Source organism: Bombina bombina, chromosome 2 (assembly GCF_027579735.1).
Source record: "Bombina bombina isolate aBomBom1 chromosome 2, aBomBom1.pri, whole genome shotgun sequence".
NCBI classification, from domain to species: Eukaryota; Metazoa; Chordata; class Amphibia; order Anura; family Bombinatoridae; genus Bombina; species Bombina bombina.
Window position 1 is genome coordinate 1,331,657,192 of NC_069500.1, and position 144,179 is coordinate 1,331,801,370.

The following is a 144,179-nucleotide window of genomic DNA, read 5'->3' on the forward strand; positions in this document are numbered from 1 at the left end:
AAAATGCACTGCAGTGCAAAAAAAGGGGGGTAGCAAAATAATTGTATAGATACGATCAAATAGTGAGTGAGTGCAAATGGATATAAAAATGCTAGCTACTTAATCCAGTGAGGTTAAGATATAATTAAATAAAATACACAATATGTAATAACATAAAAAATAAAATACACAATATGCAATAACATAAAAAATAAAATATAATCCAAAAAAGTGTTCAAAAGTTGATCAACAAATGTTAGTGAAGAACAAAAATAAGTCAATCAAAACTAAAAAATGGAAAAAATGGGTGATGAAAAGCAAGGTGAAAGTGAGGAAATTGATTCCTTCCAATGTTAGTTACTTTAACAGATCCAAATTCCTGAGTGTGGTAGCTGAAGTAGCTGATTGGATCCTAGCACCTGTCAGCTGCTCCTATGGTATCCTAAAAAGTGTCCCTGTAAAAAAAGAAATTCACAACATAGTGTATCCAATATGAGAATGAAGTAAAGATTAAAGTAATGCTTACCAATATGTCAACTCGTTTCTGCCCTCAAAAAAGGGCCTTTCTCAAGACTAGCTAGCCTAGTCTTGAGAAAGGCCCTTTTTTGAGGGCAGAAACGCGTTAAGTGTGGGAGTGTAATCCCCTCACGTTATGTTAGATTATTTTAAATGACATCTCTAGTTAGTGTAGTCAAACATAAGGGTGTCTATGTAATGTGATCCCAGGTTAAATAGTACCTGGTAAAGCTGTCATTGTAAGCTGAATTACTCAGTTCCTCCAAAGTCTGCCACCATACCTTTACTTTTATGACCCCACGAGTGTTCAAAGATAAAAAGAAAAAAGCTAGAAAAGAAAGAAGAATATTATTAATAAACATACAAACAAAAAGTAACATTAGTTTCAGTATGAGATACTCAATTGTTCTGTAAATGATACTTGGTGGTTACATGGTGTATAATTGATTTAGTTAGCACGGGTGACTACAGTAATTCTAGACAGGTATAAGTTACCAATCATAAACCTGCAGATTTAATATTTATTTCAGAGGAGGTTACTAATATATGGAACTATATCATTAAGGGGTAATGGTATGGAATAGGAGATAATGGGATCATAGCCTGTGACCATTATATAATATAAAGCTTCTGCAATTAGGTTAGGGGAGGTCATATCATCATAGGTCTAGGGATGTTGAGCATTCCTCACTAATTCTTCTGGGCCAATATGATCTAAGAGTATAACCGTGAACTCTGTTAACCACGGGGATATAGCATATCGGAGCCCGATGTAGTCAATGCAGAGTAATTTTGCAACTTAATTTTTTTTATCCCCTGTCCCCAACATGGGTAGCTTCAAAAGCAATGGTAACAACAGTAGATTTATAATAACTTTCTGTCTCTAACATGAATAGCTTCCAAACAAATGGTAACAACAGTAAATTTATAATAACTTAAAGGTGAAAGGTTACTATAGACTCCATCATAAAGGTTTAGGATTAATGAGCATTCTTTATTACTTACAGTGGGCTAGTGTTATCCTAAACTATAACAGTATTCTCCCGCAATCTGGGGGAAATGATATGGCATAGACCAATGTAGGGCATATAAAATAAGTTATTCCAATTATAAGCAATCTCTAAACCTTACATAACAGTATCATATTTACATTAACTCTAAGGTGGAGGGTTTCCATAATCTCCTTTTCTCAACATTATCTGGAACCCCCTCCAACCCCAGGCTCCATTAACTTATGGAACATGGACTCCCAATCCTATTAGTATGTATGTGGTCAATGACCATAGAGTCTCAGCGAGTAAACAGTCCAACTTTGTTTGGTATCCTCCTTTGTCCAGAGCATTGAAAGGATATCATACCTCAATTCCTGAGAAAGTTAATGAATAGACCCCATGGGGCCCAGTCAGTGAAATTAGGATACCAGCTCCCATCATCCATCAATTGCAGCTTGGACCTGAAAGTCTGATTCCTCTCCTAGTTGACCCCCAGTCTTTCTGGAGGGTGTCGCATCCTTAGGAACTCTGTTCCACATCTGTTGAATCTGTTTTCTTGGAGGTCTGGGTGGCAAGGGTAGGGATGTTTCCTCTCTCACCAGCCATAGTTGACCAATTAGATCCATGCCCTCCTCTAGAGATGTGCAGGAATATGTGGTTTTGTTGTGAAGGAAGACAAGTCGAAATGGAAATGTCCATCGGTATTTGATTTGAGCTTTCATTAGAACCGTGGTAACTGGCCTGAGTTCCCTCCTCTTACGCAAAGTAATAGGTGAGAGGTCAGCAAAAAATTGTAGTTGATGGCCTTCAAATTCTATACTTTGTTGCATTTTAGTTGTTTGCAGGAGCCGGTCCTTGGTAGAGTAATAGTGGAATTTGAGGATGACATCTCTAGGCATATTTGGGGCCCTTGGCTTATTTAGAGCTCTGTGAATTCTATCAATCAGGAAAAAGCTCTCCTCTACTTCCGGAAGTAGATGGCAGAGGATCTTAAGAAGGACATCATGAAGCTTGTCGTACGTTTCTGGGAAATTTCTGAGTCTTACATTAGATCTCCGGGATCTGTTCTGCAAATCCTCAAGTTGTGATTCTAGCTGTTCAATCTTGTTATGTTGGGCCTGTACAGAGTTTTGGATGTGTGGAATTTCCGCAATAATCTCTCCAACTTTATCTTCTAGATCAGAGGTTCTCTGTCCAATTTATTTAATGTCACTTCTAATATCTTTAATTGCAGCTTTTAGTTCTATTTTGAATACCTCTTTGATCTGCTGAACTAGAGTGCTGGTGGAGGGCTGTGCCTGATCCTCTGTACAAGAATCTAAGATGGCCGCTTTCAATTCAGCCTCGTGCAAGGCCCCTCTGTCTTGAAGCATGGCTTTTTTCTTTGCTTGAGCCTTGGATAAGCAGTCCTTGACTGACTGGGTCTTTCCCTTCATTGTACTGTAAATATTATCTGTTAGGAATAGTTCTTGTCCAGCTTTATATTATAATTGGCACTTGTCTACCATAAAGTAGCTAAGTAGGTATGCAGAACCTCAGTGCATCGTTGCTTAATTAACACCATGAGAACCAAAAATTAGGACCTATGAGAATACAGACATACTTATTGGCAAAGGGGCTGCACCTCAATCATGAGTCCTCTTGTAGAATTTAGATAATAAGGATGGTTGTCCAGCCTGTAGAGACCTGTTAGTTTCTCAGATCCTATGCCATACCACTGTGGAGCCGAGACAGGAATCATAACACCCTTCCCTGATTGGGGCGGGGGCTGAACACCTTTATCAGGAATACATTTACAACATAGCACTCCAGTGATTTGATTGAGGGTACTGTTTATTGTGCGTAGGGAGGTTTAATTTATAAAGCAGCCAAGTTTAATGTATGTCTTTAAACGGGCATAACCCCCCTCTCAAATGGGATATCTCCTCCTCCTGCCAAAGTTCTCCCAGTAATATAGACCAAAGATCACCTTCCCTCCGGTGTAAACTTAAGGGTCAGCGTATATATGTTTGCAAGTCTATAGTGGAGAAAGGCCCCGGCCCCAGAAAGCCTGCTAGAATGTGATAGCGGTAAATGCTGTGGGCCTCACTCAGAACTTGTGGGTCAACCTCTGTGGCAAAGACCCCTCTGCAGGGGTAGGTAAAGGAGTACCTGATTTCAGGTTGCTGCCAGTTCTCTTCTTCCGCTACTCGATAGGTACTCTATTGCGGCCGAGTTGAAGGCCCCAGAACCAAAATGGTGTTTTTTTGTGCCCTTTCTCTGGCCTCCGGCTCTGTTTGTTACTGGTCACTGGGGCCGCAGACTGACTGCAAGGCTCTCCAGGAGGGTACCTGCGTGTATACCTAGTGGCCTATACTCTGTTTGTGGGGCGATTCCCCACGCCCCAGCAACGATGGATGTCCTCCTCCTGAAGGCTCCAGAAACTCCCTCAGATGGCGTTGTTCCTATGCTAGGTGATTCTTTGCCTCTCACCTTCCTGTCCCTTCACCCGTGACCTGATCTCGATGCTCCGGAGCGGAGCCCTGACCCTCCGGAGCAGCGGGCTTTAGCTGCGTCAGTGGCAAGTGGGTATCTGACAGGTACCGTTGTGGCGTCTCATAGATTGCTAGGAATAAAAGTCCTTCCAATCGGTCGTTCTCGGACCTAAAACCCCAGGGAGGGGGTGTCCAGCTTCACTGTTAGCTAATCTCTGTATTTAGGGAGTAATTTGGTGATAACGCCTGTTAATTTTAGAAGTTATTATTAATTTAAACACAAAGCCCACCACTCATGCGACTGTTCAGACCGATGGTTAACTCCGCCCCCCTTTAGGTCTGTATTTAATAACTAAATTGGTCTATAGTTGCTAGTAAGTTTGGGAGATTTACCTGGTTTGGGAATGACTGATATGTGGGCTTCAAGGAATTCTGAGGGGAGTTGACCGGTTTCATCAATTTGTATTTAAAGTGCTAGTAGCTTTGGGGCCAACGTGTCCCTGTATAGTTTATAATATTTTTGTTCGAAAATCCGTTAGGACCCAGACTTTTATTTAGGGGTAGGTCATTAATGGCAGTTATAATTTCTTCTAAAGTGATTTGTTCCTCTAAGGATTCCATATCACTTGTTTGAATTTTGTTTATGTCTGTATCCTGAGGATCCTGCAAAGCCTTGAAAACCAAATTAAGACTCCAAGGAGGAGAGATTGATTTAAGAACAGGCTTGATATGAACCAAAGCCTGAACAAAACAGTGAATATCAGGAAGTTTAGCAATCTTTCTATGAAAAAAAACAGAAAGAGCAGAGATTTGTCCCTTCAATGTACTTGCAGACAAACCTTTATCCAAACCATCCTGAAGAAACTGTAAAATTCTAGGAATTCTAAAAGAATGCCAAGAGAATTGATGAGAACACCATAAAATATAGGTTTTCCAAACCCGATAATAAATCTTCCTTGAAACAGACTTACGAGCCTATAGTATAGTATTAATCACTGAGTCAGAGAAACCTCTATGACTAAGCACTAAGCGTTCAATTTCCATACCTTCAAATTTAGCGATTTGAGATCCTGATGGAAAAACGGCCCTTGAGACAGAAGGTCTGGTCTTAAAGGAAGTAACCAAGGTTGGCAACTTGACATCCAGACAAGGTCCGCAAACCAAAATCTGTGAGGCCATGCTGGTGCTATCAGAAACACATGCGATTGTTCCATTATAATCTTGGAGATCACCCTTGGAAGGAAAACTAGAGGTGGAAAAATATAAGCAGGTTGGTAAAACCAAGGAACTGCTAACGCATCCACCATCTCCGCCTGAGGATCCGTGGTCCTGGAAAAGTACCTGGGAAGTTTCTTGTTTAGATGGGAAGCCATCAGATCTATTTTGGGAAGACCCCACATCTGTACAATCTGACAAAATACATCTGGATGGAGAGACCACTCCCCTAGATGTAAAGTCTGACGGCTGAGATAATCCGCTTCGAAATTGTTTACACCTGGGATATGTATCGCAGAAATTAGACAGGAGTTGGATTCCGCCCAAGAAAGTATCCGAGATACTTCTTTCATAGCTAAAGGACTGAGAGTCCCTGCCTGATGATTGACATATGCCACAGTTGTGATATTGCCTGTCTGAAAACGAATTAATGGTTCTCTCTTTAAAAAAGGCCAAGCCTGAAGAGCCCTGAAAATAGCACAGAGTTCTAAAATATTGATTGGTAACCCCACCTCTTGAGGATTCCAAACCCCTTGTGCTGTCAGAGACCCCCAGACAGCTACCCAACCTGAAAGACTTGCATCTGTAGAGACTACAGTCCAGGAAGGGCGAACAAAAGAGGCCCCTTGAACAATACGATGATGGTCTAACCACCAATTCAGAGAGAGTTGAGTGTTGGGATTCAAGAATATCAATTGTGATATACGAGTATAATCCCTCCACCATTGATTCAGCATGCAAAGCTGCAGAGGTCTCATATGAAAACGAGCAAAGGGGCTCGCATCTGATGCTGTAGTCATGAGACCTAAAACTTCCATGCACATAGCTACTGAAGGGAATGATCGAGACTGAAGGTTTAGACAGGTTGAAACCAACTTCTCTTATCTGTTAAAGACAGAGTCATGGACACTGAATCTATCTGGAAACCTAAAAAGGTGACTCTTGTCTGAGGAATCAAGAAACTCTTTTGTAAATTGATCCTCCAACCATGTCTTTGAAGAAACAACACTAGTTGATTTGTGTGAGAATCTGCTAAATGAAAAGATTGAGCCAGTATCAAGATATCGTCCAAATAAGGAAACATTGCAATACCTTGCTCTCTGATTACAGATAGAAGGGCACCGAGAACCTTCGAAAAGATTCTTGGAGCTGTTGCTGGGCCAAATGGAAGAGTGACAAAATGGTAATGCTTGTCTAGAAAAAAGAATCTCAGAAACTGATAGTGGTCTGGATGAATTGGAATGTGAATATATGCATCCTGTAAGTCTATTGTGGACATGTGGGGGGCAGATTGAAATGCAAATAACCTTGCTGAACAAAAGGCAGAATAGTCCTTTTAGTCACCATCTTGAAAGTTGGGACCTTGAAAGTTGGGACCCTTACAAAGTGATTCAAAAACTTCAGATCCAGAACTGGTCTGAATGAATTTTCCTTCTTTGGGACAAAGAATAGATTTGAATAAAAACAGAAGTGAAACTGGTACAATTACCCCTGAAAGCTCCAGATCTGAAACACACTTCAGAAAGGCCTGAGCTTTCACAGGATTTGTTGGAACGTGAGAGAGAGAGAATCTTCTCACAGGAGGTCTTATTCTGAAACCTATTCGATACCCCTGAGAGACAATGTTCTGAATCCAATGATTCTGAACGGAATCTGCCCAAATGTCTTGAAATAATTTCAATCTGCCCCCCACCAGTAGAACTGGATTGAGGGACGTACCTTCATGCAGTCTTGGGGGCTGGCTTTGGTTTCTTATAAGGCTTGGATTTATTCCAACTCAAAGATGGCTTCCAATTGGAACCAGAGTCCTAAGAGGGAGGAAAACTCCCTTTCCCCCAGTAATAGTGGAAATAATACAATCAAACTGATAACCAAATAAATTATTACCCTGGAATGATAGAGATAGTAACCTAGATTTAGATACCATGTCAGCATTCCATGATTTGAGCCATAAAGCTCTTCTAGCTAAAATAGCCAAAGACATAGATTTAATATCAATCTTGATGATATCAAAAATAGCATCACAGATAAAATGATTAGCATGTTAAAGCAAACGAACAATGCTAGACAAATCAGGATCTGTTTCATGTTGTGCTAAGCTATCCAACCAAAAAGTTGATGCAGCCCCAACATCAGCCATAGAAATGGAAGGCCTGAGAATATAGCCAGAATGTAAATAAGCTTTCCTTAGATAAGATTCAATTTTCATATCTAAAGGATCCTTAAAAGAGGTACTATCTTCTATAGGAATAGTAGTACGCTTGGCAAGAGTAGAAATAGCCCCATCATCATTTTCCCAAAACTCTAATTTAGCCACTGGCAAAGGGTACAACCTTTTAAACCTAGAAGAAGTATGAGGCTTAGTCCATGCCTTAGCAAATATATCAGAAATAGCATCAGGAACAGGGAAAACCTCAGGAGTAATCACAGGAGGCAGAATAGCAGACATAATCCTTCTGTATTGCATCAGCAATATAATGTTTCATATTAACAGGGATATCATGTACATTAGATGTTGAGGGAACAACAGCTACTGTACTAGTACTAATAGAAACATTTCCGGCATGCAAAAGCTTATCATGACAACTGTTACATACTACAGCCGGAGATATAATCTCCGCTATCTTACAACAGATACACTTAGCTTTGGTAGAAATGTTTTCAGGCAGCATGGTTCCTACAGTAGCTTCTAAGACAAGATCAGATTGAGACATCTCGTAAAATGTAAAAGAAAAAATAACATTTAAACAAAAATATCTTAATTCCTCATATAGCAGTTTCAGGAATAGGAAAAAATGCAAATGTTAAAATAGGCAAAAAAGCAAACAGCATAGCCCTCTGAGCATTAAGAAGGCAAGGAGCATATAGGAAGTGGGGTAAAATAAAACCAATTTTTTTGGCGCCAAGTATGACGCACGGTGCAAAAGGAAGTAAAAAAACATCCAGAAATGACGTAACTCGCGTCATAACACACACAACCTGGCGTCAACTAAGACGCAGGAAATGACGCACATTTGCACAAAAAAATTCTCGCGCCAAGAATGACACAATAAATAACAGCATTTTGCACCCTTGGGAATTAAAAGAAAAACAAGTCAAATTGGAAAAGAAGACTATACCCCAGATAAGAAAAAAACTTCTTAAACATGATTCCTATACTGAAACTGCAAAGCGCTAACCATAGCTGAGAGTGTCTTAAATAATGATACATACTTACTGAAAGACACCCATCCACATATAGCAGATAGCTAAACCAGTACTGAAAACTATCAGCAGAGGTAAATGTATAAGAGTATATCGTCGATCTGAAAAGGGAGGTAGGAGATGAATCCCTACGACTGATAACAGAGAACCCTTGAAAAGATTTCCTGTGAGAGAAACCATAAAAATCAATAGGCGATACTCTCTTCACATCCCTCTGACAAACACTGTACTCTGAGAGGAATTGGGCTTCAAAATGCTTAGAAGCGCTTATCATAGAGGAAAACAAAAAAAATCAAGCACAAACTTACTTCACCGCCTCCATAGGAGGCAAAGGTTATAAAAACTGAGTTGTGGGTGTGGTGGGAAGTGAATTTATTGGCATTTTGAGGTTTGGGAAACTTTGCCCTTCCTGGTAGGAATGTATATCCCATACGCCACTAGCTCATGGACTCTTGCCAATTACATGAAAGAAATTAAACTGGGAAGTGAGTGGAACATTGGTTCTTTGCTACGCAGAAAGTGTGTCTCCTGAACTAATATGATGTTAGCCCTTTCTTTCCTAAACCAATTGAGTGCTATAAAGCGCTTGGTGGGGGAATTAAGACCTTTACAGTTTTGAGAGTATAATATGATATCTCTATATGGAGTACCTATAGTGGAGTTGTATGGTGTGCTTGTTTACCTATTGACATAATTTGAGGGTGAGATCACCTACTTTGGGTGTACCTATAACGCTTTTTCTTGTCCCCAGTCAGGTTAGGCTGGATAAGCTTTTTGTTTTTTATTTTTGTCTCGCCTCCGCCCAGGAGAAGGTAATGGGATATAGAATAAGGAGATGAGATGTCAGACACCGCCCAACAAGCCCTTAGATTGTGAGATAGATGAAAAAATACAGTAGTGAGTTGGTAAAAACCAGTAAACAAATTAACAATCAAACAAACATTTATTAACCAATAACTATTTGTCCCTCTAACGATCTCCAAATGGGAGATTGGGTTCATTGGGGTGTTAGTTCAACCAAGACGGGTTGAATTGCACCCAGGTGGGAAGCCACAAGTAAGTAGAGAGATACATGTTATCTTAAAGTACATTTAGGATATGTAAAAAGACAATATAAAAATTGCTACGATTGAGAGAATAACACATGGCAAATTTCAGTTAATAACGCAAGTCAAACTCAGAACTAAAGGATACTCCTGTGTGGAGGACTGTCAAGAGAAAGTTCTATCTTAAGTCTTTGGTAGGACCTGCTTCTTCTGTGGAAACTACATCAAGTGTGTTACTGAATTTCTGTCTCAACCAGGTTCAATTTCCAGGTCATCTATAGAGCGATAAATCACCATTTTTTGTTTTTCCTGACCTTCACACTGAAAGGAAATCCCCATCTGTAGTTTAGACCTTGGTCCCTCAGGGGTAGGGTGAGGAATCTCACTTCTTTATGATTTTGAAGGGTGATTAGACTCAGGTCAGCAAAAAACTGTAACTTGATGTCATCAAAGTGGAAAGATTGTTGTTTCCTCGTTGCATTCATAATCAGTTCTTTATCTGCGTATTTATGGAATCTGAGGATAACATCCCTTGGAGGTTTGTTGTCTCAAGGTAAGACTCTCAGCGCCCTGTGTGCCCTATCTACAGGCATCTCTGCTAGCTGTTGGTCACTCATTAACTGTTTAAATACTTTTTGTAGAAAGGTTTGGAGGTTTTCAGAAGATATTCTTTATGGGATGCCCCTGATACAGAGGTTTTGTTTCCTACCTCTATTATCAATGTCCCCATCGGAAGATAGTGTTTCTTGTTCTTCTTGTGTCATTTGTGAATTTTCTCCTTCTTCTAAGGAGGATGCTTGTAGTTTTTGAAAGTAAGTATTCAAGTTTGAACCTGATAAGTGAGCAGATTTGGGTCCTTTATCAGACTTAAGGGCTTTTCTAGTCGCCATGATGGCTGATATAGTAAAAAGATATCCAGCCAGGGCTTGCAGGGTAACAACAGGAGCTTTATAAGCACTAGCAGGGTTGATCAGCGGGTATAATGTAAGCGGATCCCATTGTGTCTGAAGGTGTCAGGCCATTTTGTTTTTGTGGGCCACATAAAGTTCCCTGATAGTTTAGTGTATTTCAGAATCTCTTTAGGGGTCTCATGTATTTAGGGACCTTGATTTTCGTCCGTGACTTCATGCAGTTAGAAGATATCTTATACCCCTATGTGAGTTGCTGCTGTGAATTTGGGGGTCCCTTTCATCATATACCTCAGGTGGTGTTAAACACCTTCTTTTATTATTTAATGTCTTTCATATACCCTCCAGTCTCCAAAATACCTGCTTACTATGATCCGTTTAAAGATCAGGGCCTCCACAGCTCTGCTGAGCTACGCAGTGCAAACTTCAATGCAAGGGGTTTCCAGGCAATGCAGCAGGGGCACATCTTTTCCTTTTGTTAAAAGTACTTTGTTTTGCTTAGGTCGTATTTTAAAAGTTCTGTATTACTCTTACTAACTCATATGTTCACATAAAAACCGCTTGGAGGGCTCCGGTTGTGATATCTGGGCCTCTGTTACTCTGCTGAGCCACGCAGCTTAAATGTGTATACACCGGTTTCCAGCCACCACAGCAGGGGCACTCTTAGAGAGGGTGCTTCAGTTTGTTTATTAAATGTTTTAATTCTCTGAAGTCACTTCACTCACCCTCCAGAATGTCGGGGGTCCTCCTGTTAGTCTCCGTTGTGAAGTCTGGGCCTCTGCTGTTCTGCTGTGCTCTGCAGTTAGAAAAAGAGTATACAGGGTTTCCAAGCATTGCAGCAGGGGCACACTTTGTAAAAAGGGCTCCGGATTGCCTATATCATCTCCAATCTTGTGTTTCAAATCCTAAATATGCTCCTCAGCTGTTAAGCATGTTCTCCAGCTATTTTGGTGGTTCATGTTGCCATGAAACCGGTAACGTTCCCCTTGAGTGCCGGACTAGACACGGAGCATCAGGATATTGCGGCCATTTTAGATCATGGTTGGCTCTGCAATATTTTTTTTAAATAATTTGCATTAGATAGTTTTATTATGTGTAACTGTACTTTTAAATTTCATTTAATGTGTTTTGTGCACCTTTTTAGTCGAGCGTAACAGTTAACCAGATCTCTGTGGTTGCGCTATCCCAATGAGCATTAAATTTAATTGTGCTCAGTGAACACGTTTACTTTCAACTTGTAATACGTACGCTACCACTGATGCACGCAAAGAGCCGTGATAAACCCCTTTTTGCTTGTGTGCTACTGTTAGCACTCCACTTGTAATCTAGCCCTTTGTCAGCATCAGTTTCTGCTTGGGACTGTCAGTGCTCTCAGGGTTACGAGCAGTACTTCTACTATGTATTTAACCTCTTTGTGGATATTAAACAAATACAGGTGCAGGGTCACAAACAAACAAATTAGAACATGTAATTTTTCTACCATAATGGCCCTTTAATTATGAGAGTAAAAATAAATAAATTTTTCCTGAGGTTTAGCCCTGATAATTAAGCTTTTTTTCCTACTGCTCAACATAGGCTGAATAGGCTTGACTGCAATACTATACCATCATTTTCTCTTACAAAATGACAGTTTAATTTCTTCAAAATAAGATCTTTTTAAATAGGGTGCTAAATTGTTGATACTAAACACAAATTTAAAAGTGTCATTTAAATATATATACGCATTCTTTCTTCCCTCAAACGTCAGCAGAATCAAACTTTGTATTCATGCAGACATCAATAGAGCGTCCCTATTTTGCTCAAATTTCCTGCCACCATTATCAACAGCTCATTTTATGTCAGTACAGTGGTTTACAAATTCCCCTGACCATAATAGTCTGCTTCTAAAACATATGTTTAGAACTATATGACACTTCCTTGTTTGCAACCAGCATTCTTAGTTACGGAAGCGCTGTTGATACTGTAGCTCTGCTATCCGCTTCATACGCAGATGGTGGTTGTTTGCAACATACAGTTCACTGTAGATACAAAACCTCTGTCGCTGTAGGAGGATGTGGTTACGCTATTAGCGCAGCAAGATCTGGTTATAAAAGCTTGGTGATTCAAAACAAACTTTGATAACATGATGTCTCTGGGTAGATTTATGATATTTCATTTAGTAAATTCCAAAGAGTTTCTCCTTGCAGTTTAAAGGGTCATAAAAGTACAGAGAAAAAAAAAGATCTGCTGTGTTAGAGCACTTTATTAGTGGACTGTTGCTGGCGTATAACTTATGGGCCTAGAGTTAACCAGACAGTCCAGTATTTTAGCAGACTATCCAGTAGAATCTACACAAAAATACTAGACACTTAAATGTCCATTTTTTATTTTTAAAAAAGTCACCCAAGTGTCATTTAAAGGGACAGTCTAGTCAAAAAACATAATTTATGTAAGAATTTACCTGATAAATTAATTTCTTTCATATTGGCAAGAGTCCATGAGCTAGTGACGTATGGGATATACAATCCTACCAGGAGGGGCAAAGTTTCCCAAACCTCAAAATGCCTATAAATACACCCCTCACCACACCCACAATTCAGTTTAACGAATAGCCAAGTAGTGGGGTAATAAAGAAAGGAGTAAAAAGCATCAACAAAGGAATTTGGTAATAATTGTGCTTTATACAAAAAAATCATAACCACCATAAAAAGGGTGGGCCTCATGGACTCTTGCCAATATGAAAGAAATTAATTTATCAGGTAAATTCTTACATAAATTATGTTTTCTTTCATGTAATTGGCAAGAGTTCATGAGCTAGTAAAGTATGGTATAGCAATACCCAAGATGTGGAACTCCACGCAAGAGTTACTAGAAAGGGAGGGATAAATAAAAACAGCCATTTTCCGCTGAAAAAAAATAATCCACAACCCAAAATATAAGTTTATTCTCATAAATGAAAAGAAAAACTTAAAACATAAGCAGAAGAATCGAACTGAAACAGCTGCCTGAAGAACTTTTCTACCAAAAACTGCTTCCGAAGAAGCAAATACATCAAAATTGTAGAATTTAGTAAATGTATGCAAAGAAGACCAAGTTGCTGCTTTGCAAATCTGATCAACTGAAGCTTCATTTTTAAAAGCCCATGAAGTGGAGACTGATCTAGTAGAATGAGCTGTAATTCTCTGAGGTGGGGCTTGACCCGACTTCAAATAAGCTTGATGAATCAAAAGCTTTAACCACGAAGCCAAAAAAACAGCAGAAGCCTTCTGACCTTTTCTAGAACCAGAAAAGATAACAAATAGACTAAAAGTCTTCCAGAAATCTTTAGTAGCTTCAACATAATATTTCAAAGCTCTTACCACGTCCAAAGAATGTAAGGATCTCTCCAAAGAATTCTTAGGATTAGGACACAAGTAAGGGACAACAATTTCTCTATTAATGTTGTTAGAATTCACAACCTTAGGTAAGAATTTAAATGAAGTCTGCAAAACCACCTTATCCTGATGAAAAAACAGAAATGGAGATTTACAAGAAAGAGCAGATAATTCAGAAACTCTTCTAGCAGAAGAGATGGCCAAAAGGAACAACACTTTCCAAGAAAGTAGTTTAATGTCCAAGGAATGCATAGGCTCAAAAGGAGGAGCATGTAAGGCCTTCAAAACTAAATAAAGACTCCAAGGAGGAGAGATTGATTTAATGACAGGCTTGATACGAACCAAAGCCTGTACAAAACAGTGAATATCAGAAAGCTTAGCAATCTTTCTGTGAAATAAAACAGAAAGAGCAAAGATTTGTCCCTTCAAGGAACTTGCAGACAAACCCTTATCCAAACCATCCTGAAGAAACTGTAACATTCTAGGAATTCTGAAAGAATGCCAAGAGAATTTATGAGAAGAACACATGAAATATAAGACTTCCAAACTCGATAATAAATCTTTCTAGAAACAGATTTACGAGCCTGTAACATAGTATTAATCACTGAGTCAGAGAAACCTCTATGACTAAGCACTAGTCGTTCAATTTCCATACCTTCAAATTTAATGATTTGAGATCCTGATGGAAAAACGGACCTTGAGACAGAAGGTCCGGCCTTAATGGAAGTGGCCAAGGTTGGCAATTGGACATCCGAACAAGATCCGCATACCAAAACCTGTGAGGCCATGCTGGACCCACCAGCAACACAAACAATTGCTCCATGATGATTTTGGAGATCACTCTTGGAAGAAGAACTAGAGGTGGGAAAATATAAGCAGGTTGATAACTCCAAGGAAGTGTCAACGCATCCACTACTTCCGCCTGAGGATCCCTGGACCTGGACAGGTAACTAGGAAGTTTCTTGTTTAGATGAGAAGCCATCAGATCTATTTCTGGAAGACCCCACATCTGAACAACCTGAGAAAACACATCTGGATGGAGGGACCACTCTCCCGGATGTAAAGTCTGACGGTTGAGATAATCCGCCTCCCAATTGTCTATAACTGGGATATGAACCGCAGAAATTAGACAGGAGCTGAATTCCGCCCAAGCAAGTATCCGAGATACTTCTTTCATAGCTTGGGGACTGTGAGTCCCACCCTGATGATTGACATATGCCACAGTTGTTATATTGTCTGTCTGAAAACAAATGAACGGTTCTCTCTTCAACAGAGGCCAAATCTGAAGAGCCCTGAAAATCGAGTTCCAAAATATTGATTGGTAATCTCGCCTCTTGAGATTTCCAAACCCCTTGTGCTGTCAGAGATCCCCAAACAGCTCCCCAACCTGAAAGACTTGCATCTGTTGTGATCACAGTCCAGGTTGGACGAACAAAAGAGGCCCCTTGAACTATACGATGGTGATCTAACCACCAAGTCAGAGATTGGTTCAGCATACAAAGCATACAAAGCTGAAGAGGTCTCATGTGAAAATGAGCAAAGGGGATTGCGTCCGATGCTGCAGTCATGAGACCTAAAACGTCCATGCACATAGCTACTGAAGGGAATGACTGAGACTGAAGGTTCCGACAGGCTGCAACCAATTTTAAACGTCTCTTGTCTGTTAGAGACAGAGTCATGGACACTGAATCTATCTGGAAACCTAAAAAGGTGACCCTTGTCTGAGGAATCAAAGAACTTTTTGGTAAATTGATCCTCCAACCATGTCTTTGAAGAAACAACACTAATTGATTCATGTGAGATTCTGCAGAACATAAAGACTGAGCTAGTACCAAGATATCATCCAAATAAGGAAACACTGCAATACCCCACTCTCTGATTACAGAGAGTAGGGCACCGAGAACCTTTGAAAAGATTCTTGGAGCTGTCGCTAGGCAAAAGGAAGAGTGACAAATTGGTAATGCTTGTCTAGAAAAGAGAATCTCAGAAAATGATAATGATCTGGATGAATCAGAATATGAAGATATGCATCCTGTAAGTCTATTGTGGACATATAATGTCCTTGCTGAACAAAAGGCAGAATAGTCCTTATAGTCACCATTTTGAAAGTTGGTACTCTTACATAACGATTCAAAACTTTCAGATCCAGAACTGGTCTTAATGAATTTTCTTTCTTTGGGACAATGAATAGATTTGAATAAAACCCCAGACCCTGTTCCTAAAACGGAACTGGCATGATTACCCCTGAAAACTCCAGGTCTGAAACACACTTCAGGAAAGCCTGAGCCTTTACTGGATTTGCTGGAATGCATGAGAGAAAAAATCTTCTCACCGGAGGTCTTACTCTGAATCCTATTCGGTACCCCTGAGAGACAATACTCAGAATCCATTGATTTTTGGACAGAATTTATCCGAACATCCTTGAAAAATCTTAATCTGCCTCCTACCAGCTGAGCTGGTATGAGGGCCGCACCTTCATGCGGACTTGGGGGCTGGCTTTAGTTTCTTAAATGGCTTGGATTTATTACAATTTGAAGAAGGTTTCCAGATTCCTTGGGGGAAGGATTAGGTTTCTGTTCCTTATTTTGTCGAAAGGAACGAAAACGGTTAGAAGCTTTAGATTTACCCTTAGGTCTTTTATCCTGAGGCAAAAAACTCCCTTCCCTCCAGTGACAGTTGAAATAATTGAATCCAACTGAAAACCAAATAACTTATTACCTTGGGAAGAAAGAAATAGCAATCTGGACTTAGAAGTCATGTCAGCATTCCAAGATTTAAGCCACAAAGCTCTTCTAGCTAAAATAGCTAAAGACATATATTTAACATCAATTTTGATGATATCAAAAATGGCATCACAAATAAAATGATTAGCATGTTGAAGCAAGCGAACAATGCTAGACAAATCAGAATCCAATTCTTGTTGCGCTAAATTTTCCAATCAAAAAGTTGATGCAGCTGCAACATCAGCCAAAGAAATTGCAGCCCTGAGAAGATGACCCGAATACAATTAGGCTTTCCTTAGATAAGATTCAAGTTTCCTATCTAAAGGATCTTTAAAAGAAGTACTATCTTCCATAGGAATAGTAGTACGTTTAGCAAGAGTAGAGATAGCCCCATCAACTTTGGGGATCTTTTCCCAAAACTCCAATGTAACTGCTGGCAAAGGATACAATTTTTTAAACCTTGAAAAAGGAATAAAAGAAGTACAAGGTCTATTCCATTCCTTAGAAATCATATCAGAAATAGCATCAGGAACTGGAAAAACCTCTGGAGTAACCACAGGAGGTTTATAAGCAGAATTTAAACGTTTACTAGTTTTAATATCAAGAGGACTAGTTTCCTCAATATCCAATGTAATCAACACTTCTTTTAACAAAGAACGAATATACTCCATTTTAAATAAATAAGTAGATTTGTCAGTGTCAATATCTGAGGAAGGATCTTCTGAATCAGATAGATCCTCATCAGAGGAGGATAATTCAGTATGTTGTCGGTCATTTGAAATTTCATCAACTTTATTAGAAGTTTTAAAAGACCTTTTATGTTTATTAGAAGGCGGGATGACAGACAAAGCCTTCTGAATAGAATCAGCAATAAATACTTTTAAATTCACAGGTATATCTTGTACATTAGATGTTGAAGGAACAGCAACAGGCAATGTACTATTACTGATGGACACATTATCTGCAGGTAAAAGTTTATCATGACAACTATTACAAACCACAGCTGGAGATATAATCTCCACAAGTTTACAACAAATGCAGTTAGCTTTGGTAGAACTGTTACCAGGCAGCAGGGTTCCAACAGTGATTTCTGAGACAGGATCAGATTGAGACATCTTGCAAATGTAAGAGAAAAAAACAACATATAAAGCAAAATGATCAATTTCCTTATATGGCAGTTTCAGGAATGGGAAAAAAATGCAAGCAGCATAGCCCTCTGATAGAGAAAAAAGGCAAGAGGCATATAGGAATGGGGTTTAAAATAATGAAAATATTTGGCGCCAAGTATGACGCACAACACAAACAGAATTTTTTTTTGGCGCTAACAACATCCGGAAATGACACACTTGCGTAATTGAAGACGCAACCTTGTTAAAGGACTCGGCGTCAACTAAGACGCCGGAAGTGACGAATTTGCGTCATCGAACGTAATTTCACACAAAAAAATCTTGCGACAAAAATGACGCAATATACGTTGGCATTTTGCACCCTCACAAGCCTAATTCTGCCCGCGAATTTAAAATGACAGTCAATTGAAAAAAAGACTATACCCCAGGTAAGAAATAAATTTCCCAGATATGAAATTGACAGTCTGCAAAAGGAAATATACTGAAAACCTACATATAATGCATATACAATACATATATTTAGAACTTTATATAAATACATAAAGTGCCAAACCATAGCTGAGAGTGTCTTAAGTAATGAAAACATACTTACCAAAAGATACCCATCCACATATAGCAGATAGCCAAACCAGTACTGAAACGGTTATCAGTAGAGGTAATGGAATATGAGAGTATATCATCGATCTGAAAAGGGAGGTAGGAGATGAATCTCTACGACCGATAACAGAGAACCTATGAAATAGATCTCCTGTGAGGAAAACCATTGCATTCAATAGGTGATACTCCCTTCACATCCCTCTGACATTCACTGTACTCTGAGAGGAATCGGGCTTCAAAATGCTGAGAAGCGCATATCAACGTAGAAATCTATGCACAAACTTACTTCACCACCTCCATAGGAGGCAAAGTTTGTAAAACTGAATTGTGGGTGTGGTGAGGGGTGTATTTATAGGCATTTTGAGGTTTGGGAAACTTTGCCCCTCCTGGTAGGATTGTATATCACATACGTCACTAGCTCATGGACTCTTGCCAATTACATGAAAGAAATTAAACTTTCATTATCCATATAGAACATGCAATTCTCAACAACATTCCAATTTAATTTTATCATCAAATTTGCTTTGTTCTCTTGGTATTCTTTGTTGTAAGCTAAACCAAGATAGGATCATGTGCTAATTTCTAAGTCGTTGAAGGCCGCCTCTTATCTCATTGCATTTTGACATTTTTTCATAGTTAGACAGCGCTAGTTCATGGGGCCGATTTCTGTGCGAACCTTCAGGCTCACCGGAAACAGAAGTAATGAAGCAGCGGTCTAAAGACCGCTGCTTCATAACTTGTCTGCCTGTTTTGAGGCTGCGATCAAATACGATTGGGTTGATTGACACAATCTGCAGGGGGCAGCATTGCACAAGCAGTTCACAAGAACTGCTGGTGCAATGATAAATGCCGATAGCGTACGCTGTCAGCATTTATCGATGTGCAGCGGACATGATACACTACATTGTATCATGTCCGCTCACACTATGATACATCTACCCCCATGTGTGCAGTATAGACAACATTGTGCTCACTCCCATGGAGTTATTTATGAGTCAGCACTGATTGGCTGAAATGCAAATCTGTCTAAAGAATTTAAATAAGGTGCAGTCTGCAGAGGCTTAGATACAAGGTAATCACAGCGATAATAAGTGTATTACTATAACAGTGTTGATTATGCAAAACTGGGGAATGGGTAATAAAGGGATTATCTATCTTTTTAAACAATACAAATTCCGGAGTAGACCCTCTCTTTAAATGTAAAAGGTCTCCTATGTCTCAAAATGTTTGTAGCTACCAATCATCTATATATCCTTTCTACTACAGGATACCAAGGACACGTTGTAAGTTTGATAATGTAAGTAAATTGTAAAGTCTCTTAAATTTGCATGCTCTATGTTTAAATTTGCCTTTCATGTCACTTTAATGGGATAGGAAAGTCAAAATCAAACTTGCACGATTCAGATAGAGCATGACATTTTAAGACACTTTTAAATGTTCTTATGTGCTTTATTCTCTTGGTATCAATTGTTAAAAAAGAATACGTACATATCCTACACTAGTGGGAGCTAGCTTCTGATTGTTGCCTGCACACATTTGTCTCTTGTGATTGGCTGACTAGATGTGTTCATCTAGCTGCCAGTAGGGCAATACTGCTCATTCAGCAAAGGATAACAAGAGAACGAAGCAAATGTGATAATAGATGTAAATTGAAAAGTTGTTTGAAATTGTATGTTCTGTTGGAATCATGAAAGAACATTTTGGGGTTTCCTATTCCTTTAAATTGTTATAATAATGAATGTTTTAGAGCATTTTAGTATTATACACATCCTTGTTGATAACTATGGGCTAGATTATGCTAATGAGATATATATATATATATACACATCCTTGTTGATAACTATGGGCTAGATTACGCTAATGAGATATATATATATATATATATATATACACATCCTTGTTGATAACTATGGGCTAGATTACGCTAATGAGATATATATATATATATATACACATACTTTGAGCTCTTTCCAGTTTTTTACATTACATTAAATTTTACATTCCAATGTTTTTCACAGGGGTTAATGTTCTTTGTATTTTTGTATTTTTAAATAGATTTTTTTATATATATATATATACCGTATTTTTCGCTCCATAAGACGCACTTTCCCTCCCCTCAAAAGTAAGGGGAAATGTCTGTGCGTCTTATGGAGCGAATGTGTGGACTGCCGGTTACCTTTGGCCCCGCCCACTGACTCCGACTTCGGAGCTGGAGCTGTAGGAAGTGTCGCTACAGTGGTGGTAATCCTGGCCCCCCAGGTAAGAGGCTGTGATGTTGTGAATACTTTTTAATTAGAATGTAGATAAACTGAATTTAATGAAGCACTGCAATTGGCAAAAGTCTTTTTCTGTATGTTTAGTTTTTACCTTCTACTGAGAGATGGTTCAGCTGGAATGTGCGCTCTGCACGCTTGAAAAACTAGACTGCCTGGGTTTAATATACGTGGGTGCGAGCGGTAATCCCCTGGACAGAATAGTAAGATATGCTGACACTTACTATTCGGAGAGCTGCAGCTGCTGTAGTAAGTGTTGCGGGATAATAGCGCATCAATCCCGTGTTAGATGAGTGACGTAAATGGAGGTGTGTGTTCAATAGCCAATCGTGAGTGAGGATTCGCTGACAGGCTAAACACAGTGAAGCGAGTGCCGTGAAACAGCGAAGATATACCGTAAATCATTTTTCCAGTTATGTGACAGTCCTCTGTATAAAAGTACAGATGAATGAGGAGGAGGTTATCCTTTCCTGCTGACAGCTGACCAAAGTTTGACCGCAGTTGTAAAGTACCGGTAATCAAGAGATTAGTCCGTATATGCAGCAAACAACACTGGTCGCAGCAGAGTTGATAAAGTATGCTTCCTTTATTACCAGTTTGCAGAGAGGATTGTGGGATTTAAGAAGGGAGGCCTTAAAGGGATACAGACCAGCGTAATAACCATGACAGAGGCACACTATTCTCAAAGTTTGGTGACAGAGACAGAACAGACATAATAAGCTGCTAGCGCTTACCATGCTGCTGCTGTTTGTTTTCCTCTGGTCCCAATAAGTTATGGTCTCAGTGACTGGAGTTCTGCTAACATTCTACATTCAAAATGAACAGAGGATCTTAGCAGAACTCCAGTGGCTATAACTTATAAGAACTGGAGGAAAACAAACAGCAGCAACATGATAAGCACTAGCAGCTTAGTATGTCTGTTCTATCTCTTCTGTCTTCTACGTGCACAGCACAAGTGTAAGGGACGGTAAAGGCTTATTATGTATTTTTTATTTATGGGGTCTGATGATATAACTAATATGACTGCCCTGAGCTGTATACCTACTGTAAGGCTGTAATACACCATTTGATTCAGAATTTTTTTTCTTGTTTTCCTCCTCTAAAAACTAGGTGCGTCTTATGGTCAGGTGCGTCTTATGGTCAGGTGCGTCTTATGGAGCGAAAAATACGGGTATATATATATTTTTTTTTTTCACAAAAAATCATCACATACAGTATATATATATATATATACACACACACACATATAAATATATGTTTAAAAAAAAAAGTAAATTTATGCTTACCTGATAAATTAATTTCTTTTACGATATGACGAGTCCACGGATTTCATCCTTACTTGTGGGATATTAACCTCCTGCTAACAGGAAGTGGCAAAGAGCACCACAGCAGAGCTGTATATATAGCTCCTCCCTTCCCAGAGCCGGATTGGGCCACCAGGATACCGGGAAAAATCCCGGTGGGCCGGGCTGTCGGGCCGGGGGTGGTCCAGGCTGGGCCGGGCCGGCAGCTGTATAATGTGGAGAGCAGCAGTCAGAGCAGGTAAGGGAGCGGCTGCCCTGCTTTTTAAACAGACACTAAGAACCACACACACCATACCTGGCCCCCCTGCCCCTGAATCAATCATCATTGGGATGAGAGCAGGATGTGATGTCACTAGTTGGGGGTGGGGCTTAGGTCCGGTAGTCTGTGTCGCAGTTAGTTAGTGAAATCAACCTGACTAGATGTATGTTTCTATGCTCTGTAATAAAATAGAGTTGTACCATCATTGCTGTGTCCTGCATATGTCCTGCATCTCATGACATGGTGTCAGAAGTTCTGGTCTGCGCTTCTGTTTCTGATCGATTGCAATGTCAAAGTTTACCCCACCTGAGCCTTTTGACTTCTCTCAGCCTGCAGCTTGGCCCACATGGCGTCAGCGGTTTCAGCGCTTCAGGATTGCTTCCAAACTGAACAAGGAGAGTGGTGATGTACAAGTTAATTCTCTTTTATACTCTATGGGGAAAGATGTGGAGCCAGTGTTCAATGCTTTTACTTTCCAAGAAGGGGAAGAATTTAACTTTGCTATAGTTATGGATAAACTCAGTGCCCACTTTGTGCCCAAAAGAAATGTGATTCATGAGAGAGCTCGTTTTCACAAACGTAATCAGCGTGTGGGAGAATCTGTGGAGTCATTTGTGCGCAGCCTGTATGAATTAGCTGAATTCTGTGAGTTTGGTGTTGCTAAAGAAGAGCAAATCAGAGACAGAATAGTTATTGGAATTGCAGATGCTGAAGTCTCACTGAAGCTGCAGTTAGAGCCTGATTTAACATTAGATGGGGCTATTAGGATGGCCCGCCAGCGTGAACTGGTGAAAAAGCAGAGTGCTGATCTGAGGTCTGAGAGTATTGTGGATGAAGTGCAACAGTCCAGGAAAACTGCTAGTGAAAGGCACAGTGTGAGCGGTAGATCTAAAGTAATGGAAAGGCCTAGAAGTGGATGGGTGCAACATACCCGATGCACACAGTGCTACCGTGCCCATGATCAGAGTGTTATATGCCCGGCCAGAGATAAAAGATGCAGAAAATGTAACAGAATGGGCCATTTTGAAGTGGTGTGTAAAACTGAATACATTAAGGAGATGCAGGTGGACAGTGACCAGGAGGGTCAGGAAGTGTCTTTTGTGGGGTCCGTTGTGGAACGGCCAAGCTCAGAGGAAGATTGGAAAGTTACTTTTACTGTAATGGGAGCCAAAGTTGATTTTAAGATTGACACGGGAGCAGATATCACTGTAATGTCTTTTGCTGAATTTATGAAACTGCCTCGACAGCCCCAGCTGGCGAAGGTTACTACAAATGTCCATAGTCCTGGTGGCCACATTGATTGTGTGGGGAAATTTCTTGCCAGCTGTGAGTACAAGCAAAGAAAGTTCACCATGTGGGTGCATGTGATTCGAGGTCTGTGTGTTAACAATTTATTGAGCAGAAAAGCAGCCTGTGACTTGGGCCTCGTGGCCAGAGTGAATGAGATTTCCGAAGATATGTTTGGCGAGTTGGGCCTACTGAATTGCAAACCAGTCCGTATAGCACTTAAAAGTGAAGCAGTCCCATACAGTATTTCTACTCCCCGTAGAATTCCGTTCCCGCTCATGCCTCAAGTGGAGAAAGAGCTTATGCGCATGAAGTCTATGGGGGTTATTGAAGAGGTTGTTGAAGCGACTGATTGGTGTGCCCCCATTGTTCCAGTTGCAAAGAAAAACGGAAAGGTGCGCATCTGTGTGGACCTGAAAAGGTTGAATGAGGCAGTGAAGAGAGAGAGATTTGTGCTGCCGACATTGGAAGATATAGCTCCAAAGTTGGCTGGGGCGAAGTTCTTTTCCACATTAGACGCTTCTAGCGGCTTTTGGCAGATCCCCCTGGATCCAAAGTGCCGCAAACTGACTACCTTTATCACACCGGTAGGTCGGTTCTGCTTCTGCAGACTCCCCTTTGGGATATCCTCCGCTCCTGAAATCTTTCAAAGGGAAATGAGTTCTCTCCTGAGTGACCACGTGGGCACAGCGGTCGTCATGGACGACATTCTAGTGTATGGGTCTACAGTGGAGGAGCATGATCAGCGCTTAAGTTGTGTGCTACAGGCTATCAAAGAGTCTGGGCTGAAGCTGAATAAAGAAAAATTTCATTTTAGGAAAACTGAATTATGTTACTTTGGGCATATCATCAACGGGGATGGCATCAAGCCAGACCCCGAGAAAATTTGTGCTATTGAACAGATGAAAAGTCCTTCTGATGTACATGAGCTGAGACAGATATTGGGCCTTGTAAATTACGTGGGCAAGTTTCTTCCAGATTTATCAACAGTTTTAAACCCTATCACAGAGTTGCTTAAGAAAGATATTGCCTGGGTCTGGGGACCTTCACAAGAAAAAGCTTTTCTGCAGGCCAAGTCCCTGCTGGGGTCTGCCCCAGTGCTGGGGTTCTACAACCCTTCAAAAAAGACTGTGGTTAGTGCCGATGCAAGAAGTTATGGGTTGGGGGCTGCACTCCTGCAGTTAAATGAAAATAAACTACAGCCCATCGCCTACTGTTACTGCACACTGTCGGCTGCAGAGTCAAAATACGCTCAAATTGAGAAAGAGTGCCTGGCTGCAGTTTGGGCCTGTGAGCGCTTTCAGCGTTATCTAGTGGGTTTGGAGAAATTTAGACTGGAAACTGACCACAAACCACTGGTCCCTCTAATCAACTCTTATGACATTGACAAAACACCCTTGAGATGCCAGAGACTTTTAATGAGACTGTTCAGGTTCAATGTTCAGGCAGTGCATGTGCCGGGGAAACAACTGGTTGTGGCGGATACACTATCCAGGCTCCTGCTGGCTGCTGCTGAAGAATCCTCCACAGAATCTGATGTGAAAGTGTATGTTGATTCAGTTCTGGCCTCTAAGTCCATTTCTTCAAGGAAACTGGAGGAAATAAAGAAAGAGACATATTTGGACACAGATCTGCAAGAGGTTATAAAGTACATAAAAGAAGGCTGGCCTGAGAGCCGGGCAGCCTGGATGTCTAAGTGCTTACCAGCCAGAGAGGTCGCAGCTCACGGAGCTGGAGGGGTTGGTGCTGTTCCAAGACCGCATTGTAATTCCTGTCAGCATGAGGAAGGAGATGTTAAACAGGATTCACAATGGCCACTTAGGCATTACAAAGTGCAGAGAAAGGGCAGCTACAGCTGTGTGGTGGCCTGGGATCAGCTCCGACATTGCAAATCACGTGTCTAAATGTGCCTTTTGCCGGGAACGCCGGCCTACTCAGAGAAGGGAGCCCTTGATTTCTACTCCGCTGCCTGCGGGGCCGTGGCAGAAAATAGCTGCTGATTTGTGTGAACTGCACGGAAAAAAGTTCCTTGTTGTGATCGATTACTATTCCAGGTATTTGGAAATTGCACCCCTGAATGATATCACAAGTCAAGCCATTATCATTCGCCTGAAGAGCTTGTTCGCCCGGTGGGGCATTCTAATGGAGCTGGTGAGTGATAATGGTATGCAGTTCGCTTCTACAGAGTTCAGGGCTTTCAGCAGGGAATATGACTTTGTACATTCCACGTCAAGTCCACATTATCCGCAGGCCAACGGAATGGCTGAAAGGGCAGTTCAAACAACAAAATTAATTCTAAAGCAATCTGAGCCATACCTGGCCCTCTTGTCATACAGGGCGACGCCCATTCAAGCTACCGGGTTTAGCCCGGCACAGCTGATGCTAGGACGCCAGATTCACACCACTTTACCCTCAGTGGGTGTCTTCAAGCTGCCTGGCCCTGTTCCTCAGGACGAAGTCCTTAGGAGGGATGAAGAGGCCAAAAAGGGTTATCGTTTCTTCTACGACAGATGACATTCTGTCAGGCCCTTACAGGAACTGAATGCGGGGCAAACTGTCAGAATTAAACTGGATGATGAGAAGAAATGGAGGACGCCTGCTACGGTAGTTGGCCGCTCTCCAGAACCAAGGTCTTATACAGTCCTTACTGAGGGAGGGACGGTTACACGCCGTAACCGAAGACATCTTCAGCCTGTACCTGAGAGTCTGGAACTGGATGCCTCAGTACCACCGCCGGTGGGATCCCCTGTTCTAAGAGAGGTGCCTTCCCCTCAGCAAGATCACAGCGGGGATATATCTTTGCCTCCAGCGGACTCTAATTCACCATCTTCTGTATCAGAGGACAGTTCATGCAAAGTTGCATCAAGCGTAAGAGTGGTGAGACTTCCGGCCCGATACAGGAACTGACTTTAGCTAGAACAGTGACAGGAAGTATGGGCAGAATAATCCCATGGTCACTGTGGACTAGGGTAGTCTACCCCGATGTCCAAGTCAGGATGTAATTTATGTGTTTATATTTTCTGAACCTATTTGTTTATATATTGTTCGAGAAAAAAATGTTGTTGTATACTCTGTTCGTATACCTTGTTATTTGTTATATTCAAATGTATGCTTCGCCTTTGAAAAAGGGGAAGATGTGATGAGAGCAGGATGTGATGTCACTAGTTGGGGGCGGGGCTTAGGTCCGGTAGTCTGTGTCGCAGTTAGTTAGTGAAATCAACCTGACTAGATGTATGTTTCTATGCTCTGTAATAAAATAGAGTTGTACCATTATTGCTGTGTCCTGCATCTCATGACAATCATGATCATCAATAAATGCAAATAATGCGTGCACTATATATACACACACGGTAGTGCACTGAGACAGAATACCGTAGTGTGTATGTGTGTGTGTGTGGGCACTGCAGTGACTGTGCGTACATAATTGCCAGACCGGATCAGTGTTGTGAGGTTTAGTTAATAAATGACTCACTTGAAAATGGTAAATGCTTGAAGCTGGTAACCGTAACAGTTATTTATTATTTAAAAATGGGGGACAGTGCTGGAGATCTAGGTGACCCACACATATAGCTAGTATTTTAATGTAATAGAGTAAAGCCGTAATTGTATTTAAACCGGCAATGGTAAAGATGGTATTTATATCGGCACTGAGTCTGTGAATAAAATTGCCATGTAGCCAGCAGCTGCAGCGTGCAGAGGGCTGTTACAACAATCTGTTCTGCTGCAGGAAGCTGGTGGGTGGGGCTGGATTGTGAGGGGTTCCTGGGGGCAGCTGTGAGTAACGGTTCATCACTGTCCCACTGTAAATCTGTCTCTGTCAGCAGCTAATAGTCTGGAATGCAGTTCAGCTGCTGTTTATAGTCCTCATGGCTAGCTATGGGAAGGAGCAGTAAATCTAAGCTGACAGTAGTACTAGCAGTTCTGTGTGTCATCTCCCTCCCTCCTATTTTCACTACACGGAGCACGCTTCACTTGTCTGTCAAAAGGTAAAAGTAAATTTGTGTAGGGAGAGGATCTACAAAGTTCACCTCTGAGACTTTTATTTCAATAGAAGCTATTAGTGTTAAGGAGGGAACAAGTATATCAGCGCCTTTACTACATGATTCTACTAAAAAAGACTTTCTACTATTACTATCCTTGCTTTGTTTTCCACTTTAATATATGCTTTATGGAAACTCAACCTGACTGCCTTAAGTTTGTTTTACTATGGATTTCTGTGCCTATTTCATCACAGTTTTATACACTCTGATATACTATAAATGATAAACTGATGTTCTAATTTTTGATATTTAATATCTATAGCTCTTCATTAAATGGTCAGAATGATATTGTAAATTCAGGTAATCCTAAGGATATTACTGTTATTTTATTTTTATATACCTGCTTTTATGATGAGACCACATAGATACATTTTGATCTTGCTCCCTGTGGTCTACAAAGTTTTCTCATATATATATATATATATATATATATAAATATCAGATGGCTCCTTCTGTATCACTATAATATAGACATCTTTATAGAGGTGTATATATATATATATATATATATATATATAAATATGTGTTTGTATAAATATATATATATGTTCATTGTAGTGATATGGAAGAAGCCATATATGGGCGGGGCTTTATTTAAAGGGGTAGGGTCTAGCGCCCCACCAACTTCAAAATTCACCAGCCGCCACTGTCTGGCATGTATATTCTATGGTCGCGGCAAAATTTAGGGCTGGTCTACAAATTTTCCAGGGCTGCTTTTGATTCCCAGTCCGGCCCTCGTGCCTATTAAGCCTGGTATTATCCAATTTATCCTCCTTGGAACCTGAATCTGGTTCTGAAGGTTTTGTGGGCTTCTCCATTTGAGCCTATGTATAAGGTGGATATTAGTTATTTTTCTTGAAAAGTCTTGTTTCTTCTGGTTATCTCCCCTGCTAAAAGAGTTTCTGAACTTTCTGCTATTTCTTATGATTCTCCTTATTTTTTCTTTTTTTTTTCATCAGAATAAGGCAGTTTTAAGAACCAAATATGATTTTCTTTCTAGGGATGTGTCACTGGATAATTTAAGTAGGGAAACTGTGGTCCCTTCTTTGTGTTTTAATCCTAAACATTCTTCAGAAATCCTCCTTCTCAATCTGAATAAGATAGATTACGAGTTGTGCGTTAGGGTAAAAAAGCAGCGTAAAAACGCTGCTTTTTTACGCCCGCTGGTATTATGAGTCTTGCAGGTTTAGGGGCACCACACACTTTTTTGGCCTTACCGCAAACTGACTTACGTAAACCTCGTAAAGTCTTTTTTCTATGAGACTTCCATAGCGCCGGTATTACGAGTCTGTCCTGGGAGGCAAAAAAGTGAGCGGTACACCCTCTACCTCCAAGATGTATAACGCATTCTAAAGTCAGTAGTTATGAGTTTTACACTGCAACGCCGTAGCATAAAACTCAAACTAAAGTGCTAAAAAGTACACTAACACCCATAAACTACCTATTAACCCCTAAACCGAGGCCCTCCCGCATCGCAAACACTATAATAACATTTTTAACCCCTAATCTGCCGCTCCGGACATTGCCGCTACTATAATAAACATATTAACCCCTAAACCGCCGCACTCCCGCCTCGCAAACATTAGTTAAATAATATTAACCCCTAATCTGCCACCCCTAACATCGCAGACACCTACAGTATACTTATTAACACCTAATCTTCCGCTCCGGACATTGCCACAACCTACATTATATTTATTAACCCCTAATCTGCTGCCCCCAACATCGCCGCCACCTACCTACATTTATTAACCCCTAAACCTAAGTCTAACCCTAACCCTAACACCCCCTAACTTAAATATAATTTAAATAAATCTAAATAAAATTCCTATCATTAACTACATTATACCTATTTAAAACTAAATACTTACCTATAAAATAAACCCTAAGCTAGCTACAATATAACTAATAGTTACATTGTATCTAGCTTAGGGTTTATTTTTATTTTACAGGCAAGTTTGTATTTATTTTAACTAGGTAGACTAGTTATTAAATAGTTATTAACTATTTAATAACTACCTAGCTAAAATAAATACAAATTTACCTGTAAAATAAAACCTAACCTAAGTTACAATAACACCTAATCTTACACTATAATTAAATAAATTCCCTACATTAAATACAATTAAATAAATTAAATTAAATTAACTAAATCACATAAAAAACAAACACTAAATTACAGAAAATAAAAAAACAAATTACAGATCTAATTACACATAATCTAATAGCCCTATCAAAATAAAAAGGCCCCCAAAATAAAAAAAAACCCTAGCCTACACTAAACTACCAATAGCCCTTAAAAGGGCCTTTTGCGGGGCATTGTCCCAGAGAAATCAGCTCTTTTTCCTGTAAAAAAAAATACAAACACCCTCCCACCAGTAAAACCCACCGCCCACACAACCAACCCCCAAATAAAATACTAACTAAAAAAACTTAAGCTCCCCATTGCCCTAAAAAGGGCATTTGGCTCTATTGCGGCCCAAAGTCCCTAATCTAAAAAATAAACCCACCCAAAACACCCTTAAAAAATCCTAACACTAACCCCCGAAGATTCACTTACCGGGAGAAGTCTTCATCCAAGCGGCAAGATGTCCTCAACGAAGCCAGCAGGAGTGGTCCTCCAGACGGGCAGAAGTCTTCATCCAGACGGCATCTTCTATCTTCATCCTTCTGGTGCTGAGCGGGTCCATCTTCAAGACATCCGACGCGGAGCATCCTCTTCTTCCTACGGCTTCTTTGTAATGAATATCACTTTAAGTGATGTCATCCAAGATGGCGTCCTTTAGATTCCGATTGGCTGATAGAATTCTATCAGCCAATTTTAATTAAGGTAGAAAAAATCCTATTGACTGATGCAATCAGCCAATAGGATTGAATTTCAATCCTATTGGCTGATCCAATCAGCCAATAGGATTGAGCTTGCATTCTATTGGCTGATTGGAACAGCCAATAGAATGCCAGCTCAATCCTATTGGCTGATTGCATCAGCCAATAGATTTTTTTTCTACCTTAATTCCGATTGGCTGATAGAATTCTATCAGCCAATTGGAATCTAAGGGACGCCATCTTGGATGACGTCACTTAAAGTGATATTCATTACGTAGAAGCCGTCGGAAGAAGAGGATGCTCCACGTCGGATGTCTTGAAGATGGACCTGCTCCGTGCCGGAAGGATGAAGATAGAATATGCCATCTGGATGAAGACTTCTGCCCGTCTGGAGGACCACTTCTGACCGTCTGGAGTACCACTTCTGCCGGCTTCGTTGAGGACATCTTGCTGCTTGGATGAAGACTTCTCCCGGTAAGTGAATCTTCGGGGGTTAGTGTTAGGATTTTTTTAAGGGTGTAATGGGTGGGTTTATTTTTTAGATTAGGGACTTTGGGCCGCAATAGAGCTAAATGCCCTTTTAAGGGCAATGCCCATAGAAATGCCCTTTTCAGGGCAATGGGGAGCTTAGGTTTTTTTAGTTAGTATTTTATTTGTGGGGTTGGTTGTGTGGGTGGTGGGTTTTACTGTTGGGGGGTGTTTGTATTTTTTTTTACAGGAAAAAGAGCTGATTTCTTTGGGGCAATGCCCCGCAAAAGGCCCTTTTAAGGGCTATTGGTATTGGTAGTTTAGTTTTAGGCTAGGGGGTTTTTATTTTGGGGGGGGGGTTATTTTGATAGGGCTATTAGATTAGGTTAATTAGTTTAAAGATCTGTAATTTGTTTTTTATTTTCTGAAATTTATTGTTTTTTTGTGATTTAGCTAATTTAATTTAATTTATTTAATTGTATTTAATGTAGGGAATTTATTTAATTATAGTGTAAGGTTAGGTGTTATTGTAACTTAGGTTAGGTTTTATTTCACAGGTAAATTTGTATTTATTTTAGCTAGGTAGTTATTAAATAGTTAATAACTATTTAATAACTAGTCTACCTAGTTAAAATAAATACAAACTTACCTGTAAAATAAAAATAAATCCAAAGCTAGATACAATGTAACTATTAGTTATATTGTAGCTAGCTTAGGGTTTATTTTATAGGTAAGTATTTAGTTTTAAATAGGAATAATGTAGTTAATGATAGGAATATTTATTTAGATTTATTTAAATTATATTTAAGTTAGGGGGTGTTAGGGTTAGGTTTAGGGGTTAATAAATTTAATATAGTGGCGGCGACGTTGGGGGCGGCAAATTAGGGGTTAATAAGTGTAGGAAGGTTGTGGCGACATTGGGGGTGGCAGATTAAGGGTTAATAAAAATAATGTAGGTGTCGGCGATGTTGGGGGCAGCAGATTAGGGGTCAATAAGTATAATGTAGGTGGAGGCGGTGTCCGGAGCGGCAGATTAGGGGCTAATATGAATAATGTAGGTGTCGGCGATGTCGGGGGCGGCAGATTAGGGGTTAATAAGTGTAAGATTAGGGGTGTTTAGACTCGGGGTTCATGTTAGGGTGTTAGGTGTAAACATAAAATGTGTTTCGTTTTAGGAATCAATGGGGCTGCGTTACTGAGTTTTACACTGCTTTTTTGCAGGTGTTAGACTTTTTCTCAGCTGGCTCTCCCCATTGATGTCTATGGGGAAATTGTGCACAAGCACGTATGACCAGCTCACCGCTGACTTAAGCAGCGCTGGTATTGGAGTGAGATATGGAGCTACATTTTGCTCTACCCTCACTTCTTGCCTGTTAACGCCGGGTTTCTGAAAACCCGTAATACCAGCGCTGTAGGAAAGTGAGCAGTGAGAAAAAACTGCTTGTTAGCACCGCACAGCTCATAACGAAAAACTCGTAATCTGGCCGAATGTGTTTAGAACATTGAAGTATTATGTTGATGTTTCAAGGATACCAGACAAACTTCGGTTTGTTTATTCACTTTTTTAGTTCTAAATTAGGTCAGAAAGCTTCTGCCGTTTTATTCGTGAAGCTTACTTTAAAGTGGGCCAGACTCCTAATCGGATTATTGCCCACTCTTCTAGGATCAGTAGCTACTTATTGGGTTTTCAAGAATAAGTTTCTGTTGACCAGATTTGCAAGATTTTGTTATTCTCGCTTCTTCTGTGACAACTTTTGGTAAAAAGGTCTTTCAGGCTGTTGTTTCTGTGTTATTTTGCCTGTTGGTTGTTTTTAAGTACATGGTAAAATGAAAATATATATTTACTTTTTTTTAGGGTTAAATATTTACTTTGCTTATTAAAAAGGAATTTTCTTACCCCCCCCCCATCCTTTTATTACTCGTGGACTCTCCACAGCTTTGGTATTGGTCCCAAGGAGTCATAGATCGTGGACTCTTACCACCTTTATGAATGAAAACATAATTTATACTTACCTGATAAATTAATTTTTCATGGTGATAAGAGTCCACAAGACCCCACCCTGTTTATTTGGTGTTGGCTCTTTATGTTATGGCACATCTTTTTTCCGGCTCCTATTTTTTTTTCTCTTTATTTCTTTTCCTACTTTTTTTGCTTGGCTATTTGTCAGACTAACTACCATAGAGGTAGAAGCGGTTATATAGAGCTTTTGGGATTTGGGAATCTTTGTCTCCCCCTAGTGGTAGGGAAGGTAATTCCCAGGAGTAATGGATTGTGGACTCTTACCACCATGCAAGAAATGAATTTATCATGTAAGTATAAATTGTGTTTTTATAAGAGAATGATTTATTGAGAAAAGTCGTGTGAAAGGATATGAATAATGTTAGGGTTGCTTCTTGCCATGTAAACCTGGACAGTTATGAGCTACACATACTGCAGGGTATGCAGGGGGTAACATGTATTGTACCGATGGATAGCACATAAATAGTGCAGTTGGACAGCACTAGTCATGTTCCTCCCTGCACACCATGCATCATGTGTTACTCCTAACTGTCCAGGTGGTAACCCTAAGCAATGTTCATCATGGTTTTAACAAATGGTTGGCTGAACTATGCATATGTTCAAGTAAGGGAGATTATATGCATTATGAAGGATATTACTGTTTAAACACTTTACTGCTGGGTCATTTTCACACCCATGTGCTGGAGTTGTTTTAAAGGGACATTATACCCCAAAAAAAATATTTCATGATTAAGGTAGAGAATACCATTTTAAACAACATTCCAATTTACTTCTATTATCTAATTTGCTTCATTCTTTAGATATCCTTTAATTAAGAAATAGCAATGCACATGGTGAGCCAATCACAGGAAGCATCTATGTGCAGCTACCAATCAGCAGCTACTAAGCATATCTAGATATGTTTTTCATCAAAGAATATCAAGAGAATGAAGCAAATTAGATAATAGAAGTAAATTAGAAAGTTGTTTATAATTGTATGCTCTTTCTAAATCATGGAAGAAAAAAAATTGGGTTTCATGTCCCTTTAAGTTGTTTGGTCGTCATTGCATTACACATAAAATTCAACTTCAATTTCTGTGAGGTAACCACACAAATTATACATTGTTTTTTTCTTTTTGCAGCAGCAGACCAAGATGTTTTAGAAAATAACTTTTAGTTTGCAGAAATATAATATAGGAAAATCACCATAAAAAATTAAAACACTTTTCTATGGTGTGCTTACTAAATAACAGCACAGGGGTCATTACTTCCTAAATATTTAAAATTGTCCCACATTTAGCGTCAGTTCGCCTTCACAAAACACCAAAATGTTATATTTATATTTTTAGCTCTTTTTGTACTTTATTTGCTCTTGAGCAAAGCAGTTTTGCTGAAGCACATAAGGCCTTTTAAACACATATTAAAGCTATTATAAAGGAATATTCTAGTCAAAATTAAACTTTCATGAGCATGCAATTTTAAGCAACTTTCTTATTTACTCCTATTATCAATTTTTCTTCGTTCTCTCTGTATCTTTATTTGAATTTAAGCTTAGGAGCCGGCCCATGTATTGGTTCAAAACCTGGGTAGCGCTTGCTGATAGGATCTCTACAGTTAGACACCAATCAGAAAGTCCTACCCAGGTGCTGAACCAAAATTGGGCCAACTCCTAAGCTTACATTGTTGCTTTTTCAAATAAAGATACTAAGAGAATGAAGAAAAATTGATAACAGGAGTAAATTAGAAAGTTGCTTAAAATTGCATGCTCTATCTGAATCATGAAAGTTTAATTCTGACTAAACTATTCCTTTAACTTTTAATTATATTAACGCTAAATACAAGCTTAAATTCTGGATCAACTGTTTTTTCAATAAATTTGTTTTATGCTATTTACATTGAGTGTACTTTGAGGTTCACCTATGAAGAGTCATTTATTGAAGCCCTTTTAAAGAGGTCAGCTCCAGTGAATAACATTTTTTTTAATACAGGGTTAAAGAGGAACTAGAACTGGCAGCAAACTAGGACGAGGGAAGCTTTTATCACTCACTGTTGTTTCTATTTGTTTTGCTAGGAGGGTAAGATACACCCAAAAATGGCTAGATAACAAGTGGAACGCAAAATATCGCTTTAGCAAAAGCAATATTTGCGATCCACTGTGTAATACCAGCGCACGCTAATGTGTGCTGGTATTACAAGTTGAGCGCAAAGCGAATGCGAGCTCGCGTTCGCATTGCTGGGAAGCATTGTGCTTACAAGGGCACGCTTCCATAGGTTCCAATGGGAGCCTCGTTCTCATGTCGCGAGACACGGCATGAGTACTAGCGCAGCGATGGCAGCAAACTGTAAATATGTATGTGCTTATATACATATATATTTGTGTTAATATGTGATATACACATATTAACACATAAATATATATGTCTATAAGCATATAGATATATAGTTACTCAAAACACACAGTTCCCATAGACCGTTATGTAAAGGCACTTTTCAGTGCCATTATTTTTCTAACACCCTACAGCCGCGGACTTTAGCACCAAAAAGTGCAGGTTTTTGTTTTGTTTTTTCTTAAATGCTTAAAAAAAAAAAAAAAAGAAAGAAAACACACATTTCGGGGAGATTTATAAAATTAACCAGAGATCTGACCTCTAGCTAATTTTATAAGCTCTAATTGCTACCACAAACTTGCAGTAAAAATAACCAGCCACTTGTAAAATTTATCATGTACCCGCAAATGGCCACATTTGCCAGCATAGGGGTGTGCCATAAATTAGCGCTCCACTTGTAATCTAGCTAGGCTGACCATATTGCCACTTTAAAAAGGGACACATATGAAAAATACATGTGTGAGGGCTGTTTTCAGGGCTGTTTAAAGAAATGGTTTTGTATAAGAACCCTCACATATGTATTTTTCATATGTGTTCCTTCTTAAAGCGGCAATATGGTCAGCCTAAATATAGCCCATAATGTAGATAAAAAAAAGTAAAAAAAAAAAGAGTTGTCCTGAGTACAGATGAGTTATCTTATTCTAGTTGTCCTTGCATGCTGCATTGGGGTACTGATCTTGATGCAATTAAATTCAACTCCATTGGAAATGCCCCTCCTAATATCAATGTTACTGTTCACAAATACTTGAAGATTTGTTCTAGTATACACATGGTTAAAGATTGTGTTTTTACCATTTCTGAGAAACAATCTCAAAGCTTCAGACAAATACAGTTTCAGTTCTTTCATCTGTGAAAATGAAAGATAATTGCATATAATCCAGATAGTCTATTATCTAATTACTTCATTCCTGCAATTATAAAGATAAAGATTTTATAGACACTTCTCAGAAACAGAGTGGTCTTCTTGCAAGTGTTTTTATCCCAGCGATAGGCAAGTGTTTTATCCCAGTGATAGGCAAGTGTTTTTATCCCAGTGATAGGCAAGTATTTTATCCCAGTGATAGAAAAGTGTTTTTATCCCAGTGATAGGCAAGTGTTTTTATCCCAGCGATAGGCAAGTGTTTTATCCCAGCGATAGGCAAGTGTTTTATCCCAGTGATAGGCAAGTGTTTTATCCCAGTGATAGGCAAGTGTTTTATCCCAGTGATAGGCAAGTGTTTTTATCCCAGCGATAGGCAAGTGTTTTATCCCAGCGATAGGCAAGTGTTTTATCCCAGCGATAGGCAAGTGTTTTATCCCAGCGATAGGCAAGTGTTTTTATCCCAGTGATAGGCAAGTGTTTTATCCCAGTGATAGGCAAGTGTTTTATCCCAGTGATAGGCAAGTGTTTTTATCTCAGTGATAGGCAAGTGTTTTATCCCAGTGATAGGCAAGTGTTTTATCCCAGTGATAGGCAAGTGTTTTATCCCAGTGATAGGCAAGTGTTTTATCCCAGCGATAGGCAAGTGTTTTTATCCCAGCGATAGGCAAGTGTTTTATCCCAGCGATAGGCAAGTGTTTTATCCCAGTGATAGGCAAGTGTTTTATCCCAGTGATAGGCAAGTGTTTTTATCCCAGTGATAGGCAAGTGTTTTATCCCAGTGATAGGCAAGTGTTTTTATCCCAGTGATAGACAAGTGTTTTTTTTTTTTTTGTAAATCATTTTTATTGGTGTTTTTAAAACAAACAAACCAAACAATACAGAAAACACTACAATAACGAGTCTGTTACAGCATTTTTGTTTCATTTAACAAAATTGTCAAGAGATTGTTTTAGTCCTTTTGGAGTTGGGGTCCTCCCATTGCCATCTAGGAAATTAAAAGTAGGCTAAGAGGAAAAGAAACTAAATAATACAGTATTAAGCAAAACATTTCCTTCTATCTTGCCATAATGGTTTGTTTCAGGTCCGCGCCATGAACACAGGTTTGGTGGAGTCCCAAAGGAATTTAATGTCTAAAAAAGTGTCAAGTCTTTGGGTTTTGAAAAAGCCGTACTCTTCTAGTACTAATGTGTCGTCAATGTGAGCTAATATTTCCTTCCACGTTGGGGCTGCTGAGCTCCTCCACTTTCTAGCAATTAGTGTTTTAGCCGAATTGATGATGAATTGCAGTAGACGCTGGCGCAAATAGTCTATCTTCTTAGGCAACAGATTTAGTATTGCTATGATAGGAGTGAGTTGAATGGGGGAGTTAAGAATAATTTGTATCAGGGATTCTACGTGGAGCCAGAAGGGATGTATAACGGGACAGTCCCACCACATGTGTAGCATTGTTCCTTTTTGCTCACAACCCCTCCAGCATTTGTCTGAGGTGGTGGGGTATATACTTTTTAACCTAGTGGGTGTCAGGTACCATCTTGATAAAACTCTATAGTTCAGTTCTATCATCTTTGTTGAAGTGGAAGATATTTTGGTGTAACGGAAGATGTGTTTCCATGTCTGCCTGTCTAATTCAGTTTTCAGTTCTAAGTGCCATTTGTTTGTAAATGTCGGCAAGTCTGTTTTGTGGTGAGCCAATAAGAGGGACTTGGCTAGTGATAGAGGGTGTCTAAGTGTGTTATGGGACATGCAGCTTGTTTCAAAGGGCGTTAATGGTCTAGTCCAGTCTGGACTGTGTTCAGATGTGTCCAGTAGATGTGTTAGTTGTTTGTGTTTAAGCCAGCTAGAAAATGCCCCGTTTAGGTATTGTTGAAGGTCTTGGCGCGATTTCACTCTTTTGCCCGTCAACAGTTTATGTAAAGGAATTGTGTATCCCACTTCTAGGTGTGATGATGTTGGTTTTGTGAAGTCTAATCCTCCTAGAAATTCAGCATTTGGAGACATAGGTGACATCGGGGATCTGTAGGTGGAGATGTGAGGGTGGGTTTTAATGATTCTGTTCCAGTTATCAAAAAGACTACTGTAGAGGGGGTATATGCTTTTTGTGTCACTTCTATATGATGGGGGTAGCCAACACAGGGTTCCAGCGTTCGGAATTTGCAAAATATGTGAATCTATAGACACCCAGGCTTTTGTCATAGAGTTCCTGTGCCAGTCAAGTATTCTCTGGAGACTAATCGCCTTATAGTAGACGTCTAGACAGGGGAGACCTAGTCCACCCTCTCCCTGCTGCCTGTACAGTGTTGTTTTGCTAACTCTTGGTCTAACCGAGCCCCATACATATTTGTTTAAGGTGGTCTGAAGTCTACAAAGGAACGGAGTGGGAATCTTAATGGGAACTGCCTGCATGATGTATAGGATTCTGGGTAACGTGGTCATCTTTAACGTCTGGATTCGGCCCCACCAGGAAAAGGGTTTTTTGGACCACAAATTTAGTTCTGTTTGAGTGGACTTGAGTAAGTTTGAATAGTTAAGTTGGAATAATAATCTGTGGTTTGGAGTAAGGTAGGTTCCTAAGTATTTTAATGCCGCGGTTTGTAATTTATAGGGAGTCCGGTTTGCAAGTATATCTAGTTCAGCTTTAGGGAGATTAATATTCATCAGTTCAGATTTGGTGTAGTTAATCGAGAAGTAAGAAAGGTCCCCAAACTTTTTAAATTCGCGTGCGACTGCTTCCAGAGAGGCAAGTGGAGAGGCGAGAGACAAGAGGACATCGTCTGCATAGAGTGAAACTTTGTAATTGTTGTCCCCTAAAGGTATCCCTACTATTTGCTCGTTTTCTCTAATACGTGCTGCCAACATTTCTATGCTGAGGACAAACAATATGGGGGAAAGAGGGCAACCCTGCCTTGTCCCATTACTTATATTAAGAGTATCTGAAAGGAGGCCGTTTATCCTAACTTTTGCAGTTGGTGAGAGGTACAGTGCCCTAATTCTATTGATTATTGTGGTCCCGAACCCAAATTTTTGCAATGTGGAGAAAAGAAAATCCCAATTTAAGCGGTCGAAAGCCTTTTCGGCATCTGTGGATAGAAAGACTGTTTTAATGTTGTTGGCTTTTGCGTATTCCATCAGCTGGAGTGCCCTTATAGTATTGTCCCTTGCCTCTCTCCCCCCCACAAACCCCGTCTGGTCAGCGTGTATGATTGTTGGTAAAATCGGGTTTATGCGTGATGCTATGATTTTGGCTAGAATTTTAAGATCAGTGTTTAGAAGGGAAATAGGCCTAAAATTTGGCGGAGAATCCTGGTCTTTTCCAGCTTTAGGGATTACTGATATATGTGCCTCTTTCATTAGCGTTGGAAGATGCCCTTCTTTATCTAAAGTGTGAAACAGGGACAAGAGGGGTGCGACTAGTTGATCTTTAAATGTTTTATAATATTTATTTGTGAGGCCGTCTGGGCCAGGGCTTTTCCCTGCTGGTAGGTCTGATATGGCTTTCAGAATTTCCTGAGCAGTAATTGGTGAATCTAGGCTCTGCCTTTGTTCTTCGGAGAGCGCGGGGACTGATAGCGAATCTAAGTAGGCTATTATATCTTGCTTATTCGGGGGAGGTGTAGAAGTCGATAAGTTATAAATATGTTCGTAGTATTTCCTAAAAGTTTCGGCAATATTTGGGCTGTCATGGAATGTACGACCATCTGAGTCTTTAATAGAATATATATGGTTCGATGAAGCTTTCTTACGTAGGGCTCTAGCTAACAAGGGGCCAGACCTATTGCCACCATGAAAATATACTTTTTTGAGGGCAAGGGCTCTTTTATGGGCAGCTCTTTGTAAATAGTTGTTGACCGCACTCCTAGCCGCCGTTAGGTTATCTAGTGTTGTGTCACTGCCGGGGTTAAGTTTATGCGCATTCTCCGCAAGTTGCAAATGTCGAGTGAGGTTAGTGTATTCTGAGTTTTGGGCCCTTCTTTTCCTGGCTGTGAGCTGTATAAAGCTGCCCCTCACTACGGCTTTATGGGCTTCCCATAACGTGCTAGTGTTAACTACAGAATTAGTATTGTGTTCGAAATATTCTTCTATTGTGTGCTTAAGTTTTGTGACTACATCTGGGTCATGTAGTAATGAGTCGTCTAGTCTCCATACATTGAGTCGTAAAGGTTTATTTATCCAGTCTAGTTCTAGACTAATCGTCGAATGATCTGTCCATGCAGCCGTGTAGATATCTGTATGTGATGCTAATGTCATGGTGTTATGATCTACTAGGAAATAGTCTATCCTTGAAAAGGATCTCTGTGTATGTGAGTAGTGTGTGAATTCTTTTTTCTGTGGATGTTGCAATCTCCAGATATCAACTAAGGTGTTTTCTCTTAGGCAGTCTATTATACTTAGAGGGTTGTAGTTACTACAGGTCTTTTTGTTGGAGGAACTATCGGTCTGTAGGTTTAGTACTACGTTTAAGTCACCCCCTACTACCACCGCACCTGACCGTAGTTCTAAAATTTTATTGCTGGCTCTTCTCAGGAATTTAAGCTGGCCTGTGTTGGGGGCATACAAGCACGCAAGGGTTATCTGCGTGTTGAAGAGAAGTCCTGTGAGGATTAGGATTCTCCCCTCTGGATCTTCAAATTTATCATTAAGTTGGAAGTGAGTATTTTTATGAAATAGAATGCCTACCCCTGCTATTTTCTTTAGAGGATAGGAGTTAAAAAATCCCACAGGGTAATCTTGGGACGAAAATCTTGGTGGGTCTCGCCTCAAAAAATGGGTCTCCTGAACGAAGACTATGTCTCCTTCGTGTTTCCTAAAGTGGTTTAAAGCAATTGACCTTTTAGTAGGTGAGTTGAGACCCCTGCAGTTTTGTGATAGGAATTTAAGTTGGTGTAAGGGCATGTTTAATGTTGGTAAGTAATGTAGTGTTGAAGAGGAGCGTATGATGGAATAAAGGGTACCTTGTATGATAGCAGAGTAGTCCCGTTGATGGGATAAGGAGGTCAGGAGCGTCAAGAGAGGGCATGTGGGTTATATCATGTGGTGAAGAGTTCTTTTGAGCCCTAGCATAGATATTCTTTCTGTGTTCATGGCAGACCCGGACCGAGCAGCATAAGCTAACTTCTGTATCTGTGGTGACAAAAATCATTATTGTACATGTAGTAACAAACATAATAAACAAAACAATGACTAACAAAAAATAGGAAACAAGAAACAAACATTGAGCCAGGCTGTAGGGCACCCTGGCTGAATGGGGGAAAATGAACATGAAACCAAAAACAGTTTAGCTAGGGAGTGTTTAAAACATACATACAATAGATGGTATGGCCTATTCTCTGTACATTTACCCTAGGGTATACTATATTTCTTCATATAGTGGTTATGTAAACCTCCTAGTGGGGAAAATAAGGAATAGTTATTCAACTGATCAGCCTGTAAATATTATAGCCAATTAAAGCTACAATTAGTAATAATTTCAATATAACCTGTGAGGTCATACTAAAATCAATCAAAAGATTGTCTCACAAAGCTCAAAAAGTACTCTCCAGTATGATGCTTGTACTCCTTCAAGTGTCCTTCATGGAAGTGGAAGAAGGTGTGGGTGAGTTTCTCTGTCTCTTTCTGTTGACCCTTTGCCATTGTGAACGTTGGGGTTGAGGTGGGCGAGAATCATCCATGTATGGAGGGTTCTTATCATTGCATCTTGGCATATTAGGGGTTGGAATGCGTAAAGCTGTACAAAACTCCTCCAAGTCTCCAGGATCTTTATATGTGATTATTTTGTTGTCTTTATTAACTCTGATACTAAATGGGTACCCCCACCGGTATTGAATGGCGTGGTCACGTAGATGTTCTGTTAAGTATTTTGCTTCTCTTCTGTTGGCAAGGGTAACCGGGCTTAAGTCTGCATATATTTGGATCTGTTTCCCCTCGAAAGTGATAGGGGAGGTTTTTCTGGCTGCTTGGGCTATCAGCTCCTTGTCCTGGTATTTGTGGAATTTTAAAACAATGTCTCTGGGAGGCTCCGAATCTTTTGGTCTAGGCCTCAAGGCCCTATGGGCCCTATCCAATTGAAGAGGTAGGGAAGTTGAGTCATTAGTCAGGAATTTAAATAAATTCTGCAGGTATTGAGGTATATGCTCTCCTGTAATGCTTTCTGGCACTCCTCTGATTCGCAGATTTTGCCTCCTTCCTCTATTGTCTAAGTCTTCAAGCTGGCTTTTAAGTTGTTGTAGCTGGATGTCATGAATGGAGAGGCATCGGGAGTGTTCATCTATAGTGTTATTAGTGTCATTAGCTTGCTCTTCTAAGTATTCCATTCTTTCTCCCAGTTCTGCTATTTCTTTTTTGACTTCTGCAAGTCCATCTTTTAGAATTTTCCCCACATGTTGAATTAGTGCAGTGAAGTCTTCCTTAGTTGGTAAAGAATTGATGTCTGCTTTAGTGAGTGGAGCAGTATGGCTATCCTGATTCTCAGCAGAGTTTGCATTCGTAGTGGAATCATGTTCAGAATCTGTGTCTGGGCCTTGTGATGGGCTTAGCGCCTTGAAGTAAGTGTTGAGTTTGGACACTGTATTAGAAGGAGTTTTTGGCATTTTATCCCCTTTTACTTGTCTCCTGGCTGCCATGTGGGCTGATTTCTGAGGCTGTAAGGGATTGTTAAAGGAGATTAGCTGGTTGTGGCGTGTGGGCCTGGTGCGTAATGTAATACCAGCAGTGCTGTACGCGTGTTAATCGGCGTTTTGGCCTTTAGGTTCATCAAAATGTAAAGTTCGTTAAAAGAGCTTGTAAGTCGCAAACTCAGTTAGCCCTCACTGGAGATGCGGCAAGCAGATGTTATAATGCTTTATTTTAGGCAAATGTGCAAATGCGGTTATGCTCCTCTATTGTTCGTGCGCCACGCGCACTTCTTAAAGTGAGGCCTGCAGTGGTGGCTTATCTGTTGCCGTATGCTTTTCTGGGTAGCTCAACGTTTAAGATAGTGTGATATGTTCGGTGCGGTGAGTGCTAAATTACCTCAATGAGGGTCACGTCTAGAGCGATCCGCCCGGTAGTCGTTGTTTTAAGGCCCAAACCGGCTGTTGTCGGTACTTTCCGTTGGTTCCTGTGCGCTTGAGCTTATGGCCGATGCTGAGTCCCAAACGTCGCTTAGATTGTGCCACTGACAGACGTGCTGTGTAATGGAGCAGGTTTGAGTGTGTTTTTCTTAGTTTGGCATACTTTTTAGGTGCTCCCTAGCTTCACTTAGCACGGAGCTCAGTTTAGTTGCGACCGTCCATGTCGGCAGTCGGCTCCGCCCCGATAGACAAGTGTTTTATCTCAGTGATAGGCAAGTGTTTTTATCTCAGTGATAGGCAAGTGTTTTATCCCAGTGATAGGCAAGTGTTTTATCCCAGTGATAGGCAAGTGTTTTTATCCCAGTGATAGACAAGTGTTTTTATCCCAGTGATAGGCAAGTGTTTTATCCCAGTGATAGGCAAGTGTTTTATCCCAGTGATAGACACGTTTTTTTATCCCAGTGATAGGCAAGTGTTTTTATCCCAGTGATAGGCAAGTGTTTTATCCCAGTGATAGGCAAGTGTTTTTATCCCAGTGATAGGCAAGTGTTTTATCCCAGTGATAGGCAAGAGTTTTATCCCAGTGATAGGCAAGTGTTTTTATCCCAGTGATAGGCAAGTGTTTTATCCCAGTGATAGGCAAGTGTTTTTATCCCAGTGATAGGCAAGTGTTTTTATCCCAGTGATAGGCAAGTGTTTTTATCCCAGTGATAGGCAAGTGTTTTATCCCAGTGATAGGCAAGTGTTTTATCCCAGTGATAGGCAAGTGTTTTTATCCCAGTGATAGGCAAGTGTTTTTATCCCAGCGATAGGCAAGTGTTTTTATCCCAGCGATAGGCAAGTGTTTTTATCCCAGTGATAGGCAAGTGTTTTATCCCAGTGATAGGCAAGTGTTTTATCCCAGTGATAGGCAAGTGTTTTTATCCCAGTTATAGGCAAGTGTTTTTATCCCAGTGATAGGCAAGTGTTTTTATCCCAATGATAGGCAAGTGTTTTATCCCAATGATAGGCAAGTGTTTTATCCCAGTGATAGGCAAGTGTTTTTATCTCAGTGATAGGCAAGTGTTTTTATCCCAGTGATAGGCAAGTGTTTTTATCCCAGTGATAGGCAAGTGTTTTTATCCCAGTGATAGGGAAGTGTTTTTATCCCAGTGATAGGCAAGTGTTTCAAAACGAACTGTAAAGCCTTTCTTTAAAAAAAATGTATTATTAACTTTTTTAATGAATTTTTAAATGTTGTTAGCCATGGATTTAACAAGACTTTGCTGGGCCCCAAGGAAAAACCTTAGTCCAGCAGCCACATAGGGGAAAGGGTAGCTAATGTTGTTTGAATGTGAGTCAGCGTTCCTCCTTTGTTATTCTGTGCCAGAGGATATGCATAGCCTTCCTGTACAGTAACAATGCAGCAGCCATCTTGGTAACCCAGCCACCATTTGTAAAGGCAAATCCATACACTTTCCTTAAACTGTGAGTCTAGTTTGGAGGGCAGCGTACACACAGCTGAAGTGATGCCACTACTGATTGCAGGGCCAGTAGTTTCCAATTTACTTATATCATCAAATTAGCTTTGTTATCATGTTTTTCTTTGTTGATTGAAGAGATACCAAGGTAGATAGCGTGCACATGCCTGAAACACGACAGGAAATAGTGCTGCCATTAGAGTGCTCTTGCTAATGTATAACATTGTTGCTAAACTGCTGCCATATAGTGCTGCAGACACGTGCACGCTCCTGAGCTTACATCCCTGCTTTTCAACAAAGGATAACAAGAAAACTGAATATCTGAATCATGAACGAAAAATGTTGGTTTTATGTCCCTTTGAAGTGGCCACAAAACAAAAACTTGCAAAAAGTAATTAAAACAAATATTTTCAAATGTTAATACTGATTCAAAACCCATGATCCAAATTGGTTGGGACCGGAAAAGGTTTGGAGTTCAGAATATTTGTATATTTGCTACAGCTAGAAGAGGCGATGGGACGTGTAAATTACATCATTAACATGTCGCTATACAGTTTATTCATGCAACCTAAAGGTAGTTTCAAGTAATGTTTAATCATGTTGTATGCATAGCCCCATCAGAAGGATAGTGATGTCGCGAACTTAAAAATTTACGTTCGCGAACTGGTGACTCGAATTTCCGGTACTGTTCGCGAACCGGCGAACCGCGCGAACCACCATTGACTTCAATATGCAGGCGAACTTTAAAACCTACAAGGACTCTTTCTGGCCACAATAGTGATGGAAAAGTTGTTTCAAGGGGACTAACACCGGGACTGTGGCATGCTGTAGGGGGATCCCTGGCAAAACTCCCATGGAAAATTACATAGTTGATGCAGAGTCTGCTTTTAACCCATAAAGGTCCTAAATCACCTAACATTCCCAAATTCTTTGCAATAACATGCTTTAAAACATCAATTATGATGTCGTATCTATCAGGTAGTGTAAGGGTTACGCCCGCTTCACAGTGACAGAGCAAACTCCAAGTGTAACTCACCCATGCAAACAACCGCAAACAGTCCATTTGCACAACCACGAGATAGATTTGATAGATAGATACATAGATTACATAGCTCAATCGATGCAATATACATATGATCGATACAAATTACATAGATCAATAGATGCAATATACATTTGATAGATACGAATTACATAGATCAATAGATGCAATATCCATTTGATAGATACGAATGTTATCGATCCAAAGATGTAATATACATTTGATAGATACGAATTACATCAACCAAAATATGTAATATACATTTTATAGATACGAATTACATCGATCAATAGATGCAATCTACATTTGATAGATATGTTTGATAGTTAGATCGATTTGATAGACAAATAGATAGATTTGAAATATATATAATTTCCCTGACAGAGTATAACAATAAGACATGAGGTCTGTGCCCGTGGTGTGTTAAGTAGTACTATTTTTAGCAGTTTACTACAACCTGTTACTCCCCCTATTGGGGGAGATCTATATGGCCTTAATTTTTGGAACCGGGAGATGGAAGAAGATGATTGGTGTGTCCTCCTACTTCCAATTTGTCCAAAACACAAGTGGCTGTCTCAAAACAGTCCGGACAGAAGATAGATAGATAGGATAGATAGATATACATAGATTGATAGTTAGATAGAATCGATAGAAGAGAAATAGATCGATTTGTTAAATATATAACTACCCTGACAAAGTATAATAATTAAACATGCGGTCTGGGACCCATGGTAACTCGGTTGTGTAAAGTAGTACTATTCTTAGCACTTTCATCCCTGTAACTCCTCCTATCGGGGGTGGTCTATATGGCCTGCATTATTACCTTACAAAGTATAACAACAAGACACGCGGTCTGGGACCCATGGTAACTAGGTTGTGTTAAGTAGTACTTTTCAAAGCACTTTAATCCCTGTTACTCCCCCTATCGGGGGAGGTCTATATGGCCTGCATGATTACCCTGACAAACTATAATAACAAAACATGTGGTCTGGGACCCATGGTGGTTCTGGTATAACTAGGTTTTCTTAAGTATTACTATTCTTCCCTGTTTAATCCCTGTGATTGGTCTGTCCTCCTACTTAAAATTTGTCCAAAACACAAGTGGCTGTCTCAAAACAGTCCGGACAGAAGATAGATAGATAGGATAGATAGATATACATAGATTGATAGTTAGATAGAATCGACAGAAGAGAAATAGATAGATTTGTTAGATATATAATTACCCTGACAAAGTATAATAATTAAACATGCTGTCTGGGACCCATGGTAACTAGGATGTGTTAAGTAGTACTATTCTTAGCATTTTAATACCTGTTACTCACCCTATCGGTTGAGGTCTATATGGCCTGCATGATTACCCTAACAAAATATAATAACAAGACATATGCTCTGGGACCCATGATAAGTTTGTGTTTAGTAGTACTGTTCTTAGCATTTCAATACCTGTTACTCACCCTATCGGAGAAGGTCTATATGGCCTGCATGATTACCCTTACAAAATATAATAATAAAACATATGCTCTGGGACCCATGGTAACTAGGTTGTGTTAAGTAGTACTGTTGTTATTAGTTTAATACCTGTTACAACAACGAATGGTGGGAGGTCTATATGGCCTGCATGATTAGCCGCACCCAACCCAAAAAAAAGCCACGCAGTCTTGGACTAAGACCTATGGCTAACTCTTTTGTTTAAAGTAGTACTATTCTTAGCACTTTCATCCCTGTTACTTCCAGGCCTCTCGGGGGTGGTCTACATGGCCATCATGATTATCCTAACAAAATACAACAATAAAACCTTGGCTCTTGATAGCCCATTAATTGGCTGTATTTTGGTAGTACTGTTGTTATTAGTTTAATACCTGTTACAACAACGAATGGTGGGAGGTCTATATGGCCTGCATGATTAGCCGCACCCAACCCAAAAAAAAGCCATGCGGTCTTGGACTAAGACCCATGGCTAACTCTTTTGTTTAAAGTAGTACTATTCTTAGCACTTTCATCCCTGTTACTTCCAGGCCTCTCGGGGGTGGTCTACATGGCCATCATGATTATCCTAACAAAATACAACAATAAAACCTTGACTCTTGATAGCCCGTTAATTGGCTTATTTTGGTAGTACTGTTCTTATTAGTTTAATACCTGATACAACACCAAATGGTCGGAGGTCTATATGGCCTGCATGATTAGCCGCACCCAACCCAAAAAAAAGCCAAACGGTCTTGGACTAAGACCCATGGCTAACTCGGTTGTTTAAAGTAGTACTATTCTTAGCACTTTCATCCCTATAACTAGTGGTGGCAGGCTGGCCTGTGAACTAATATTAAATAACACTCGAAGAGTGATGTAGAAGTTTTTTTTTAAAACATTTAATGTTATGTTACAACAGATAGGCACTGAGGATGGAAGTAGGCACAGTATATGCTGGCAGCCTGACACACAGGCTGGCACTAATGGCAGCCTGGCTACTAAAATTTAATAACACTAGAAGAGGACTGATGTTAAAAAAAAATTTAAATAAAATTTACACTAATGTTGTTGTTACACCAGATATAAGTGGTGGAAAAAAAAACAAAAACAAAACAAAACTGTGTAACACTATATGATGTGGGCCAGGAACACACAGGCCTGATGGAAAAAGAAATTAAATTACACTAGCAAAATGATTTAACATTTTTTTTTTTAACTTTAAAATAATGTAAAGCAGATATGAGTCGCGGCTGGTAGGTAGGGCAGCAATTTAACACAGTATGCTGTGTAAGTGAGAAAAACACAGGCCTGATAGAAAATGAAGTTAGATTACACTAGCAAAATAATTTAAAAGTTTATATTTTAATATTAAAATAATGTTAAGCAGATATGAGTGGTGGCACTGGCTGGCTGCTACATAGGGCAGCAATTAACAACAGTATGCTCTGTAAGTCAGATAGACAGTTAGACACAGGCCTGATAGAAAATAAAATTAGATTACACTAGCATAATGATTTAAAGATTTTTTTTAATTTAAAGAAAAAGGTTAAGCACATATGAGTCATGGCTGATAGCCTTGGAAGGGCAGCAATTAAAAACAATAGGCTCTGTAAGTCAGATACACACAGGCCTGATAGAAAATACAATTAGATTACACTAGCAAAATGATTTAAAGTTTTTTTTTTGGAATTTAAAAAAAGGTTAAATACATATGAGTCGTGGCTGATAGACTAGGGAGGGCAGCAATTAAACACAGTATGCTCTGTAAGTCAGCAAAACACACAGGCCTGATAGAAAATGATATTAGATGACACTAACAAAATAATTTAAAAGTTTTTTTTTAAAATTTAAAATAAGGTGAAGCAGATATGAGTGGTGGCTGGCACAGAGCAATTAACCAAAAGACTGAAAAAAACTGAAGTATATGTTGTGTGAGCCTGACAGACACAGGCCTGATAGAAAATGAAATTAGATTACACTAGCAAAATGATTTAAAAGTTTTTTTTTAAATTTAAAATAATGTTATAAGCGGATATGACCACTGGTGGCTGGCACAGAGCAATGAACCAGAGTATATGCTGTGTGACACAGGCCTGATAGAAAATGAAAATAAATTACACTAGCAAAATAATTTCAAATTTTTGTTGGTTAAATTTAAATTAATGTTGTTAGGCAGATATCAGTGGTGGCACTAATCACAGCATATGCTGTGAGCCTCACATACAGGCTGAAAGCCAGGCAAATGCTAATAAAAATACTAAGAAAAAAAAAAACAAATGGCTGACGTTATAGCCCTAAAAAGGGCTTTTTGTGGTGCTGTCCTTGCAGCAGAGATGAGATGAGTCCTTCAGGACTGTAGTGGACACTAAATACACTAGCCTAGCTATCTATTTCCCTATAATGTCAGCAGCAGCAACACATCTCGTCCTCTCACTAAGAAAGCAAGGTCGTTATGAGTCTAAAATGGCTGCTGCCCAGTAGCTGGGAGGGTCTATGAGGGAGTGTCTGATGCTGATTGGCTCTAATGTGTCAGAAGGTTGTGACATACAGGGTCAAAGTTTCCTCAATGATGACACATAGGGGGCGGATCGAACATCGCATGTGTTCACCCGCAGCGGCGAACGCAAACAAGCTAAGTTCGCCGTGAACCGTTCGGGGCATCACTACAGAAGGATAGTGTAGTGCTGTAATTAGAATGGTAATAAAGACTCTCATTTGCATTTTAGAACACACAATCTTCTCTGCCAGCTATTTGTTTTGGTGGTTTTTATTTACTGGCAGGGAATTTTTTTTTTTTTATTATTTTATTTAAAAAAAAATATTAATGAAAAAGGATTTTGGAATAATTCATGATTTTGGAATTTCAGATTTGGGGATTTTTACCTGTAGCAATACTACTACTACTACTACTACTAATAATAATAATAATAATAATCATGTAGATTACAAGTTATGGGCGCAACGGGGTGCGAAAAGAACGCAACAAAAGTTGCGTTATTTCACCCTCCATAGCGCTGCCATTACAGTCGACTTGTGCGTGCAAAATGGTTGCGTTGAGCTCCATATTGCACAAAATACAAGCGCTGTTTTGACGTGCTTGTGCATGCTTTTCCCATAGACAATAGGGAGAGAGTGTTGTAAAAAAAACCTAACACCTGTGACCGCGGAATGAAAAGCTCCGTAACGCACCCCTATTAATGTCTATGGGGAATAAAAAGTTACGTTTAAACCTAATACCTTAACATAAACCCCACGTCTAAACACCCCTATTCTACTGCCCCCGACATCACCAACACCTATATAATGTTATTAACCCCTAATCTGCCGCTCCCGACATCCCCGCCACTATGAAAATTCATTAGCCCTTATCCCATGCTCCATGCCACTGCCACCACTATAATATACCTATTAACCCCTAAACCGCAAGCCCCCCACAGTAAAATATACTAAATTAAACTATTAACCCCTAAACCGAAAGCCCCCCACATCACAATAAACTAATTTAAACTAGTAACCCCTAAACCTAATGCCCCCCCCCCAACTTTATATTAAAATTACAATTTCCCTATCATAAAATAAATTAAAACTTACCTGTCAAATTAAAAAAACTAAGTTTAACCCCTTGAGTGCTAACGACAGCTCTGAGCTGTCGCAAATTTTCTCAGTCAGATGCTGATGGCTCAGAGCCGTCACTAGCACTCACCCACCTTGAGGGCAATCTGGGGGCTTCCATCGACTCCCACTCCGGCAATCGTGCCTGTATAGTGACAGGCATCGCCAGGGCTTCCTGTTTTGCATGGTGACATCACGCGCCATGATGTGATGACATCATCGCGCAACGTTATTTAAAATTTACAATGCACAATATAGGAAAAGGGAGCATGCTGCTTAGAAGCCTCTCAGGGGCGTATTATGGCCTAGGCCAACAAGGCCGGTGCCTAGGGTGACAGATTTGGGGGGGGGGGGCAGCACATCTGCCCTATCCTCTCTCTAAAAGCCAGCACACAGTACAGTGAGCGATAAAGTGCAGGCTTTTACAGAGAAGACAAGGCACATGCGCTGATTAAGGTCGCTCTTCACAGGCAGTGCTCCTTTAAACCGTTGCTTCATTTAGAGCCTTTTTAGAGCATTTTTGCAGTGGAAGCGTTCTTGGTGAGAAACTTGCCTGGGGATATGCTTACAAAGTGAGGCTGGAGGAGAAGACCTTGTGCCGATATGCTGCCTCCCCTTGTCAGCTGTGGTGGATCTGCGAGCGCAGTGCTTATTGCAGGTCTTAGTAACTAACAGACTGGATGCGTCTGTGCACTGCTTAGATCAGCTTGTATTGTCTAATCATAAACTCTCAGCGCTAATGTAAGTTAGCTACTAATAGCTAGCTTTCTCTGCATTCATGAACCCACAAAGTAAATAGTAAACTGACAATAAAAAAGTTTCATTACTTGAATGATAGTAATTACTGTATGTTGTTGCATGTGAATGGGCAGTGATTGTTTTAAAGTGTATTCTTCTTTCCCTCCCTTCCTCTCTCCCTTCTTTCCCTTTCTCCCTCCCTCAACTCACTCACTCCCTTATTTCTTTCCCTCCCTTCTTTACCTCCCTTCTCTCTCTTCTTTCCCTCCCTTCTCTCTCTTCTTTCCCTCCCTTCTCTTCCTTCTTTCCCTCCCTCCCTTCTTTCTCTCAACTCCCTCCCTTGCTCCCTTCTTTCCCTCTTTTCTTTCCTTCCCCCATTTTCTCCTCTCTCTCTCTCCTTCTCTCTCTCCTTCCCTTCCTTCCTTCCCCTCCCTTTTCTCCCGTCTCCTTCTTTTCTCTCCCTTCTCTCAGGGAGAAAATAGTATGAGATGCATGCAATTCAACCCACCTGTATGCAAGTGTTTTGCTAGCCCATTTTCTTTTGAATTGTTATGAAAAAAACACATTTTACACACTGACCCAAAAGAATATTAAGGGTAAAAAAGGCCTAAAACCTTTGGGAGGGGAGCAGCAGAATTTTGAGTGCCTAGGGCAGCACAAAACCTAAATACGTCACTGACTGTATCTCTAAGCAGCTACAGACCCCCAAGACCCACTGTTGAAAAGGTAATCGCCTAACCTTTCCCACGGTATAAGTCTTGGGGATCTGAAATTATTTTTTTTTTTTAATATTTGAAAGTAGTAAAATAAAAAAAAAGCTTAAATCCAACTTAGCACCCAGGTGTGAAATGGCTTAGCACTCAAAGGGTTAAACTAACAATTAAACTAATATAACAATTCAACTAAAATTAAACTAACTACCAATTAAAGAAAACTAAAATACACATTAAAAAAATCCTAACACTACTATAAAAATTACAAAGTATCTAATTACAAAAAATAAAAAATACTAAACTACAAAAATTAAACTAACTACCAATTAAAGAAAACTAAAATACACATTAAAAACTCCTAACACTACTATAAAAATTACAAAGTATCTAATTACAAAAAATAAAAAATACTAAACTACAAAAAATAAACACTAAATTATGAAAAATAACAAAAGAAATTATCAAAAATAAAAAAAATTACACCTAATCTAATAGCCTTATAAAAATAAAAAAATCCCATCCAAAATAAAAAAAACCTAGCCTACAATAAACTACCAATCACCCTTAAAAGGGCCTTTTGTAGGGCATTGCCCTAAATTAAACAGCTTTTTTACCTGTAAAAAAAAAAGACCCCCCAACAGTAAAACCCACCATCCAACCAACCCCCAAAATAATAAACCTAACTAACAAAAACCTAAGCTACCCATTGCCCTGAAAAGGGCATTTGTATGGGCATTAGCTCTTTTAATAAAAGCCCAAACCCTAAACTAAAAAAAAAACTCACCCAAAAAAGTTTTTAAAAATCCTAACACTAACCCCCAAACATCCACTTACAGTTCCTGAAGTCCGGACATCCAGGCGGCAAGAGGTCTTAATCCAGGTGGCGTCTTCTATCTTGATCCAGGCAGCATCTTCTATCTTCATCCCGGCGGCGTCTTCTAATCTTCATCTCGGCGGTACGGAGCGGGTCCATCCTAAAGACATCCAGCGCGGAGCAACCTCTTCATACGGTTGCCGCTGTATACTGAATCTTCAATGCAAGGGAGCCTTTTCAATATGGTGTCCCTTACATTCCTATTGGCTGATTTGATTTTTGAAATTCAAATCAGCCAATAGGATGAGAGCTACTAAAATCATATTGGCTGTTCAAATCAGCCAATAGGATGAGAGCTACTAAAATCCTATTGGCTGTTCAAATCAGCCAATAGGATGAGAGCTATTGAAATTCTATTAGTATACGGCGGCGACCTTATGAAGAGGATGCCCAGCGCCGGATGTCTTCAGAATGGACCCGCTGCGCGCCGCCGGCATGATAGAAGACCTCGCTGCCTGGGTGAAGACCTCTCACCGCCTGGATGTCCAGACTTCAGGAACTGTAAGTGGATCTTTGGGGGTTAGTGTTAGGATTTTTTTAAACATTTTTGGGAGTTTTTTTTTTTTAGTTTAGGATTTGGGCTTTTATTAATAGAGCTAAAAGCCCTTTTCAGGGCAATGCAAAAGAGCTAAATGCCCTTTTAAGGGCAATGCCCATATGAATGCCCTTTTCAAGTCAATGGGTAGCTTAGTTTTTTGTTAGAGTTAGGTTTTTTATTTTTGGGGTTGGTTGGGTGGTGGGTTTTACTGTTGGGGGTTGGTTGGGTGGTGGGTTTTACTGTTGGGGGGTCTTACAGGTAAAAGAGCTGTTTAACTTAGGGCAATGCCCTACAAAAGGTCCTTTTAAGGGCTATTGGTAGTTTATTTTATGTTGGGGGGGTTATTTTGGGTGGACTTTTTATTTTTATAGGGCTATTAGATTAGGTATAATTCTTTTTTATTTTTAATAATTTCGTTTGTTATTTTTCGTAATTTAGTATTTTTTATTTTTGTAATTAGATACTTTGTAATTTTTATAGTTGTGTTAGGATTTTTTTAATGTGTATTTTAGTTTTCTTTAATTGGTAGTTAGTTTAATTTTAGTTTAATCGTTATATTAGTTTAATTGTTAGTTTAAAATTAGTTTTAATTTGACAGCTAAGTTTTAATTTAATTTAAGATAGGGAAAGTGTAATTTTAATATAAAGTTAGGGGGGCATTAGGTTTAGGGGTTACTAGTTTAAATTAGTTTATTGCGATGTGGGGGGCTTGCGGTTTAGGGGTTAATAGGCTTATTATAGTGGCGGCGGAGTTGGGGAGCAGCGGAATAGGGGTTAATAACTTTAGTATAGTGGGGGTGATGTGGGCGGAGGGCAGATTAAGGGTTAATAATATCTAAATAGTGTTTGCAATGCGGGAGGGTAGCGGTTTAGAGATTAATAACTTTATTATAGTGGTGACGATGTCGGAGAGTGGCGGAATAGGGGTTAATAACTTTAATATAGTATTTGCGATGCGGGAGGGCCTCGGTTTAGGGATTAATAGGTAGTTTATGGGTGTTAGTGTACTTTGTAACACTTTAGTTATGAGTTTTATGTAACAGCTTTGTTGCGTAAAACTCATAACTACTGCTCTCAGATGGCGGTACGGATCATGTTGGTATAGGCTGTAACACAAGCGTTTTAGCCTCACGGCAAAACTCATAATAGCAGCGCTATGTAAGTCCCATGAAAAAAACGTAATTTTTACGAGTGTAGGACTGACGTTGTGGTTGTGTACAGGCTAAAAGGCTTGCGGTACAGCTATACCAACAAGACTTGTAATGGCTGCGTTGCTGTTTTAACGCTGAAATGGCCATTTTTTCAGCTTTAAAACACGAATGCAAAACTTGTAATCTAGGTGAATGATAATAATAAAGCTATGAATTATATTTTTAATGTAACACAGGGCATTGCCTATATGATATTTACACCCCCATACATTTCCTAAAAATAAATATATATAGTTATATACTCACTGTCAGATGTCTCTATTAAACCCTATAAATAAAAAGACAGGTAAAACAAAACAAAACTGATAAGATGGCAATTTGTTCAATGATACAGACACAAACGTCAATGTCATCAAATGCCAAAATGTCCAACCCAATATTATACTATAATATTATACAGAAATGTCCCCTTGTGTCTCTAACCACAGTCAATGTGGAAAAAACATAATTTATGTAAGAACTTACCTGATAAATTAATTTCTTTCATATTGGCAAGAGTCCATGTGCTAGTGACGTATGGGATATACAATCCTACCAGGAGGGGCAAAGTTTCCCAAAATGCCTATAAATACACCTCCCTCCACACCACACCACAACTCAGTTTAATGAATAGCCAAGTAGTGAGGTGATAAAATAAGGAGTAAAAAAGCATACAAAAGAGGAACTGGAAATATAATTGTGCTTTTATACAAAAATCATAACCACCATAAGAAAAGTGTGGGCCTTATGGACTCTTGCCAATATGAAAGAAATTAATTTATCAGGTAAGTTCTTACATAAATTATGTTTTCTTTCATGTAATTGGCAAGAGTCCATCCATGAGCTAGTGACATATGAGATAGAAATACCCAAGATGTGGAAGTCCACAGAAGAGTCACTAGAGAGGGAGGGATAAAATAAAAACAGCTATTTCTGCTGAAAAAAATTAAATCCACACAAAAAAATAAGTCTCTCTCATAAATTTCAAGAAAAATACTAAAATCATAAGCAGAAGAATCAAACTGTGACAGCTGCCTGAAGAACTTTTCTACTAAAGACTGCTTCCGAAGAAGCAAATACATCAAAATGGTAAAATTTAGTAAATGTATGCAAAGAAGACCAAGTTGCTGCTTTGTAAATCTGATCAACCGAAGCTTCATTCTTAAAAGCCAAAGAAGTGGCGACTGATCTAGTAGAATGAGCTGTAATTCTCTGAGGCGGAAACTGTCACGCCTCTAAATAAGCCTTGTGAATCCAAAGCTTTAACCAAGATGCCAAAGAAATGGCAGAGGCTTTCTGACCTTTCCTAGGACCAGAAAAAACAACAAATAGACTAGAAGTCTTCCTGAAATCTTTAGTAGCTTTGACATAATATTTCAAAGCTCTTACAACATCCAAAGAATATAAAGATCTTTCAAAAGTATTCTTAGGATTAGGACACACGGAAGGAACAACAATTTCCCGACTAATGTTGTTAGAATTCACAACCTTAGGAAGAAATGTAAACGAAGTCTGGAAAACAGCCTTATCCTGATGGAAAATCAGAAAAGGAGACTCACAAGAGAGAGCAGACAATTCAGAAACTCTTCTAGCTAAAGAGATAGCCAAAAGGAACAATACTTTCCAAGAAAGCAGTTTAATATCCAGAGAATGCATATGCTCAAACGAAGGAGCCTGCAAAGCCTTTAAAACCAAATTAAGACTCCAAGGAGGAGAAATTGACTTAATAACAGGCTTGATACGAACCAAAGCCTGAACAAAACAGTGAATGTCAAGAAGATTAGCAATCTTTTTCTGAAATAAAACAGAAAGAGCAGAGATTTGTCCCTTCAAAGTACTTGCAGACAAACCTTTATCCAGACAAACCTTTATCCAAACCCTCCTGAAGAAACTGTAAAATTCTAGGAATTCTAAAAGAATGCCAAGAGAATTTATGAGAAGAACACCATGAACTATAGGTTTTTCAAACCCGATAATAAATCATCCTTGAAACAGACTTACGAGCCTGTAGCAATGTATTTAATCACTAAGTCAGAGAAACCTCTATGATTAAGCACTAAGCGTTCAATTTCCATACCTTCAAATTTAGCGATTTGAGATCCTGATGGAAAAAACATAATTTATGTAAAAACTTACCTGATAAATTAATTTCTTTCATATTGTCAAGAGTCCATGAGCTAGTGGCCTATGGGATATACAATCCTACCAGGAGGAGCAAAGTTTCCCAAACATCAAAATGCCTATAAATACACCCCTCACCACACCAACAAATCAGTTTAATGAATAGCCAAGTAGTGGGGTGATAAAATAAGAAGTAAAAAAGCATACAAAAAGAGGAACTGGAAATAAAATTGTGCTTTTATCAAAATCATAACCACCAAAAAAAAGGGTGGGCCTCATGGACTCTTGCCAAAATGAAAGAAATTAATTTATAAGGTAAGTTCTTACATAAATAATGTTTTCTTTCATGTAATTGGCAAAAGTCCATGAGCTAGTGACATATGGGATAGAAATACCCAAGATGTGGAAGACCACAGAAGAGTCACTAGAGAGGGAGGGATAAAATAAAAACAGCTATTTCAGCTGAAAAAATTAAATCCACAAAAAAATAAGTCTTTCTCATAAATTTCAAGAAAAAACTTAAATCATAAGCAGAAGAATCAAATTGAGACAGCTGCCTGAAGAACTTTTCTACCAAAGACTGCTTCAGAAGAAGCAAATACATCAAAATGGTAAAATTTAGTAAATATATGCAAAGAAGACCAAGTTGCTGCTTTGCAAATCTGATCAACCGAAGCTTAATTCTTAAAAGACCAAGAAGTGGCGACTGATCTAGTAGAATAAGCTGTAATTATCTGAGGCGGAGACTGTCCCGCCTCCAAATAAGCCTTGTGAATCAAAAGCTTTAAGATGCCAAAGAAATGGCAGAGGCTTTCTGACCTTTCCAAGGACCAGAAAAAACAACAAATAGGCTAGAAGTCTTCCTGAAATCTTTAGTAGCAATATCCAAAGAATGTAAAGATCTTTCAAGAGTATTTTTAGGATTAGAACACAAGGAAGGAACAACAATTTCCCTACTAATGTTGTTAGAATTCGCAACCTTAGGAAGAAATTTAAACAAAGTCCACAAAAACATAATTTATGTAAGAACTTACCTGATAAATTCATTTCTTTCATATTAGCAAGAGTCCATGAGCTAGTGACGTATGGGATATACATTCCTACCAGGAGGGGCAAAGTTTCCCAAACCTCAAAATGCCTATAAATACACCCCTCACCACACCCACAATTCAGTTTAACGAATAGCCAAGAAGTGGGGTGATAAAAAAGTGCGAAAGCATATAAAATAAGGAATTGGAATAATTGTGCTTTATACAAAATCATAACCACCACAAAAAAAGGGCGGGCCTCATGGACTCTTGCTAATATGAAAGAAATGAATTTATCAGGTAAGTTCTTACATAAATTATGTTTTCTTTCATGTAATTAGCAAGAGTCCATGAGCTAGTGACGTATGGGATAATGATTACCCAAGATGTGGATCTTTCCACACAAGAGTCACTAGAGAGGGAGGGATAAAATAAAGACAGCCAATTCCTGCTGAAAATAATCCACACCCAAAATAAAGTTTAATGAAAAACATAAGCAGAAGATTCAAACTGAAACCGCTGCCTGAAGTACTTTTCTACCAAAAACTGCTTCAGAAGAAGAAAATACATCAAAATGGTAGAATTTAGTAAAAGTATGCAAAGAGGACCAAGTTGCTGCTTTGCAAATCTGATCAACCGAAGCTTCATTCCTAAACGCCCAGGAAGTAGAAACTGACCTAGTAGAATGAGCTGTAATCCTCTGAGGCGGAGTTTTACCTAACTCAACATAGGCAAGATGAATTAAAGATTTCAACCAAGATGCCAAAGAAATGGCAGAAGCTTTCTGGCCTTTTCTAGAACCGGAAAAGATAACAAATAGACTAGAAGTCTTTCGGAAAGATTTAGTAGCTTCAACATAATATTTCAAAGCTCTAACAACATCCAAAGAATGCAACGATTTCTCCTTAGAATTCTTAGGATTAGGACATAATGAAGGAACCACAATTTCTCTACTAATGTTGTTGGAATTCACAACTTTAGGTAAAAATTCAAAAGAAGTTCGCAACACCGCCTTATCCTGATGAAAAATCAGAAAAGGAGACTCACAAGAAAGAGCAGATAATTCAGAAACTCTTCTGGCAGAAGAGATGGCCAAAAGGAACAAAACTTTCCAAGAAAGTAATTTAATGTCCAATGAATGCATAGGTTCAAAAGGAGGAGCTTGAAGAGCCCCCAGAATCAAATTCAAACTCCAAGGAGGAGAAATTGACTTAATGACGGGCTTTATACGAACCAAAGCTTGTACAAAACTATGAATATCAGGAAGAATAGCAATCTTTCTGTGAAAAAGAACAGAAAGAGCAGAGATTTGTCCTTTCAAGGAACTTGCGGACAAACCCTTATCAAAACCATCCTGAAGAAACTGTAATATTCTCGGTATTCTAAAAGAATGCCAAGAAAAATGATGAGAAAGACACCAAGAAATATAAGTCTTCCAGACTCTATAATATATCTCTCTAGATACAGATTTACGAGCCTGTAACATAGTATCAATCACAGGGACAGAGAAACCTCTTTGACCAAGAATCAAGCGTTCAATCTCCATACCTTTAAATTTAAGGATTTCAGATCCTGATGGAAAAAAGGACCTTGAGACAGAAGGTCTGGTCTTAACGGAAGAGTCCACGGTTGGCAAGAGGCCATCCGGACAAGATCCGCATACCAAAACCTGTGAGGCCATGCCGGAGCTACCAGCAGAACAAACGAGCATTCCTTCAGAATCTTGGAGATTACTCTTGGAAGAAGAACTAGAGGCGGAAAGATATAGGCAGGATGATACTTCCAAGGAAGTGATAATGCATCCACTGCCTCCGCCTGAGGATCCCGGGATCTGGACAGATACCTGGGAAGTTTCTTGTTTAGATGAGACGCCATCAGATCTATTTCTGGAAGTTCCCACATTTGAACAATCTGAAGAAATACCTCTGGGTGAAGAGACCATTCGCCCGGATGCAACGTTTGGCGACTGAGATAATCCGCTTCCCAATTGTCTATACCTGGGATATGAACCGCAGAGATTAGACAGGAGCTGGATTCCGCCCAAACCAAAATTCGAGATACTTCTTTCATAGCCAGAGGACTGTGAGTCCCTCCTTGATGATTGATGTATGCCACAGATGTGACATTGTCTGTCTGAAAACAAATGAACGATTCTCTCTTCAGAAGAGGCCAAAACTGAAGAGCTCTGAAAATTGCACGGAGTTCCAAAATATTGATCGGTAATCTCACCTCCTGAGATTCCCAAACTCCTTGTGCCGTCAGAGATCCCCACACAGCTCCCCAACCTGTGAGACTTGCATCTGTTGAAATTACAGTCCAGGTCGGAAGCACAAAAGAAGCCCCCTGAATTAAACGATGGTGATCTGTCCACCACGTTAGAGAGTGTCGAACAATCGGTTTTAAAGATATTAATTGAGATATCTTTGTGTAATCCTTGCACCATTGATTCAGCATACAGAGCTGAAGAGGTCGCATGTGAAAACGAGCAAAGGGGATCGCGTCCGATGCAGCAGTCATAAGACCTAGAATTTCCATGCATAAGGCTACCGAAGGGAATGATTGTGACTGAAGGTTTCGACAAGCTGAAATCAATTTTAGACGTCTCTTGTCTGTTAAAGACAGAGTCATGGACACTGAATCTATCTGGAAACCCAGAAAGGTTACCCTTGTCTGAGGAATCAAAGAACTTTTTGGTAAATTGATCCTCCAACCATGATCTTGAAGAAACAACACAAGTCGATTCGTATGAGATTCTGCTAAATGTAAAGACTGAGCAAGTACCAAGATATCGTCCAAATAAGGAAATACCACAATACCCTGTTCTCTGATTACAGACAGAAGGGCACCGAGAACCTTTGAAAAAATTCTTGGAGCTGTAGCTAGGCCAAACGGTAGAGCCACAAACTGGTAATGCTTGTCCAGAAAAGAGAATCTCAGGAACTGATAATGATCTTGATGAATTGGAATATGCAGATATGCATCCTGTAAATCTATTGTGGACATATAATTCCCTTGCTGAACAAAAGGCAAGATAGTCCTTACAGTTACCATCTTGAACGTTGGTATCCTTACATAGCGATTCAATATTTTTAGATCCAGAACTGGTCTGAAGGAATTCTCCTTCTTTGGTACAATGAAGAGATTTGAATAAAACCCCATCCCCTGTTCCGGAACTGGAACTGGCAAAATTACTCCAGCCAACTCTAGATCTGAAACACAATTCAGAAATGCTTGAGCTTTCACTGGATTTACTGGGACACGGGAAAGAAAAAATCTCTTTGTAGGAGGTCTCATCTTGAAACCAATTCTGTACCCTTCTGAAACAATGTTCTGAATCCAAAGATTGTGAACAGAATTGATCCAAATTTCTTTGAAAAAACGTAACCTGCCCCCTACCAGCTGAGCTGGAATGAGGGCCGCACCTTCATGTGGACTTAGAAGCAGGCTTTGCCTTTCTAGCAGGCTTGGATTTATTCCAGACTGGAGATGGTTTCCAAACTGAAACTGCTCCTGAGGATGAAGGATCAGGCTTTTGTTCTTTGTTGAAACGAAAGGAACGAAAACGATTATTAGCCCTGTTTTTACCTTTAGATTTTTTATCCTGTGGTAAAAAAGTTCCTTTCCCACCAGTAACAGTTCAGATAATAGAATCCAACTGGGAACCAAATAATTTGTTACCCTGGAAAGAAATGGAAAGTAGAGTTGATTTAGAAGCCATATCAGCATTCCAAGTCTTAAGCCATAAAGCTCTTCTAGCTAAAATAGCTAGAGACATAAACCTGACATCAACTCTGATAATATCAAAAATGGCATCACAGATAAAATTATTAGCATGCTGAAGAAGAATAATAATATCATGAGAATCATGATTTGTTACTTGTTGCGCTAAAGTTTCCAACCAAAAAGTTGAAGCTGCAGCAGCATCAGCCAATGATATAGCAGGTCTAAGAAGATTACCTGAACACAGATAAGCTTTTCTTAGAAAGGATTCAATTTTCCTATCTAAAGGATCTTTAAACGAAGTACCATCTGACATAGGAATGGTAGTACGTTTAGCAAGGGTAGAAATAGCCCCATCAACTTTAGGGATTTTGTCCCAAAATTCTAACCTGTCAAACGGTACAGGATATAATTGCTTAAAACGTTTAGAAGGAGTAAATGAATTACCCAATTTATCCCATTCTTAGGAAATTACTGCAGAAATAGCATTAGGAACAGGAAAAACTTCTGGAATAACCACAGGAGATTTAAATACCTTATCTAAACGTTTAGAATTAGTATCAAGAGGACCAGAATCCTCTATTTCTAAAGCAATTAATACTTCTTTAAGTAAAGAACGAATAAATTCCATTTTAAATAAATATGAAGATTTATCAGCATCAATCTCTGAAACAGAATCCTCTGAACCAGAAGAGTCATCAGAATCAGAATGATGATGTTCATTTAAAAATTCATCTGTAGGGAGAGAAGTTTTAAAAGATTTTTTACGTTTACTAGAAGGAGAAATAACAGACATAGCCTTCTTGATGGATTCAGAAACAAAATCTCTTATGTTATCAGGAACATTCTGCACCTTAGATGTTGAAGGAACTGCAACAGACAATGGTACTTTACTAAAGGAAATATTATCTGCATTAACAAGTTTGTCATGACAATTAATACAAACAACAGCCGGAGGAATAGCTACCAAAAGTTTACAGCAGATACACTTAGCTTTGGTAGATCCAGCACTAGACAGCGATTTTCCTGTAGTATCTTCTGACTCAGATGCAACGTGAGACATCTTGCAATATGTAAGAGAAAAAACAACATATAAAGCAAAATTGATCAAATTCCTTAAATGACAGTTTCAGGAATGGGAAAAAATGCCAAAGAACAAGCTTCTAGCAACCAGAAGCAATGAAAAATGAGACTTAAATAATGTGGAGACAAAAGCGACGCCCATATTTTTTAGCGCCAAATAAGACGCCCACATTATTTGGCGCCTAAATGCTTTTGGCGCCAAAAATGACGCCACATCCGGAACGCCGACATTTTTGGCGCAAAATAACGTCAAAAAATGACGCAACTTCCGGCGACACGTATGACGCCGGAAACGGAAAAGAATTTTTGCGCCAAAAAAGTCCGCGCCAAGAATGACGCAATAAAATGAAGCATTTTCAGCCCACGCGAGCCTAACAGCCCACAGGGAAAAAATAGTCAAATTTTTGAAGGTAAGAAAAAATGAATAATTTAAATGCATAATCCCAAATATGAAACTGACTGTCTGAAAATAAGGAAAGTTGAACATTCTGAGTCAAGGCAAATAAATGTTTGAATACATATATTTAGAACTTTATAAACAAAGTGCCCAACCATAGCTTAGAGTGTCACAGAAAATAAGATTTACTTACCCCAGGACACTCATCTACATGTTTGTAGAAAGCCAAACCAGTACTGAAACGAGAATCAGCAGAGGTAATGGTATATATAAGAGTATATCGTCGATCTGAAAAGGGAGGTAAGAGATGAATCTCTACGACCGATAACAGAGAACCTATGAAATAGACCCCGTAGAAGGAGATCACTGCATTCAAATAGGCAATACTCTCCTCACATCCCTCTGACATTCACTGCACGCTGAGAGGAAAACCGGGCTCCAACTTGCTGCGGAGCGTATATCAACGTAGAATCTAGCACAAACTTACTTCACCACCTCCATCGGAGGCAAAGTTTGTAAAACTGAATTGTGGGTGTGGTGAGGGGTGTATTTATAGGCATTTTGAGGTTTGGGAAACTTTGCCCCTCCTGGTAGGAATGTATATCCCATACGTCACTAGCTCATGGACTCTTGCTAATTACATGAAAGAAACAGCCTTATCCTGATGGACTCACAAGAGAGAGCAGACAATTCGGAAACTCTTCTAGCTGAAGAGATAGCCAAAAGAAACAACACTTTCCAAGAAAGTAGTTTAATATCCAAAGAATGCATAGGCTCAAAAGGAAGAGCCTGCAAAGCCTTCAAAACCAAATTAATACTCCAAGGAGGAGAGATTGATTTAACAGGCTTGAATACAAACCAAAGCCTGAACAAAACAAACAGTGAATATCAGGAAGCTTAGCAATCTTTCTATGAAATAAAACAGAAAGAGCAGAGATTTGTCCCTTCAAAGTACTTGCAGACAAACATTTATCCAAACGATTCTGAAGAAACTGTAAAATTCTAGGAATTCTAAAAGAATGCCAAGAGAATTTACAAGAAAAACACCAAGAAATATACGGCTAGATTTAGAGTTTTGTCGGTAACGACCCGCGTAGCTAACGCTGGCTTTTTTCTGGCCGCACCTTTAAAATAACTCTGGTATTGAGAGTCCACAGAATGCCTGTGTTAGGCTCCAAAAAAGGAGTGTAGAGCATATTTAACGCAACTGCAACTCTCGATACCAGAGTTGCTTACGGACGCGGCCAGCCTCAAAAACGTGCTCGTGCACGATTCCCCCATAGGAAACAATGAGGCTGTTTGAGCTGAAAAAAAACCTAACACCTGCAAAAAAGCCGCGTTCAGCTCCTAACGCAGCCCCATTGTTTGCTATGGGGAAACACTTCCTACGTCTGCACCTAACACTCTAACATGTACCCCGAGTCTAAACACCCCTAACCTTACACTTATTAACCCCTAATCTGCCGCCCCCGCTATCGCTGACCCCTGCATATTATTATTAACCCCTAATCTGCCGCTCCGTAAACCGCCGCTACTTACATTATCCCTATGTACCCCTAATCTGCTGCCCCTAACACCGCCGACCCCTATATTATATTTATTAACCCCTAATCTGCCCCCCACAACGTTGCCTCCACCTGCCTACACTTATTAACCCCTAATCTGCCGACCGGACCGCACCGCTATTATAATAAAGTTATTAACCCCTAATCCGCCTCACTAACCCTATAATAAATAGTATTAACCCCTAATCTGCCCTCCCTAACATCGCCGACACCTAACTTCAAACATTAACCCCTAATCTGCCGACTGGAGCTCACCGCTATTCTAATAAATGTATTAACCCCTAAAGCTAAGTCTAACCCTAACACCCCCCTAAGTTAAATATAATTTAAATCTAACGAAATTAATTAACTCTTATTAAATAAATTATTCCTATTTAAAGCTAAATACTTACCTGTAAAATAAATCCTAATATAGCTACAATATAAATTATAATGATATTATAGCTATTTTAGGATTAATATTTATTTTACAGGTAACTTTGTATTTATTTTAACCAGGTACAATAGCTATTAAATAGTTAAGAACTATTTAATAGCTAAAATAGTTAAAATAATTACAAAATTACCTGTAAAATAAATCGTAACCTAAGTTACAATTAAACCTAACACTACACTATCAATAAATTAATTAAATAAAATACCTACAATTACCTACAATTAAACCTAACACTACACTATCAATACATTAATTAAATACAATATCTACAAATAAATACAATGAAATAAACTAACTAAAGTACAAAAAATAAAAAAGAACTAAGTTACAAAAAATAAAAAAATATTTACAAACATTAGAAATATATTACAACAATTTTAAACTAATTACACCTACTCTAAGCCCCCTAATAAAATAACAAAGCCCCCCAAAATAAAAAAATGCCCTACCCTATTCTAAATTACTAAAGTTCAAAGCTCTTTTACCTTACCAGCCCTGAACAGGGCCCTTTGCGGGGCATGCCCCAAGAAGTTCAGCTCTTTTGCCTGTAAAAAAAAACATACAATACCCCCCCCAACATTAAAACCCACCACCCACATACCCCTAATCTAACCCAAACCCCCCTTAAATAAACCTAACACTAAGCCCCTGAAGATCTCCCTACCTTGAGTCGTCTTCACCCAGCCGAGCCAAATTCTTCATCCAAGCGGAGCAAGAAGAGGTCCTCCATCCGGTAGAAGTCTTCATCCAAGCGGGGCAGAAGAGGTCTTCCATCCGATTGAAGTCTTCATCCAAGCGGGATCTTCTATCATCATCCATCCGGAGCGGAGCGGCAGCATCCTGAAGACCTCTGACGCGGAACATCCATCCTGGCCAACGACTAAACGACGAATGACGGTTCCTTTAAATGACGTCATCCAAGATGGCGTCCCTCGAATTCCGATTGGCTGATAGGATTCTATCAGCCAATCGGAATTAAGGTAGGAATATTCTGATTGGCTGATGGAATCAGCCAATCAGAATCAAGTTCAATCCGATTGGTTCAGCCAATCGGATTGAACTTGATTCTGATTGGCTGATTCCATCAGCCAATCAGAATATTCCTACCTTAATTCCGATTGGCTGATAGAATCCTATCAGCCAATCGGAATTCGAGGGACGCCATCTTGGATGACGTAATTTAAAGGAACCGTCATTCGTCGTTTAGTCGTTGGCCAGGATGGATGTTCCGCGTCAGAGGTCTTCAGGATGCTGCCGCTCCGCTCCGGATGGATGATGATAGAAGATCCCGCTTGGATGAAGACTTCAATTGGATGGAAGACCTCTTCTGCCCCGCTTGGATGAAGACTTCTACCGGATGGAGGACCTCTTCTTGCTCCGCTTGGATGAAGAATTTGGCTCGGCTGGGTGAAGACGACTCAAGGTAGGGAGATCTTCAGGGGCTTAGTGTTAGGTTTATTTAAGGGGGGTTTGGGTTAGATTAGGGGTATGTGGGTGGTGGGTTTTAATGTGGGGGGGGTATTGTATGTTTTTTTTTACAGGCAAAAGAGCTGAACTTCTTGGGGCATGCCCCGCAAAGGGCCCTGTTCAGGGCTGGTAAGGTAAAAGAGCTTTGAACTTTAGTAATTTAGAATAGGGTAGGGCATTTTTTTATTTTGGGGGGCTTTGTTATTTTATATGGGGGCTTAGAGTAGGTGTAATTAGTTTAAAATTGTTGTAATATATTTCTAATGTTTGTAAATATTTTTTTATTTTTTGTAACTTAGTTCTTTTTTATTTTTTGTACTTTAGTTAGTTTATTTCATTGTATTTATTTGTAGATATTGCATTTAATTAATGTATTGATAGTGTAGTGTTAGGTTTAATTGTAGGTAATTGTAGGTATTTTATTTCATTAATTTATTGATAGTGTAGTGTTAGGTTTAATTGTAACTTAGGTTGCGATTTATTTTACAGGTAAATTTGTAATTATTTTAACTATTTTAGCTATTAAATAGTTCTTAACTATTTAATAGCTATTGTACCTGGTTAAAATAAATACAAAGTTACCTGTAAAATAAATATTAATCCTAAAATAGCTATAATATCATTATAATTTATATTGTAGCTATATTAGGATTTATTTTACAGGTAAGTATTTAGCTTTAAATAGGAATAATTTATTTAATAAGAGTTAATTAATTTCATTAGATTAAAATTATATTTAACTTAGGGGGGTGTTAGTGTTAGGGTTAGACTTAGCTTTAGGGGTTAATACATTTATTAGAATAGCGGTGAGCTCCAGTCGGCAGATTAGGGGTTAATAATTGAAGTTAGGTGTCGGCGATGTTAGGGAGGGCAGATTAGGGGTTAATACTATTTATTATAGGGTTAGTGAGGCGGATTAGGGGTTAATAACTTTATTATAGTAGCGGTGCGGTCCGCTCGGCAGATTAGGGGTTAATAAGTGTAGGCAGGTGGAGGCGACGTTGAGGGGGGCAGATTAGGGGTTAATAAATATAATATAGGGGTCAGCGGTGTTAGGGGCAGCAGATTAGGGGTACATAGCTATAATGTAGGTGGCGGCTCTTTGCGGTCAGCAGATTAGTGGTTAATTATTGTAGGTAGCTGGCTGCGACGTTGTGGGGGGCAGGTTAGGGGTTAATAAATATAATATAGGGGTCAGCGGTGTTAGGGGCAGCAGATTAGGGGTACATAAGTATAATGTAGGTGGCGGTCGGCAGATTAGGGGTTAAAAAATTTAATCGAGTGTCGGCGATGTGGGGGGGGGGCCTCGGTTTAGGGGTACATAGGTAGTTTATGGGTGTTAGTGTACTTTAGGGCACAGTAGTTAAGAGCTTTATGAACCGGCGTTAGCCCAGAAAGCTCTTAACTACTGACTTTTTTCTGCAGCTGGAGTTTTGTCGTTAGATTTCTAACGCTCACTTCAGACACGACTCTAAATACCGGAGTTAGAAAGATCCCATTGAAAAGATAGGATACGCAATTGACGTAAGGGGATCTGCGGTATGGAAAAGTCGCAGCTGAAAAGTGAGCGTTAGACCCTTTTTTGAATGACTCCAAATACCGGCGGTAGCCTAAAACCAGCGTTAGGAGCCTCTAACGCTGGTTTTCACGGCTACCGCCAAACTCCAAATCTAGGCCATAGGTTTTCCAAATCCGATAATAAATCTTCCTTGAAACAGCCTTACGAGCCTGTAGCATAGTATTAATCACTAAGTCAGATAAACCTCTATGACAAAGCACTAAACGTTCAATTTCCATACCTTCAAATTTAGCTATTTGAGATCCTGATGCAAAACGGCCCTTGAGACAGAAGGTCTGGCCTTAAAGGAAGTGGCCAAGGTTGGCAACTGGACATCCGGACAAGATCCGCATACCAAAACCTGTGAGGCCATGCTGGTGCTATCAGAAACATATGCAATTGTTCCATTATGATCTTGGAGATCACCCTTGGAAGAAGAACTAGAGGCGGTAAAATGTAAGCAGGTTGGTAAAACCAAGGAACTGCTAACACATCCACCATCTCCGCCTGAGGATCCCTGGACCTGGAAATGTACCTGGGAAGCTTCTTGTTTACATGTCAAGCCATCAGATCTATTTCGGGAAGACCCTAAATCTGTACAATCTGACAAAATACATCTGGACGGAGAGACCACTCCCCTGGATGTAAAGACTGACGACTGAGATAATCCGCTTCCCAATTGTCTACATCTGGGATATTTATCACAGAAATTTAACAGGAGTTAGATTCCGCCCAAGAAAATATCCGAGATACTTCTTTCATCGCTAAAATACTGCAAGTCTCACCCTGATGATTGACATATGCCACAGTTGTGATATTGTCTGTCTGAAAACGAATGAATGATTCTCTCTTTAATAGAGGCCAAGCCTGAAGAGCCCTGAAAATAGCACTGATTTCAAAAATACTGATTGGTAACCTCACCTCTTGAGGATTCCAAACTCCTTGTGCTGTCAGAGACCCCCATACAGCTCCCCAAACTGTGGGACTTGCATCTGTTGAAATCACAGTCCAGGAAGGACGAACAAAAGAGGCCCCTTGAAAAAACCTTCTCACAGGAGGTCTTATTTTGAAACCTATTTGATACACTTGAGAGACAATATTCTGAATCCAATGATTCTGAACAGAACCTGCCCAAACGTCTTGAAATCATTTCAATCTACCCCCCACCAGTAGAACTGGATTGAGGGCCGCACCTTCATGCAGTTTTGGGGGCTGACTTTGGTTTCTTGTAAGGCTTGGATTTATTCCAACTCGAAGATGGCTTCCAATTGGAGCCAGAGTCCTTAGGGGAAGGAGTGGTTTTCTGTTCTCTATTCTGACTAAAGGAACAAAACCAATTAGAAGCTCTAGAAGCTCTAGATTTTTTATCTTGGGGCAAAAAAACTACCTTCCCCCAGTAATAGTGGAAATAATAGAATCCAACTGAGAACCAAACAAATTATTACCCTGGAATGATAGAGATAGTAACCTAGATTTAGATACCATGAAAGCATTCCATGATTTGAGCCATAAAGCTCTTCTAGCTAAAATAGCCAAAGACATATTTTTAACATCAATCTTGATGATATAAAAAATAGCATCACAGAGAAAATGATTAGCATATTGAATCAAACGAACAATGCTAGACAAATCAGAATATTTTTCTCCTTGTGCTAAGCTATCCAAGCAAAAATTTGATGCAGCCGCAACATCAGCCATAGAAATGGCAGGCCTGAGAATATAGCCAGAATGTAAATAAGCTTTCCTTAGATAAGATTCAATTTTCCTATCTAAAGGATCCTTAAAAGAAGTACTATCTTCCATAGGAATAGTAGTATGCTTGGCAAGAGTAGAAATAGCCCCATCAACCTTAGGGACTTTTTCCCAAAACTCTAAATTAGCCACTGGCAAAGGGTACAACCTTTTAAATCTAGAAGAAGGAACAAAAGAAGTTCCAGGCTTAGACCATTTTAGCATCAGGAACAGGGAAAACCTCAGGAGTAAATCACAGAAAGGTTTATATACAGAATTTAAACGTTTACTGGATTTGTTATCAAGAGGACCAGACTCCTCAATATCCAAAGTAACCAATACTTCTTTCAACAAAGAACGAATATACTCAATCTTAAAAAGATAAGTTTATAAATCAATGTCAATATCTGAAGCAGGATCTTCTGATTTAGAAAAATCCTCATCAGAAGTGGATATATCAGTATGTTGTCAGTCATTACAAAATTCAGCAGTATCATAAGAAGTTTTAAAAGATCTTTTACGTTTATTAGAAGGCGGAATAGCAGACATAGCCTTCTGTATCGCATCAGCAATATAATTTTTTATATCAACAGGGATATCATGTACATTAGATGTTGAAGGAACAAAAGATACTGTACTAGTACTAATAGAAACATTTTCGGCATGCAAAAGCTTATCATGACAACTGTTACATACTACAGACGGAGATATAATTTCTGCTAGCTTACAACAGATACACTTAGCTTTGGTAGAACTGTGTTCAGGCAGCATGGTTCCTCCAGCAGCTTCTGAGACAGGATCAGATTGAGACATCTTGTTATATGTAAAAGAAAATATAACATTTAAACAAAAATATCTTATTTTCTCATATAGCAGTTTCAGGAATGGGAAAAAATGCAAATGCTAAAATAGGCAAAAAAACAAATAGCATAGCCTTCTGAGCATAAAGAAGACAAGGAGCATATAGGAAGTGGGGTAAAATAAAACCAACATTTTTTGGCGCGAAGTATGACGCACGACACAAAAGGAAGTATCATTTTTTTTGCCGCCAACAAACATCCGGAAATGATGCAACTCACGTCATAACAGACACAACTTCGCGCGAAACAACCTGGCGTCAACTAAGACGCAGGAAATGACGAACTTGCATCATCAAGGAACCACATTCGCGCAAAGAAATTAACGCGCCAAGAATGATGCAATAAATAACAGCATAGATTTGCCCGCAAATTATTAAGAAAAAACAGTCAAATAGGAAAACAAAAGAAACAATCAGTAACACTAAGGGTGTGTTACTACTAGGGGGCGCACAGGACCTTATATGATTATTATGTAAATAGGCTAAGAGAGAAGAGAACAAGATATTACATATAATAACTATAATAAAATATACTATACGGAATAATGTAAACAAAAAAGAAACAATTCTTATAAATATGGGACTATGAGAAACATAGGATACAACACAAATAATAACAAATACAGTAATAAGAAATTCCTGAAAGGTTCTTATCTGGAAATGCTGTCTTCTTCTGCAATGTTATATAGATGGTAAATGTCCCAATTGGGGTGGGTATAGTCCCAAATGATGAATGTGATCAAATACCAAAATGATCAATGATCAGGAACACAGATGATGACTGGAGTCAGCTGCTTTGTCAGGGAAATCAGGATCTAAGAGCAAGTTTTCTCTGTGAAAAAAATCACAAAAAGACAAAGGCGCCTCCTAGTGTAATACAGTTGGTGAAAGAGATTTGATAGGTAATCAAAAAGGTACTCACAAGTGGAGCAGCACCCAATTGTGCTAAATCAAACAGACTGGGATCTCACAGTGTCCCAGCTCACTGACACTGCAAGGAAACTGGTTTCTCCAATGTCTTGCCGGACTGACAGAGCTCAGACTCTCACAAAGAGGTTTACATAAAACCAAATTTTATTAATAAAATAAAAATCTCAGTGTCTCATGACACTAGATATTAAAAGAACAAGCAACGCGTTTCTCAGACTGCTGTCTGTTTCATCAGGCTTCTATTGATACAATGAGAGTACTGGCTTAAATAAAAACATATGACCAATCCCAGTTCATTAACACCTGACACACCCAACCAGGTGTACTAAGACCTAATTGGTCTCAATATAACCACTGACATAATAAACAAAATAGAATAACAATCTCTAAACATCTAAAAACATTTTAAAAAATTAATCATGAGAATGAGTATATATACATACACACACATAAATACATATATACATATATACATATATATATATATATATATACATATACACATACACACATACACATATACACATATACACACATACACACACATATATACACATAAGGGTTAACATAATGAGTCTATCCAATCTTGTGAACAAGGTCTTATCATAGACATATATATTCCTTTAAAATAAAATTACTAAAACTTGACCCACATTACCTCTGTATTAAAACTGTAAAAACAAAAGTCAAAATAAAATGTTAAAATACAATATATTTGTCAAAACGGAACCTATGTGCATTCTATGCTTAATTACAGATATGTATATAAATAGAAAGATATTAAGCAATGTGTGCATTATAATAATCTTATTTCCATTATTGCCTCTAATTATGACTTTTGACATATGTTTTTAAAAATACCTTTTTTCATTCAGATCAGCAATGTACAATTTGCTCTAAGTTTGTCTGATCCTAAGAGTGATTTACTTCCTGACACATGGTTTACTTCCTTATACATCATAAGTCACAGGGCCACTGAGGACCTATCATCAATTGTTAAGGGATGACCAAAAAGCCAATCAGGGCTAGGCTAATACAGCCCACATGCATAGCATAGTTGTTATGTTTAGAAGGGGACAGCCTAATATGGGAAGAGTCCACAACCTGAGCCTACAAAAAAAATGTTAATTAATAAAAAATTGATTATACTATGTTCTTATTTATACAAATATGCGGCTGCTAGTGAGATACTATTAGACTCTAATATACATGTTGTTCTAAAAATAAGACCAAAAAGTGAAAGAAATGTGATAATAGTACAGGGCAATAAACTATAATGTGTGCAAATAACAGAGTAGATTTGCAACTTATAGAACTGTGATTTATAATGTGTGAGATTCAGTGCTAATAAATGTAACTAGACTTACTGAAAAATAGTCTAAATGTGTAAATGTGTTTACATGTGAAAAAAAAATCCGGGTAGAGTCCACAACCTGGACCTACATTGCATTATTATTTTGAAAAACTATCCTTTTGAGTATTCTAATAGATATAAAAGTGTATTTAGAAGTATATTGACATTGAACAGTTGTGAAAATATAACTGTGAAAATATATAGTATATCATATATATGATTAAAGTGTTTAGCAGTGAAATTAATGAAACTAGTAAAATACTAGTATCTATTATAAATGTGTTATATAGGTAACAGCAGAACTAAAAAAATAAAAAAATAATAATAAAATAATAAATATGTGGTTACGTGAAAGTGGATTATTAAAACAAACTAATATAAATATGATGGTTACCTAAAAGTGTGTGGTTTGTGACCCTATTTAAAAAAAAAAAAAAAATCCGGGTAGAGTCCACAACCTGGACCTACATTGCATTATTATTTTGAAAAACTATCCTTTTGAGTATTCTAATAGATATAAAAGTGTATTTAGAAGTATATTGACATTGAACAGTTGTGAAAATATAACTGTGAAAATATATAGTATATCATATATATGATTAAAGTGTTTAGCAGTGAAATTAATGAAACTAGTAAAATACTAGTATCTATTATAAATGTGTTATATAGGTAACAGCAGAACTAAAAAAATAAAAAAAATAATAATAAAATAATAAATATGTGGTTACGTGAAAGTGGATTATTAAAACAAACTAATATAAATATGATGGTTACCTAAAAGTGTGTGGTTTGTGACCCTATTTAAAAAAAATAAAAAAAAAAAAAATTGGCCAGTATAGCAAACCATATAATAATTTCAATTTCATAAGGGGCAAAATAAACCCTAGCAATTATATATGTACTAATGTACACACAACTTCAAAGAACCGTGCATACAGGCATTCCAACAAGCACATATAAACATATACACTGTTACTAAACATATAACCAAATACTCACATAAGAAGTATACGATACATCCATACCTAAGAGCATATACAATAACTTACATGGAACATAAACAAAACATCCATACCCAAGTATATATACACATACATACATATAAACATACACACATATATTTACACAACATGCGGATGTATATGTAGATGAAGAACCCGAATATGACATGTATATATAGTGTGAATATTATTTCTTGCAAGGTTGTTGCATGCAATAAAGAAAATAATAAGGCACATGTTCACAAGATGTACAATGTATCTCATATAGATGAATACTAAAAAGCAGACATATCTATATTCTCATTGAGACCTGCTGGAAACAGTGTGTTAAATTTATAAATCCAGTAGGTCTCTCTCTGACAGAGATTTTTGAACCTATTAATACCTTTTTTGTAATGAATCCTCTCTAGTGGTGTTATTCGAAACTGGCATTTCTTTCCTATATGGCATTTGTTGTGGTGTCTAGATACACTGTGTTTAGGGCTTTTTTTGACTATATTTCTATAGTGTTCACCCCATCTGCTTCTGATATTACGTATGGTCCTGCCTAAATATTGTGCCCCACAAATGCAGGTAAGAAGATATATTACATAGTTAGAACCACAATCTAACCTTTCTCTTAGTTGATACGTATAACCCGAGGTAGAAGAGGTGGCACTAGTGGTCCCATGGGTCACATATTTGCACATATTGCATCGTCTCTTCCCACATCTAAAGGATCCTTTACTATAGTTATTATTAACCGCAGTTCCAATTTTGGATACTCTTTTTGACATTATTATTTTGCTTGGGGCTATCTTTTGCTTAATTGTAGGGGCTCTTCTGAACGTTACACTAGGTGAGTCATCTAGTATCCCTTTAAGGATAGGATCCTTTTTAAGCAGGTACCAGTGTTTGTTGATTATCCTTTTTATAACTTTATAGTTGGAATTGTAATTGGTAATAAATGAGATGTTTTTTCTTTGGCTAGTCTTTTTACTGCAGTTAGTTTTTTGGGGGGGATTGAGAATATCTTCTCTCTCTAGTTCTCTAGCTCTCATATAGCTTTCTTCAATGAGTGATAATGGATATCCCTTTTCCAGAAATCTATTTTTCAAAACCAGTGATTGTTCATCATATGTTTCCAAAAGTGTGCAGTTGCGCTTAATGCGCCTAAACTGGCTGAAAGGTATATTCTTCTTCCAGCTGCTAAGGTGATTGCTACGGTAATCCAAAAAATTATTACTATCCACTTGTTTAAAATAAGTTTTTGATTGAACCCTATTATTGATGTCCCATGTAAGGACTATATCCAAATACTCAATTTCATCTGGATGAATTTTGTGGGTGAAGGAAAAACCAAATGAATTTGTGTTTAAATTTAAAGCAAAATTTCTCGCTGAGTCAATGGACCCTTTCCAGATGATAATAAGGTCGTCTATATATCTGCCATAGAAGACCAGGTTCTGCTCCCAGTCCTCGCAATAGATATAAATATCCTCAAATCTTCCCATAACCAAATTGGCGAAGCTGGGAGCGAACCTGGTCCCCATGGCAGTACCCTTAGTTTGTATGTAATAATTGTCCAAATATTTGAAATAATTATGCTTCAAAATAAATTCTATCAAGTCCAGAAGGTATTTCTTCTGTATCCCTGGCATATATATATCATCACTGAGATAATCTGATACATAGTGTAGCCCTATTTCATGTGATATATTGGAGTACAATGCGTTGACATCGCATGTCATCCAAAGGTATTGATCCCCTTTTTTTATATTAGACAATTTGTGAAGTAAATCTGTGGTGTCCCTTATGTATGAAGGCAATTGCTTAACATATTTTTGTAGAAAATAATCTATGTAGGCTGATAAGTGATCCGTAATGCTGTTCATCCCTGCTATAATTGGCCTCCCAGGAGGCGAGTGTAGGTCCTTATGGATTTTGGGAAGGTGGTAGAAATAAGGGATACTAGGATTTCTAGGAGTCAGATATTGTTTCTCTTTCAGGGATAAGATACCCTCTTCTGATCCAAATTGGATCAGTGAATTCAGCTTTCTAGTAAACGATATTGTGGGGTCTTGATCTAAAAGTCTATAATATTCCGTATCTCTTATTATCCTATCGGCTTCCTTTATATAGTCTTGGTAATCTTGTACAACCACTCCACCTCCCTTATCTGCCTGACGTATCACTATTGAGTTATTTGATGATAAATTTGAAAGAGCCTTCTTTTCATTAGGCCATAAGTTATGTCCACCTCTTATGTGTTTGGGAATATGTGCTATATCTTCTAAGACCAAGTTTTGAAATAAATCAATAAAGGAACCCTCCTCTCTAGGTGGCATAAAGGAGGATGGGAGACATTTATCAGAATGAAGATAGTTGTCATATAGTTCATCCACTATATAGTCTATGTCGCTGTGTACAACTAATTGTGGGGACCTTTCGGCCATTGAATCTGTCAGAATGGGAAAACCTTCAATATCTTTATTTCTCAATACTTTTTTGGCGAAATACTTTTGTAAAGATAACTTACGTGTGAATCTATTTAAGTCAACAAATAAATTAAATACATTGTGAGTGTTAGAAGGACAGTAAGAGAGGCCTTTACTTAGAACTCTAATTTCATCATTATCTAATGTATGACTAGAAAGATTAAATATGCCCTTGCTTAATTTCTCCAATTTTGCCTTTTTTGCGGAGTACCCTCTACCTCTTCTCCCTCTTGGCCGTGTGTTCTTTTTATTCCTTGATTTGACCTCTGGGGTAGATGCTGGGCATCCTTCCTCCATAATGGTGCTAAATTCAGAGGGGGTTTGTCTAAAAAACCTTGCTGAAGGGTGTTGTGCTCTACCTGGTTAGCCAAATGCGGGGGCCCCCCCACAGGATTTGGAGAATTAAACTGTCTGTTATTCCTCTCTTGTGTGTTAGGTTCTCTAGATGATGATTGCAAGGGCTCAAATCTATTCTGAGTTGAAATAGATGATGTATACTGTTGATGGTAAGTAGGGGTTTTGGGAGTGATATTGTTATATCCATTGTAATTATTATAGCTTTGTTGTCTATTAGAATTATGATTGGAAAATCCGTTATTGCCCCGTTGTTGGTGATCCCCATTCCTATCAGAGTGGTAATATTGCTGTCTATTAGTGTATTGATAAGAAGAAGTGGGGTGGTGTTCTCTATGAGTACTAGGTATATTAGAATGCTGACTGTGATGAACTATATGATTATTTCTATTGTATGGAGCCCTTTGTCTCTCTTGTTTGTAGGGCCCATTGGAATGCCTATTAGGTTTATTCTGTCTGTTAAATGAGTAAACCTCTCCTTTAGAATAGTCTTCCTCATCCCTTACTCTTTTCTTTTCTTTCCTAGCTATAATTTCATTCTGATATTCATCTGTTGTTTTGAGGGTATGTTCATTAAGTTTATTATAGTCTGGATGATTAGCTAACGGTTCAAGCTCCTTCTGTATTTTTTCAATTTCAAATCCTAACTCCTCTACTAGTTTTTTTCTATGTTCAATTAACAATTCTATCAGTTTAAAGGAGCAGTTTTCCAAAATGTCAAACCATTTCTTTGTTAATTCTTCATCATTCTTGAAAGAGCAATTTTTAAAAATGCGTAAACCCCTAGGTATTTTAGAAATATCTTTATAATGTTTAAGGGCCTCTAAATCCCACCAATGTCGATGTTCATTTTTGGTTAAATCTTCCAGCTTATTAAATAGTTAAAGTAGGAAGATGAACAAGCGGTGTCAGTAAATGATATTACTTTGCAAACTCAACCACTTCTCTGTACAGAATAGCATAACATAGCCTAGGTAGGTGAGACTTACTTCAGTTCATGCACACTGCCCTCAGGTAAGCCGCACTAAGACCTGATCACCCTCCGTATTTATCACGGACCGGGGAACTGGATTATGCTTAGCGGGTCATCCGGGTATAAGCCACTTCCAGACCAACCGGGGCAAAGTCACAGTATACAAAGCACACTTCATCAGTAACTTCACTCACCCCTAGTGCTGTTTCGCTAGTTGCGCTGATTCCAATGGTCCCGTGGAGACAAGCTTTTTCAAATGCCACTTTCGTCCGCAAAGTGCTTCCGGCGATGTTGTGGCCACTCCAAACTCCAAGGCCCCCAGGCAAACAAACAAGGACCACGTGGTACAGCTGCTCCAATTAGATTCAGTGGAAAGAGTTGTCAATCACTTGTAGGCTTTAGAAAAAACAGCATTCAATTGGGCTATAGTGCAATACTATGTATACATATGAAAACGAGTGAAAGAATCAGGAAGCGGGTCCCTGTACCCACTACAAATTAGGCATAAAAAAGAGAAAAAATAACTGATCCTCACTCTTATCATAAATGAAATAAGCTTTAATCCATATTGCTTAAAATAGGAGACAAAAAACAGGACAAAACAAACGCAGCCAAGCTGAAACGTCATAAGGCCCTGTGACTTATGATGTATAAGGAAGTAAACCATGTGTCAGGAAGTAAATCACTCTTAGGATCAGACAAACTTAGAGCAAATTGTACATTGCTGATCTGAATGAAAAAAGGTATTTTTAAAAACATATGTCAAAAGTCATAATTAGAGGCAATAATGGAAATAAGATTATTATAATGCACACATTGCTTAATATCTTTCTATTTATATACATATCTGTAATTAAGCATAGAATGCACATAGGTTCCGTTTTGACAAATATATTGTATTTTAACATTTTATTTTGACTTTTGTTTTTACAGTTTTAATACAGAGGTAATGTGGGTCAAGTTTTAGTAATTTTATTTTAAAGGAATATATATGTCTATGATAAGACCTTGTTCACAAGATTGGATAGACTCATTATGTTAACCCTTATGTGTATATATGTGTGTGTATGTGTGTATATGTGTATATGTGTATGTGTGTATGTGTATATGTATATATATATATATATATATATATATATATATATATATATATATATATATATATATATATATATATATATATATGTATGTATATATGTATATATGTATTTATGTGTGTGTATGTATATATACTCATTCTCATGATTAATTTTTTAAAATGTTTTTAGATGTTTAGAGATTGTTATTCTATTTTGTTTATTATGTCAGTGGTTATATTGAGACCAATTAGGTCTTAGTACACCTGGTTGGGTGTGTCAGGTGTTAATGAACTGGGATTGGTCATATGTTTTTATTTAAGCCAGTACTCTCATTGTATCAATAGAAGCCTGATGAAACAGACAGCAGTCTGAGAAACGCGTTGCTTGTTCTTTTAATATCTAGTGTCATGAGACACTGAGATTTTTATTTTATTAATAAAATTTGGTTTTATGTAAACCTCTTTGTGAGAGTCTGAGCTCTGTCAGTCCGGCAAGACATTGGAGAAACCAGTTTCCTTGCAGTGTCAGTGAGCTGGGACACTGTGAGATCCCAGTCTGTTTGATTTAGCACAATTGGGTGCTGCTCCACTTGTGAGTACCTTTTTGATTACCTATCAAATCTCTTTCACCAACTGTATTACACTAGGAGGCGCCTTTGTCTTTTTGTGATTTTTTTCACAGAGAAAACTTGCTCTTAAATAGGAAAACAAGACTAAACCCCAGGAAAAAAAATATTTAAAAAATAATTTCCTAAAACATGATTCCCATACTGAAACTGCTAGACTGCAAAGGGAAATATACATAGACCTGACTCATATAAGTAAACACATATATTTAGAACATTATAAAAATACATAAAGCGCCAACCATAGCTTAGAGTGTCTTAAATAATGATACAAACTTACCGAAAGACACCCATCCACATATAGCAGATAGCCAAACCAGTACTGAAAACTATCAGCAGAGGTAATGGTATAAGAGTATATTGTCGATCTGAAAAGGGAGGTAGGAGATGAATCCCTACGACTGATAACAGAGAACCCTTGAAAAGATTTCCCGTGAGAGAAACCATAAAATTCAATAGGCGATACTCTCTTTACATCCCTCTGACAAACACTGTACTCTGAGAGGAATTGGGCTTCAGAATGCTGAGAAGCGCTCATCATAGAAGAAATCATAAAAATTCAGTCCAAACTTACTTCACCACCTCCATAGGAGGCAAAGTTTGTAAAACTGAGTTGTGGGTGTGGTGGGAGGTGTATTTATAGGCATTTTGAGGTTTGGGAAACTTTGCCCCAACTGGTAGGATTGTATATCACATACGTCACTAGCTCCTGGACTCTTGCCAATTATATGAAAGAAAAGAGAACTAGAAAATTAAAACAGATAGGGGGCGTCACACGTTCCATGCCGTCCTAAAAGCCCTGGCTTTAACAACGTTAGGATGGCATGAAACCTCCTACCATATATGGAGTCCTGCAGCTTCCCCTTTTGATCAAATCAAGAATTGTCCTGGTGGCGTGCCTAGCAGCCTAGGCAGTTTCCCATGATCCGATCCCAGCTTTGAAATCACGTGATCGCATTAATAATCATGTGATTACATTTTTATTAATAGTGTATAACACTATAGTACTGGCACAAACGGGTTAATTACTCCCTTATCAGCTATGGATTTAAGAATAATTTGTATCATAGTTTTATGTCATATTTAATAAAGTGTTTAACTATGTATTTACTGTAAATCTCTCAAATTCCAATGTTATTCACATTGGGGACTATGTTCTATGTATTTCTAAATAGATATTTATATATATAATCATATATATATATAAATATATATATACACAGTATATATATATATATATATATATATATATATATACCTTTATAAAATCATATATATATAAAATTATTATTATAAAGGGATACTAAACCCAAATTTTTTCTTTTATGATTCAGATAGAGCATGCAATTTTAAGCAACTTTCTAATTTACTCCTATTATCAAATTTTCTTTGTCCACTTGCTATCTTTATTTGAAAAGCTAGAATGTAAGCTTAGGAGACGGCCCATTTTTGGTTCAGCAACTAGGTTGCACTTGCTGATTGGTGGCGAAATGTACCCACCAATCAGTAGACGCTATCCAGGGTTCTGAACCAAAAATGCTCCAACTCCTTAGTTTAGATTCCTGCGTTTTCAAATAAAGATAGCAAGAGAACGAAGACAATTTGATAATAGGTGTAAATTAGAAAGTTGCTTAAAATTGCCTGCTCTATCTGAATCATGAAAGAAAAAATGTGGGTTTAGTATCCCTTTAAGTACATAAATGGCAAAACATCTAAGGAGGACAATATAGGTACATTAAAATGTGTGAAGGGTAGCATGGTTAACAGTGACAGGGAGAAGGCTGATTTACTAAACCAGTTGTTTTCTTCAGTATACACAAGAGAGGAACCAATGTGAGATACTTTAAAACATACAAGCCCATACCATTAACTGGGTTATGTCTAGGGGATATCAGGAAAAAACTGGTTAAGGTAAATAAAATTCCAGGCCAAGAAGGTTTTACAAGAATTTAGTAATGCTATAGACAAACCTCATTATCCTCAGGCATAGGGGCCTATCTATCAAGCTCCGAACGGAGCGTGACGGCCTGTGTTTCTGGCGAGTCTTCAGACTCGCCAGAAACACAAGTTATGGAACAGCGGTCACAAAGACCGCTGCTCCATAACCCTGTCCGCCTGCTCTGAGCAGGCAGACAGGAATCACCGGAATTCAACCCGATCGAGTACGATCGGGTTAATTGACACCCCCTTCTGGTGGCCCATTGAGCTGCTGGTGCAATGCTGAATACGGAGAGCGTATTGCTCTCCGCATTCAGCGATGTCTTGCGGACCTGATCGGATCAGGTCCGCAAGCATTCCCCCCAACTGTCCCGATTTTCGCGGGACAGTCCCGATTTTAGGGGTCTATCCCCCTGTCCCGGGTTGCTAGCCATCTGTCCCGATTTGCCCCAGGCATTTAAAAAAAAAAAAAAAAAAAAAAAATTTTTTTTTAAATTCTATTGGGCCCATACTCAGAAGCAGCTGGCTTTGCTCTGACAGGGTTAGATACCTGTTAGATTCCCTGTGGAAAAGGAATGGTGTGTGGGTTAAGCAGGAGTAAGAAGGCTGTATACCCTCTGACCTCAGGTAATGGTGACCTCTCTAACCTACCTCTGGTAATGATGATGTCTAACCCCTGATGATAATACTAGCATGCCTTCAGTTTTATACAATGAGCAGTGCTAATACCAGGGTAACGAACAGTGGCAGCCGCAGACTGCCAGCTAATGTGCTTGCCAACCCCAGGACCCCATACAATGAATTACAGATACTCATATATGATGTAGTGTGTGTGTCTATCTGTATCCATAACTGTGTGTGTGTATCTGTATGTATAAGTTTATGCTATGTAGTGTGTGTGTCTGCATGTATAAATGTAAGCTATGTAGTGTGTGTATGCGTATCTGCATGTATAAGTGTGTATCTGCATGTATAAGTGTATGCTATGTAGTGTGTGTCTGCATGTATAAGTGTATACTGTGTAGTGTCTGTGTATCTGCATGTATAAGTGTATGCTATGTAATGTGTGTGTGTGTATCTGCATGTATAAGTGTATACTATGTAGTGTCTGTGTATCTGCCTGTATAAGTGTATGCTATGTAGTGTGAGTGTATCTGCATGTGTAAGTGTATGCTATGTAGTGTGTGTGTATCTGCATGTATAAGTGTATGCTATGTAGTGTGTGTGTATCTGCATGTATAAGTGTATGCTATGTAGTGTGAGTGTATCTGCATGTGTAAGTGTATGCTATGTAGTGTGTGTGTATCTGCATGTATAAGTGTATGCTATGTAGTGTGTGTGTATCTGCATGTATAAGTGTATGCTATGTAGTGTGTGTGTGTATCTGCATGTGTAAGTGTATGCTATGTAGTGTGTGTGTATCTGCATGTGTAAGTATATGCTAATTAGCGTGCTACTGTGCATTTTTGCTGACTTTAAAGGCCAGAATCTAGAATATTAATGGTGAATGCAGAGAGCAGTTTTAAAGAATGTATTATTAAATGTCCAATTAAGATAAAAATATTTAGCAATGTCTTTGCAAAGGCTTATTAAATACATAGCTCACACCAGTGGTTTGAGCTTGTGTTTGATTTGCTGCCTAAGTATATTAAAATATATGGCTTTATTTAGAATTTTATTTATATTACTTTGGTCTTATGATTTTTTTAAGTCCCGCCCACCAAATTTAAATTTTTTTGCGGGGGGGGGTGTCCCTCTTTTGAATTTTAAAATGTTGGGAGGTATGCGCAAGACATTTGATAAATAGGCCCCATAGTGCCCCAGGACTGGCGTAAATCTGATGTGGTGTCACTTTTAAAAAAGGGAAGTAGGGCTGATCCAGGAAGCTTTAGACTTTTTAGATCAGTTAGTCTGATATCAATAGTGGGGAAGATACTTGAAGGGATTATAAGGGATTATATTGATGAATATATTTCTGTAAACAAGATTATAAATTCAAATCAGCATGTTTGTATGAGAAATAGATCATGTCAAACTAATCTAATTAGATTCTATGATAAAGGTAATAAAAATATAGATAAAGGGGAGTCAGTTGATGCAATATACTTGGATTTTGCAAAGGCGTTGGATGCAGTGCCCCATAAGAGATTAATGCACAATATTATGGTACTGGGAATAGCTGTAAATGTTAGCTCAGGGATAAAAGCCAGGGAACAATGAGTAGTAGGAAACGGATCATGCTCAGATTGGACAAAGGTAATCAGTTTGCCAGGGATCAGAATGGTCCCTATTCATTTTAATATTTTTATTAATGACTTGGAGCAAGAATTAAATAGCAACATCTCTATTTTTGCAGATAATACAAAGTTGTGTAAGGTCATTAGGTCAGTGCCAGATTAAATTGTTTTACAAGGGGTCTACAAACATTAGAAGAATGGGCAGGTAATTGGAAAATGAGATTTAATACTGGAAAATTCAAGGTTCTACATTGAAGTAAAAATAATCAGACAAGATGGGGCGGAGCCGGCAGCTGACATGAGTGCAGCTTAACTCCGGAGCTCCGCCGCAAACAGCCCTCAATCACACAAATATCCTGGCCATCCACCTCAAAATAGCCTTCATAGGCACTGGCATTTAAGCATCTAAGCCCTAGAGAGGGCAGCGGGGCAAACTTGTGACGCCCCAGAGCGCCCAGGCCTCAGCATCCACACGGCCGCCACAGGCCGCATCTAGCACCAGACTCACCACCCATCTTTCCTGGGGCCTTACCGCCTGTCACGGAGCTCCCACAGAGGCATCAACACAGCGGATCTCCTCCCTACAGCCTAATCTACCTTCCGGATTGATCCCCCACCAGGCCGCACAGAGAACCGGATAGCGGCCGCAACTTTAGGCCGGGGATTGGGCCTACCACGGCACTCGAAACGGATCCGGGTAAGCCAGCAACTACATAGCCTCTGCCCACAACACAGCAGTATTGCCGAGCAGGCCCCTGTATCCCCTCCATCAGCCTTCATTGACTCTCATACCTAGGGGCAGCCTTATCTGGGGTTTGGGCCTATCATTAAAGACAAGGCAGAAAACAGCAAGCCTTACTGCCCACTCTTAACTATTGTCTAAGCCTACCAAGGACTACACCTTATAAACTTAAACTACCCTCATAGAAGGCCCCCACATATAGGTTATTAACCCCTGACAGAGCAAAATAAGCACAAATCAAAAGGGGGAAAATAAGGCAGGAATAAAAAGACGCAAAAAGGAAAAACCAAAAGAATAAGGGAGAATACAACAAAATAAAGACACTACCCTCTTTCAAACCTCCAGGAACCAGCTCCTCATATACACGCTGCCTTGTTCCACCTGCAGCCTTAACCAAACATCTGCCAATCATCCTTCATAAGGTGACACCATACAGCACAAGGTCACCCCACTTTCTTCTTTTCCCTCCTTGTTTATCACCCAGCCACCTACCTGACCCACATACTATCCAAAATGACGTCGAAGCGCAATGCAAAACAAGACAAATTGATCAAGCCTGCAACAGGCAAATCCCTCACTATGGGCTCCATGTACTAAGCAGTCAGCGAGCTACCCGCAACAAATCTCGCGCCCAAACTCGCAAACTGATATGTACAAAGCCGTCAATTATGTAAAAACTCGCATCTTTAAAATAGCGAGCGTACTTATCCGCCATACCTCGCTACCTCTCCATTTTTTACTGTAATTAGACACATTTGACCACCAACTCGCCAAAAACGAATGTACTAAAAAATCTATTTGTCTGCTCGCGTCAATTTCCGCTCCCACCTCGTTATTTTTGCCTCGCCACCTTTTAGGTGGCGGGCAAGGTACAAAACAATAGGAAAGTCACTCTAGACGCCAGTCTAGACATATATAAAAGGCAGTAATATCAGCATTGTACTTACATTGTTCATTTCAGCAGCTATGGAGAGAATTCTGTTTTTGTTTATTCTCCGTTTGATGCGAATCCGGGCTAGAAGACAGAATACTGGAAATGTAGCTAATCGATTGGTTAGAAGAAGGAGAGTTCGAGTCCCCCGTGTATTCCTTCCACGGGTTGGTTTGCACGGCCTTTCTGACCGAGAGATCATACAAAGATTCCGGCTTGATCGTGAATCGATATTACACCTGTATCGAGAGATTGAAGATCATTTGGAGCCGATGACTGCTCGTTCACAAGCTATTCCGGGACTTCTCAAACTATTAGCGGCATTGCATTTTTTTGCAACAGGCTCCTTTCAGGCAGTTTCTAGCGTCATTATTGGAATGAGTCAATCTGCTTTTTCACGCCACTTATCCAAAGTAATAGGGGCTATGATGGTTATTTTTCATCGATATGTTTGTTTGCCATCTACCCCTGAAGAATGGCAATCTATCAAGTCAAATTTCTATAGGATGGCTGGGATGCCCAATGTCCTAGGTGCCATAGACTGTACCCATGTTGCTGTAAGACCACTTCAAGCTTGTGAGGAGATCTATAGGAATAGAAAGCATTTCCATTCCTTGAATGTCCAGATGGTCTGTGACCCCCACATGAGGATTATCAGTGTCCGTTCTAACTTTCCTGGATCCTGTCATGATTCTTACATTTTAAGGCAGACTGGGTTATACCGGAAGTTCGAGGAGGGAAATATGCCTGACGGATGGCTTCTAGGTAAGCATAACTGGCGTCTAATATGTCTCTCATTTCAATGTACCAAAATTGCGCCCAATTTGTCGACTGTAATCTGTATAGTTTAATTGTATTGTATAGTTCTGAATCTTTATAATTATTCTTATATTAATATTTATATTTATTATATCTTCTATTAGGAGATGGAGGGTACTCATGTACAGAATGGCTGTTGACTCCCTATAACAACCCACAGACCAGAAGTCAAGTACGTTTCAATGAAGCTCACCGATCTACCAGGGGGATTATTGAGAGGACTTTCGGTCTTTTGAAAATGCGGTTTCGATGTCTTGATCGTTCTGGTGGTGCTATGCAGTATGCACCAGAGAAAGTTGCCAAAATTATATTGGTTTGCTGCATACTGCACAATATTGCAATTAAAAGAGGCTGTCCATTAGAAGATGAAGATCCAATAGATACTGATGATTTACCAGAAGAAATATGTGTCGAACAAGCTAATAGGCGTGGAAATGCAACAAGGGACATGGTTTCAGAACAATATTTTGTGTTTGAGGATTAAAGTTTCAGTTGATCAATAAAAAACTTTCTTTATTAACTTGTCTCCATTTTTTTTAAGAGTTAAGGTTATTAAAAATCACTCATGATAAACAGTTAAATACATAACAGTTGTTGCTCTTCAATTATCAAAGGTTTCAAATAAATAAAGTTTATGATCAAAGTTATTACAGACAATATATTATAGGTAATACATTGTCTTTGTGACATCACACTAGTGTCTACAGCTGCTCTCACTCTTTTACATATGTGATTATTGTAATGTAATCCCTCCATAGCTGATGCTAATTCATTGTATTGTGTCATTGAATTGTAGCTGTAACAAGCGACAGTATATTCAACAGTGCTTTATGTTATCAGATTGGATTTTTGAGTTAAAAAAGACTTGCTAATTTTATTTGTTTTATTCTAACCTCTATTTTTAACAGCTACTAGGTTTTCCCATATTCAAATAAATACCTTAAGGGATTACTCTTAGCACTTATTTTCTTTAACCTTTATAATATATTTTTGCATTCCAGATTTGTTAAAAGAATAGTGGCATATAGAAAATAATGGCAAAATAAATTATTTTATTACAAAATTATAATCTTTAAACATTATATATTAACAATTGCAAACCAAAGTAACTTGTTAAACATATAAACACATATGAAAAAAAAGGAAATGTTTAGAAACCAAATAACAATTGTAAACCAAAATAAATTCTAATACATATAAACACATATGAAACAAAGAAAATGTTTATAAACAAAATAACAATTGTAAACCAAACAACATTTTAATACATATAAACACATCTTTAAATAATTAAATGTTTATAAACAAAATAAAAATTGTAAACCAAATTAAATTTTAATACATAAAAACACATCTGAATCAAATAAAATGTTTAGAAACAATAACTATTGTAAACCAAAGTATAAATGTTAATACATATCAACACATCTGAAACAAAGAAAATGTATATAAAACAAATATCATTTGTAATAACTATAAACATCGATATTTACAAACCTTCATAAAATACATTAATCTACATATACATTATATTTTTCTCTATTTTTCGGGGATACATATCTATATCAATGCGCTAATGATTGACATAACGATTAATCACGTCATCGTCTAACATGTCGCGTCCTGAACCTTTTGGTGCTGGAGAATTGGTGATATTAGTTTATGCCATGGATAAATATTTCCCTAAACGGATTGGTGGTGTGAGGGGAGTGAGACAGGAATGCCGAGACAAAATTATATACGAGATGCTGAGAAGAATGCATCGTATTTCAAAAATTAAAAGAACAAGACAACAGTGTCTTAGAAAATATAGTGATTTGAAGAGAAGAGAACCGAAGTACTATAAATCGATTCGAAGATTGATAAGGACATGTAAGTTTCAAAATTATATATGAAATAATTTTTAATAATATAAAAAAAGGGTTTATTTTTGAACTGCGTCATCATTGACGAATCCAGGAAAATAATATTTCCTGACTGTTACTTTGACTATATTAGTATATACAATTGCAAAAAGTTACAAAAGTAATCATGCAGAACTAAGTTAGTAGATTAAAATTTAACTATATAACTATATACACTTAAAAGGTTAGAAAACTTAGCATACAAAAATGAGTTAGTAGAGTAAAATATAACTATATTAGTATATAACATTGAAACATGCAGAACTGAGTTAGTAGAATAAAATATAAATATATTACTATATAACATTGAAACATGTTAGAAAAGTAAGCATGCAGAACTGAATGTTTTGAAAACCAAAAATTAATTTGAATAATTATTTCAATTTTTTTTATTAAATTTTTTTATTATATATATGTTTATAGATATGAGAAGTAGGAGAATGAAGTGTGCACACCCACCACGCTACTTAAGGTCAATGTTGGTGCAAACACCCAGAAGTGAAGCTCTTTCTCCACCTTTGCCAATAACACTATTGGATATTGAATTATCTCCAAATCCATATGAAATTTGTCATAAAGAGACACAGACAGGTAATGACTTATTATTTAAATTTTAAATCATATATTTTAGGTTTTGGCTTAAAAAGTTTTAGCATGCAATATTAATCAAGTTGCTAATTTACTTCTATTATCATTTTTTTCCTCATTAACTTTCTATCTTTATTTGAAAAAGAGGGCATCTAAGCTAAGGAGCCAGCCAATTTTTGGTTGAGCACCATGGACAGCACTCTTTGATTGGTTCTGTCCAATTATCAAGTACAACACAGTTGGTTCACCAAAAATGGGCTGGCATCTAAACTTAGATTCTTGCTTTTCAAATAAAGATACAAAAAGAATGAAGTAAAATATAAAGTTTATTTAAATTGCATGCACTATCTGAATCATGAAACTTAGAAATTGGTTTCTATGTCACTTTTAATGATTATTATTATTATTGTTTTCAATAATATATACAAGGTTTTTGATTTAATAGTTTTCTATCTTTGTAATTTCGTTCATAGATATTACCATGGAAGAAATGGAAACTAGTATGGAAATGGAAGAATTTCAAAATCCTGATAGTGGGACAATATTTGAAGCATTAACTTCAGATGATACTCAACCAAGGATAGAAGTTTTACCAACAATGATGTTAGATAAAGGTATGTTTCATACTCAGTAATCTTAAATCTAAGAAAATACAAGTTTTAACTAATACATATATTGTATATTTCAAATAGGAGTTGGCTCAGATGAAAGCTTTAAAGGAGTGGACATAAGTGTGGAAGCTAATATAGTAGATAACGTAGATAACAGCACATCAGGAGGTAATATTTGTGATGAAAAACCCTATCATACATTGAATATGTATATGACAATTGAATTAAATTTTGCTTTTCATTTATTTTTCTACAGATTTATCTTCAACATCAACTATTGAGACTGCAGACAAAAGTACTCAGAGTTGTCTAGAAGATCATGTTAAACAAAAAATTTCTAAAATTAGGGCAACTTTGGGAATGTTAATGGAGCAAGTAGATTTTTTATACCGTAAATATGTAATTTGATTTCATTTTTTGTTTTGTCATGATTAATAACTGAGAAAAAGTTTTGTGTTGAAGAATCAAAAGTGAGTTTGAATTTATGTAAATAAACTTTTTTTTTGGCCATAAAAAAATTTGTCTTTATTAAATAATAACATTTTAAACTTAAAGGGACACTGTATCCAAATTTTATCTTTTGTGATTCAGATAGAGCATGCAATTTTAAGCAACTTTCAAATGTACTCCTATTATCAAATTTGCATGCTCTATCTGAATCACAAAAGAAAAAATTTGAGTACAGTGTCCCTTAAAAATACACAAACAATAACTTTGTACACAATATACAGAGTAAAAAAATTAACAGTGACTAACATTTTAAACTTAAAGGGACACTGTATCCAAATTTTATCTTTTGTGATTCAGATAGAGCATGCAATTTTAAGCAACTTTCAAATGTACTCCTATTATCAAATTTGCATGCTCTATCTGAATCACAAAAGAAAAAATTTGAGTACAGTGTCCCTTAAAAATACACAAACAATAACTTTGTACACAATATACAGAGTAAAAAAATTAACAGTGACTAACATTTTAAACTTAAAGGGACACTGTATCCAAATTTTATCTTTTGTGATTCAGATAGAGCATGCAATTTTAAGCAACTTTCAAATGTACTCCTATTATCAAATTTGCATGCTCTATCTGAATCACAAAAGAAAAAATTTGAGTACAGTGTCCCTTAAAAATACACAAACAATAACTTAGTAAACAATATACAGATTAAAAAAATAAACAGTGACTAGATAATAAAAAATGTTCACTCCAGACGTTGCCTCTTTGGGTCTGTTGTCGCCTCCCTTTCACTGACAATAGCCAACAGAGATTGTAATGTCCTTTCGCTGATGCTCAAAGCTCTGTTAATTTGATGGTTTTTCTCTTCATCCATCTGCCTCTGCCACTGGAACATCTCTCTTTGCAGCTGTAATTTCTGCATCTCTATCTCATTCCTTTGCCTTTCGATTTCCACATTTTTTTCTGACAGAGCAGCCCAGCGTTCAATATTAGTGTTAATAATATTCTGCATTTCTCTGTGGTCCTCTCTGTATTGCCTTGCCAGTGTCAACATTTCCCTCAATGCAACATCGCCAAATTGTCCTTCTGCCGGTGTATTGTCAATATTTACACCACCTGTTTGCAGTTCAATTGGTGGTGCCTGTGTTTCAACAGGTTCATCAATGTTTTCTGGTGTGTGAATTTCATCCGGTTGCGCATCTCCCAAATCTTCAAGAATATCTGGAGTCTCACTTCCATCATGCCCTCCTGGTGGTTCATCTTGAATGGGATTTTCCACTATCGGCATGAGATTGATAGTGATCTCCCTTGATGAGTTTTCTTCTTCTAGATCAAGACATAACAAATTGTTAGTAAATAAAAATAAAATGTTATAAAAACACTTGCAGAAATAGAATAGAAGGAGAGAGCAGATACAACCGTCATACAACAATTTAAGTTACATTATATATATATACATATATGATACATACCATCAAATAATGGAGATGAATGTCCAGTCAATCTCTGGAAAAGACGTCCCAAATCACCTATAAAAAAATAAATAACATAAAAATAAATAAATAAAATGCTTTTTTGTCAATGTAACGATATATTCAAAATTATTAATGGAAATGTATTTTGCAATTAACTGGACACTGAAGCAAAAATAATCTTTTTGAGAATAAGATATATTGCATGGAATTTCTATCAGCTTTCTTATGTAATACTATGATCAATTCTCAAAAAGAAAATAATGATAAATTTTAAAAAAATTAGAAAGTTGATTAAAATAGCATGCATGCTCTACAAGAATCCTCATTTAAAAAAATATGTACAAGATCTCGAAATAGAATATGTCAATAATGACATTTGACATTTAAAAAAAAAATTAAAAAAAAAAAAATTGAGAGATAAAAGAGATAAAACACACAACATTGAAATTATTCATTTGTAAAGTACTTACCAGTTGCTCTACCAACACCAGTTTGTGGAGTGCTGGTCCTTAGATCCGGAAGTGTGTCCGCCGAGGAAGTTGTGTGTGTAACATTAGATGATGAGCGTATAAATTGTCCATGTGTAAAACTGTCCGAAGGTCTTGAAACAGCTGCACCGGGTGGTCTCGAAACCGCAGAAGAAGAAGTAGAACAAGTGGGCACTTCGTTACTCCTCACAGGCTCTGCTGTTGTTGGCATCGCTTAAAAAATAAAAAAAAAATAAAAAAATTAGGTTTATTTTTATTTATATTTGAAACTGAAATTTAAAAGTGTTAATAATAATAATTTCAGCAGTGAATGCAGGCTCAATCATTAAAGGGACATGCCAACCACCTTTTTTATGATTTGGAAAGAGAATGCAGTTATAAACATCTTTATAATTTACTTATATTATCTAATTTGTTTTATTCTCTAGATATTCTTTGTTGAAAAGCATTTGATTGATGCACAAAGAAGCCTCGTGTGATTGGCTCAACATGTGTATTTATTTTTCTTCAACTAAGAATATCTAGAAAATTGAAGTAATATGTTGTTTAAATTTCAATTCTCTATCCGAATCATTAATAAAAGATTTTGGGTTTAGTGGCCCTTTAAAGGGACATGAAAAAAAATAATTACCTTTACAAATTGCATAAGAAAATGCTTTTTTAAAAATATTTAAATGTATTATGTTTTTGCATTCATTGGATTTTTATACTTTGAGGAAAAGCAAATCTATACAGGCACAGTAAATGATCATTGGTTGATGCACATAGATGGTTCATGTGACTGCGTCAACTATGTGCATAGCTATATCTGAAAAATGTATGTTTATAAAGCGGAGAACAATTTTGAAAGATGTTAACAATAATATTCTATAGTGAAATAACGCAACATGGAAGTCAATAGATCAGAAATTTAAGAAGGCATGTGATCTGGGGTTAGTCTCATGATTAATGTCGGACATACAATATTATTTTAATAGTTTCAAATTACATTATTTCTATTGTCATTATCTCTTTAAGGTTTCTATGCAATACTGGTTTGAAAATAAACACATGGGTGTTATCTTTAGGGATCACTATATTAATAATCAACAAATCTTTAGTTCCGTTAGACCATTAAAAAAAAGGCAGTATAACAATACTATTATTGTACAATCCCTTATACATATATGCGACATAAATGATTACAGTATTTGGGGCCTAAATGGCTTGTACAATCCCTTATACATATATGCAAGATAAATTATTACAGTATTTCGGGCCTAAATGGCTTGTACAATCCCTTATATATATATGCGACATAAATGATTACAGTATTCAGGGCCTAGATGGCATATAGGATACTGAAGCGTAAGAAGTCAGATAATGTTATTTTAAAGAAATATATATTGGAGACAATAACCTATCATAACTTTAAAAAGAACATTTAAGTCAACTATGTTGTACATTTACCTCTTAAATCACTGTCACAATCATCCGTTATGCCAGTGATGATCTCCGGTCCCAGACGCTGAACAAGCTTCTGCTCATAGTCATTGAGGTCTGCCACATATGCTGGTCCACCTCCGGTAGCACGTGCCGAATTTTTCTCTCTGGCCAATTTAGCTTTGGCGAAGCGTTTAATGTCGTTGTAACGCTTCTTCAGCTGATCGACATCCTTTTTTCCTGGACCCTGGGCACTAACAGCGTCCTTGATCCTTTGCCAGATCTGCTTCCTTCTAGAAAAATGTGTCTGTTTGACACGACATCCAAACAAATAATCATAAGAGTCAATAATCATGTCAATCAAAACGACGTTTTGCTGATGAGAAAAGTGAGGATTCTTGGATTTTGAAGCGGTTTCAGATCCAGATGAAGCCATATCGAAATAGTAAATAAAGATCACAAAAACGAGCGCTCTGTAATTACTCTCCAAAAATTTTGGAACAATAATAAAGTTGTTTAGAAAACTTGTCCATTTATAGGAGCAAAATTCTATTCCCGCGTCTACTATGACGTTCATGACACCTTACATGTCACGTGTTAACAATTGGCCAGACAATTGAACTGAAAGTTAAGTACATCAGCTTATTCGCGGCGAGCGAGGCGTCAAATTTATCAATATTCCGCCACTGCTCGCGGCGGGCTAGAGGTGTCTATTTGTTGTGGGATTATTAGTACATAGCTACAGCGAACACCATTTCGCCCGCGGCGAGTAACGGCGAGTTTAGCCGCGTCTAAAATGACGGATGAATTGACGGCTTAGTACATGGAGCCCTATGTCTTCTTTCCTACAATGCCCTGACCCAATCTCTCCTACTAGCCGTAGGCCCAGGGAAAAATCCCCCCCTGCACACTCACAAGAACTGCAGGCAAGCAACACCCAGCCAGAGAACTGTCAACTCTCACCCACCTTCCTTAAAAATGTACCATCAAAGCAAGATATTGCGGACATAGTGCGATCCTGCATAAGAGAGGAACTTGCAGAAATGAAGCAAGACATTCACACATTAGGTTTTCAGGTCGAAACCCTGGAGAGTAATCAGGACACCATCAAAGAAGATGTACATCAACTAAATGAGCAACTCGCTTCCCAACATGAAACTATCCTCTCGCTTCAAGAAAAATTAGATGATTTAGAGAACCGCAGCAGGCGCAAAAACATGCGCATCAGGGGGGTGCCTGAATCAATTCTACCTAAAGACTTTCCAGTTTACCTCCAAGACCTATTTCACCATTTAAAAGACTCATCCTTTCCAGATGATATCCAATGGGTCAGGGCACACAGGACATTGCGACCAAAGCCGCCCGACTCAGCCCCACCTAGAGACATTGTGATACGCTTTAAAGTATTTCAAGAAAAAGAAATGCTCTTGAACCAATCTCGCAAAACTAACCTATACGTTTCAGGGGCAACGTACTACAATTCTTTCAAGATTTGTCAACCCGGACCCTGCAGCGCAGGAAAGAATTCTCACCCCTTACAACCCTACTCAGAAACAAAAAGATTCCATACAGATGGGGCTTCCCTACAAACGTCTGGACCATCAGCAACAACACCCGCATAGTCTGCAAATCTCCAGAGGACATTCAAGCATTCTGCTCATCACTTGGACTGGATCCCCCTACAGAAGCACCCCCTCAGGGACAGAAGACACCCCAAAACCCCAAGAGACTGAGCAATCCTGCAGAGTCCTGGCACACTGCCATTCACAAAAAACCCAAGCCACCGAGCACGGCAACTAGAAGCCAAATCCCCTCTAGCCCCACCTCCTCCTGCAGCCAGTCGCCTTAAGGATGAACTACTTGTATTCCAACCCTCAGAGACGTTGCACATCACTTTGAACTTTGGGTAATGTTTTCTTTTCATAATTTGGGCGAATAGAATTGAATGCTATACCCTCTGTTCCCTCCCACTTACCTTCTTACCCCCTCCCAGCACCCTTCCCCCACTGCCCCCCACCCTCCTCCCCCCCTTCTCTCCCTCCCTTCCCATTACCTACCCCTAGCCAGGATGTCTGTCAAATTAACTCCAAGCAAAAAAGAACTATTAGGGCTCTTTGCGGTACTACCCCCGTACCGCTCTCAGTTATGCTCTACAATAGGATGAGAGACTTTTTCAACATTTTTTTGTTGTTTTTCATAGTTCAGTTCATGTTTGTTATAATCATCAACGTTATAATGTTAACCACGATTTATTGTTCATATTGTTGTACACTCCATACACCTTTTTTTTCTCCTGCAGGTATTCTATCTTCAAAGCAGACCCTACTCTACCATAATAGGTCCACATTTACTATACTGCTTCATCTTGTTAAAACATCAACCATCACTAAATCATGACGTCCAAAGACACCATTGACCAGACAAGAACACTAACCCTCCTTACACAAAATGCGAAGGGACTGAATTCTCCACACAAAAGATCCAAAGCTTTACTTGATCTCTCCAAAAGACAGGCCGATATCTTGTTTCTACAAGAGACCCACTTCAGACGCAATAGGGAACCCAAGTACTTTGGTAAGATCTACACCACACATTACCACAGTTCTAACACTTCTAAGAGCAGTGGGGTCAGCATTTTAATTCACAAATCGCTCCCCTTCACCCTGCTACACGCAGCGAAAGACTCAAATGGCAGGTTCCTCGCCCTAGTGGGGCTGCTTTTTGGCAGACCAATCACATTAATAAATATTTACTCCCCAAACACCAATCAAACCCCCTTCTTCAAATATACACTTAATAGAATAGTCGACATTGCAAAGGGCCCCACTTTTTTCGCTGGCGACTTCAATGTACCATTGCAACCCATGAAAGATAGCTCTAATCCCAGTGTTGCTATCTCCAAAAAAATCATGAACACGCTTTGGGTAGGACTACGAAACCTTAACCTACATGACACCTGGCGCTTCATCCACCCAGACACTAGGGACTATACTTTCTTTTCACATCCCAACAAGACGTATAGTCGCTTAGATTATATCTTTTCCAACCAAGCATCCTTAACCTTGTTCAAAAGATGCGAAATCTCCCCCACATCATGGTCCGACCACTCCGCAGTAAAACTTAAAATCTCCTGGCCACATACACCCGTGACACCATACATATGGAAACTAGATAATAACTTACTAAATGACCCAACCACCATAACAAAGATTAGCTCCACCATACAGGAATACTTCCACTTAAATACACTCTCGGTAGCTAATAAATACACGATCTGGGAAGCGCAAAAGTGCGTGATCAGAGGGGAGTTAATTAAACTAAAAACTCAATACCAGAGATCGCAGAGACAATTATATAAAGACCTCTCAGACACGTTTGCCCACCTAGATTTAGCCCATAAATTGTCCCCAACTGATCCGCTAATAACAGCTAGCCTACAAGATGCCAGACAAGCTCTAGATAACTTTCTTCAAATTGAGTACAAGGCCCTTAGGACGAAAACCAACAGCATGTTCTTCCATGAGAGCAATAGATCAGGCAAGCTCCTAGCCAGGGCCTTAAAAAAAAAGAGACTAAAAGCATACATAAACGAAATTAAGCGCCCCCACCCCCCCCCCCCGCTACTCTCACTACCACTGCAGACATCTTACAATCTTTCCACGACTATTATTCAAAACTCTATAACATCAACAAAAATTCCACACCAGGCGGACCCTCCCCGGAACTACTTTCTTATCTGGCGCAAGCACAGCTACCCAAAATAACACCTGAGCAAACTCGACATCTTAACAGCCCCATTTCCCAGTCCGAAATGCTTGTGGCTATTAAATCACTTGACAACGGGAAGAGCCCCGGCCCAGACGGCTTCACAGGGAAATATTATCACACTTTCTCCTCCCTACTCCTACCCCATCTCACTCAGCTTTTTAACGAGGTATCAGAAATCAACCCTTTCCCCCAATCAATGCTAGAAGCACAAGTTGCAGTACTACCGAAACCAGGCAAACCCCCCACCACACCTGCCAATTTCCGCCCAATATCCCTTTTAAACACAGATATCAAGTTATACGCCAAGGTACTTGCCACCCGTATTAATAATATACTGCCGCCAATCGTACACATTAACCAAGCTGGATTCACCCCCCTTAGAGAAACCAAAGACAACACCACCAAAATCCTTCTTCTAATGGAATACGCTGCCACCAATAGCATACCCTCCGCATTCATTTCTATGGATGCGGAGAAAGCCTTTAATAGGCTGGATTGGCTTTTTTTACGGACGACACTAAAACAATTTGGCTTCGAACAATCGTTCATAGGAAAAATATTCTCCCTCTACAACCACCCCCAGGCAAAAATCAAACTAAATGATACACTCTCCCAACCATTCGACATTACAAAGGGTACACGGCAGGGATGCCCTCTTTCCCCTATTTTGTTTGTCCTGGAAGTCCTTGCCTCCTACATCAGGCACAATGAGGCTATACATGGAATCAAAATAGCCCAACAAGAATACAAAGTCACTCTGTACGCTGACGATCTCTTTCATACCATCACACAACCTGAATTGTCACTTCCATCCCTAATGCAAACCCTTCACACTTACGGCGCCTTCTCTAACTTCAAAATCAACATTACAAAATCAGAATTACTGCCCATAGGGCTACACGCGGCCGACCTAGATGCAATACAATCATTAGCCCACTTTCGCCTCCAACGCCAATCCATCAAGTATCTAGGCGTCCACATATCCCCGCACTTACAGGTCATACTCGACTTAAATTTCAAAGCCATTTTTAACACAACAAATGCTTTACTTAGATCTTGGAGCAACAAGCCTATCTCTTGGCTGGGCAGGATCAATTCAGTGAAAATGACCCTCCTTCCCAAGTTATTATACCTCTTTCAAACCCTACCAATACCCACCCCAAATCCCCTAATTCATAAACTCCAAAAAATCTATTATCTCCTACATCTGGCAACATAAGAGACCTTGGATAGCCACTGCCACACTATACCGCCCCAAAGAGCTAGGCGGCCTAGGGATCCCAAACTTAATGCAATACAGGCTAGCCTCCTTCTACTCCCGAATTATCCACTGGAGCAGACACACGGCACATAAAGAATGGGTGCTCCTTGAGCACTTACTATCCTCCACCACCCACCTGAGCAGCAAATGCTGGCTACCACCTAATAAACGAAACCTACCAATACACCTCCCAACTATAACCAAAGAGACATTCAAGATGTGGGACTTGCACATTAAACGCCATAACCACGTATCAACAATACCCTCTCCACTAACTCCCCTCTGCGACAATCCCGACCTCCCTGTTAAACTTCTCCCACAAGCAACTCAAACCCCCCATATATCCAGGTGTTTCCCTTGCCACACAATACTCATAAACGGGAAACCCAAGACTCTACCCGAAATCATATCAACCCTAGGGACCACACAATTAAACTGGTTCCAACACCGACAGCTTTCAGACTTCATTACTAAACATCCCAAGAGAACCCAACTCACATGCCCTTTAACCAGCTTTGAAAGCAGCTGCATTAACGAAACATTGAGCAGAGGCTTCCTTTCATTCACACATCGACTACTCATGCAAACGTATCATCTCTCCCTCCCTTCTTACATACAAAAATGGGAAAAAGAGATCGGCTCCACTCAAACCCATAAAGATTGGCTGAAGATTGTTTCCTATATGACAAAATCTTCATCCTCCATTTATACAATGGAGATGAACGTCAAACTTCTGTACAGATGGTATTATACCCCATACCGACTACACGCCATTCTCCCCGAGCTCTCACCGAACTGTTGGAGGGGCTGCAACGACATAGGCACCCCAAAGCACATATGGTGGGCATGTCCTGTCGCCCAAGCATACTGGGAATCAATCAAAGTAGAATTTGAATTTTTTATATCAACAAATCTCGAACTAAACATCTGGTTTTTTCCTTTTTAACAAGTTCACTAAAATAAAATGTAAACTAAGACTGGCATTACTAACTATTATGACAAACTCAGCGAAACGGTTGATACCAAAAAACTGGAAAAACCATAGCCTCCCATCAGTTTCAGTTTGGAAAGAAGCGACCTCTCAGTCACTCAAACTAGAAAAACACCACTACAACCATAATAAACAGACAGATGACTACCATTCCATTTGCTTCCTATGGGAAGAATACCTCAACCAAACACAACCCCCACACACAACATAAGGAACCCTACAATACCTTTTCTCCACATACTTACCTTTACACTCCATTGCCTGTAATCGACAATAGACCTTTCAGCCCCAACCGACCCTCCACCCATCTTCACGACCTAACAACTCTTCTCTTTTCTACCTGCAGGAACCATGCAATCAGACCATACATTATACAGTTAAATACCTAATTAGACACTTTCTTTTATTTAACCAATAGCTATTCTCACCACTGTTGACCCATAAAGGGTATCTTATTTATAAAAAAAAAAAAAGAATTACTTTTCTCTCCTTATGTCAGTTAAATTTTCTCTGTTGTTCCCTTGTAATTACAGAATTACAAAAACAAAACAAAAAACTGACGCATATGTACCATTTTGCATATTCTCATGTTTGTATTGGTTATACGTTTTTCAATAAAGCATTTAAAAAAAAAAAAAAAAATAATCAGACAACCTATAATTTAAATGGGACTAGACCTAGCCAAACAGAGGAGGAAAGGGATTTGGGAGTAGTAATAGATGCTAATGCACAATGCAAGGCAGTGGCTTCTAAGGCTAATCATATACTAGCAATTAATAAAAGAGGCATTGATGCAAGAGAGAAAAGCATAATTCTGTCACTATATAAATCCGTGGTAAGACCTCACCCTTCTGAGGTTCTGGGGACCGATCTAATAAAAAAAAAGATATTGCAGACTTAGAAAAAGTTCAGAAAAGGGCTACCAAGCTAATAAGTGGAATGGAGAATTTAAGCTATGAGGAGAGGTTAGCCAAACTGGGTCTATTTTCTCTAGAAAAAAGGTGCTTAAGAGGTCACATGATTACTTTATATAAATATATTCAAGGACCATATACAAAGATGGCAGAAGCTCTGTTTATTCCAAGAAACTTGTTCCTGACAGATTAAGGCTGTAGGAAAGGAGATTTAGAGGCCCATTTATCAAGCTCCGTATGGAGCTTGTGGGCCCGTGTTTCTGGCGAGTCTTCAGACTCACAAGAAACAGCAGTTATGAAGCAGCAGTCTAAAGACCGCTGCTCCATAACCCTGTCCGCCTGCTCTGAGCAGGCGGACAGGAATCGCCACAATTCAACTCGATCGAGTACGATCGGGTTTATTGACACCTCCCTGCTGGCGGCCCATTGGCCGCGAGTCTGCAGGGGACGGCGTTGCACCAGCAGCTCTTGTGAGCTGCTGGTGCAATGCTGAATACGGAGAACGTATTGCTCTCTGCATTCAGCGAGGTCTTGCGGACCTGATCTGCACTGTCGGATCAGGTCCGCAAGACCTTTAATAAATAGGCCTCTTAATCTCCTACAACATAAACATTTTTTCACTGTGAGAGCAATCAAATATTGGAACTCATTACCTAAGGAGGTAGTAAATGCCAATACCTTGGATACATTTAAAAAAGGTTAAGATGCATTTCTGTCTAGAAACAGAATTCAGGTAACATGGTTGCTTGTGTTAAAAAGGTCAATTTGTTTCAATGGGATTATTTAAAGGGACACTGAACCCAATTTTTTTCTTTTGTCATTCAGATAGAGCATGCAATTTTAAGCAACTTTCGAATTTACTCCTATTATCAATTTTTCTTTGTTCTCTTGCTATCTTTATTTGAAAAAGAAGGCAGCTAAGCTATTTTAAATTATATAGATACATATAGAAATATGTGTTTCTGAATAAATAAAACATTCTTCTATGTGAAGAACATTGGAATGTAAAAACAAAATTTATGCTTACCTGATAAATTTCTTTCTCTTGTGGTGTATCCAGTCCACGGGTTCATCCATTACTTGTGGGATATTCTCCTTCCCAACAGGAAATTGCAAGAGGACACCCACAGCAGAGCTGTCTATATAGCTCCTCCCCTAACCCCCACCTCCAGTCATTCGACCGAAGACAAGAAAAAGGAGAAACTATAGGGTGCAGTGGTGACTGTAGTTTAAAAAATAAAAACACCTGCCTTAAAGTGACAGGGCGGGCCGTGGACTGAATACACCATAGTAACATAGTAACATAGTAACATAGTAGATAAGGTTGAAAAAAGACTGAAGTCCATCGAGTTCAACCTATACAAATCTAAAATACTTACAAAAAGCTCCAGTTAAGCTTAAATAACCCCATTAAAATGTGACCCATTTAATACTAGCAATCATATCCATGAATTTTGTTTATATACAGAAATTTATCCAGACTATTTTTAAATGTATCTATGGTATTGGCATTCACTACCTCCTTTGGTAATGAGTTCCACAATTTTATTGCTCTTACAGTGAAAAAACGTTTCCGTTGCAGGAGATTAAATCTCCTTTCCTCCAACCTTAAATTATGACCTCTTGTCAGAACCAATTTTCTTGGAATAAAAAGAGCTTCTGCCATCTCTGTATATGGGCCTTGAATATATTTATATAAAGTAATCATGTCACCTCTCAAGCGCCTTTTTTCTAAAGAGAACAGACCCAGTTTGGCTAGCCTCTCCTCATAGGTTAATTTCTCCAATCCCCTTATTAGCTTTGTGGCCCTTCTCTGAACTTTTTCTAGTTCTGCAATATCTTTTTTAGCAATCGGTCCCCAGAACTGCACTCCAAACTCAAGGTGAGGTCTTACCAGGGCTTTATATAATGACAGAATTATGCTTTCCTCCCTTGAATCAATGCCTCTTTTAATACATGCTAGTATATTATTAGCCTTTGAAGCCGCTGCCCTGCATTGTGCACTCATCTTTAGCTTGTTATCTATTACTACTCCCAAATCCCTTTCCTCCTGTGTTTGGCTAAGTCTTGTCCCATTTAAAAAATACATAGCCTGCTTATTTTTACTTCCAAAATGTAGAACCTTACATTTTTCCGAAATTTATCAGGTAAGCATAAATTTTGTATTCTCTTGTAAGGTGTATCCAGTCCACGGGTTCATCCATTACTTGTGGGATACTAATACCAAAGCTTTAGGACACGGATGAAGGGAGGGACAAGGCAGGTACTTAAACAGAAGGCACCACTGCCTGTAAGACCTTTCTCCCAAAAATAGCCTCCGAGGAAGCAAAAGTATCAAATTTGTAGAATTTAGAAAAAGTATGAAGCGAAGACCAAGCCGCCGCCTTACAAATCTGTTCAACAGAGGCCTCATGTTTAAAAGCCCATGTGGAAGCTACCGCTCTAGTAGAATGAGCTGTAATTCTTTCAGGAGGCTGCTGGCCAGCAGTCTCATAAGCTAAACGAATTATGCTTCTTAGCCAAAAAGAAAGAGAAGTTGCCGAAGCCTTTTGGCCTCTCCTCTTTCCAGAGTAGACAACAAACAATGCAGATGTTTGACGAAAATCCTTAGTAGCTTGCAAATAAACTTTAAAGCACGAACCACGTCAAGATTGTGTAACAGACGTTCCTTCTTTGAAGAAGGATTAGGACACAGTGACGGAACAACAATTTCCTGATTGATATTCCTATTAGATACTACCTTAGGAAGAAACCCAGGTTTGGTACGCAAAACTACCTTATCTGCATGGAAGATCAGATAAGGGGAATCACACTGCAAGGCAGATAACTCTGAAACTCTTTGAGCCGAAGAGATAGCTACTAAAAACAGAACTTTCCAAGATAAAAGCTTGATATCTATGGAATGCAAGGGTTCAAACGGAACCCCTTGAAGAACCTTAAGAACTAAATTTAAACTCCATGGCAGAGCAACAGGTTTAAACACAGGCCTGATTCTAACCAAAGCCTGACAAAACGCCTGAACGTCTGGAACATCAGCCAGGCGCTTGTGCAAAAGAATAGACAGAGCAGAAATCTGTCCCTTTAAAGGGACAGTAAACCTTAAAATTAATGTTATATAATTCTGCACATAGTGCAGAATTATATAACATTATATTAGCCAACCATTATTTAACATAATATTGCCTTAGTGCCATAAGACTAAGTGCAGCTCGCTCCCGCTCTGTCTGACAGCAGGAGCGAGCTGCACTTAGTCTTATGGCGCGGTCGGACCGGGCTGTGACTATACAGCTGGCCCGATGCGCTGAGGAAAAAAAACAGACCCACTCAGCAGAGCCCAGAGAGCTGGTCTGTAAAACAGCGTTTTTTGCTAAAAATAAAAAGGCAATATTATGTTAAATAATGGTTGGCTAATATAATGTTATATAATTCTGCACTATGTGCAGAATTATATAACATTCATTTTAAGGTTTACTGACCCTTTAAGGAACTAGCCGATAATCCCTTTTCCAATCCTTCTTGGAGAAAAGATAGTATCCCGGGAATCCTGACCTTACTCCACGAGTAACCCTTGGATTCACACCAATGAAGATATTTACACCATATCTTATGATAGATTTTCCTGGTGACAGGCTTTCGAGCCTGAATCAAGGTATCAATGACCGACTCGGAGAAACCACGTTTTGATAAAATCAAGCGTTCAATCTCCAAGCAGTCAGATGCAGAGAAACTAGATTTGGATGTTTTAATGGACCTTGGAGTAGAAGGTCCTGCCTCAGGGGCAGAGTCCATGGTGGAAAGGATGACATGTCCACCAGATCTGCATACCAAGTCCTGCGTGGCCACGCAGGTGCTATCAAAATCACTGAAGCTCTCTCCTGCTTGATCTTGGCAATCAGACGAGGGAGGAGAGTAAACTTTGGAAACACATACGCCAGGCTGAAGGACCAGGGCACTGCTAGAGCATCTATCAGCTTTGCGTGGGGATCCCTTGACCTGGACCCGTAACAAGGAAGCTGACGAGATGCCATCAGATCCAGTTCTGGTTTGCCCCATAATTGAATCAGCTGGGCAAATACCTCCGGATGGAGCTCCCACTCCCCCGGATAAAAAGTCTGCCGACTTAGAAAGTCCGCCTCCCAGTTCTCTACTCCTGGGATATGGATAGCAGACAGATGGCAAGAGTGAACCTCCGCCCATAGAATTATCTTGGAAACTTCCATCATTGCCAGGGGACTCCTTGTTCCCCCCTGATGGTTGATATAGGCTACAGTCGTGATATTGTCTGACTGAAATCTGATGAACTTGACCCAAGCTAGCTGAGGCCAAGCCTGAAGAGCATTGAATATTGCTCTGAGTTCCAGAATGTTTATCAGAAGGAGGGCTTCCTCCTAAATCCACGAACCCTGAGCCTCCAGGGAGTTCCAGACCGCACCCCAGCCCAGAAGGCTGGCATCTGTCGTCACTATAGTCCACTCTGACCTGCGGAAACTCATTCCCCTGGACAGGTGGACCCAAGATAACCACCAGAGAAGAGAATCCCTGATCTTTTGATCCAGATTTAACAGAGGAGACAAATCTGTGTAGTCCCCATTCCACTGATTGAGCATGCAAAGTTGCAGTGGTTTGAGATGTAGGCGGGCAAACGGAACTATGTCCATTGCCGCTACCATTAGGTCGATCATTTCCATACACTGAGCCACTGACGGCCGAGGAGTGGAATGAAGAACACGGCAGGAAGTAAGAAGCTTTGATATCCTGACCTCCGTCAGAAAAATCTTCATTTCTACTGAATCTATCAGAGTTCCTAGGAAGGAAACTCTTGTGAAGGGAGAAAGAGAACTCTTTTCTCTGTTCACTTTCCACCCATGAGACCTCAGAAAGGCCAGAACAATGTCCGTATGGGACTTGGCGATTTGAAAAGTCGACGCCTGAATCAGAATGTCATCTAGGTAAGGAGCCACCGCTATGCCCCGTGGCCTTAGGACCGCCAGAAGGGACCCTAGAACCTTTGTAAAGACTCTTGGCGCCGTGGCTAACCCAAAGGGAAGAGCGACAAACTGGTAATGCCTGTCTAGGAAGGCGAACCTTAGGAACTGATGATGCTCTCTGTGAATTGGAATGTGGAGATAAGCATCCTTTAAGTCCACAGTAGTCATATATTGACCCTCCTGGATCATAGGGAGGATGGTTCGGATTGTCTCCATTTTGAAGGATGGGACCCTGAGAAATTTGTTTAGGATCTTGAGATCCAAGATTGGTCTGAAAGTTCCCTCTTTTTTGGGAACTATAAACAGGTTTGAATAGAAACCCTGTCCCTGTTCCTCTCTTGGAACTGGGTGGATCACTCCCATAACCAGTAGGTCTTGAACGCAACGTAAGAATGCCTCTCTCTTTATCTGGTTTGCAGATAATTGTGAGAGATGAAATCTCCCCTTTGGAGATGAACCTTTGAATTCCAGAAGATAACCCTGGGAAACACAATCTCTAGTGCCCAGGGATCCTGGATGTCTCTTGCCCAAGCCTGGGCGAAGAGAGAAAGTCTGCCCCCTACTAGATCCGGTCCCGGATCGGGGGCTACCCCTTCATGCTGTCTTATAGGCAGCAGCAGGCTTCTTGGCCTGCTTCCCTTTGGTCCAAGTCTGGTTAGGTCTCCAGACTGGTTTGGACTGGGTGAAATTTCCATCTTGTTTTGCATTAGAGGAAACCGAAGCTGCGCCACCCTTGAAGTTTCGAAAGGAACGAAAATTATTCTGTTTGGTCCTTAATTTATTGGACCTATCCTGAGGAAGGGCGTGACCTTTTCCTCCGGTAATGTCAGAGATGATCTCCTTCAGGCTGGGCCCGAATAGGGTCTGTCCTTTGAAGGGGATGTTAAGAAGATTAGACTTTGAAGTAACGTCTGCTGACCAGGACTTAAGCCATAGCGCCCTAGGCGCCAGAATGGCAAAACCTGAATTCTTAGCCGTTAGCTTGGTTAAATGAAAAACGGCGTCAAAAATAAAGGAATTAGCTAACTTAAGAGCTTTAATCCTGTCTAAGATATCATCTAACGGGGTTTCCACCTGTAGAGCCTCCTCAAGAGACTCGAACCAAAAAGCCGCTGCAGCAGTAACTGGAGCAATGCATGCAAGAGGCTGGAGAATAAAACCTTGATGTATAAAAATTTTCTTAAGGAGACCCACCAATTTTTTATCCATAGGATCTAGGAAAGCACAACTGTCTTCGACGGGGATAGTTGTACGCTAAGCTAGGGTAGAGACTGCTCCCTCCACCTTAGGGACCGTCTGCCACGAGTCCCGTATGGCGGCATCTATGGGAAACATCTTTTTAAACGCAGGAGGGGGAGAGAACGGCACACCTGGTCTATCCCATTCCTTAGTAATAATTTCTGAAAACCTCTTAGGGACTGGAAAAACATCAGTGTAAACAGGCACTGCAAAGTATTTGTCCATCTTACACAATTTCTCTGGAACTACAATGGGGTCACAGTCATCCAGAGTCGCTAAAACCTCCCTAAGCAATAAGCGGAGGTGTTCAAGCTTAAATTTAAACGCTGTCATTTCAGAATCAGACTGAAGCAATGCCTTCCCTGAATCTGAAATGTCACCCACAGATAGAAGCTCTCCTGCCTCAGCTTCTGAGCATTGTGAGGGTATATCGGACACAGGTATTAAAGCGTCAGAAAGCTCTGCATTAGTTCTAGCCCCAGAGCTGTCTCGCTTTCCCTGTAACCCTGGCAGTTTGGACAATACCTCTGAGAGGGTAGCATTCATAACTGCCGCCATGTCCTGTAAGGTAAAAGAATTAGACGCGCTAGATGTACTTGGCGTCACTTGAGCGGGAGTTATAGGTTCTGACACATGGGGAGAGCTAGATGGCATAATCTCCCTTTTTTCAGTCAGAGAATCCTCTGGAGATAAATCTTTAAGCGCCATAATATGGTCTTTATAGTTTATAGAAATTTCAGTACATTTGGTACACATTCTAAGAGGGGGTTCCACAATGGCTTCCAAACATATTGAACAAAGAGTTTCCTCTATGTCAGACATGTTTAACAGACTAGTAATGAGACAAGCAAGCTTGGAAAACACTTTAATAAAGGTGAAACAGCAATTAAACAAAAACGTTACTGTGCCTTTAAGAGAAAAAAACTAGCACTTAAACTGCAAAACAGTGTAAAAATATAGTAAAGTCTTCGAAATTTTTACAGTGTGTGTAAGGGACTAAAGCAACGTTGCACCCACTTGCAAATGAATGATTAACCCCTTAGCCCCCAAACCGGATTTAAAAACGTCAACCACCGGTAAAAAACAGTTGAGCACCTTGCCACAGCTCTGCTGAGGCTCCTACCTGCCCTCAAATACGATTTGGTGAAGGAATAAACCCTTTATAATGGTCCTCAGATGCCAAAGGACTCCTCTAGGGAAGCTGGATGTCTCAGTCTGAATTAAAACTGCGCAGCTATAGCGCGAAAATAGGCCCCTCCCACCATGTACTGGATGTCAGAGGGGCCTTAAGAAAATACTCCTAGGAGTATCTGACTAGCCATGTGGAAAACTAGGCCCCAAATAAAGATTTATCTCCCTCAGAGAAAAAACGTTCTATTTATGAAAACATGTAAACGTTTTGACACTAAATAATATTAACATGAGTATTACCCTGTTTTGTAAGCATGATCCCAGTCGTTGTTAAATCACTGCATCAAGCTTACCTCAAATACACAAGGCTCTGTCAGCATTTTCTAGAACTTATTCATCTCTCTAGAAATAAAAATACTGAACATACCTCAAAGCAGGTAATCTGCAGACCGTTCCCCCAACTGAAGTTTTCCCATACTCTTCAGTTATGTGTGAGAACAGCAATGGACCTTAGTTACAAACCGCTAAGATCATCAACCTCCAGGCAGAATTCTTCATCTAATTTCTGCCTGAGAGTAAAACAGTACAACGCTGGTACCGTTTAAAAATAACAAACTCTTGATTGAAGGTAACACTACACTAAGTCACCACTTATCTCTTGATACTTCCCTTGTCGAGAGTTGCAAGAGAATGACTGGAGGTGGGGGTTAGGGGAGGAGCTATATAGACAGCTCTGCTGTGGGTGTCCTCTTGCAACTTCCTGTTGGGAAGGAGAATATCCCACAAGTAATGGATGAACCCGTGGACTGGATACACCTCACAAGAGAAATATTAATATTGAGAACTTGAGAAAATGTGATCCGGTTCGCCCGAGTAAGGGTGTTTTTTTTCTTACTTTTCGCGCTCCATTGAAGTCTATAAGGGAATTACATTAACTCGGTCACGATATTGCAAGTTCAGCTTTTTGCACACATCAGGTTAGTGCACAAGCAAAAACTTTATACTTTCAACTTGTAATACGCGCTCAAAAAGCCGAAGTCTAGCAGAATTAAAACCCAAGTGCAAACTAAACACTTTTAATCTAGCCCTGAATCATTAAAGTTTAATTTTGACTTTCCTATCCCTTTAATTAGGTTCAAAACTAATTTACCTTAAATGGAAATAAAAATATGACACAAATTATTCTTAAAACCTGTGTTTTTATTTATAGGGTTTAATACAGATATCTGACTGTGAATGTAAATACATCAAACGTATTGGGGTGTAAAGATCATATAGGCAATGCTCTGTGCTACATGAAAAAAATGATGAATAGCTGACACAATATTTCAGTATGATTACTAATGCATGATTATTGTATAAAAAGAAAAATATTAAAATATTAACAACCCTGAACCAGTTAACCTCACTATATGAGTCAATTGTTCTTTCTGAACTAAACAACTTTCCAATTTACTTCTGTTTTCAAATGTGATTCACTCTCTTGGTATCCTTTGTTTAAGAAGCAGCAATGCATTACTGGGAGGTAGTTAACACACTGGGTGAGCCATAACATGAGGCTTATATGTGCAGCCACCAATCAGCAGCTCTGAGCCTACCTAGGTATCCTTTTCAACAGAGGATACAAAAAAAATAATTAGATAACAGCAGTTAATTGGAAAGTTGTTTAAAAGCACATGCTCTTTCTTTAAACAATGAAAAATATGTATTTAACATTTCAGCAACATTTACTCAGATTGCTATATCTTTTAATCTCATCTGTTATATAAACATAAAAAAATCCAACCAAATTTTTTGGGCCTTGAAATCAGCAACCAAATTCTCTAGGGAGGAAAATCAAGTTCAGAGATTGTTGCATCTGGATGTGAGAAAGATGTAACTCATGAGCTTGTTTTGCAAGATGTAGTTATACTTGTAAAGATCATATATAGACAATGCCCTGTGCTACAGAAAAAAATAATTAAAGGAACAGTCTACATCTTAGTCATCTTAAAGGGACACTGAACCCAATTTTTTTCTTTTGTGATTCAGATAGAGCATGCAATTTTAAGCAACTTTCTAATTTACTCCTATTTTCAATTTTTCTTCGTTCTTTTGCTATCTTTATTTGAAAAAGAAGGCATCAAAGCTGGGGTTTTTTGGTTCAGACTTCTGGACAGCACTTTTTTATTGGTGGATTAATTTATCCACCAATCAGCAAGGACAACTCAGGTTGTTCACCAAAAATGGGCCGGCATTTAAACTTACATTCTTGCATTTGAAATAAAGATACCAAGAAAACTAAGAAAATTTGATAATAGGAGTAAATTAGAAAGTTGCTTAAATAGTCATGCTCTATCTGAATCATGAAAGAAAAAAATTTGGGTTCAGTGTCCCTTTAAGGTCTTACTTTAGATAGAGCCTCCTGCACCTCTTTCTATATCATGCAGCAGGAGCAGTAAAAATACTAAATTTATGCTTACCTGATAAATGTATTTATTTCCGGATATGGTGAGTCCACGGCATCCTCAATTACTGTTGGGAATATAACTCCTGGCCAGCAGGAGGAGGCAAAGAGCACCACAGCAAAGCTGTTAAGTATCACTCCCCTTCCAACAATCCCCAGTCATTCAACCGAAGATAAATGGATAAAAAAGGAGAAACACAAGGTGTAGAGGTCCCTGAGACTTAGTCAAAAATAACTGTCTAAAAATAAAGGGCGGGGCCGTGGACTTACCATATCCGGAAATAAATACATTTATCAGGTAAGCATAAATTTTGTTTTCTTTCCTAAGATATGGTGAGTCCACGGCATCCTCAATTACTGTTGGGAACCAATACCCATGCTAGAGGACACAGAGGATTAGAGAGGGACAAGACAGGTAGACCTAAACAGAAGGCACCACTGCTTGAAGAACCATTGTCCTAAAAGAGGTCTCAGCCAAGGCAAAGTAATCAAATTTATAAATTTGGAAAGAGTATTGAAGGAAAACCAAGTTGCAGCCTTGCAAATCTGTTCCATAGAAGTTTCATTTTTGAAAACCCAAGAAGAGGAAACAGCCCTCGTGGAATGAGCTGTAATTCTCTTAGGAGGCGACTGTCCAGCAGTCTCATAAGACAAACAAAATATACTTCTCAACCAGAGAGAAGGAGAAGTAGCAGTAGCTTTCTGACCCTAATGTTTCCCAGAGAAACAAACAGGGCAGAAGACTGGCGACAATCCTCAGTCGCCTGAAGACAGAACTTAAGAGGACGCACAACATCCAAGTTGTGCAACAAACGTTCCTAATGAATTATGGTCTCAATGACCGACTTAGAAAAACCACGCTTAGACAGAAGTAAGCATTCATTTTCCAAACAGTCTACTTCAGAGAAACGAGATTTGGATGAAGAAAGGGACACTGATTCAGAAGGTCCTCCCTCAGAGGCAGTCTCCAAGGTGGGAGAAACAACATCTCCACTAGGTCTGTATACCAGATCCTGCAAGGCCAAGCAGGGGCTATTAGAATCACCAACATTCTCTCTTTTTTGATACAAGCAATGACTCATGGAAGGAGAGTAAACAGAGGAAACAGGTATGTCAGCTTGAAATCCCAAGGGACCGCCAGAGTATCTATCAGAGCGGCCTGAGGATCCCTTGACCTTGAACCATACCTTGGAAGCTTGGCAATCTGCCGAGACGCCATCATATCCAACTCCAGCACCCCCCATTTGAGGGTTAAGCTGGAGAACACCTACGGATGGAATTCCCACTCTCCAGTATGAAAAGTGTGTCTGCTCAGGAAATCCACTCCTGGAATGTAGATGGCAGATAGAGAGCAATTTTGAGCTTCGGATCACTGAACAATCCGAACCACCTCCTTCATGACTAAGGAACTCTGAGTTCCTCCCTGGTGGTTGATGTAAGCCACTGAGGTTATGTTGTCTGACTGGAACCTGATAAACCTGGCTAAGGACAACTAAGGCCAAGTCATCAGAGCATTAAAAATCACTCTCAACGCCAAGATGTTTAAGGGGAGACCAGACTCCTCCCGAGTCCAGAGTCCCTGCACCTTGAACGAGTCCCAGACTGCTCTCTTATCGACTGATCTAGATCTATCCTTTAAGACAGTTCCGCATGATCCCCATTCCATTGACTGAGCAAACATAACTGCAGAGCTCTCAATGGAATCAAACAAAGGAATGATGTCTGTGGAAGCAACCATAAGACCAAATACCTTCATACATTTGAAAAGGAGACTGAAGAAAAAGTCAAGAGAAAAGAATTTTGGAACTTCTGACCTCTGACAGACATAGTTTCATCGATAGGGAATCAATTATGGTTCCTAAGAAAAACTAACCTTGTAGCTGGAATAAGGGAACTCATTTCCAGATTTACTTACCATCAATGGAAAAAGAATAGACAACAAGATCAGTGTGGAGAGAGCTTGTTGAAAAGATGTCGCCTGAACCAATATGTCATCCAGGTATGGCGCCACTGCGATTCCCAGAGACCTGATCACTGCCAATAAAACCCCCAGAATCTTAGAAAATTCTGGGAGCTGTGGCAAGGCCAAACGGAAGAGCCACAAACTGAAAGTGTTTGCCCAGAAAGGTGAATCTCAGAATTTTGTGATGATCCCTGTGAATGGGAACATGAAGGTACACATGCTTTAGGCCTATGGTCAGAAAAAAAACACACAGACCTTTTCACTCCACTGCTGCAATTGGCATCTAACTTTCTACAGTCTCTCTCAGAACACAGAAAAAAAAAACACAGACCTTTTCACTCCACTGCTGCAATTGCCATCTAACTTTCTACAGTCTCTCTCAGAACACAGAAAAAAAACACAGACCTTTTCACTCCACTGCTGCAATTGCCATCTAACTTTCTACAGGTAGCCTTCTGGAAAACAGCTTCATTATATTTTACCTACTAAGTTGTTTTATTGTATGTGTTTGTATATTTAGTGATAATTCCTTCTGTTTTGTTTTTATTTTAAATGTATATATTACAGGCTGTGCTAGTCATAATTTGCATAGCTTAAGCAGCTCTTGTCCACTTATCTGTATTTGTTTGAATGGTTTTATTTCACCCCTTGTCTGTCTTGTATGTCTGTCTTATCTCTGTAATATTTTGTTTTTTGATGTGTTTTTTTGGTTTCTGCATGATTGACCCTTAGCTTAAAATGTCCATAAATGTACCCTCCCACGCATTTTAACACTGTACCCTCCCACGCATTTTAACACACTTTCTCTGGGCCATCATTAACCAATTTATCTCTCTCCCTTTACACAGTCTCTCTCAGAACACAGAAAAAAAAAACACAGACCTTTTCACTCCACTGCTGCAATTGCCATCTAACTTTCTACAGGTAGCCTTCTGGAAAACAGTTTCCCTACCCCTCACCCACCCCAAGCTCATTTCCTCATTTATAGATAGTCTCCCACACAACTTTAACTCTCCTGAAATGACAGGTGCAAACACTGATCAGCACATCCTTCCATTCCCTTAACCCCATAGAATACACAGTACTTTTATTATATTATGTTTCATATACCTTTTGTTCAATTATGCAATTGTTACAGTAATTCTGTGTCTTATGTTTTTAACTGGTTCCCAATTCTTTAAAAATGCTCAATATATTCATATTCCTTTTTGCTACCCTTTGTCTCTATAACAAACTACACTATTCAATTACTCCTTCTCCCTCTCCACCTGCACTGTTCATTAGCTCATCTCTCTTAAACTCACCTTACTTTTCTACTCATGAACTTTACCTATTCCTAAACACTCTCTCTACCCCCTGCAGCTCATCTCAAAAGCAGTCTCACTACTGCAAATCTGTATCTCATCTCATGTCACTCTCCCTCTTGCTTCTACTTACTGCTGGTGACATCTCCCCTAATCCTGGTCCCCAACCACTGACAAGCCGTGCACATCCATGTGTACCATCCCATAGACTCAGAAAACAAAACTCTGCACACCTTTCTCACATTCCTCTTGCATCTAAAGCCACTACCCCTTTCACCTGTGCACTCTGGAACTCTCGCTCTGTTTGCAACAAACTCACTTCTATACATGACCTCTTCATCTCCCGCTCCCTCAACCTTCTGGCCCTCACAGAAACCTGGCTCTCTCCCCTAGACACAGCATCCACTGCTGCTCTGTCACATGGGGGTCTCCACTTCTGCCACACTCCTAGGTCTGGTAATAGACAAGGAGGTGGTGTAGGTATTTTACTTTCCTCTCGTTGCACCTTTCAACAAATACACCCTATCTCTTCCCTCACTTTTCCCTCATTTGAAACCCACATGATTCGCTTATTCTCCCCTCTCTCTGTACGTGTTGCAGTCATATACCGACCCCCTGGCTCCGCAACTCAATTTCTAGATTACTTGGCTGCCTGGCTACCCTACTTCCTTTCCTCAGACACCCCTGACCTCATTCTTGGCGACTTCAACATCCCCCTTAACAATCCCACTGCCTCATCTGCTAAACAAGTTCTGCAACTCACTTCCTCTTTCGGTCTGTCACAATGGACTGATTCTCCCACTCACAAAGACGGTCACTCCCTTGACCTGATCTTTAGCTATCGATGCACTCTCTCAAACTTCTCAAACTCCCCTTTTCCTCTTTCTGACCACCATCTCCTTACCTGCAACATATCATCCCTTCCTACAACTCTCCCACCTTCTACTCCTCACACCAAACTTCACAGAAGCATTAGGTCTTTAGATCAGCAACAACTTGCTAATTCCCTTCAACCGCTCCTCTCATCCTTCTCCGCATTTTCCTGCCCTGAACAATCTATCTGCCACTATAATTCCACCCTTATATCCGTCCTTGACAATCTCGCCCCTCTTACCACTGCTAGGAAATCACACACTCATCCCCAGCCCTGGCATACTCCTCTGACACGGTACCTACGCAGATGTTCCCGTACTGCTGAACAGCATTGGAGAAAATCATGGAGTTCAGCTGATTTTCTTCATTACAAATTCATCTTGAACTCCTACTACTCTGCCCTTAATCTCCACAAGCAACACTACTTCTCTACTCTTATCTCTAATCTTTCTTCAAACCCAAACGTCTGTTCTCCACTTTCAATACTTTCCTCAGCCCTCCCCCACTTCCTAATACAACTTCTCTGTCAGCTCAAGACTTTGCCAGTCACTTCACTAACAAAATTGACTCCATCAGACATGAAATCAGCTCTCAACACAATTCCATTCTCTCCCCCCCTCAAATACTCTCACTCAACCACAACCCTCATAACCTGAAACTTAGTACATTCTCCCCTGTTACTGAGGACGAAGTTTCAGCATTTATACTGCGCTCTCACCTCACTACCTGTCCCCTTGACCCTATCCCCTCACAGCTGCTCCCCTCTCTCTCTGCTACCCTTACCCCTATGCTAACACACATTTTCAACCTCTCCCTCAGCACTGGTACATTTCCCTCATCGATGAAACATGCACTGGTCACACCTATCCTCAAAAAACCTTCCCTTGATCCTACCTCCCCATCCAACTACCGCCCAATTTCCCTCCTCCCTCTTGCTTCAAAGCTTCTCAAAAAAACTAGTATATGCACTCCTATCCCATTTCCTTACGTTAAACTCCCTTCTTGACCCGCTGCAATCTGGATTTCGTCCCTATCACTCCACAGAGACAGCTATTGTTAAGGTCACCAATGACCTACTTACAGCTAAATCAAAAGGCAACTTCTCTCTGCTTATCCTCCTTGATCTGTCCGCAGCCTTTGACACTGTCGACCACCCTCTTTTGCTCCAAACCCTCCAATCCTTCAGCATCTGTGACACAGCCCTTTCGTGGCTCTCTTCCTACATGTCAAACCGTACCTTCAGTGTAGCCTTCTCTGGGGCCTCCTCTGCCCCATCACCACTTTCTGTCAGAGTACCGCAAGGCTCTGTCCTCGGTCCCCTTCTCTTCTCAATCTATACGTCATCACTAGGTTCCCTAATTAAGTCCCACAGTTTCCAATATCATTTGTATGTCGATGACACCCAAATCTATTTCTGCACCAGAACTATCTCCTTCCTTGCTAACCCGTGTCACTAACTGTCTTTCTCACATCTCTTCCTGGATGTCCTCTCACTACCTCAAGCTAAATCTCTCCAAAACTGAGCTCCTCATTTTCCCCCCTTCTTCCAAAATCTCCACCCCTAATATCTCTATAACTGTCGACAACTCTATCATTACCCCTACCCCGCATTCCCGATGTCTCGGGGTCACATTTGACTCAGATCTTTCCTTCACTCCTCACATTCAGTCCTTGGCTACAGCCTGCCGCTTCCACCTTAAAAACATCTCTAAAATTAGACACTTCCTTACACAAGACACAACTAAGATTTTAATCCACTCTCTCATTCTTTCCCGCCTTGATTACTGCAACTCTGTCCTCTCTGGTCTCCCCACCTGCCGCCTAGCTCCTTTACAATCCATAATGAATGCCTCTGCCAGACTCATTTTCCTTACACGTCGCTCTTCATCTGCTGCGCCTCTCTGCCAATCCTTTCACTGGCTTCCTCTTGCCTCTAGGATCAAACACAAAACTCTCACTCTGACATACAAAGCCCTCAACTGCACTGCTCCCCCCTACATCTCAGCCATTGTCTCGAGATACTCTCCCTCCCGTCCCCATCGTTCTGCTCATGACCTCCTACTCTCCTCCTCTCTTGTCACCTCATCACACTCCCGTTTACAGGACTTCTCCAGACTGGCTCCCATCTTATGGAACTCTCTGCCTCGCTCCACAAGACTCTCTTCTAGTTTTAAAAGCTTCAAGTGCTCCCTAAAGATTCTACTGTTCAGGGACGCATACAACCTACGCTAACCTTTCCTAATACCAGTTCCTCTCCTCCACTGCAATCCCCTGAACCCTCTTAGCATGTAAGCCTAACAGTCCAGCTGTTTGTAGATCACCTTCTTAAGAGCTGACTACAACAGTGCAACTCTTGGCAGGGCCCTCTACCCTATAATTGTTTTGTTGTACTCCCCCTTTATTTATAGCGCTGCGGAATCTGTTGGCGCTCTACACATAACCGATAATAATATGGTCATCATGAACTGACCCCTCTTACACTAAAGGAAGAATGAAGCGGATAGTCTCCATCTTGAAGGACAGTACTCTGAGAAACTTGTTTATACATTCCAGGGCTAAAAATAGGTTGGAAAGTTTTTTGAAAAGAGAGGTCCCAAACGCACTTCCAAAATGCCTCACTGTTATCTGACCTGCAGATGAGTTTGAAAGGAAGGTCCTGCCTCTGGGAGGAAAGGTATGAATTCTAGTTAGTAACCCTGAGATATTAAGTCCGAATCTGGTGCCTCTCATATTCATGATTGAAAACAGAGAGATTCAGCCCCCCACTAGGTCTGATCCTGGATAGGGTCAAACTCCATTAGGACAATTCATCTTATCTTGTGGTAGAAAAAAAAACCTTTTTCACCCGTAATATCAAAAATATTCCTGCCATGTTAGGACTGAAACAAGGTCTTACCCTTGTAAAGAAGCGCCCAAAATGTTGGACTTAGGGGGAAGTCCACTGACCAAGAGTATAGACAACGCCCCGTGGGCTAGAACAGCAAAACCAGAATCTTGCTCCTGGCTTAAAGACTGGCATGGTAGCCTCAGAATTAAAAGAATTGGCTAGCAAAACAAAACCTTAATTCTATTCTGTATCTTCTTCAAAGGAGTCCATACCAAAATGGAATCAGACAAGGTATCACACCAATAAGATGCTGCACATGCACCATGTAAGCTTCAGCTTAGTCTATTGATCCTGAGATGAGTAATTATCCTCTCTAAGAATCGTAGTTCTCATAGCCAAAGTAGAGATAGCCACTACTACTGTAGGCACCGTGCGCCATGATATATAATGGAGACAGCAACAGGAAACATCTTTTCAAAGATAGGAGACAGGGAAAAAACATAATTTATGTAAGAACTTACCTGATAAATTCATTTCTTTCATATTAGCAAGAGTCCATGAGCTAGTGACGTATGGGATATACATTCCTACCAGGAGGGGCAAAGTTTCCCAAACCTCAAAATGCCTATAAATACACCCCTCACCACACCCACAAATCAGTTTAATGAATAGCCAAGAAGTGGGGTGATAAGAAAAAAGTGCGAAAGCATAAAAAATAAGGAATTGGAATAATTGTGCTTTATACAAAAAAAATCATAACCACCACAAAAAAGGGTGGGCCTCATGGACTCTTGCTAATATGAAAGAAATGAATTTATCAGGTAAGTTCTTACATAAATTATGTTTTCTTTCATGTAATTAGCAAGAGTCCATGAGCTAGTGACGTATGGGATAATAAATACCCAAGATGTGGAGCTTCCACGCAAGAGTCACTAGAGAGGGAGGGATAAAATAAAGACAGCCAATTCCGCTGAAAAAATAATCCACACCCCAAAATAAAGTTTAAATCTTATAATGAAAAAAACTGAAATTATAAGCAGAAGAATCAAACTGAAACAGCTGCCTGAAGTACTTTTCTACCAAAAACTGCTTCAGAAGAAGAAAAAACATCAAAATGGTAGAATTTAGTAAAAGTATGCAAAGAAGACTAAGTGGCTGCTTTGCAAATCTGATCAACCGAAGCTTCATTCCTAAACGCCCAGGAAGTAGAAACTGACCTAGTAGAATGAGCTGTAATCCTTTGAGGCGGAGTTTTACCCGACTCGACATAAGCATGATGAATCAAAGATTTTAACCAAGATGCCAAAGAAATGGCAGAAGCCTTCTGACCTTTCCTAGAACCGGAAAATATAACAAATAGACTAGAAGTCTTTCAGAAATCCTTAGTAGCTTCAACATAATATTTCAAAGCTCTAACTACATCCAAAGAATGCAACAATCTTTCCTTAGAATTCTTAGGATTAGGACACAATGAAGGAACCACAATTTCTCTACTAATGTTGTTAGAGTTCACAACTTTAGGTAAAAATTTAAATGAAGTTCGCAACACCGCCTTTTCCTGATGAAAAATCAGAAAAGGAGATTCACAAGAAAGAGCAGATAACTCTGAAACTCTTCTAGCAGAAGAGATGGCCAAAAGGAACAAGACTTTCCAAGAAAGTAATTTAATGTCCAGAGAATGCATAGGTTCAAACGGAGGAGCTTGTAAAGCCCCCAGAACCAAATTCAAACTCCAAGGAGGAGAAATTGACTTAATGACAGGTTTGATACGAACCAAAGCCTGAACAAAACAATGAATATCAGGAAGATTAGCAATCTTTCTGTGAAACAACACCGAAAGAGCAGAAATTTGTCCTTTCAAAGAACTTGCAGACAAACCTTTATCCAGACCATCCTGAAGAAATTGTAATATTCTAGGAATTCTAAAAGAATGCCAGGAAAAATGATGAGAAGAGCACCAAGAAATGTAAGTCTTCCAGACTCAATAATATATCTTCCTAGATACAGATTTACGAGCCTGTAACATAGTATTAATTACGGAGTCAGAGAAACCTCTATGACTGAGAATCAAGCGTTCAATCTCCATACCTTCAAATTTAAGGATTTGAGATCCTGATGGAAAAAAGGACCTTGCGATAGAAGGTCTGGTCTTAACGGAAGAGACCACGGTTGGCAAGTAGCCATCCGAACAAGATCCGCATACCAAAACCTGTGAGGCCATGCTGGAGCCACCAGCAGAACAAACGAACGCTCCTTTAGAATCTTGGAAATCACTCTTGGAAGAAGAACTAGAGGCGGAAAGATATAGGCAGGATGATACTTCCAAGGAAGTGACAATGCATCCACTGCTTCCGCCTGAGGATCCCTGGATCTGGACAGATACCTGGGAAGCTTCTTGTTTAGATGAGAAGCCATCAGATCTATTTCTGGAAGTCCCCAGATTTGAACAATCTGAAGAAATACTTCACCCGGATGTAATGTTTGGCGACTGAGATAATCCGCTTCCCAATTGTCTATACCTGGGATGTGAACCGCAGAAATTAGACAGGAGCTGGATTCCGCCCATACAAGTATTCGAGATACTTCTTTCATAGCCAGAGGACTATGAGTCCCTCCTTGATGATTGACATATGCCACGGTTGTGACATTGTCCGACTGAAAACAAATGAACGACTCTCTCTTTAGAAGAGGCCAAAATGTTGATTGGTAATCTCGCCTCCTGAGATTCCCAAACCCCCTGTGCTGTCAGAGACCCCCATACAGCTCCCCAACCTGTCAGACTTGCATCTGTTGAGATCACAGTCCAGGTCGGAAGAACAAAAGAAGCCCCCTGAACTAAACGATGGTAGTCTGTCCACCACGTCAGAGAGTGTCGTACGTTCGGTTTTAAAGATATTAATTGTGATATCTTTGTATAATCCCTGCACCACTGGTTCAGCATACAGAGCTGAAGAGGTCGAATGTGAAAACGAGCAAAGGGGATCGCGTCCGATGCAGCAGTCATAAGACCTAGAATTTCCATGCATAAGGCTACCGAAGGAAATGATTGAGACTGAAGGTTTCGACAAGCTGAAACCAATTTCAGACATCTCTTGTCCGTCAACGACAGAGTCATGGACACTGAATCTATCTGGAAACCTAAAAAGGTTACCCTTGTCTGAGGAATCAACGAACTCTTTGGTAAATTGATCCTCCAACCATGTTCTTGAAGAAACGATACAAGTCGATTCGTATGAGATTTTGCTAAATGTGAAGACTGAGTAGGAACCAAGATATTGTCCAAATAAGGAAATACCACAATACCCTGTTCTCTGATTACAGATAGTAGGGCACCGAGAACCTTTGTAAAAATCCTTGGAGCTGTTGCTAGGCCAAACGGCAGAGCCACAAACTGGTAATGCTTGTCTAGAAAAGAGAATCTCAGAAACTGAAAGTGATCTGGATGAATCGGAATATGCAGATATGCATCTTGTAAATCTATTGTGGACATATAATGCCCTTGCTGAACAAAAGGCAGAATAGTCCTTATAGTTACCATTTTGAATGTTGGTATTCTTACATAACGATTCAATAATTTTAAATCCAGCACTGGTCTGAAGGAATTCTCCTTCTTTGGTACAATGAATAGATTTGAGTAAAACCCCAGACCCTGTTCCAGAACTGGAACTGGCACAATTACTCCAGCCAACTCTAGATCTGAAACACATTTCAGAAACGCTTGAGCCTTCACTGGATTTATTGGAACGCGAGAAAGAAAAAATCTTCTTGCAGGAGGCCTTATCTTGAAACCTATTCTGTACCCTTGAGAAACAATGTTCTGAATCTAAAGACTGTGAATCGAATTGATCCAAATTTCTTTGAAAAATCGTAATCTGCCCCCTACCAGCTGGGCTGGAATGAGGGCCGCACCTTCATGTGGACTTGGGAGCTGACTTTGGCTTTCTAAAAGGCTTGGATTTATTCCAGACTGGAGATGGTTTCCAAACTGATACCGTTCCTGTAGGGGAAGGATCAGGCTTTTGTTCCTTATTGTTACAAAAGGAACGAAAACGATTAGCAGCCCTATATTTACCTTTAGATTTTTTATCCTGTGGTAAAAAAGTTCCTTTCCCCCCAGTAACAGTTGAAATAATAGAATCCAACTGTGAACCAAACAATTTATTACCTTGGAAAGAAAGGGAAAGCAAAGTTGACTTAGAAGACATATCAGCATTCCAAGTTTTAAGCCATAAAGCTCTTCTAGCTAAAATAGCTAAAGACATATACCTGACATCAACCCTAATGATGTCAAAGATGGCATCACAAATAAAGTTATTAGCATGTTGAAGAAGATTAACAATGCTATGAGTATTATGATCTGTTACTTGTTGTGCTAAAGCCTCCAACCAGAAAGTTGAAGCTGCAGCAACATCCGCCAAAGATATAGCAGGCCTAAGAAGATTACCTGAACATAAATAAGCTTTTCTTAGAAAGGATTCAATTTTCCTATCTTAAGGATCCTTAAAGGAAGTACTATCTGCCGTAGGAATAGTAGTACGTTTAGCAAGAGTAGAGATAGCCCCATCAACCTTAGGGATTTTGTCCCAAAACTCTAATCTGTCAGATGGCACAGGATATAATTTCTTAAACCGTTTAGAAGGAGTAAATGAATTACCCAGATTATTCCATTCCCTGGAAATTACATCAGAAATAGCATCAGGGACTGGAAAAACCTCCGGAATAACTACAGGAGGTTTAAAAAACGTGTTTAAACGTTTAGATTTAGTATCAAGAGGACCAGATTCCTCTATTTCTAATGCAATTAAGACTTCTTTAAGTAAAGAACGAATAAATTCCATTTTAAATAAATATGAAGATTTATCAGTTTCAATCTCTGAAATAGAATCCTCTGAACCAGACAAATCATCATCAGAAACAGAATCAGAATGATGATGTTCATTTAAAAATTCATCTGGAAAATGAGAAGTTTTAAAAGACCTTTTACGTTTACTGGAAGGAGGAATAACAGACATAGCCTTCCTAATAGATTTAGAAACAAAATCTCTTATATTAACAGGAACACCCTGAGTATTAGATGTTGATGGAACAACAACAGGTAACGGGACATTACTAAAGGAAATATTATCTGCATTAGCAAGTTTATCATGACATTCATCACAAACAACAGCAGGAGGGACAGTTACCACAAGCTTACAGCAAATACACTTAACTTTGGTAGATCCAGCATCAGGCAGCGATTTTCCAGAAGTAGCTTCTGATTCAGGGTCAATCTGAGACATCTTGCAATATGTAATAGAAAAAACAACATATAAAGCAAAATTTATCAAATTCCTTAAATGACAGTTTTAGGAATGGGAAAAAATGCCAATGAACAAACTTCTAGCAACCAGAAGCAATGAAAAATGAGACTTAAATAATGTGGAGACAAAAGCGACGCCCATATTTTTTAGCGCCAAAAAAGACTCCCACATTATTTAGCGCTTAAATGCTTTTGGCGCCAAAAATGACGCCACATCCGGTGACGCCGACATTTTTGGCGCAAAATAGTCAAAAACATGACGCAACTTCCGGCGACAAGTATGACGCCGGAAACGACAAAGAAAATTTTTGCGCCAAAAAAGTCTGTGCCAAGAATGACGCAATAAAATGAAGCATTTTCAGCCCCCGCGAGCCTAACAGCCCACAGGAAAAAAAGTCAAATTTTGAGGTAAGAAAAATTTATTAATTCATATGCATTATCCCAAATAATGAAACTGACTGTCTGAAATAAGGAATATCGAACATCCTGAATCAAGGCAAATAAATGTTTAAACACATATATTTAGAACTTTATATAAAAGTGCCCAACCATAGCTTAGAGTGTCACAAAAAATAAGACTTACTTACCCCAGGACACTCATCTACATATAGTAGAAAGCCAAACCAGTACTGAAACGAGAATCAGTAGAGGTAATGGTATATATAAGAGTATATTGTCGATCTGAAAAGGGAGGTAAGAGATGAATCTCTACGACCGATAACAGAGAACCTATGAAATAGACCCCGTAGAAGGAGATCATTGAATTCAAATAGGTAATACTCTCTTCACATCCCTCTGACATTCACTGCACACTGAGAGGAAGCCTGCTGCGAACCGCATATCAACGAAGAATCTAGCACAAACTTACTTTACCACCTCCACGGGAGGCAAAGTTTGTAAAACTGATTTGTGGGTGTGGTGAGGGGTGTATTTATAGGCATTTTGAGGTTTGGGAAACTTTGCCCCTCCTGGTAGGAATGTATATCCCATACGTCACTAGCTCATGGACTCTTGCTAATTACATGAAAGAAAAAGGAATCCCTGAATTCTCCCCTTCCTGTGAAAAATCTCCTAGCACGGTCTAGAACAGGAAAACTTCCAAAGAGGAATCCTAGTAGATAAAAAGCCTACTAGATTCTAAGGATTGACAACGACAGGCATATCGGAGTCGCTCCAAAGTAGCCAAACCCCCTTTAACAATACAGGAGTTATTAAAGCATACATCTGAAGGAGACCACTTCAGCATCAGATGAAGGAATTATACTGTCCAAATCTGAAATTTCACCCTTAGACTACCGACGTATCCTCCTCATCTGACATATGAGGAAGGATAATTATAGTAGCAGGAGATGGAACAGAAACCTTACCATCTGAATCTATTATGTTCCTTTGCGAATTCCCTGAAACCAAGGAAAAGCAGATAATACCGCAGATACCGCAAAATATATCTGAGTAGGAAAACTCTGCAGGCAAATAAAACTCAGCCAGGAGAATTAGAGGAACCGCAGGGCACTGCATGTGACGCCATGGAGGTTTGGGACATTTAAGGAGAAAGCTGTGGCATTGCCTAAACAGCATCAACCTGGTAGACATTGGGTTCAGCGTGCAACAATCTATGAGAAAGATCCAGCTAAGTAAGCATCACAGAATTGAAAAATAACAATTTGTACTACAATTCATAACAAAACAATTAATGTCACAAGGAAGAAAAATAAAATAAAATTCTCTAAATTTTAATATTGAGAAAAGTTATGCAAATTGTTGTGCACTGTTACTTTAAGGTCCCAGGGGACAATCCTGCTTACTTTCCTTAGACTATTACTAAGCTAGTAAAACCAGAGAAAACAACAATAAAGAATCCCAACACATCAGAAACTGAGTTGTTAAAGGGCTTCTATGAAAAACAACCTTCCGGGGTTAAAATAAACTGATGAGTCGTGATCGGCTACTATATCCCCCCATGCTGCATGATCTTAAAAAGAGCTAAAGAAATTGCTCTCCACTATCAGGCATTATGTTAAGCTAAAGGCGTCAGTAAAAAGCAAATACTATTAGGCATTTTTCTTAGACTAGCCCTTTATGTATGCTAACAGAGAATCCGCCGCTCCGATCGCTAATAAAGTCGGATGCTAAGGTGAAAAAACGAGTCACATGACTCGATGAAAACCTGTGCTATTATACAGGCGCGCGTCTCCTATTATGAGCTTAAGTCCTTCCCACCATGAAAAAACTGACATGGCGGTGACGTAGCTCCAACACTGGAAAACTTATTACACATAGAGGGAATTAAACAAATTCCTAGCACAGTCGGATGATTGTGCAATAGGAAAACATAGCCGACTCAGATAAACCCAAACGGAAGAGCTGCTGCTTTCATAAAATAAATGCAGCCTCACTGCAAACGATCCATCTGCATAGAACAGTGACATAGCTAATATTTAGCTCTGGCATGCATATAAGGTGTAACACTAACACATGAAGCATCTTATGCTAGCTGAACCCCAAAAAAAAAGAAAAGTAAAAACCCCTGTCTCCTTTTATAAGTCCCTGCTCTCTGCCTGACAATAGCCTTACCAAGGATATATGTTTCCCATATAAAGCTGCAGTTTCACCTTAATAAGTGCACAGTCTCCCTAACCTAGAAGACAAAAGCACTTACCTGCAGTCTGGCCGTCCGGCAGGAGGACAGCTTACAGGGCGTGAGAGGATGCCACTCCTTACAGAGGTCTGTAGAAAAAGAAAGAACAGAATAAACCTATTCAGGCACCATGGGCAGAAAATATGTCAGGAAAACGCAGCAAGGCCCACCTCACAAGTTCCTAACTGCTTTAAAGCCACCACTGCCGTACTGAAGAGACTAACGTGGAGTATGGCTATACCCAATCTTGAAAGGAAAGGTCAGAGCAAACCTACTCAGCCTTTCAAAATAAAATCTTGATTGAAGTGAAATAAATCCAATCTTCTCAGAAACCAAAACTTTATCTCCTCCTTGCACCAAAGGCAAAGAGAATGACTGGGGATTGTGGGAAGGGGAGTGATACTTAACAGCTTGGCTGTGGTGCTCTCTGCCTCATCCTGCTGGCCAGGAGTGATATTCCCAACAGTAATTGAGGATGCCGTGGACTCACCATATCTTTGGAAAGAAAGTTATTTTAGAATGACTATTGTTTCTGGTCACTTTGAAATGGCTGCTAAGTTCTGCCCACTAATGATATCACGATCTGGGTTGCATCTAGGCACTCTGCTGAATAGCATTGACAGTCTGTTGAATCCAATTAGTGAGTCTTTTATAACTAGTGAAGCCTTTAATGAAGTCCAGATCATGATGTCATCAGTGGGCAGAGCTTGGCAGCCATTGCCTATATGATCTTCACACCCCTATATATATATATATATATATATATATATATATATATATATATAGATTGTCTATGAGTAAGGCTCCATAGGAGTTGAAACGCCTAAGACCGATGCTCATCTGCAGTTCATTGATCTAATGCCATTTTTTTCCTACCTGCTTTTAAATGCTGTCACTTATGTTGAAAAAATCATGTTGTTTTGAGCTTTCCCCGGATTCCTTTGTTTCTTATATATATATATAGTATCAAACACACATCCTTCTTACATCCAGATGCAACATACTCTGAACTTGATTTTTAAGACTTTAAGATGACTACGGTGTAGACTGTCCCTTTAATAGCTGACACAATATTTCAGTATGAGTACTAATGCATGGTTATTGTAAAAAAAAAAAAAAAAAAAAAAATATTAAAATATTAACCACCCTGAACTTGTTAATCCTACTACGCATGAGTCAGTTGTTCTTTCTAGATTCTTTTTAATTGCTATAATAGTTTCCTGCTTCATAACGATAACACATAGCAAATTAGATAACTAGTACATCTCACAGGGGAAATGTGTTCACAAACTCTGTATGCAATCAATCCTCCTTAAAAATGACAAATATGTGTTTAACCTTTCAGCAAGATCTACTCAGATTGCTATATCGTTTCATTTCATCTATTATATAAACATTAAAAAAAAATCCAACCATATTTTTGGCATCTGGATGTGAAAAGTTTGTAACTCATGAGCTTGTTTTGCAAGATTTTGTTAGCTCATCTAGGGTAACATGATTGACACAGCAAATCTGGGATAATATGGCAGCCGGTGTTATTTCATTTTTTAAAGGGACAGTAAACACCTTGTAATACATTTTTTCTGCATCCTTCCAGTAGCTTAATATAATACCAGAGTCTGAATATTAATTAAGACATTGTTTGCTGGGGGCGTGCCTGACCATCGCCCAAGATGGCTGCTTAAAACTAGGGCTGTGACTTAGTGCAATTCAACCCGCTGGTTATTGCCTAACTACCGCACAATTTACAGCATCCCTGAGGGGAATAGTTTATTTAAACATTTGAGGAACAGACTTATATATTTTTCTCCTACGACAATTCAGCCCAGCAGACCATATTAGAGGAGGTATACAGCGGAGGCCTTCCCGCGGCCTAGACCTCCATCTACCCCCCCTTTATACCTGTTACAGGTTTGAAAGTACGCAGATACTATTGTTGTTCCCTATAAACCCTTGCTCTATACCTATAACCTATTGGGGCTGCTGCACAGTCCTAGTCTACATCATGGAAGATATTCATCAGGAAATGCAAATTCTCTTTACTGAGTTTAAAGTGGATCTGCTTAGGCAGTTGGAGCGCTTGGGACAGTTTACTAGATCCGAAGATATTCGGCTACTAGATCGATGTCTACTGCCGGTAGAGGAGTCAACACTCTTGAAGCAGCGGAAACAAGGATCTAAAGGCACTAGTATTGTGAGTAACGGCCTGACCTCGTGGCAAGAGGATGCTTCTGTGGAGCGGGCTACAGATTACTTCACTCACCCACCCGACAAGTCTATGGCCATACAGGGCGATCTTCACATTCTGTCAACGATCCCGCTCGATGCTCTTGAATTGAAGGTGAGGGGCCCTGGATGCCAGGTCACGGAGCCTTACCTGATTACATGGTTGTTTTGCGCGGAGGAGAGCGCTAGATGCTTGCACACGCAGTTGAGCCTGGAACATCTGTCCTTTTGGCTGCAATACTGTTCCGGAGAGGCCGGAGCTACAGCCCTGGAAACCCACGTCTTCTTGGAACTTCGTTGGGACATATCTTATGGCATTTTGATGTGGGGTAGGACAATGTGTATCAGCCAACGGAGACTGTCTTGATCCGTTTGTGTGACAACATATGTGACTTTCTTAGGGGATCTTTCAGTTCAACAGTGGACGTATGGTTATGTTTAGGCACAATCTAATGATAATTTAATGCTTTGCAGATATGTCAGGACTTGTTTGCACTTATATAAACTTGAAAGTCTTTTGATGTGACTGTAAATTGGGCTCAAGTTACATGACGGCTAATTAGCCTGATTCACCCGTTTACATGATCCTGCAATCAGTATCTATTATACTTGACGTTTTTATAGTATGTTGAATGTTTTTTTTGTTTTTTGTTTTTTTTTTATTTTCTTTTCTTTGATTTACGCTGTATACGCCTGATGCCATTGTTAGTTCTTAAACTGGTACATTATAGGTCTTATATACCGGAGCAAAGTTTATGCTATGAGGGGATATCACTTCTCACACTTTTATATTAACCCCTAAACTTATGATGGGCATTTTCCTACACAAATCCCAGGACCGTTTAGCTATTATCTAATGGAACATGTTACTTTTAAGTGTGTGAATATATTAATATCTGTGCATTTCTACTTACTACAGTCTACATTTCTATACAAAATATGTTAAGAACTTCATTATTTCACTAGCAGATATAGATGTGACTCCCCTTATATTTGAAAAGCTCAAACTTCAAAATACTAGTCTATATCCCACATATACTTAGATATTAGCTTATAGCTGGAACAGATGCTCCCTTGAGGCCAAGGTTTCCTAGGATATTCAATGAGAGATTATCATATATGCTGCTTTGAATGATATGTATTTATGTCTGCGAGACCAAAACCACTTCATCACCCTTATTGCTTTGTTATTTATTACCAGCCTCCTACTTTTCAATAATTTCTACTGTTATTGTTTTATTGATATCCCGTCACTGCTCGTGATTATAGTCCAGTTAATTATTTATACCAAGGGTGTGATTGTTGTCACCTCTACTGGCGTGTTCTATATTTGATAAAGGCTATCTCTCTCTATGACATTATAATAGAGCTGGCTCCTCCCCCCCCCCCCCTTATGGGTTACTGGTTAAACTGAGGAGATAAATCCTAAAAATTTACTCCCAATCCTCTCACATACAGGTTGTATGATATTAATTGTTCATATTTCCCTCCCCCCATCCTTACTTCAAATTGAGGTTTCCATATTATCATTTCATGTGCTCAGGTTCCTATAGTACATGGGTACAGTATGTCTAAACAATGTCTGTTCAAAATACGCTAAATTTTACTTGTGCATAAACATCGTAATGCCAATGCCAGTGTACTCCATGGCTTTTAGCTGTAATTGAAAGTAATCTCATAGTATAGTATTGGAGCCTTTTGATCTGTTATTATATATATGGTTATTATTAATCTGTATAATCTAAATGTTTATGTCAGTACTGGTTTTCAATATTGTATGTCTTTATTAACCTCAATAAAAAAAATAAAAAAAAAAAAAGACATTGTTTGCTGAACTTGTTTTCAAGTCGCCCCCCCCCCCCCCCCCCACACACACACACACACAATCTTTCTTATTTGGAGGATCCAATCTAGACTTGAGTCTGCAGACAACTGGGCTTGACATAGTGCTTACAAAATCTCCATTCTTTGGTTTCAGAAAATAGAAAAGGTAACATACTGCAAATCAGTTTTCAGGACTAGAAAACCCATAATTAATAAATAATTAAAGTATATTGCAAAGTTAGTTTGCTATGCATAATCAAGCATTTCATATTACAATTTTAAGTGTTTACTGTCCCATCAGCTGCTGAACAGAAGCTAAAGATGAGCTTACATGTCTGATTGGAGGAGATAGTGAACAAAGGGTAACACTATTAAAGGAGAAGAGACAGGTGCTCAGTACAGTAATGGTCCAGGTTGTGACCCAGTGGCACACTTGACTCAGTGCTAAAGTCAACACTAGACTCATGTCAATTGGCTATGCCTAAGACATGGTCAACTAGATTGCATTGATATTGAGGGTCCTTGAAGAGAATCTAGGCATTGTAATACAGGTAAAGTCAGTAGACAATGTCAGCAAGGACAATTCTCAACATACTTGTGTAGCCTTGATATTTTGTTATGTGATACTAAAGATATGACATTTGCAAATCTTAAGGGTCTTACTTAAAACAGTTTTGTTATTTACTCTCTCGATTTATAAGAAATAGTTTTGATAGATTAATCATTTCCATTTAATGCAATGATCAGTGGTCGTACAAAAACAAACACTTCACATACGTAAAATCACTGTCATATAATATGCATGGTATATTTATAGTGTTAATATTTCCTGTAAGATAAAGATCATTTTATATGTTTTTCATTTTTGTCTGATTCATAAAGTTGTTTTAAAATAATCTTTGTTTCACAAATCAGTACCATAGGATTACAAAACAAAATGTTTTCCTTAAGTGAAATTACACTTTAATAAAAAAAAAATGCTCAATGATTAAATGACACTTAACTCGTAATGGAAAAGCAATAGAACATATATTGTTTATTTTTCCAAAATATTTTCACATTCATTTATTATAAATATTGTGGTTGAAGGCAATAAACTCAATGATCACTGGTTTTAACTCAATCCTTAAAGGGACAGACTACACTAAAATTGTTATAGTTTAAAAAGATAGATAATGCCTTTACTACCCATTCCCCAGGTTTGCACAACCAATATTGATATATTAATAAACTTTATAACATTTAAACCTCTATTTGTCTGCCTGTTTCTAAACCACTATAGACAGCCTCTTATTACATGCTATTTTATTTGCTTTTCACAACAGGAGACTGCTAGTTCATGTGGGCCCTTCAAATAACATTGTGTTAACGCCCGAGGAGTTATTTAAGATTTAGCACAACACAGTACTAAATGCAAGTCAATAGATAATAAATAAAATGCCATGTGATCAGGGGGCTGTCAGAAGAGGCTTAGATACAAGGTAATAACAGAGGTAAAAAGTGTATTAATATAACTGTGTTGGTTATGCAAAAGTGGGAAACTGGGAAATAATCTATCTTTTTAAAACAATAACAATTCTATTGTAGACTGTCCCTATTTGAGCACTAATGGGTGAATCCAGTGAGTTATCCTCAAGTAACATCCATAATATAATTATATGAAACTTTAATGATTCAGATAGAGGGTAATTACGTTGCAACAGCTATTTAGATAAAGAGGTAAATTTAATGATAGAATTAAACTCAATTTTTTAAGAAAAAGGAAGTACAAGGATTGTCTAAATTGAGTCCGAGGTGATTAGATTGCTGATGGATATACTCATTGATATATTGTGGCAGAGTTCCTAATATTTTTTTTTTTTTATTGAGGTATATTGAAAGGCATACATCAATTATGTAAATACATTTTTGCACTACATGTTACATACGATAAAGGCTTCAATGTTCCTGGAGTAGCAAAATAAACAGATAAGAAATTAGAAAAAAAGAACAACAGGTTACATACCACGTAGACATTGTATATAGAGGATGCCCAGCACTAAGAGACCTTCTAATAGCATTAAAGGGACACTGAACCCAATTTTTTTCTTTCATGATTCGGACAGAGCATGCAATTTTAAGCAACTTTCTAATTTACTTCTGTTATCAATTTGTCTTCGTTCTCTTGATATCTTTGTTTGAAAAAGAAGGTGTCTAAGCTAAGGAGCCAGCAAATTTGTGGTTCAGAACCATGGACAGCAATTTTTTATTGGTGCTGTCCAATCAGCGAGGACAACCCAGGTTGTTCACCAAAAATGGGCCGGCATCTAAACTTAAATTCTTGCTTTTCAAATAAACATACCAAGAGAATGAAGAAAATTTGATAATAGGAGTACATTAGAAAGTTGCTTAAAATTGCATGCTCTATCTGAATCACAAATTTTTTTTTTTTGGGTACAGTGTCCCTTTAAAGTAAAGGAAGGCAAATATAGGCCAAAAAGGCCATCCTTGGATCTCATCATTATACCTCGGTTTTATAACATTTAAAATGTAGAATGTAATATATTAAATATGCTATAACAAAATCAAAACCAAAACCCCCCTAATAATAATAAGTAGGAACCATATGAGAGCCTTCTGGCCCACACATCAAGGTATTAACTGCTATATATCTGGTCTTAAAAAGGTCCCTGATATATGTTGAAGGAAGAAAAACTCAGCAGGTACAATTCAAGCAGGCTTACTAGTCTGATCAAAATAGGTGGGTTCCGTATTATGGTGCAATATGGAATAGAAAGGGATACTAAGGGGGTGATGGAAGGTGTGGAATAGGCAAGAGAAACCGCTTTTTTAATTCTCCTAGAACTAGGAGACATATTATGGAATAGTAGGGGGGGAGGTGCCGAGGTGGTAAGATAAATACGATGTATGGAATATATGCCAAAGGAGACTTTCAAGGGGTAGGGCATCAATTATATAGTGTTACTATGTTGAGGAGGAGGACAAGTGAAACTGTAAGGAAGACAGGGTGTGTATAGAGATTATAGACTCAACTAGCTAGTGTTATTGATCAGTCCTGCTGATCTAAATAAAGTAGGTAAAGTCAGTACCTTGGTATTAAGAGTAAATACTAAGAGATTAAGTAGGTTGTGGTAATTCTTTTGCATCTAGGGTGAAAAAAGTATTACTAGGGATGTTGCACAATTGACAATTGGTTAGCCTATGTACACTAAATATAGACATCATTAAACTTTGGGGGGATCAGAGTTGTTGCCACTGTGAAGCGAGATTAAAACATGCTGAAATTTTTTTTTATTTTTTTTTTGTTCTGGGAGTTAGTCTGATAGGGTGCAAAATGATAAGTTAAACTTAGTGAGGAAGAGGAAGGGTGTGTAAATCATTCTACTGAGATACTAAGATATTGCTTGATATTGGGGAGATATAGTTACATACATATAGTATCTTCACCAGTTTAATATAAAAGTACGGTTGTAGCAACATTGCTTCTATTGGAGTACGGGATAGGGGCATAAATCTGCTTTTATGGCAATAGTATGTCTTAGCAACCATGTTAGTTGGATATGGGCCCTATATCCAACAATAAGCTATTGTGTCAAAGTTAATTACCTCCTTCCCATATGTACAATAGATAGGCAGCTACCAGTTTCACAACATGTCAGAACAATTTAAACTTATATGAGCATAGAAAAGAAAAGTAAACATACTCAGAATAGTGTTATGAAAGGCAATACATGTGATGGTAAAAACATGCCACACATCAACAGCAAACAGTATGAAACAATCAACTGGGTTATGATAGCAAAGAATAACATTTGAACCCCAAAACAGGCCAACCCCAAAAGTTAGTAAAATACAGTGGGAAAGTTCTCTGTATGTGTCCATGGTCCCTCTAATCGGCTTGCAGCCTGTGTGCGAAACAAAGCAATGGACCGGTATGTTACAAGGGAGAACATTTTACCCAACTCCAGAACGCAAAGCTAGGGAGAAAGCTGTGATGCAGATCTGGCAATAGAAATCTCTGTAGTGATTAATGTGTCCCCCGGGGTCCCAGTTCACAGCCACAAAGTCTATTTTCCCCATTATGCTAGATCGCAAACCTGGGTGTTCACTGTCAGTATGCTGCACTATGTTTGTTACCAGCTTCGTAGGGTCAATGACCCGACTGACCGGGTGGTGAGAAGCGCCTTTGTTTTGAAAGATACTTATAGGTATCAGTGTGGGAGCCATCCGGACTTGCTTGTAGTCGTCGGAGATCTGTGAGTCTATTAATTCTATCTGGGTTACACAGGCGTCGGGCTGCAGATGTAGATCTCTTACCTCTTCGTTACAAGATGGAGCTTTACTGTGCGAGATATCATCGAGCTGACATCTGAGTCCCAGAGCGCTATCCTCTGCATACTCTATCTGCCTGGGGTTCGACTGAGTAAGCTGAGTTGTGCAAAAGTCACTTGTACCAAGCGCAACGTTTAGGGTCTTATCAAAAGCTTTGCGGTGACTTGCCAGCATGCGAGCCAATTCCTTTAGGATGTATCCAACGTCCATCTTGTACTCCTCGCCGTGGCAGAAGCTGGTTTAACGTCAGTTAGAGGAGTGAGGAGGTGAATGCGCCTATAGAGGTGAGGGATAACAGCGGCTTTGAGAACCCAGGAATTCTCTATCAGTAGGCAATCTCCATGCGTAAGGGTCTGTAGATAAAATGGCTGCGTTTACCACATGGCAAAGGCATAGGGTGAAAGCCTTGCACGCATCTTCAGTAGATGGCTGTCTTCAACGCTCCGTGTACCCCTAAGTGTCTGTAGGCTTTGGGGTGATGTTGTAGACTCATAGCTGTAAGGTATTTTATGTTTTTTGACCCCTAAGTCAGGAGCTCTGTTCAGTTGCGACTGTTCTCCATGGCGGTTAGAGTTACTAATTACTTGAGTGTAAATTGATACAACAAGGAGGTGGCTATAGTATGTAACAATCATGTAAAGAACCAATCTGTGTTTTATGTTTCAAACTATATTGGCCCTCAACCTTTTAGTCACACAAGTGATTGTACCTGTTTTGGGGGATTAAATTGTACAGACATGGACGCTTTTTACAGTTGGAAACATATTTGTACCTTATTTACCCCTAAATGGTACATATTAGTTCCTTAACGGGTAATTATGATCCATAGAGTGTACAACCAAAGCAGTTGTACCTTGAGTGTTCACAAACTGACCACAACTGTACCCTTTTTTCTGACAGTGTATGGCAGCAATTTTGCAACAATGGCAGCACTATTTCCTGTCATGTAGTGCTCCAGATATGTGCTCGCTAGTTATCTAGATATTTCTTCTGCAAAGAATAACAAGCGAAGGAAGTAAATCTGATCATAGAAGTAAACTGGAAACTTTTTTAAAATTATATACCCTATCTGAATTATGAAAGAAAAATGTTGTGTTTCATGTCCCTTTAATAAGAACACAACTCAATAATGTTTGTATAAAAGAGGCTATGGAAATAAGGGGTCACTATTACTAGTACCTTCTCTAAGGGATCAGACACCGCGTGGACCTCGGGTGTTGAGCCACGGGCTGAAATACGCTACTAAGGTATGTTCTGGCTGCAAGCTGAAGATTGGAGTAGGATAAGAATACCTGCATCTAGATCTTACCTCATGACTCTTTTCTTGTACACGTTCCCATTTATCCACGCTAATGACGGCCTCCAGGTCTGATATATTATTTTAGGGGACCTTCCGATATATCTCGTTTTCCATCCCTTGAAAACTTTTGGTAAATCTGTGCTGCGATGCGGCCATATAGTTAATTTATCTAACTGTTCCTGTTACATGTTTAATGATAGTTTATTTGTTTTTTCTAATTCTTTATTTTTGTAATTAGACAACTATATGACTATTATAATTGTAACAAAGCACTATTATTTTGTGTATTGTTATGTTTGAACCTCAATAAAAATGTAAAAAAAAGAGGCTATGGAAAACTTCTCTTAATAGCAGTCACTGCCGGACTCAAGTTCTTAATCAGTACATCCGTCCTCCAAGGAACCTTGAAATTAAGGAATTTGAAAATAATGCAATAAAAGCTAAAATGTATATTGATGAATCTGGGTACATATACTGACAAATCGCTGCTTTACTTAAAACTAATACAATTGCTCAACCCATTTCAGTCCCACACTCACTCTTTCTCAAGAGCAAATTAGCACACAGACTCTCTGGCGAAGGAGGCGATTTATCAAGCTAAGGTGGACAGGGCGCACATACGTCTGATGACCGCTGCTTGTTAAAGGACCAGTCAATAGTATAGGATCTGCACATAAATAGGTGTATTATAAAAAGAGAATAATTTTGAGACTTACTTGGCCGAAAAACGAATTATATTGATTGAGAACAAGCGTTTTAAAAATCAATATAATTTCCTCGTCCTCTAAAGTCACGTGGGTGTCAGTATCCAATCACAATCTCATATAAGTATATGCGATTTCAGGGAAATGCGCATGCGCTAATTGGACGATTACGTCACTGCTGACGTAACCAGTGACCCGTGAACGCGCTACTGTGCACAAAAAAAAAGCAGTGTGCACAGCATAATTTGGATGGAACAGAAGTGCGCAGGCTTCAGTCTAGCACAAGCAACAATTGATAGCACACACTGATGCTAGTGACTGAATACACAGACATAGTGATACTTGCGAAACTGATGTTCTGATACTTGTAAATGGTGGAAATACAGATATTTATGAATGGCAGCATTTACTTTGCCTTCAGTGACATTTATCTATTTGTAATTTACAGAAAGATATATGTTTTCCAAAATTTTCTTAGCCCACCGTTATTACTTTTTAGACGTTAGAAGTGAAGCAACACTATCATGTGGAACTAATGTAAGAAAAAGAGAGTAACCAGCCTCATGATGGTTATAATCTACTGCTATAACACTTTGTGCTGAGTATTTAAGGTGAGCGGGGATGATACGGCCGGGGTCACGTACATGTGCGTGATTTACGTGAGCATGCATGGAGAAGTGACGTGTATGCGCAATCATGTGCAATAGGCAGATTATTATTCTAATTACTCCTCCTCTGATTGGAAGGTGAAGCAGTGCCATAATTGAACACGCCAAAAATAAAAGTAAAAATTTGTATTTATTTACATTTACTTGTACTAATTTTATGCTACAGATGCTTCATGTTGCACATTTACTAAGCACTGATATTTCAGTTTACCGTTTTTATACTATTGACTGATCCTTAAATACGGCGTGCAGGTTCTCTTGTGAGAACCTGCAGCAGTAGTGGGTCGAAAGGCTTGCGAAGACTTTGATAAATCGACCCCTAAATGCTATTAGAAATAAATATTGGTAAGAGTATAGAATTCTTTGCAATGGCTAAGACTAGAAGAAAAATATATAATCAAAGTCACCAATCTTTCAATGTTTACCTACAGTAAGTTTAAAGGACCACTCAATGCAGTAGAATTACATCATTATCAAGTACATAATAAAAAGAGAATAATTTAACACCTACTCTGAATTTCCAATGAACAGTATTGTTTTTCTGACAATTTTTTCTCTCTCATTTTCCAGCCCCCTCTATTATGTGACAGACATCAGCCAATCACAGACTAGTATATGTATACCTTGTGAGCTTGTGCACATGCTCAGTAGGATTTTTTTCCCCTGAAAGTATCCATATAAAAAGACTGTGCAAAATTTTATAATAGATGTAATTTGGAAAGTGTCTTAAAATTGCATGCTCTATCTGACTCATAAAAGTTTATTTTGACTTGAGAGTCCCTTTAAGAGTATGAGGTTTGCAAAACAGTAAATAATTATCTCAGATTATGCAGAAGTCCCAAATCCTCTTCCTCTATCATTTTGTCCACAACATGTTTAACTAGGATTAATTACGGTGAATTCCAAAATTTTTACAACTAAAAAGAAAAGAAAAAAAAAGCAGGGGCTTTTTTTGACCTCACCATCTAGAAGGATTTGGAGAGAAAAAAAATTGAGGGGTAATTCTATAGTATAGTATAGTATATGATCTACAAATCAATGATACGAAAGATATTAACAGTGCAACTATTGGCTATAGTTGTTAGTTATAGGGCATAGAAATAGAGCTGGGAATTTGAGAACAAGAATAACAAATAATTATATTTCCCCCTACACAAAATTATGCAATAAAAACAAAACAATGATAATCACACAGTAATAATAATATAAAAAAGACTCAACTGTTCAAATGGTAATGGCAATGGTAAAACCTATGTGCATTAAATACACACAAAAGATATGTTACCGGTTCCTTATGAGGACAGATAGTCACATATAACTCAGTTCCAGAGATAGAAATATGTATGTATATCTGATTACCCAAAACAGTCCTCTAATTCCATGTGTCTGCCAGGTGCTGCCAAGCTCAGAGGTGTGTCACATACACTCTCTATTTTTAAGGAATTTGCAGCAAAAACAAGAGAAAAAAGCACAACCCCACATCAAGGTAGAATTATAATTTATTGGAACAAGCATACGGTTAAAAACACTCACAATAGGTAAGATGAAATTCCGCAGTAACAACACGCCCACTGTGATGTCATGTGAAGAAGGTTGGTCCGGATACAGACTTTTGACTGGCCAATTACAGAAATAGGGAGGATACAATTTTGACATAAATAGGCGTTAATAACAGCTGTTCAACAGTACATGCTGAATTCCTCTTGAAAAAGTTTGCCAAGGAGCGAACGAAACACGTTGAGGGTGGAGCTTTGGCAGACGGTTGCTGCAAAGTAGATACATAGGGGTAATCCTTGGCTGTGGTGAACACTGCCAGTCCTGTGTGGGAGTCAACTGATGTAGTTATTACAGACACAGATCGAGTTTCCCTGTTTTTGTTACTGGGGAATTTCATCTTACCTCTTGTGAGTGTTTTTAACCGTATGCTGGTTCCAATAAATTATAATTCTACCTTAATGTGGGGTTGCACTTTTTTCTCTTGTTTTTGCTTTATAATCTACAAATAACATAATTTATGTAAGAACTTATCTGATAAATTCATTTCTTTCATATTGGCAAGATGTCAGGGTGCCAGGAATCAGACTGAGACAAGAAGTGCAAAAATAATCACACCTTTATTAATAGCAAAAAATAATAAAACGTCCACAAGTCAAATAACAAGCCAGGAGTCAAAACCAGAGCTGGCAGTCAGACGAGCCGAGTCAGGAGCCAAAGAGAATAGTCAGACCAACCGGAATCAGGAACAAGGAAAACAGCAGAGTCAGGAACAAGCCAGGGATCAGGAACCAGGAAGGACGTCAGGCAGCCAGGTAATACACAGGAACTCTCACAAACAGGTCTGAGACAACGCAAAGGCAAAGCATACTGAACAGAGGCCCTTTAAATAATTAGTGATGACATCACAATTCTGAGACTGCATCCTGTCTCACATGGATGATACACACCAGTCTGGCCATAATAGGAAGTGTAGGAAATGAGCAGCATCCCCCACAATGCACCATAGTCAGGAAGAGAGGTGAGTAAAATGGCTGCCAGCAGCACATGGCAAACAACAGGGAAAAAACCCTGACAGTACCCTCCCCTCAACGACCCCTCCCCCGCGGGAGGACAAAAGGCTTATTGGGGAAACGGGCATGGAAGGCACGGAGGAGGGCGGGAGCATGAACATCAGAGGAGGGAACTCAAGAACACTCCTCCGGACCGTAGCCCCTCCAGTGAACCAAATACTGTACACGGCCCCTGGACATACGAGAGTCAATAATGCTGCTGACCTCATACTCCTTATGGTTGTCAACAAAGATAGGATGGGGACGAGGCAACACAGTGGTAAACCGATTACAAACCAATGGTTTCAAGAGGGAGACATGAAAAACATTGGAGATGCGCATAGCAGGAGGAAGGTCAAGAGCGTAGGCCACAGGATTAACCCGTCGGAGTATTCGAAAAGGACCAACATAACGGGGAGCCAATTTATTGGAAGGAACACGAAGGTTCAAGTTGCGGGAGGAAAGCCAAACTCTCTCACCAACCTGGTAGGAAGGTGCGGGCAGACACCTACGATCAGCCTGGAACTTTTGGCGCTGCATAGAACGATGAAGGCAGTCCTGAATCTGCACCCAAGTGGAATGGAGTTGCCGGAGATGCTCCTCCAAAGCCGGAATACCCTGAGACATGAATGAATCGGGCAACAAGGATGGTTGAAACCCATAATTCGCCATGAACGGGGATAACTTGGAGGAAGCATTAATAGCACTATTACGAGCAAACTCTGCCCAAGGTAACAGTTCAGACCGATTATTGTGGTGATCTGAGACATAGCAACAGAGGAATTGTTCCAGAGCTTGATTAGACCGTTCCGCAGCCCCATTGGATTGAGGGTGATATGCCGAGGAGAAGGAAAGCTGGATCCCCATTTGAGCAGAAAAGGAACGCCAAAATCTGGAGACAAACTGGCTACCCCGGTCTGACACTATCTCCTTGGGTAACCCATGTAAACGGAAGACCTCCCGGGCAAAAATCAAAGCAAGCTCCTGAGCGGTAGGCAGCTTCATCAAGGGAATGCAATGTGACATTTTAGAAAAACGGTCAACCACCATAAGGATAACAGTATTGCCATTGGAAACAGGGAGCTCGACAATGAAGTCCATGGAAAGATGTGTCCAAGGACGCTCACCATTAGCAATAGGTTGAAGAAGACCCACAGGAAGACGTCGAGGAGTCTTATTCTGTGCACAAACTGAGCAGGAGGCAACATATGCAGCAATATCAGAACGAAGACCTAGCCACCAGAATTGTTGAGTGACAGACCAAATCATTTGGTTCTTGCCTGGGTGACCTGCGGTTTTAGGATAGTGGTAAGTGTGCAAAAGTTTAGTTTGAAGATTCTCAGGAACAAAACACTTACCACTAGGTTGCATTGGTTTGTGCAGCCAGGATCTCCTCCCCCAAGGGAGAAGTCAAATTAGTGCGTATGGTAGCCAAAATATGGTCAGGAGGTATAACAAGAGTAGGTACAGACTCCTCCTTGGACAGAGGCGAAAATTGTCAAGAGAGGGCACCAGCCCTAACATTCTTACTACCAGGCAGGTAGGAGACCACATAATTAAACCGAGACAAAAATAGCGCCCATCTGGCCTGTCGGGGCGACAAACGTTTTGCTTCAGATAGATAAGTTAAATTCTTGTGGTCAGTAAGAATGAGCACTAACACGCTAGTACCCTCGAGAAGATGCCTCCATTCCTTGAGTGCCAAAATTATGGCCAGTAATTCCCTGTCGCCAATTTCATAATTGCACTCCATTGGAGACAATTTCTTAGAGAAGAAACCACACGGATGTAAGGAACCATCAGGCATAGGACGTTGAGACAAGAGGGCACCTACTCCAGTCTCAGACGCATCGACCTCAAGAACGAAAGGCAGGACAGGGTTAGGATGAGCCAGAACTGGAGCGGCAGCAAAGGCAGTCTTAAGACTATCAAAGGCCTTAATTGCAGTAGTTGACCAATGGAGTGGATCATTCTCTTTACGGGTCATGTCTGTGATAGGTTTGACCAAGGAAGAAAAGTTTTTAATAAACTTTCTATAGTAATTGGCGAACCCCAAAAAACGTTGAATAAACCGAAGACCAACTGGGCGAGGCCACTGCAGAATTGCAGATAACTTGTCAGGATCCATGGAGAACCCTGCAATGGAAATAACATAACCTAGGAAGTTTACTTGAGTCTGATGGAACTCACATTTCTCGAGTTTACAAAACAGGCCGTTCTCACGTAGTCTTTGAAGAACCTGTGTAACATCAGAACGATAAGCCTCAAGTGTGGGTGAGTGTATGAGGATGTCGTCTAAGTACACCACAACACACTGTTGCAACATATCTCGTAGGACATCATTAATAAATTCCTGAAAAACAGCAGGAGCATTACATAGGCCAAAGGGCATTACAAGATACTCATAATGCCCGCTCCTGGTGTTAAATGCTGTTTTCCATTCGTGACCCTCCTTAATCCTAACGAGATTGTACGCTCCTCTCAAATCAAGTTTAGTAAAGACCATAGCTCCCTTGAGGCGGTCAAAGAGTTCCGTAATGAGCGGAATAGGGTAAGCATTCTTAATGGTAAGACAATTAAGACCCCTATAATCGATACATGGTCTTAACTCGCCACCCTTTTTCTTCACAAAGAAGAAGCCAGCCCCTGCAGGAGAGCAGGATTTGCGAATGATTCCCCGTGACAGAGCATCGGCAACATACTCCTCCATAGCACAATTCTCTGCAACAGACAGAGGGTACACCCAGCCCCGAGGAGGAATGGCTCCGGGTTGCAGGTCTATGGTACAATCGTAAGACCGGTGAGGAGGCAATGTACCGGCACGCACCTTGTCAAACACGTCTAGGAACTCTCGGTACTTCTCTGGCAATTGAGATACTGAAGAAGTGCACAAGACTTTAACTGGTTTCCGAAGACAAGTGGAAATACATTGTGGGGACCACGACAAAATTTCGGACCTGCGCCAGTTGAGACTGGGATTGTGCTTTTGGAGCCAGGAATAACCCAGAACAACCGGAAAATGCGGAGAGTTTTTCACCTGGAACTGGAGGGTTTCAAAATGGAGAGCCCCAACAGCCATGGACAATGGAGCAGTTTCGTGAGTAACGAGTGCGGGCTGAAGGGGCCTGCCATCAAAGGCCTCAATAGCAAGCGGAACGGACCAAGGCAAAACAGGAATGGAGTGCTTTGATACAAAAGCACTGTCAATGAAATATCATGCAGCACCGGAGTCAACAAGAGCCTGAGTGACTATGGAGGAGTCCACCCAGGAAAGGACAACCATGACAAAAGGTTTCTCCTTAAGCGGTTCCGGGGACGAGGATAAACCACCCAAGGTCTGCCCCCGACAGGACCTTAGGTGTGAGCGTTTCCCGACCATGTAGGACAAGACTTCAAAAGGTGGCCCGGTAACTTACAATAGATGCAGAGCCCCTCCCTCCTCCTAAAGGCCCTCTCCGCCGCAGAGAGACACGTGATTCCCAACTGCATTGGCTCAGCAGTACCTGATGACTCGGGACCAGGAGGCATGGGAGGAGACGGAGGCATGGGTAGGAACGAACACGTAGGAGACAACGGAACAGCAGGCTTCCGCAAGCGCTCCTTGAAAGAGGGCCTCTCTCTGAGTCTGATGTCAATTAGGATCAAAAAAGACACCAATGCCTTGAGATCCTCTGGTAAATCTCTGGCAGCAACTTCGTCTTTAATCACATCAGAGAGCCCATGAAAGAAGGCGGCAAGGAGGGCTTCATTGTTCCAACCTACCTCTGCGGCAAGCGTACGGAACTCAATAGCATACTGAGCAACAGATCTTGTACCTTGCTGAATGGACATGAGTCGTTTAGCAACAGAGGAGGAGCGAGCCGGAACATCAAATACCCTTCGAAAGGAGGCCACAAATTCAGGGTAATTTGAAATCACAGGTTTATTAGTCTCCCACAAGGGATTAGCCCAGGCAAGAGCTGTGTCAGAGAGTAACGAGATGAGAAATCCCACCTTAGCTCTGTCAGAGGGAAACGCCTGAGGTAACATCTCAAAGTAAATGCCCACCTGGTTCAAAAACCCTCTGCACTGAATAGGATCGCCTCCATATCGCTGAGGTAGAGGTGCAGAACCGGACATGCTCCTGGTAGGCATAGGTGCAGCAGCGGAAACAGGAGCAGCCATAACTTGCGGGACACTTTGGTCCAAATGTGCAGTGCGAGTCAGCAGGGTTTGCAGAGCTAGTGCAAATTGATCCAAGCGGTGATCCTGTTCATCCATCCTGGAAATTATGGCAGGTAAAGGTGGATTATTAGCACCATCAGGATTCATGGCCTTTGCGTAATGTCAGGGTGCCAGGAATCAGACTGAAACAAGAAGTGCAAAAATAATCACACCTTTATTAATAGCAAAAAATAATAAAAAGTCCACAAGTCAAATAACAAGCCAGGAGTCAAAACCAGAGCCGGTAGTCAGACGAGCCGAGTCAGGAGCCAAAGCGAATAGTCAGACGAGCCGGAATCAGGAACAAGGAAAACAGCAGAGTCAGGAACAAGCCAGGGATCAGGAACCAGGAAGGAACGTCAGGCAGCCAGGTAATACACAGGAACTCTCACAAACAGGTCTGAGACAACGCAAAGGCAAAGCATACTGAACAGAGGCCCTTTAAATAATAAGTGATGACATCACAATTCTGAGACTGCATCTTGTCTCACATGGATGATGCACACCAGTCTGGCCATAAAAGGAAGTATAGGAAATGAGCAGCATCCCCCACAATGCACCATAGTCAGGAAGAGAGGTGAGTAAAATGGCTGCCAGCAGCACATTGCAAACAACAGGGGAAAAACCCTGACACAAGAGTCCATGAGCTAGTGACATATGGGATATGCAATCCTACCAGGAGGGGCAAAGTTTCCCAAACCTCAAAATACCTATAAAAACACCCCTCACCACACCCACAATTCAGTTTAACGAATAGCCAAGTAGTGGAGTGATAGAAAAAGGAGTATAAAGCATCAAAAAAAGGAACTGGAAATATAATTGTGCTTTATACAAAAAAACATAACCACTATAAAAAGGTGGGTCTCATGGACTCTTGCCAATATGAAAGAAATGAATTTATCAGGTAAGTTCTTGCATAAATTATGTTGTTTTCTTTCATGTAATTCGCAAGAGTCCATGAGCTAGTGACGTATGGGATAGTAATACCCAAGATGTGGTACTCCACACAAGAGTCACTAGAGAGGGAGGGATAAAAATAAAAACAGCCGTTTTCCGCTGAAAAAATTAAATCCACATCCAAAAAAAAAGTTTTTCTCATAATTGAAAAGAAAAAAACTTAAAACATAAGCAAAGGAATCAAACTGAAACAGCTGCCTGAAGAACTTTTCTACCAAAAACTGCTTCCGAAGAGGCAAATACATAAAAACGGTAGAATTTAGTAAATGTGTGCAAAGAAGACCAAGTTGTTGCTTTGCAAATCTGATCAACTGAAGCTTATTCTTAAAATCCCACGAAGTGGAAACTGATCTAGTAGAATGAGCTGTGATTCTCTGAGGCGGGGCCTGACCCGACTCCAAATAAGCCTGATGAATCAAAAGCTTCAACCAGGATGCCAAGGAAATGGCAGAAGCTTTCTGACATTTCAGAGGACCAGAAAAAGACAACAAATAGACTAGAAGTCTTCCAGAAATCTTTAGTAGCTTCAACATAATATTTCAAAGCTCTTACAACATCCAGAGAATGTAAGGATCTCTCCAAAGTATTCTTAGGATTAGGACACAAAGAGGGAACAACAATTTTCCTATTGATTCAACAATTTCCCAATTTCCCTATTGAATTCATAACTTAAGGTATAAATTTAAATGAAGTCCGCAAAACTGCCTTATCCTGATGGAAAATCAGAAAAGGAGACTCACAAAAAAGAGCAGATAGTTCGGAAATTCTTCTAGCAGAAGAGATAGCCAAAAGGAATAAAATTTTCCAAGAAAGTAGTTTAATATCCAAAGAATGCATAGGCTCAAAAGGAGTCTGTAAAGCCTTCAAAACCAAATTTAGACTCCAAGGA